This window comes from Cydia splendana, chromosome 3, assembly GCF_910591565.1.
Source record: "Cydia splendana chromosome 3, ilCydSple1.2, whole genome shotgun sequence".
Lineage (NCBI taxonomy): Eukaryota > Metazoa > Arthropoda > Insecta > Lepidoptera > Tortricidae > Cydia > Cydia splendana.
Genome location: NC_085962.1, coordinates 22,786,028 through 22,930,206, shown reverse-complemented (window position 1 = coordinate 22,930,206; position 144,179 = coordinate 22,786,028). Strand labels below are relative to the sequence as shown.

Here is a 144,179-nt window from a genome sequence, read left to right as displayed (position 1 = left end):
GAAATTACACAAACACACCTTTCAAAAAACATACAAACAACAACAACATAGTTTTTTATTTAAAAAAACAAGAGCCGTATAATCTACTGGTAATAAACTATTATAATGCTGGCAACAATGCTTATCGCTACCATGTTGCCACTTGCCATTTACGAACAGTAAAAAATCTGCATCTCTTCGAAGAAAAAAACAGTTCCACCATGTGGCCGTCTGCGCTATTGTAGCCCGGCCCATTGTGTTCAACCTACCTTCTTATTTTTGCGTTTTATTACGATTACCGAGTAGGTAACCAAAATACGAAGGACTTGGGATAAAAAAAATGTTCTTAAATTAATATAGAATGAAAGAACCTGTTACGTTGACACGAATCTCTCTAATGTAAAAAATTATAATAGGTAATATATACTTAGTGTAGGTAAATGGGTAAGAACAAGAAAACAGCAAACCAGCGCCACCCAGTGTAATAAAAATCACACGATCTGTTAAAGCTAGCTATTAAAGCTTATAAATATAAAGGGTGCTTATATAAACGTATATTAAATACAAAATTTTCACTGAGTTGAATAATGATCCCGTTGAAGTATTCTTTCAATCACATTAGCAAGTAGGTAATTAGATCTCAATTAAAATTACTTTGCTCCGAAATGGTGGGAAGATCCGGCGTGGTGCAAAGAAATGCAAGCCGCCGCTCGTCCAAGAGTATTAATAGTAGGTACCTATTTTGTTTTTTGCAAAAGCTGTAAATCTTCGTTTTATACTTTTTTGCAACATGTGTGCTTAACATTTACATATACGTAAGCTTAACGAAACATGTTTAACTATTTAGCTATGAGAAAATACTTCGTTCGGGGATGGTTGCTTTACAGGAAATTTGTTTTGAAGTGTCAACATCCGATCTATAGGTAGGTACACGGTCGATTGCATGCCATCGCTATTTTGTTTTTGCAATAACGAGTGTTCTAGGAACACCGGTCGGAGCGCCCGCGCCCTGGCCTGCCCTGCCCGAGATGCGGGACCGGCCTTCGCTAATTGCCATTCGCCCGTTTAAGCCAACACATCTGCTGATAGTTACTCGCACCTCGCCTTGTCCTTAGCAAAGCGTAATTACGTGAAACATTAAAGTTACGGCAATAAGAGCCATTATGATCTATGTTGACTCACTGTAATATAATAATAGTAGTTTTGTAGTGCGGAAGTGCGGTATCTTAGAAACATTTGCGAAATGTTTATGTAGTTCAGAACAAAACGTGTTTCAAATAATGATGCCGAGACGTCACGGTTCTGACATAAATCATGAGCTATAACTATAATACCCACGCCATTTTGGTCTAGTAAAGCTCATCAATTAGCGGACCTGAAAAGGTAGATACAATAGTTCTCGCTTAAGTATTCTAAACAAACACATAAAAGAGGCCATAAACCGCAATAATAACTGTATGAGCGTTTTCTTAATGCAACCATCATTACAACGTAATTACTGGACGGCGTCACCGGAGCGAGGACGAGGGGCGGGGGGGTCGGCGAATCCAATCGTTTAAATTGCGGAAACAATAAAAGTAATAAAACGCGATGTTCACGTGATTGATATTATAAAAAATAAAATCATCCCGTACCGCCACTTTTACAATTTACTTTGCTTGGTGTATGACGCTAACGGGAGCTATTAGGTACACTTGTCTATTATTGATCGGTAGGTATACGACAGTCAAACGGGATATACAGCCTGATTAGTCTCACAAATGTAAGTATGATTAAAAAGTCCCATCTGTTTCTAAACAAGAGACTCTGTTCATGTTCAGCTCGATAATGTATCCCTGTGATTATTTATATTTGTCATGGAACAGAAAGGTTTGTTATCGGATACCATTAAGGACCATCAAGACCTCGGGTTTATCTAGTCAAAATGAACTTACGTTTCCTCAATTTTAACAAAAATAAATAATAATTTAAAAAGTATGATGGGAAATATTGAATTAAATACAGACGAATAATGGTATATTTAAATCGAATCCAATAAATTGCGATAAGTAGCGATTAAGAATAAAATAAAATAGAGCCTACATGCTTACACGTCGCGAGCGTAAGGTCATCTCAGCCATTGTTGTGTCGTGCAGCTATTAAAAGATAATCATTTCGTGTATTTTGGAGCAATTTGGGTTCCATTGCAACCTTAAAGAGACCGCCCACGGGGAGGTACGCTGAGGACGTCTGTAGTGCGGACAATTACCTACGCTTTATGAGACCAATCTCTTGACAAAATCTTTACCAACATCCGTGTAGCAGATTTATAAGGTAGTATTTAGATTTTGAAACCGGCGAATGAAATTAAAGTGTTATTGCTCTTTAATTTGTCTATTAGGTACAAAATTATTACAATACGATGATTAGTAGCTGGCTTTGACTTGAATGGTTATTAGCAGTATAATTTCAGGGGCTGATATAGGATTAGTATGATTAAGGCCCTGAAAAAAACCCCTAGGTCGGTAGGGTAGGTGTATGTACATTTTGTTATGATTTATATATGATACATTTTCCATAAACCACTTAACTTGACACTGGTTATTATTGCCGGTCATTCCAAAATTCAAATAACGGTAACGGTCTTAACGGATAAAGCCATAATAAAATTCAAGTTTCCTCCATAGAGCGGCCACACGGCCGATCGAAAACAAACCGGCGCGGAAGGCCTCCTTGTGGGCGGCGGGTTTTTTCTACTGACTATTTAGAATTATTCGGCAGCCGCTAACCTTGAACATTCGCTAAACACATTTGGGTTATTAACCCTGGCCAAATCTGGTTGTGATTCACGTCGTGAACAAAATAATAATAAAGGTGTTTAACAGTTTTTGTGACCGTTCGTTTAAAGAGACGGCAGATACAATTGGAACCAGCATTTTTTACTGCACAGGAGCCGCGGCCGCGGCTTGTAACTATGCTCCGTAGGAGGCGTAGGCGCTTCGGACGTCGCCTCTTATCCAGGCAACGCATGCGTTGACGTCTTTAAAGCAATTTTGTTGCAAATTGAAAACCTTTTGTTCTTTCAATGTCAGACACTCGTGTTACAGCATAAATTACTCTAAAGGAAACATACGTGTATACATAATTTTCCGCTAAGCCTTCCATTTGTTAACTGTAAATTCGCATAAACCCACCACGTTTGTATTATACAACATTTCGCACAGGCAATTTCACATCGCAGCGGTCGGCCACGTGTGGACTCCACATCTGGTAAGAACAGTCTCCACATGTGACCGAAACCAGGGCACTATAAAATTCGAGACAAAAAATGTCCTTCGGAACGACCTTTTGTCTTGGAGCGATCCTCTCGAACGCTCCCGCAGTACCGTGTGCTATCGGTACTTATGGAAAAAAGGCTTCAACGGAATTTTATTTACCGACCGTCCGGAGCGGGTCTTCATAGCTGTTTTATGTTTTATTTAATGCGTTAAATGCTAACAGCGTCCAATAACCTCGCCGCAAGGACATGCTAGTCCGCCCGCAGCTCGTTGGCTCGCTAGTTCAAAAAAGAACACAGCCTCAGGCAGGCTAGTTTTACTGCCGCCTCATTGTCCGTCGACAGATGAATACGTAACGTGTATGTAAGTTCATACATAAAACACTCGCAAACCTAACGCATTTTATACAGAATCTTAAAGCTTTTTAAAAATATTATGATTCATTATTAGACAAGCGAACATTTTTTTAATTAATATATAAATAAATGTTAGGGGGACATCTTACACAGATCAAACTAGCCCCAATCTAAGCAAATAAAAGCTTGTACTAATGGGTGCTAGGCGACGATATACATATAGATATACATACTTATATACTAGGTACTTATATACTCGTACATAGAAAACACCCATGACTTAGGAACAAATATTTGTATTCATCACACAAATAAATGCCCTTACTGGGATTCGAACCCAGGACCATCGGCTTCGCGGGCAGGGTCACTACCCACTAGGCCATACCGGTCGTCAGTTTCAACATTCGCCATAAAAACGTGACGCATTCGAAGGTTTCGGACAAGAGTACTTTATGCTCTGTATTTTAATTGTAACATTGTGTTGTACAGACAGACAGGTCGCAATTAATCATTTCGCCGTAACGATTAGAATAACATTTCGTTAGTGATTAATGTCTGGATAATTACTAACTACGCGAACACCTTAACGCCAATATAATGGTATCAGCTGTAAGAAGAATGTTTTAATTTAAGGCTATGTTCATGTACCTATTGGCCAAAACGGCCGACTCACTAATGACTAAATTATTATCTAAACAATTATGTCCGTAATTCATATTTCTTTGGATGGAGTTCTCGATATCACATTCAAACACGTTTGCTATTTGCCAATGTTCAAACGAAGCCGAAATTATTTATTTAAAGTTGCTACGCTCTGTTATTATCTAAAAATTGGTTCTAATTTACACGAGGCCCGATAGTTGATGAATTCTCGTACAGAGGTCTAACCAAGATGCACTAATTATTGCCAAAAGTGTTGCAAAGAAGGCTGTGTTTAATGGCCAAATAACGAGCGCTCCAAGGTTGCGCTGTTCCTCAGCAGGAAACCGTAGTACTAATAGATATGGTCATGGCAATTACGGGGCCTTGACTTACCGTTTTAGAATAAAAAACCGCACAACTTTTAAATAGATTAAAGGTAGGAATGAGTTTATGCGTAACGCTTCGCCATACTGAGAATGATTAACAAAGAAGTTCGGAATTGTAGTGCTAATAACTGCCCAAGATGGCGGGTGTTTAGCGTAGAATGCAGGATGACGGCACTTACCAGTCGCTCTTTGTTGGGCGTAATAAACCCACTTATGTTCTCTCAGAAATAAAAAGCTAAGTAAATTAAATTTATGTAACGGCAGTTTAAACAAAAACATTCGTATTATGATTATAATTGTCCAAGTGACTACTGTATTTTTTTGTCTCATTGTTATTACGGTACAGCTAAGGATGAAAAAACAATCATCCGGTACTTCGACGCTGTTCGACCCCGTACGAGGCAAACGAAAACGATGCATACAAATGTGTGATAAGGTTAGCATAACACGGCCTGAATGCGTAATGTTTTAGGATGATGTAAAGAAAATTATTTAGGTACCTATGTATAGGTAGGTACATTTATAAATATATGCGATACAACCGCGAACCTATTTAGTACAAAAGACCTTTACACGTGTTTTTCACTTGCTATGGGATTTAAAACAAAAGTAAGATGATTTTACTACGTGTAAGTACCTAAATACCTACATAATTATTAACAACAAACACTCACGTGAGACCTTTTACACTACAATAAAGAGGGTCAATTATTTCACGCCAAGGTAAAATATAATTAAAGAAGCATAAAAAATGATAATATTCAAATTAAGAATTGAAAAAATATCAATTCCGAAATTGTTTTATGTCGATAATGATCGACACACCGCAAAGCAAATACCTAGGTATTGATTAACAAGTTTGCAGCCAACGATTACGGTTGTAGCCATCAGGCCACGTAGCCAAAATGCCAATCGCTTACGCTCCGTAGCGATCGAAACGCAACTGTCACTGTCGCACTAATATGGAAGAGTGATAGAGAGACACAAAGCGTTTCGTTGTCGAAGCGATAGCGATTGTAACCTTGGTTAGGCCGGCAGGTATAAATATAGGTAAAATAGTCGATTAGTTTTGTGTATTCAAACCTCAAGGCACTCGGTTAAAAAAAAATATTAATGTCGTTATTGAGCAATTAATTACTTTGATTTATATAAAATAAAGTCTTTAAAATGTCCATATAAAAATCGCATAAAGTAACCTAAAATAGGTTTTTTTGGACCGATTCGAACCGTTTCCCGTAAATCCGTTTGCCGTAAATCACCAAATACATAATAAAATCGTATCGCCTTTAAGAACTGTTTTACATAAATCTAACTCGCTTATAATGTCACATGCATCTCAAATCCGAAAAGGCGTATATCCATAAATAATGTAGGTATACATCAGCATTCCACTCCTTTTGAAGTGAATTTTATATTCCAAACCTGTCGGCATGGTCTTGGACGGGACGTTTTTTTTGCTTGCCAACCTACATATGCATGCAGTTATTTATAGTAAGTAAACACTTACTTACCTACATATGTATATCTATGCACATAGCTACAGCTTAATTTAAAGATTAAAAAATAAAAGCATAATAAGCAATGTACTTAGATATATAAATACCGTGACATTCCTATATATACATTTTGAAAAAACTGAATATATGTATTTTACTGTCAAAAAAACAACGGGTTGCACTCCGGGAGTGCCGGCAGAAGTGAAAACTCAATGACATTGTAACAGTTTTTCGATCAGGCTACGTGTCCGTCTTACGAATCTTACGGTCACGTGACCTGTCGCGAGTTTAACATTTTTTCCCTCCATCACAAAAAGTGCACAGCGCCGCTAAAGAGGTTTTCACTTCAAATATTGCGCTACATAAAGAAGTTAGAGTCGGAGTCCGGATCAAGCTAACTCTACACTCGCGTGCAAAAGTATTGCATCACTTTGCATGTTTTCGTTCGCACCCAATATCTTTGTAATTCTATACCCGATTCTGAAAATTTTGGTATCAACTGAAAGCTTATAATGTAACGCATTAGAAAAATTGAATGAAATTTCGAAACTGAAGACTTAAAAAAATCAGAAAACTGAAAGTAGTCAGAGTCACATAATGCTCCAAAAATAAATCAGGAAACTTAAGAATAAAAGTCATTTTTTTAATACCATATCGATTATTATTATTAAATTAATACTTGGTATTGCCACCCACAGCTCTCCTTTCACAAACCAAGTGGTTTTTCATAGACCTAATTAATTTTGTGAGCGTAAGCGTCCCACTCCTCCAGCAAGACTCCCTTCAGCTCCTCCGATTCCGCTTCCGAACCCTCCTTTTTAGGTAGTCCCACACGTGTTCAATGGGGTTAAGGTCCGGGCTCATCGCTAGCCAGTCCATGGTGTCGATGCCCACTTCGAGAAGGTAGGCTGCGGTGGCCCTAGCGGTATGACACGGGACATTATCCTGCATTAGAATGAACCCCTCATCAAAAATACCGGCATAAGGAACAACATGTTCCTCCAGGATATCAGTGATGTACTTGGCAGAGGTCAATCTACTGTCACGGCTCCCGCCTGGCACGAAAACCAGCTCTGTCCGCCCCTCGTAGGAAATGCCGCCCCAGAACATTACGGATCCACCGCCATAGGCGACCCTTTCGGAGAAGTAACATTGAGCGAACTGTTCTTCTGGCCTTCTGTAGACTCTTCCTCTTCGGTCACATCCATTCAAGCACATTCTGCACTCTTTCAAGAAGAGAACTGGGGTTTATTGCTCAATGGTCCAGTCCTTGTGATTTTCAGCAAACTCTCTTTAGGCTGTACGGTGTCGCGCCAGCAACTTGGGCCCCGCTGCGGGCCTTCTGGGTATCAAGTTCGCTTTCTTAAGTCTTCTTCTTATTATCCACTCACTGGCAGCCACTCCTCTTACCTCACGCAGACGCTGCTGGATGGCAATGCATGTCTGGTGTTGATCTCGGAGAGATGTTGTGACAAAGAAGCGGTCGTCCCTCTCTGATGTACACTTTCTGCGGCCCCTTCTTGGTCTTGAAGAAAAGGATCCAGTCTCCTGGAACCTCTGGTAAACTCTGCAAACTGCAGATTGGCTTAAATTCAGCTCGGCAGCTACTGAACGTTGGCTACGCCCCGCTTGCAGGGGCTGGACGATTTGGCGGACTTCAGCTTCAGTGGTTTCCATTTTTCCAGGTTTTTTTCTCGGGAAAATACGCGGAGATATGTAACGATCGACTTCTAATAAGTGACTGATAACAACCCCTTCCCTACCCCCCGTTTTATAGGGGTAAAGGGCGCAACTATTGCGAGTGATAACGTGAAACCGCTCACAAATCGGGAAAATACCGATAATTTTAAAAATACTCGGCCGGTTTCCATGTTGTTTTACTTTTCGTAAAGCTAAAACTTCAAGGAACATGATTACATTAAAATAATTTAGCGAAATTAACCAGTTTACAAATATATTGGGTGCGGACGAAAAAATGCAAAGTGATGCAATACTTTTGCACGCGAGTGTATATGGCATTTGCAATGACAAATTATCGCAATGTCTTCATTAACGTTAAATTTCTATGAAGATATGGCATTTATAATGACAATGACACTCCCTTACCTCGTTCTGTTCAAGTGTGTACCAAGTTAGCTTACACTATAGTAATAGTACCTAATAAATAGTAATTTATTTCTATAATTATCATCACCTAGAAGAATATACATATATAATAATATTATTTAAACATAGGTAGTCCTTCGATTGCGGCTTAACCTATTCCGTTTTGTTGATTCTGATCAACAACGAAAACAACTGTCAATGACAGTTTCCGAGAAACCATCGTCCCGCGTAGGACGCATATTTCAAACCAAACATACAATATTTACATGCACATTTGTGCGCCTTAAGTGCTGCTATAAACCTCGTCCGTGTCTTCACACAAAGCGTCCTTTTGGAGAAATATCGCGCAACAAAAGTATGGTACGCTATGCTCGGGACCCGTCACGCCTCGCTGACTAGACGCATACAATTACGGACCACGCACAAAAAAGAGTCCCAACAATGCAGGCTTCGTCCTTGAATCAACAAAAGCCGAGAAAGGGCAAGGGAACTCGTTCAAGCCAACCTTGGGACTTTCACTGACGCATTTTTGCTACGAATCTCTTTTTAGAAATTCATTAAGCGCAATTATTGTTTCGAAATTACTATTCCGAACTGTTAACGAAGTATTTCAAGTCTTTGCAACTGTTTAATTAAGTATACAAGTACGTATTAAGTAGTGACATATAAATTTTTTGAACATGCAGATACGTCTGCGAGCGATATTCCAAATATCGATATCTATATTAAAGTAAAAAATTGAAAAATTACGCTTCCGGCAGGACTTGAACCCGCAATCTCCGCAACACACACCAAGTGGCAGTTTAGTGGCATATAATATAATGTTGAAAAAACTTAATCGTATGTGTACCTACCTGCCTACTTACGATTACTGATTACTTGAGATGATATTCACAAATCATAAAATGATACAATTGTAGAAAATATTTATTAATAAAAGGCATTCAAGCCTCATCGCCTCCATGGTATAATAATATACTCCGCCTGGTACTCCATTCCGAGATTCGCGTATGACCTAACTGACACGCGCCTACGTCATCATGCTGTTTACAGGTTCTCAAACTTTGAAATGTGGGAGAATTTTAACCAACGGTGAAAATTATTTTAACGGCATTAATTTTAAGTTATTCATGTAGAAACATAGTAAAATAAAACAAATCGAATGTATTAAATTAAACTTTATTTATCTATACAAGACAAACGTTTAAAAAACTAATTCACAGTTACACATTAATTACCAAGCTTACGACGTGAAAAGTTTGGAAAACACTGCGACTGCTGACACTGAGCGAGAAGGAAATAACAATTAACACGCGTTCTACAAGGATGACGGTCAGGGTATGAAGTTATCTAGATCCGAATTGTCAAATGTGCACAGCGCTATCCTGTGTTGCCAGTAGTATAAACAGAATTACCCGAAAGTCTGAAATTTCTTTCGTGAATCGGAAGATATTGCTAACGAGTAATTAAAAATGACGTGTTATTGTAAAATTTAAGCTAAAATACATATAAATGAAAATTATAAAGAAATATTTTAACTTATTAACCATAGGTATAATGTACCCATGTAACATGTTATGTTGAAATAAAGTGGCAATGTTATTGTGACGTAGGCCCGTGTCACTCTGGGAATGGAAGACCATGTTTTATTAGACCATGATCGCCTCCTTAAAGTCCTAAAAATTCTAAATAAGAAAAATATGAATACCAAAAAGGTGATTAGTGACATTTTTGCCATAATTATAACAGCGAAGGTTTTAAAATATGCGATTTATGTTAGTTATTTGAGCACTAACTAAACTATAGTGACTAACAGGAAGTAGCGACACCGGCTGAATGGCCAGGTCTGGCGTCAATGGTTGGCAGATTTGGGTCGAGATTGGATTTGTCACTGACGCGCCAATTACAATGATGCGACACACACATACACAACTACGGTGGGTGTGTATGCGGAGGCGAATGTTACCGTTATGGTACATACCAGTGACGTCAACGAGGTCTCATGCCTCCGACGCAACACGCATACATTACTAATGTCCGAGGACATTATATTAAATGTATAATATTGTAAAAATACTAACAAGTTAAAAGCATTTTCAAAATATTTTTTGTATTTAATAGATTCTTAAGTAGGTCGTAAGTCTTCGTAGCCTTGTCGGTAGTGACCCTGTCTACCAAACTGGAGGTCCTGGGTTAGAATCCCGTTAAGCGCATTTATTTGTGTGCTCATCACAAATATTTGTTCCGATTTATTATTGGAGCTTACTGTGGGACTAAATATTTAAATCGATCTGTGTAAAGTTGTCCTAGTTATAATGTTTATTTTAATTGTGCTTCATTAAAATCATTAAATTTAACACATGTTTATATTTTCATTTCAGATCGAGATGTTTTCGGGGAAAGATCTATCGACCGCGGCAAGAAAGAACCAAGAAAATTTGTTTCATCGATTCTGGGTGGTGACATCCCTTACGGCAGCCACCGGGGTCACGTTCTCACACAAGCAGAACGAAAACAATATACACCAGTCCTTGTAGAAGACAAGAAAAAAGATGACAAACCTTTAATTAAAGAGGAAAAGGATCCATTAGAAAGCCAATATGTTGTGCTCCCTTCCAGAAGCTCACCATCTCCAGAAACTTCACCATCTCCGAGTATTGATAACAATATCACATGTCAAAAAGTATCAGTAATACAAAGAACACCCTCACAGTCACAATTCCGCGACGGCAAAAAAGATTTGATAGATGTCAGCATTCCAGCGACACTTCCAACAACAGAACCAGAACAGGACCAACCTATTGATTACGTTATTGCGAAAAAGCGGGGTGAAACGGAAGATGAAGAAACGGAAAAGAAAATAAGAGAGCAAAGACGAACGAGCAGTTCTAAAATTGCAAACGGAATTTTAGCGAGACCTACATTAGTGCTAAGAAACTGCCCAGCCAACAAAATCCCCGGAATAATCAGTGCTGCTGCGGGTCATGGTCGATCCACCAGTGGTGGCGGATCTAACGGTGGATCTCAAAATAGCGGTGGTTCGGCTAATTTCAGTTCAGGTGGGGGCAGCACTGCTCCTTCATCGGGCGGAGGTGGCGCTATTGGCGGTGGTTCAGGGAGTGGTGGGAATGGCCGCGATGGACGATCAAACTATGGCCCAAACAGTCCGCCGACTGGTAGCCTGCCACCGTTTTATGAAACTCTGGGTCCGTCCACGAAGAGCGGCCAGAACTCTTATAACGCTAATGGTTCCTTCTCAAATGAATTTAATATGATTAATGGCTTTAACATGGACTGTGAAAGTAATGAAAACACAACAAACTTCCCCGAACAAAGTAAACAGTATTCATTAATGCAAAATGCAAATTATGGACTAGCTTTAAAAGACGAAGATATCGATTATGAGAACAAAATGGAGAATTTGGGTGCAATGGGGAACTATGGAAGTAATTTTGACGACTCTATGGTAGTTGATATGGGAGATGACGTCATAGATACGTACCACTTTACTAACACATTAACGTTTCCCGGATCGAACGAAGGTATCTTGGGCAACTTGTCTGATTCGACAGAAGATTTTGAAAACCTGCTAAATAATCATGTAGAACCCATTACTGACTCGGATCTACGAGAATCATCATCAATCTCTCCAGCATCTGTAGACATTGAATCACTAGCAGAACAAGTAACATTAAGTAGACAGTATTATGAAAAAGCGAATAACTATTTGGCGTTCGCTAGCCAAGAAGCCGGATCGTCATACAACTTCGCTAAAGATCGACCGGATTTATTAATGCAACTGAACCCAGCACTTCTTCAACACAGCGAAGGACAAATGCAGCAACTGCAAATTCACGTTCAACTGCAGCAAAGACAACAGATCATGTCGTCCCCCGGCTTCCCGTTCAGTCACCCGCTGGAGCTGGACTCGCCCACGGGCGTGTCGCTGCCCTCGCCCGGCGGCAACAACTCGCTGGACGGCAGCAGCCACGTGGAGAGCTCCGCCCTAAGCCCCGCCGCAGCTGTAAGTTTCAAGAAAGGCTCTGGCGCCGATAGCAAAGTCCAAATCTTGCAACACAGGGTAAGCATTACTTGATTTTAAGGCGAAGCTTTGATTCGTTTTTCTCCTTCAATGTCGCTCTCTATATTTATAAAAGAAAGACGACATCGAAGTTTGATAATGAAAATCATTGTTATATTATGCTGAGCCTGAATCAATTTATGCTTTATCTTATTGCAATTTTTTTGTTGAAATTTCTTTTATGGACAGCTTCTATTGATTTAGCTCAGCTATATAATTTAATAATGAGTAAAAAGTTCCTCTTAACGTCTTTAATGCGAAGCCGATAACAATAAAACAGACTGAGCTGTCCTCATCCTGAGAAATAAAATTAAATCGATGTGTTAACTTCTTTACAGTTGGGATTACCGGCAGAGCTCCCGTTAGAGTTCATCAACGGAGGTCACGGTGTGAAAAACCCTTTGGCCACAGAAGCCAACGCCAGACAACGAGAAGAGGAGAAAAACAAACAAGTATTAGTCAGTGAGGACGACCCAACTAAGTTTGTGTGCAGAGTTTGCTCAAAGAACTTCAGCTTACAGAGGCTTTTGAATCGACATATGAAATGCCACTCCGATGTTAAGAGATATCTATGCACGTTCTGTGGCAAAGGCTTTAACGACACCTTTGATCTGAAACGCCACACAAGGACACATACTGGAGTCAGACCTTACAAGTGCAATCTCTGCGAAAAATCGTTTACCCAAAGATGCTCACTAGAATCTCATTGCTTGAAGGTGCACGGAGTTCAACACACATATGCGTACAAGGAGCGAAGAACTAAGGTATTTATATAATTTATTTCACTATCTAGTTAATGAAGAAACCATGATTTAATGTATTAATTCAATAAATATTTTTTTTACCAATTAATAACAATAACCTTGGAACTTTAATATGAACTCTTTGTTATTTCAATACGATAATAATAAATTACAATAGGTACCAAGCTACAGATTTTCCCGTGTCACTTCAGAGAACTTTGGGCTGTTGTAATAGCATGTTTTTGACTTATATTAAATGTGGCAATTTCACTTTCCAGATGTACGTGTGCGAGGAGTGCGGCCACACCACGTCTGAGCCTGAGGAGCACTACATGCACCTCAAGAAGCAGCACCCCTACTCCCCGGCGCTGCTCAAGTTCTACGACAAAAGGCACTTTAAGTTCACGAATGCTACTTTCGCCAACCAACTCTTAGGACAGCTACCAATGCCAGTCCATAATTAAATTAATGCGCGCATTTGCACGCTAATTATTCAAATAACATCATTATCCGCCTGTAGCAACTGGCAATAAAACATCGTGTTCTAATAACTATACCATTCGAGTTATATGCATGACTGAAAGGTATCTTTACGAATTTATTCCGTCCCTAATTAGCTGAATTCTATTTTGTTTGTATACAATAGAAATCCCAGTGTTTGTATAGCTCAATTGAATTTTTTTTTATGTGAAAGGACAACATACATGCAGACGGGTCGCCTGGTGGGAAGCAGTCTCCGTCGCATATAGGGACTGCGCTCCAGGGAGACACCGATGCGTTGCCGAACGTGTTGTTCTTACTTACATCTTTTTCTAACCTAATTATTTGAACTTTGTTCGTCCTAAGCGTACAGACTAACCTAAATCAATCGTCTTCCAAACGCAGTTTCACAACTGTGTTTTCTGTAATCTTTCTTACCGGGAAACAATATCCAAATTCTGTTCCCAAAAAAATACCTAAATTTTTAACAGTCAAAGAGAACGCCAATAGCCCAGGCATGACTGCAATTAAAAAATTTAAGTATCGGGTATTATGTGCAATCTTTGGTGATGGTACGGGATTAGATTAACTTTTACTTGTAATTTAGTTTAAATCGTAGTTATAACTTTAGTCATTTACGAATTTTTATATGAAAAATTGTAAGCTTCATTTCAAATCAGCCATGGTAGCAAAGAGAAGATTATTGTATGGTGCTAATGCAAATGCAATGCTGACTTGAAATGAAGCAGGTATGAACCGGATGACACTTCTTGTCCGATTCATTTGGAACGTTGAAAATCGGAAAGGTTTTTGATAAATTAATTCGACAATAAGGAATCTCTTTCCTCGTTTTAGTGATACTAGCTTCTAATTATATTTGAAAACATTAACACAAATTATGTCACAAGTTTTACGAGTATGTACCTATAAAGTGTTATGTTTGTCCTTTGTACTTAATATTGAAATCGGAATTTTTTGATTCGAATGTGACTTCCCGTGCGAAGCACACAATGTCGTACCAAGTTTAATTGCATTTCTAGAAAATATTTATATTATTTAAATTAAAATATTGATCGGTTACAGTCTGTGCTGTGAGCCTGTGAGTGTGTGCGAGAGTCTATCTATTGTGATTGTGTAACTGAGTTATTTAATGTGTCGATTGTTATATTGTTAAGGTCAAGTCGTTATATCGAGGATTCGACGGAGCGCTTCCGACTTATAGATTACGATGCTCAATTGATACATTTGCGCTTTCACAGCGAAGCTTGTGGGACCAACTTTGTAAATATGTCTAAATTTATAAATATTAGTTACAAAATTAAAGGATAACGTACTTAATATAGTAGTACCTAATTAGACTAGAATGAGATTTTTAAATGATATTGAAATTTATAGTATTTTGAACAATTTTGTAGTTTTTGATTGATCTGAACTTGAAATTGGCTTATCAATAATTAGAAATGAATGCATGTTTGTGATAGCGCAATGCCTCTGTTATACTTGTCTGTTGCATTTACTAGCATTTTTAATCGAATATCAATGTGTTGTTTCTTATTTCAAGGAACATACTCTTTGTTACTCTATATTGATAAGCAATATATAAAGATTAAATACTGATTTCTATCGTTTTATTGATCATCTAATACGGTTAATTGGCACCCTTCATGCTCTCTGGACCCCAGCCTCCGCTGTCCGTCTGTCGGTTCGTTCGTCTAACTGAACTTATCGGATTGTGACAGGTGTTCCAGTAGAATCTTGTGTTGCCTCAATAAAAAATATGCATATCCCGCACTAAATAATTTGTAGATACGTTTGATTCAATAGGTAGGTTTATATGAAAATTCATAGAGTATGCATGTTCCATCCTTGACCACATGGCACTTACCATTAGGGGAGGTTGTGGTCAAATTATTTCTTACCTTTAGGTATCCTATAAAAAGGCACTTCGATTGTATGGCGGTGGCTAGGTTATTTGTATGATTCTTAATAAAGACCCAAGTAACAATTTGTGGTACTATAGTGGTCAATAGAACGTTTCCTAAATACCACCTAAGGTCCTATAAAAGACCTAAGAAGGTTGTATAAAGCCGAAATGGCGCATCTTTAGTGCCATTCAGTAATATAGTAGACCTGTAGCAGTGTCAGCCGTGACGTTTTAGGTCTATAAAAGTGATGTAATGCATGACTCTTGTGCTAATTTGTTGTCAGAAACGCCATTATAGTGTTAATTTATACTATAGTAGCATTTGAGATTCCATTATAGTGCTTGTTTTATACTATAGTAGTATTTGAAATTCTATTATAGTGCTTTTTTATACTATTGTAGAATTCATAGTTCCTTTACTACTTGTTGTGTGTTTACTTCACAAAAACGGTACTAAGTAAAATGGTGATAAATAAAGACGTTATATTAATATGCGCCATTTAGATGTCGAATAATTCGGTCTTTAGTGCAAAAAGTATATGGGACGGAAGTTTTACCGTTAGAATAGTATTAGGTTAATGAGGAATTTTAAATGCCCCCTCGATTTATTTATGTTTTTAATAAAATAATTTAATAAAATATTATGATATTCACCATAGTTACTACTATACAGCCAAGAAGTAAATCCGACGCTTTTATAGGCTAACTATAGAACTTAGGACGAAATATTCACCGCCATCATGATTAAAATTAGGGTTCCAAAAGAATTTTGCTGTGACCCAGTTGCACCTACAAACTCTTTAGAAAGATATAGGATTTTTTTTTAATTTAGATGTAGTCATTACTGTTGTTTCCTTTTTCAATGAGATTGGTAAAAAAAATGTGCTAATAATGGATGTCGATAAATATCTAAACCGTCACGATTTTATGCTTGTATTAAATCATTGATGATAAATCTCACCTACAATCACTAATATCACTGGGGTCTTTTTTATCAATTCATTAAAATATAAAAATATTTTGTACGGAACCACATTATGTGGCTTAGGCCTGAACTTATATAAGCAAGATATAAGTAGCCATTACAGATCAAATTGATCATTTACAAGTAGTCGTTTTCTACCTTTATGTATCTAACTCGGTTTATAAAAGACATAAAAACTCAGCTATAACGCTGTTGTCTTTTAAAAGAAAAAACAAAACCACTATACAACAGTTTTGTGATATAAAAGAGTCATTGTGACGTTTACAGCGATGAGATATAATAGGGATTTAAAAACTACTAAAGCGCTTTTTAACGCTATAAATATGTCCCAAAAACGCTACTATAGAGCAAAACAGTTCTATAATAGTGTTCATATGACTACTAAAGTATTATGTACTATAGCAGCGATCTCTAAAGCCACTATATCCTATAATCGTTGTATAGTTGGGTTTTTCTCACTGTTAAAACACAAAACTATAGCGGCTTGCAGGGAACCTTAATAGCGCAAACTACTAAAGTATTATGTACTATAGCAGTCATCTCTAAAGCCACTATATCCTAAAATCGTTGTATAGTTGGGTTTTTGTCACTATTAAAACACAAAACTATAGCGGCTTGGCAGGGAACCTTAATAGCGCAAATTAGTTGCATAAAAGTGATTCCAAATACTATTATACAGTAATATTGCTCTATAGTGATTATATTTGAACCTGTTATAGTACACGCCTGTAACGGCTCTATAAAATGATGATGTAAACCTTTACATCAATTGCTTATAGAATATATTAGCTGTATAAGCCTATAGAGCAAAAAGGTGTTGCCAAGCGCTTTTATACGACAGGTGGTCATCTCTGAAACCTTAATACGACGTCTATACAAGCTTTTAGCGATAAAAACTAAAATTATAGGACTAAAATGTTACTTGGGGACTTACAATGGAATAAATTATTTAGAACTTGACCGGTTACGCCTACGCCGTTTTTAAGTTTTGCAAAAAGTTATCGCTTCAAATGAAAGGACGTAAAAAAAACTTCTAAACCTGTCTTTTGTAACGGACGAGCAACTACGGAACTCTACACTAAGCATAACATTCTACACACCAATCTGTTATTATCTGATAGGAAAATGACTACACATGGGAATTCAAACCACTTTGAATAATTACGGTTTTAAATGTTGTAGGTATTATACCTACTCGAGCAATATTTATTACTGTCGTAGAAATAATGAAGCTTGCCTTTAAAGCGGTTGTTTAAATACGGCGTATCCAGATTAGTCAATTTTTCGCCAATCTGATTGAATTGCCCGAACGAATCAGGAGGTGTGCGGACGCAAATACCAATTTGACTCGCCGAATTCAACAATACCAATTTGTGAGGCCAGTATTATCGTTCTGGGGTATTTTTTTCAATTTAGAGGGCTTTTATATCACGATAAATCTAAAATTGGAGATTGACGCCAATTTCATTTCTGATCTCTTTCGCTTTGGTCGGTCCCTCATGTCTGAGGATCTTGATCATTTGATCAGTCCCGTCTGGATACCACTATAGGTACGTAGACTGCACGTTCTTATGTCGTATTTGGTAGTATGTACATAATAGGGGAAACTTGACTAATTCGTACCCTTTAAAAATGCAAATTATGTTGCAGATCCAACCTTCCAGCATTAAGTAGGTCATCTTTCATATTTCTTGAATATCAAACCACGTTAAAATATACCCCTATAATATGGAAGAAAGGGCAAGAACGGAACTCACACACGAGTACATTAAAAACATTAGAATTTATTCGATCATTCTGAAAATAGGTGGGTGGAACAGATTTGATGTTAAAGACGGCCAGATTGTCAGCATTTCAAGATTCTCACAGTTCTGTTCATTATTAGCAATTATAACTGTTTCTCTCGCTGCATACATACTCATTCTCCAAACATCTATTATGAACAATTATTTAATCTTGCCAGAATTTATAACAGTCATTGAACTCGTGGTATTGAACAATGTAGTACTGCTGAATATTCATATTTTCAACAGACATTCTGGAGCAAAATTATACAAAGAAGGAATAGAGATAGATTTATTCTTAGGAGTGACCCAAACAAAAGTTATGAGAGATATTGTAATGAAAGACATGCTAATTTGGTCTACCAGTATAGCATCATTTGAGTTAGTGATATTCGCAGTCCTGATCATAGCATTTTATAATAAATTACCGGTGTACATTTACTTCGTCGGCATAGTTTACTTCCACCTACTGTTCACTTTGTGTTACGATCAGGGGGTTCACATGTGTTTATATAAATTTCTATGCCTGAGAGTCCACTACTTGAATGTAGGATTAGTGAAAATAGCTAACTTATATACAGCGTATTTAATAGAGCAACTGATATCGTATCCGTTTCATTGGAAGAAAGAATATGATAATAATGTGGATTTATCGAGGAAAGATAGGAAATATTTTACTGAAAGTCTCAGGATGGTCGATGCTCAGGTGCGCCGCGTTCAGCACAGCTACAGGTTTATGGTAAGTTCCATTCAGTGTATTCCTATTTGTCCCCGCCCCCCGTGAGCGCCGCCATACATGAGGCGGGAACAGATGGGAATGATTCATATGAATACACCTATTCCTATCTGTGCCCACCGTTCCATTGCATTAAATATTCTATTCATGACCCCTCTCCCTGTGACGCTGGCCTACGAAGCAATAGGTCCTGTAACTTGTAAAATTGCAGGTTAGTGTGACATGGAGGCAACACGTCGAACGTGGTTCGCGATAGGCAGGCCCTCTGGAACGCTACTTAAAAATGCCTTAGTTAAAACGGAGTTTTTTTTTTCAGACAAAAATTAAAATTATACAGAGACAAGAAGGAGGAATCAGTCATATATTTTCACACCTCTTTTATCGAATATCGAAACGCATGTATCTCATTGACATATATCTAAGGACGGGCCTGACGGGCAATAAGAATGGGGCCAGTACAGCGGTATGCCGCACACGAATTCGAGCCAATCGTGCAGACTTACGCCACAACGCGATTGGTTGATGAGTTCGCATCACGCGCGCGATTGGTCGCAACTACTTAGTTGCATTAGACTGCACGATAGGCTCGAATTCGTGAGAACCGGTTGAACTAGCCCCATTCTTTTTACCCGTAATATAAGGCCCGTCCTTAGATATTCGAGTATGTCAATATCTATGTATTTTATTTGCAGATTTTTGGCTCTATGACATCATTGGTAATTGGAACATTTCTAGCTGTTCAAACGGTTATTATATTCATTAAGGATAAGGTAAGAATTGAAACTCACAATTAATTAAGTTTAATATTGTCAAACAAGTAATGAAAAGTTTTTAAAAATATACCGGTTTATTCGAGTAGATCTACTAAACGAATAACATTAATGTAGGTAGAGTTAGACCTAGATAAGTCTGCAACGATTTCGATAGCACACGCAGTGCAAGTATTATTTTAAATGTCAAACTTCAATGAAATTATGACATATAAATAACACTAGCAATGCGTCAAATGCGCGTGCTATCAAAATCGTTGCAAACTTATCTTGGTCTAACTCTACCTAATATGTAAGTACTTATATTTTTCTTCATTGTGAGAAAAAATATATGTGAATTTTCGGGTCTCGCCTTTAAACTTGGTCGTATGGCAGTACGAGTGAGATGGATAGAAAGTAAGTTAGGCACACGCTAGCGAATAGGTCAGTGTCACACTCTCACACTCGTGGTGAGGCTACTGGTCAAGCAGAATGCAGCCTTAGTAAAAGTGGATTTAAATGGATTATTACCACAATCTATTTCGTTTAGATATTTATTATTTAGCCATTTCACCTGTTTTGGAATAATGTTCACTGCCCTTTACGCTTTCTAATTGTTATACAGGGTGTCCCATAAGTGACACGTCACAGTGACGCTGGAGGTAGACCAGGCCAAGAGGACCCAAACGAACTTAACATGACCCCAGTAAAAGTGGCACGGTTTTCGAGTTATTGCCAAATTAAGGTTTTTCATGAATTTTGACCGTTTTTAACAATGTTAGTGCCAGTGTGCACTCGGAAAGGTCTCAAAGTTTTTTTTATGTGTACGGCATCATGAATAGTTAATTAAGATAACAGAATAGGTATTTTATCGATACCTAAACAATGTAAAATGCAAAAATGTACTGGTTTAGTCTTGAATTAAATTCACAGCGAAACATTAATTTCGACTTTGACCACCTGTCGTGAAAAAAAATTACTAGAAAAGTAATGAGCAAAGAAAGAGATGGAAAATGGTTATCTCCCTTTTTAAGGATATCATTGAGTTGATAAAGGTTTAATGAAAATAAAATACTGCAGGTTGAAGTTTAATCAATTTATTAAAATAATGTTACTTTACAACAGGTGTCGAATTGTTTTTCCCCGGCTCGTATGCAACTATGCACGCTGGGCACCGTCTTGTAAAACTTCAAGTTAATTTCCTTAAATTAATTTCGGATATGTTTCGTGCTCCTTCGAACATACGCCGCCGTAGTTCCTCTTGTGACCTTATTGGCTTGGAGTAAACGAAATGAAATGTAATTTTTTCTACTCGTCGACTGTAATTCTTGAATTAAGATTTCGTATACCAAACTGCTTTGGGTACTTTTAATGTATGGGCTCCCAACTCAACTATAATATTCATTTCGATACAGTTTAGTCAACTATAATGAAATTGACCAATCACAGCTCGCCGCGGTCAAGAGGACGAAACCATAGCTCAAATTAATTATCTATTTTATGTTGCATTGTAGTAACAATTGCTTCATAAGTCAGAAACGCACATGTGACACCCTTAATATAGGAACATCCATAGACTACGAAAACCGCTTAGCGTTACTTGTTAGTCTCCATAGGCTACGGTGGCTAAAATCGAGAATAAAACTGTTTAAAATTTGAATTTAGCAAGGGGCAAGTACCAGGGCCTCATGAGTTACGAGAAGGTGTCGTTGACCAACCCGCCGTGGGGCGCGGGGCGCGGCGGCCGGGTCGCGTACCAGTATGAAGGTACACGGCTGCTCGCGTATCTTAGCTGTATACTTTTGGTTTGGTTTGTTTGTATGATTCTACTAGTTTAAAGTATTATTTTTGTTGACTTATAGAAAAAGTATTGTATACAATAGTGATATAATCAAGATTTTCAATCTCGTACCTTACTTAGGCAACTCAGCAAGCTTCGTTGCCTAAACACGGTACTCGACTGAAAAGCTCTCTATTATATCACGATTGTATAAAATACTATATTATTCATAACACACAGTTATAGGTCAATACATAATGGAATTATTTTACATTTTGTATATTTGATACATACTTAATTACATTAGTTTCTATTATTATATTGCAAGAGGTACATAGATTGAAAAAATCTTGATAATTATAGAAAATATTTTCCTCGAACCATGTCTTCAGCCTAATTTTAAAGCTTTGGACGGATGCTGCATTTCTTAGCTTGACCGGCAACCGATTATACACGGAAGGGCCCAGGTAGTATACGGATTTTTCCGTTTTAGCAAGTTTGTGCGAGATTGTACTTAGTCTATCTTCGTGTTTATTGCTGCGCAAGCTATAATTTGGATTCGTACCCCTGCGCTTGAATTCATCGATGTGTCCAAAACTTTAAACTTTATCTTTTAAGCATTTTAAGCATCCCCAATGGTAGGTAACCTAGGGTAGGTTGAAATAATTTTACAATAGGTGTTCGAATTGCTTTTCTCACTGGTTCCAGTCGGCTGATCCATCTTCTTGGAGCTGGAACCACAGCAAGATGGCTGTCCAGAACATTACGCTCGCGATGTCCGCGACCACCTCACACAGAAATTCCCAGATAGATCAGCCGATTGGGACCAGTGGCATGACTGCCGCGTTCCCCGAACCTAAACCCATTAGATTGTTTTCATTGGGGATGCTTAAAATGCTTAAAAGATAAAGTTTACTCCAAGCCAATAAGGTCACAAGAGGAACTACGGCGGCGTATGTTCGAAGCAGCACGAAACATATCCGAAATTAATTTAAGGAAATTAACTTGAAGTTTTACAAGACGGTGCCCAGCGTGCATAGTTGCATACGAGCCGGGGAAAAACAATTCGACACCTGTTGTAAAGTAAAATTATTTTATTAAATTGATTACACTTCAACCTGCAGTATTTTATTTTCATTGAACCTTTATGAACTGAATGATATCCTTAAAAAGGGAGATAACCATTTTCCATCTCTTTCTTTGCTCATTACTTTTCTAGTAATTTTTTTTCACGACAGGTGGTCAAAGTCGAAATTAATGTTTCGCTGTGAATTTAATTCATGATTAAACCAGTACTTTTTTGCATTTTACATTGTTTATCGATAAAATACCTATTCTGTTATCTTAATTAACTATTAATGATGCCGTACACATAAAAAAAACTAACTTCGAGACCTTTCCGAGTGCACACTGGCACTAACAATGTTAAAAACGGTCAAAATTAATGAAAAACCTTAATTTGGCAATAACTCGAAAACCGTGCCACTTTTACTGGGGTCATGTTAAGTTGGTTTGGGTCCTCTTGGCTTGGTCTACCTCCAGTGTCACTGTGACGTGTCACTTGTGGGACACCCTGTATGTGTGTTTTAGGATATACCCGTGATACGAACCTTTTCCTTGGTAGGCTGGTTCTTTGCCAGCTGGACCATATTCATCGGAATAACACAGCAAACGGACAAATTGAACATGCAAATTCAGCGTACTAAACTTATATGCACCTATATTCAACTAAAACCTAATAATTCTGGTACGTATGTAAACGTAAACCCCTATAATCGACGTGGCACCAATAATGAAACGTTATCCACAAATCTTGTACATAAATTGAGTTGTATTGATTGTTTTTTTTTTCTATGTAATTTTTGTATTTGAATATTCTGTGTGTATTTTGACAAACAAATAAACAGATTACTATCTATCTATAAGTACATATGTAAAAGAATTGTACATGAAAATGACTTGAAATAGGTAATACAGGGTAATACCTACATTGAACTAGGTATATACCTACATTGAACTAGGTATATACCTACGCTTTCTACAACGTACCTAATAGTTTCTAGTTTCCTCGGTTATATATATTTCATTACCCATTCAGTCACCCATTATTCATTAGGTACCTACACATAAAATACCTAACTTACATAAACATTCAAATCAAAAATTAAAGCAAATGAAATCATCAGAAATGACCCTCCATAATGATATGCAACATACCTACTAGTTGTTTAGACCCAACCCAATAACATCAAATATTTCAAAAGTAAAGATAGGTCCGTTCATATTTCCGTGAGAAGTTAAGAACATGCGCCCCAAAGAACATGTGCAAACGCGATTTGAGCACCAATGAACTGGCCCATTTCGTGTGCCCGTAAGGGCTTGTGCCCAAATCACGCGAGGTTCGATAGGGGGCGGGGGGTCACGAAAAAATCACGATAGATCACGTTGGGGAAGGGGGGTATAAAGGAAACCTCACGTGTATTTTTCTACTGTGAACGAAACTAAGGAAAAAAAACCTACCACCTTAGTAGTTACATACTTTTTCTCGGTTTCGTTAAACATAAATCTTCACTCTGCACTTCAAAATAGCGAGTCTATTTAACGAAAATAGAAAAATAAACAAGATTTTCTATATACAATACTATTTATCTTATAATTAGGTCGAATGAAAAAAAATCGAAAAATACACGTGAGGTTGTGTGGGGTGAGGGGGGGTAGCCAAAAACCTCACCAATATCACCAAGGGGGAGGGGGGGCCAAAAAGTAGCCGAAAAGACCTCGCGTGATTTGTGCACAACCCCTAAGTACTTGCGTCTTTACGAAGTCAATGCAAAACATTAACATAATTTTCTTTCAGATGAACTTTTATCACTCTCTCGAAGCATCCTGGACACCCTGGCCGTCAGCGACTACAGGATCTCCATCTATAACCTATTTTACTTCGACCAAAGGCTTTTGTTCTCAATCGCTACTTCAGTGTTCGTCTACATCACTATGCAACTGCAGCTTGCTTTTCCGAAACGCAATAGTCCTAGTAAAAGAGACAATATTTAGAAACTATAAGTATATATCATAACCCTCCTTTTGCGTTGCCGTAGTTGGGTAAATACATACCTATAGATAGAGGACAGATGCACATTAATTAAGAGGCAACGGGAAGCATCGGTTATTTCATACAAACGCACTTTGCTTTTTCCTACGTGGGTTTTAAATTTGACGATTTTGAACACCTGTTATACCATAGTTTGCAACAAATAAATTATTATGACCCATCGCAGCAATGATTTCTTCATGTCAACAGTGCCGGATTAACCATAAGCAAAACAAGCACGTGCTTAGGGCACCACGTTCAGGGGGGGGCACCAAAATGCCAGATTGAAAAAGGTACGTAGTACGTAAGCTACGTAGGTACCATTGAATTACTTTAATTAAACATGTAGTGTTTATTACGACAAATGTACCTATAGTTAGTTAGATATCTATTTGAAATTGGTAGCTAACTTGGTAAATATTCATTTTATCGAGAGTAAGATCTTAATTTTACACCGGAAAATAGGTACTCATTTATTATGCTCTGGTTATCTTATAATGAATTGCCTGTAATCATGGGTTCTATATTATTTTTCTTTATTGCGTAACATTAATCTATATCTGATTTTAAATTACACGAAGTTTTAAAACTAATTCTTTCTGGGTTCATTGCGTGGTTTATAAGACGGCGTAAACACTGCGGTCACTGCAGGGACATATAACCTTTTAAAATGAGTATTTCGCAAACACTACCCTAACCTAACCGGTAACCTAACGCATAAACGGAATACTATAAATTATTGCAACTTAACTTACTTAAATGTAGTTATTTAACGCTATGCTGTTATATACTTTATGGCAAGTTCTAATGTCAATTTGATAGTTTGATCAATCGAATTAGAGACCGTTCTTCACACGTATGAAAATTTCTAAGCGTCGCGTCGGCAACCCTAGCGTTGTGCCGGTGCGCGCTGAAGGTCACTCCATTGTATTTTTGTGTAGGTATCAAACCGGTAGGTATTTGCGTTTTCTTTGAGAGATAAGTATCTGTTCGTAAGAACTATTATATAATCTGTGGTGTGGCGTAAGGTCTTATGCGAGGTCTTCTGCCTTATGGAAAAGTTGATCAACTGCCTTAGGTAATTGGGCGTAGGCGTGGATCCAAATCTAAGCTTTCCTCTTTCGCAGCTGGGCCTTCTGCCTTGCTCACACTTCACATTCACTTGGTCAATTCCAAGCTCTGCTTTCTTGCATCTTTTCTGTATGAAAACAACCTCGCTGAAACCCTTAAATATCGAGCCCTATGCGAAGCTAGGCCGATAGAAAACTGTCCCATCCCTTCTCTGTATGAAATCCTGGGTTCGCGCCTGGTTGGAACAAAAAGTAATTAAAAATGTACAACTGTCTATCAAATTGCGTTTTTTATATCGAAAAAATTTCGCGCTCGCTTGGCTCGCGTTTTCAATAACATTCTAAGATATGATAAAGGTGACATTCGGGTGGCGACTGCAGCAACATTACTCTGTTGCAACGTTACTGCTGCAGCACTGTCAATTTTCGTGATAAAATGATGTGACTGATTTCCATTCTCAGCTGTAATGCGGCAATGAACGTCACTCAACTTACCAAAAAATTCAATGTAATCTCGATGACCCTACGGAGAGGGGGCACCATGGTCTAGAAATGCTTAGGGCATCAAAATATCTTAATCCGGCACTGCATGTCAATATCTGTGTCGGACTGTTCTGTTTCTTTTTTATAGTGCTGGACCCCATAAAACATTGGGTAAAAAGGCCCAATTAATTAGGCCACAGCGAAAGCTTAGTATATTCATATCTAATAACAATTTAGACTGGTCATATTTTTCATAAAATCGATTTTGACTGGCAAATCATATTACTTTTTGACAACCGGGTTTTTTAACCTAATTAAACCCCGCTGAATCCGAATTTGCCGGTTTTCCGATTGAAATCTTGACCGGAAGCAGGCGTGGCTCACTCCGCAATTTCGTCGCTTTGCTACAGGTAACTAAAAGTACATCCGTTCCGCCCCAATTTTGGGGAAAGCCATAAGCCGCGCGTGGCGCTGTCGCCACCTAGCGGCCATATCTGTGCTGGGCGTAACAGACGCGTTTTGTTAGAGAGTGAGTCTTCTGTACCTAGTACTATTATTTATTCTGTGCCGGAAGTGAGATATTTAAAATAATAAAGGTCCCTTTTTAGGGTTCCGTACCCAAAAGGTAAAACAAAGGGTCCCCCTATTACTAAGACTTCGCTATCCGTCCGTCCGTCTGTCCGTCCGTCCGTCCGTCCGTCCGTCCGTCCGTCTGTCTGTCACCAGGCTGTATCTCACGAACCGTGATAGCTAAACAGTTGAAATTTTCACAGATGATGTATTTCTGTTGCCGCTATAACAACAAATACTAAAAACAGAATAAAATAAAGATTTAAATGGGGCTCCCATACAACAAACGTGATTTTTGACCAAAGTTAAGCAACGTCGGGCGTGGTCAGTACTTGGATGGGTGACCGTTTTTTTTTTTGCATTTTTTTCAGTTTTTTTTTTCATTATGGTACGGAACCCTTCGTGCGCGAGTCCGACTCGCACTTGCCCGGTTTTTTTAGTTTATCGTAAATAACTCTTAAACGGTGGCGCATAGCAAAACAAGAAACATTCAATACAATTTCCCGCGTTAATATCTCTTTGAATATTGATCACCTAGCGAAAAATTGTATTGAATCTGTCTTGTAGGCAATTTTATGCAGATTACTTATGTAATAGAACATTTTTTGCTATGCGCCACCGTTAAGACTTATTTACGAAAAACTAAAAAAAGGGACCTTTAATCAAATATCTCACTTCCGGTCAAGATTTCGATCGGACAACCGCCAAATTCGGATTCAGCGGGGTTTAATGAGGTTAAAAAACCCGGTTGCTAAAAAGTAATATGATTTGCCAGTCGCATCAAGAAGGAGAGCGATTTTGATTTTTTTTGTCTAGTCTAATTAGCGCATTATCAGAATTTTATTATCATTCAGATTTCAAAACTTCGTTACAATCGGTTGTTTTGTAGGAGGAAACAGTCGAGTACGAAACTTAGCAGTAGAGTAGTTTTAAAACTCAAAATGGGTGTTTCTTGATTTTAAGTCAGATACATTAGGTTACACAAATACATAATATAATGTAATACGAGCAAAACATTAAACTGTAGGCTGTACTACATACTGACCAACATTTACAAAAATAACTTGTGTTTTGATTTTTAATACACTTTAAAGTTTAATTCTAAGAGGCAATGTATTGCGAATTTTGTTATGTTTAAGGTGTGACTAAGGCGCGAAATGTTATATGTATACGAAAAAAGAGTAACCAAGGCCTCTAGTGCCCAGGGCTGGAATCGAACCAGCATCCTCTGCTGTCGCAGCAAGTTAGCGCGTGCTAACTTGCAGTGTTTTTCGTCATATATATGACATTTATTTCGATTTACATTGGCAGTTGTCGACACCTTTACCTACGGTTATTATTGTCTAAAAAAGATTCCAATATTAGAAATTACCTGATAAGCTGATAAGCAAATGGCGCCCCACGGGTATAGTTTAACGTTTTTATTTGGTTAATACTAATAGAATAAAATAATGATTGTTTTAACGAATAGTTAGCTCTAAATCAATTATGAGCTTATGCTGGTATATGAGTAGGTAATCTATAGAAATATTATATTTAAAACTAGTGTATATACTTCTCCCCTAAAAATTGGTCTTGCAGTAGATTCAGTATAAAAAAAATTGGTAGTGTATCGAAAATAATGTAAATTAGACATTAATATATAATTTTAAAAATTGAATCGACGTCAATATTTTTAGGTTTCTCTATTATTAATTCCATAAACTCGATATAAACGCAATTGTTCAAGAAAACGTGTACCTATTGTTAAAAGATTTGTATACAATTTACAATAGGATTATAAATAAAAATTGGTTCATTTTTGGGAGATTTTCTTTTGTCTAGATAATTTGTGTAAATTAATGTGTATAAATTATTCAGGCATATTATGCCTAATATGCCTATAGTTAATATTTGAGCAATTTCTCTATTGTACATGTCGAGTTTGATTTTGCATTTATGTATTTGGTAAGAAACAAGCATACGGGCCACCTGACGGGCTAGCATGAGTTGAGTTCTCGCGCGCGACTCCATACAGCGCGACTTCAAGTATGGACTCTCGCGCGAGAACGCAAGTTATGCTAGATTATTACCGCCTGGTAATAATCAAGCAAATCGTTTGTGATTAACACGAATACGGTTATTTTGAATAAAAATCCTAGGCGTTTAAAAATGCCACTGTCACCTGTTCGGCGTTATAAAACAAATTGATAAGGCCTCATTTACCAAAATCGGCTCAGTAGATTTGAAGTGTTACAAGTCATTATATTTCCCTTAGTCGGGTATTTTTTTTTAAATTGCAGTACTTGTAATTCATAAAAATATTAACGATATTTGGAGATTTTTGAAAAGTATCGCATTATTTATCTTATTCTCATAAACGAATCGGATGGCACCTACGAAAACAGCTAGAGTTAGACCAAGCTAAGTTGCTCATCATTTAATAGAAGTTTGACGTTTAAAATAACACTTGCACTGACGGAGCTATCAAAATCGCTGACAACTTTCACTTGGTCTAACTCTAAATAGATACCTACCTACTTTTTTAAAGCCCAGGAATTAAATTATCTGGTTGTCTGGTTGGTAGGTCTGGTTGTCTGGAAGAGATCGCGATAAGACCGCCTGTTGTTACCTCTATTGTCTTTGTTTATGTTATTGACGTTATTGTACATTTATTGTAAACTACGTGTACGTGAGGTGTGCAATAAAGAGTATCTATTGTATTGTATTGTATTGTAAATTCTGCATATTATTTTAGTTTAGGATCTGTATTGTAGTACCTCCGTATATTTAATTATATAAATAAATGGTATATATACCTATATTATTCAGCATATTAAACTGACAAAGAAACTAGAAACGAAAAAAATATGCTGTGAAGGCCATAGATCTAAAGCTAAGTGTTAGCGTTTCTAAAACCTCTTCAAATAACATACTTTTTTAACAATTTCAAGAACAAATAACAAGCATGACTAGTTAAACTGGACTAAAATCAGTACGATTGTGTGCAAACTAGCTTGACATAGGGAGGACCGTGAAAGCTAGTACCTACCAATTATGTCGTGAGCGCGTTAAGATTCTATAATTTAACTGATCCATTTCGAGCCTACGTATTTTAACTATGTACATACGTATTTTTTTAACAACTAGGTTAATTGTCTTTTTACGTCGCTGCTGTGCTTATTGTATGACGTACTTAAGTATTAAGTTCGGTGACAGGCCTGTGTTTTTAGAAGTCCTCAAAGATGACAGCACTCACAATAGGCGTCACTCAAACGTGGCTCTACTGACTACCGCGTAATTAGAACAATCCCTACTTACTGGAACTGTCATAATTTGCATATATTACCTACCAAACAGTTTTTGCATATATAATACGGTCGCAAAATTGTGAATTTAGTATTGGTTTGGAAGAAGAAGATACATCCAGTCGCTCAGAAGCATTGCAACATCCAAGATGATGAAGACAACTCTTTACTCGCTTTTCGTCCTGGTTCTCGTAACTCAGATTGTAAGTATTTTTGCAAAAACATAATTATGTTACCTTAGGCCGTACGCAGCTTGTTAGACATAAGTTTCGAGAGCGAAATTTTGTATTAGGTTCTTAGAGTTAGACCAAGGCAGAGTTTTTGACAGCAGGTGTTATTTTAAACGCCAAACTTCTATGAAAATATAACGTTTAAAAAACACTGCGTGTGCTGTCAAAATCTCTGCAGACTATTCTTGGTCTAACTCTATATCTATTGCATTACAACTGCATTACATATTTCGCTCAGAAAAGTTCAAGTAATTAAGAAACTTTTAATATTTTATACAATTACAAGTACAATTTTAATAATGTAGCTAATACTCGTAATATAATTATTTATTGTTTTTTTTTTCAGTGCGCCATCCCAGCGGGTAAAGGTACGTAATTTTCTCGTGTTTTTTTTTTCTCAATAATGTTAAACTTAGAGAACTTAAATAGTTAGGGGAGGTAGGAGACCATTGGGCAGGTCGGGAGGCTCGGGCACCCCCTTGTAAATCAGGACTTTATTACAAGGGGGCGCCGAGCCTCCCGACTGCCCCTACCTCCACATTTGTTTTACAAGGAGGCAAAGTTGTTGTTTATTTAACGCCTCGAGCTATTGTATACCCTAGCAAGCGAAAGATCCCAAAATTAAACGAGGAGCGTAACGAGTGGTTCGAAAACTGGAATCTTAAAGCGTTGCAAGGCTTACCACACCAACGCGAGGAAAATGCTCACAGTACAACGTTACAAATCAAATCTTAAAAAACATTATTACAATATTTATTTACCTATCATTAAAGTCAATTTTACCAGTCAACATCTCAAAATTGGCAACAAAATACTCTTGTGAAGAGGTTTTACGAGCTGGTGTGCTAAAAAATATATTGTAAATAAAACAGATGCCGAAAAAGAAGTCAATGGGGCCGTAGACCACGCGGCCGCCGCGGCGAAGGATGCGAAGAACACTGCTACTAAACAAGCAGAACACGCAAATCACGCAATACACCCAGAACACGCAAATCACGCAAACCACCCAGAACACGGAAATCACGCCATACACTCAGAACACGCCAAGCGCAACGCGAGGGACCACACTGGAGGCGCAAAGCATGGGGGTGAAGGTAAGCTCATTTGTTTATTTTAATTTTTATAGACCAAAGGAAAAATGTATCGTACAAAAGGCGGACTTAATGCCAAGAACCATTCTCTCCCAGTCAACCTTAATGCAAAGCAGAGAGATTGTTCCCAATAAACAAAACATTTGTTATAAGGTAATTATCTCGTCGAATGATGGTTCCTATGACAGTTCCTTCAAGTCGCTTTTGATCAGTACAAATATGATGGTCGTTCTTGTCTACGTGACAGCGTGGTAAAACAGTTTCCGTCACTTTCTACCCCACGGTGTTCAAAAGTGACAGTTATTTTATCACGTGGATAAAGATGGATAAAGCCATACGCCGGCTGGTTTAATTTATAAAAAATATTGAAGATGTACCTATTGATTTTATGTTACATATCTTAATAAAACAATGACATCATTTCGAATTGTTACCATTTAGTTATCGTGCGTCTCGCTCGCGCCAATACCTACATGTAAGGACGAGTTACGAGCGATGCACGATAACTCGATAACTAACTGAGATCATTCAGATATAATTCTGATGTCAGTGTCCGTTCCAATTGCTATGATACTTTGCTTTGTTAACAGGTGGTCAAAAGCGCGGTGCTGGATTGGAGCGTCCCTTTACAAACATAATAAAAGAGGGAGAAGAATTTGGCACAAAAATGGCAGATCAAGGAGTTAAAGTACTAACAGGTAAGGAGCACAACAGAAAACTTTTAATATGAATGTCACAAAATCGGGTGGAGCTGCGTGTGTAACAAGGACTTTTAATGAGAACCATGTGTACATATACTACAACGTTTTACGTTACGTTTTACCCACCAACCAACTGCTCAACATAGACGGCTAAAAGCGGTTAAGGTAAACTAAGATATCACTCATATATTGATCTGACGCGCTCGCTACAAAAATCCCCTCTTGGGCTTCCGGACTATTTGGGACAGGACGTGGCCGTGGCCGGGTGGTCTAGTGGTTAGTACGTTAGCCGCGTAAAGATGAAGACGATGGTTTGATTCCGGCCTCGGCCACCGGAGGGCTTGGAGATTCTCACCTATGTATGCATGATAATGAGATTTTATCCAGCTTGTTTTTTTTTTCAGATTTATTCGGACTTTTCAACGTTTAAGAAACGTATCGCCATACAAAGTACTCATCAGCGGTTATTTACAATATATGTAGGTAACTAAAATCAGTTTTTGATTTCCCGGTTTCTGTCGAGAAATATCGGAAATGATAATGGCACGAAATACATTGCTTTTTGTAAGTTACAATGTATGAAACTGTGTAGCGTCATATTATAATTATGATATCTTATTAAAATGCATCTAACTTAAGTATTTGGTTTTTTTCTTCTCATATTTGTTACGTATAAAGCGCTCTTAGCTCTGAGGTGCCAGTAGCAGAGTTGGGCGGAATTGATTTGAATGAATCTAAGATTAAAAATGGAATCATTTATTTTGATCATATCAACTTGATTACGAATTCAATCATGAAGTCACTCAAACAGATTGAATTCGATATTATTAAATCTTATCATTTATAATTTCAAACACAATTTGTAAATGTGATTCAATTATTCGAGAAGATGGTCCTTTAACTACCTAATGATTTAGTTGAATATACGTATGATATTTAGAAATAAGATTCGTTAATAAGAGAATAGTTGGCCTTCAATTAGTTCAGACTTTCAGAAGTAGATAAATTATTAGGTAGTGACACAACTACCTGTTAAAACAATGAATGTGCGCAAGTTATTTGCACAAGTGGCAGTAAGCACCTATCAACTTGTTGTTTCCTAAGAATTTGGAATTTAGTGTTCGATCAGAAACAGTGAAATTTGGTCGGCTTTTCTCCTCGGCATCATGAGAAAAATACTTTGTGTTTTAATCCTTGGCCTCCTGGTAGCACAAATTGTAAGTGTCATTTAAGCTATTCCCACTAGTTACCACCAAGTTGTCTCCAATGGTAAAAAACTGAGATTTATTTCTCACCTATTCCCAGTGGTAACGACCCGACAAAATCCCAGCTATTACGTGGTTTTTTTTTATTAGAGTGGGTTATTTTTCCCGCCGATAGCAGATTCAGTAACCTGCTCTAAAACGGAATAAACATTTATAGGTAAATAAGTTTATCGGTACAAGTACCTATGAAATAATTTAGCCATTAGTTGTAATGTGGGAATAACGCGTCATTTATTTCAATATTTCTTTTTCAAAATATTACACTACCTATTCTTCTTATTTCTTAAAATATTCAGTTTATAATCTGCAGTACACCGTAAGGCGGCTTTCCTGCTCAGGGAAAATAATGACAAAACACCAACTTTTAACCTACTTACTTCAAAGAGCGGAAAAGCGAAAGTTTAGATTATTTATAATTAAAATAATAATTATGCACGTAAGAAGTTAAATAATATGTTTCTTTGCCTATTTTAATTTCAGTGTGCTAGACCCAAGGACAAAGACAAAGGTTAGTAAATGACCACTTTTTTATTTAGCCTGATGTAATAATAATTATATTACCTACAGGCCACATTACAAACCTAAGTGGGGCGGTCTATAAGAAGTCAATTTGATAAGCTACTGCAATCTTAAGTGAATACCTACAATTTCTTGCTTTCATGGCACCATTACCTTTGTTCACCATTAGTTTTATGGTATCGTCTTGGGTCGTCCCACAGACGTAGATATGACCGATTTAGGCGGCCAAAATTATTTTAGGGTATAATTCGGTACAAAATGGGATAAAAAATGTAAAAACGTTGTTTTATACTAAAATCAATTGTATTCTGTCAATTAAAAACAAAAAAAAATATATAAAAAAAATATAAAAAAAAAATATGAAAAAAAATATTTTAAATTTATTTAATACAAAATTAAAATACACACAAATCTACACTGGTATATATGGTTCGGCTGGCAACAAAAGCTCGATTGTCTCAGGAAGAAAGGCTTTGTTGCAAGGCGATTGCTTTTTTGGTCTCATACTGCTGATGAGTGGATCGGATGTTAGTAAAAGTCTAGTAAAAACGTCAAAATTACATTGTTCTCTTGAAAATTTCCTTGCAAAATTTTGTCGGTATGCCCTAAAATGTTTATTTCGGGCTTCTGCTGCTTCTTCCGACAACTGGCCAATGGGTAATAGAGCGTTTTCTATTACGCGTCCCCCATGGATCAAAATTTTATGCATGGTTGGAGTCATAGGATGCCATTCCCCATACAAATTCTTATATAATGTTGCTGTATCATAAGCGTATTCGTCGAATTTAGCAATATTTATTCTATGACCACTAGATATTACCTCTAAAATAACTTTCAGCCTAAAAATCAAGTCATAGCTGACTTTTGTGATATCAGCCGCCAATTCCGGATTATCAAAAAATCTCCTACTGGTGTTGCCGTCATTGGTGTTGCCAAAGTTAGCCTTCGGCATATCAATCAGCAATCCTGTCTCAGTTTTGAATCTCTCTTGGATATCCTTTTTTCTCTCTTCTTCCATAAGTTTTTCTTCTTGTGTTTTTCTCTGTCTGTATTTCTTTGTAGGTAATCTGTACGCTAAATGCAGGATGCTTTCCATAAAACGGATTCTAGCATGTAAGACTGATAATCCAAAATCCAAAGCTTCCGGACTCTCCTCATTTTTCTTGTTGAGATCATTAAAATCCTTCGTTTGATTAGCACCACATATATAACACTTGCTCGTGGATTTTGTATCTGTTGCAGCATTACAGACCTTTCCGTCAACCATGGTCATTTTAAAAATATACCCAAACAAAAATTCATTTTCATGCAAGGTCACTTTAGAATCATTTAGGTGCGCAGCAGAATTCTGCACATAATCAATTTCTTCTTTTGTAACATCTGTTGATTCTTTTACGTAACGAAATCTGATTGGACGACAAAATCGTGTCGAAGACGGTGTCGGATTATTCCAAACCACTTTTTTGCCTTCTTCTCCGCAAACGATCTGTAAAGGCACAAAAGAACTCATAAATATATTTCCATCAGAATCACTCTCATTATCAAATTGTTGCTTTAATTTCGATTGTTGAGACCCATCACAACCCCATTTACAAATTAACTTTAATGACTTTCTCTCGTGGTCATTAAGCGTTATCAGCACTTCTTCCAAAAACATTGATAAGCGAGTGGCGGTCAAATCCATCAGGGATTGTAAATTAGTTTCTGCGCAGGTAGCTGTTACCCGTAGGGATTCTTTTGGCGTGTAGCACTCTTGTTTTGCTTTCAGCAAAAGATCATAACAGGGGAAGTGTTTTTTGTTTGTTGACCTTATTATTTCGTATTGATGCCTGCTGAGGTCAGCATCTACATACATTTGTAGAGCTTCTTGTGGTGTCAGTGGAGCGATTATTTCATTAACGCTGGATGATCTTTTGTATTTACTAGCACATTCTGGAGTATTAGTAATATCCTTAAGCACTTTTGAGGCATCTCTTTTGCCACTAGTTTGAAGAACCGATTGTGCTGCATGAACAATAATTTCATCAGGTAGGGCAGCTCGATTTTTTTCGGTTTTCCTTCTCTTGCTTCGCTCACTTAATTCCCCAAAGGATTTACACGGTCGTCCTGACGTGTTAGAGGATGCCACTGGAATCTCAAAAGTTCCTTCCAACCAAGACTCATTCAATTTTAAAAACTTATCTATTGTTTTGTTTGCTTTCAACCACCTTTGTTTTATTTGTGATTTCACATAAGAAAATTCATGTTTTATATATTTTTTGAGCTCTTCCGATGTTCCGTAGGTAAGCACAAGATAATTTTCACTTAAACTTGGCAAATTTTGCTCTTGTATTTGCTCAAAAATATATTTTCGAGCAAATACTTTTCTCCCCGAAGCACTGGGTTCACCTGTAAAAAGATAAAACTAAATTAACAATTTTTTTTTTAATGTGCGAAAATATTTTTTTTTCATAGGTTATCTTTGAAAGCCTCTAAGACCACATAGGGGCGGCTAGTGGCGGCTAATTTCTGAGACACCATAAAGACGACTAAGTCATCTGTTCAGGCATATACAATACAAGACAGGGACGCACCCTGAAGTATAACAAAAATACCATTGAAAATCAAAATCTATGAAAAAACAACATTTTGTGAAGGGTCATATTTAACGAGCTCAAAATATATGATAAATGTCATAAATGTCAAAAATGTAATATAAAATTATTGAGATATATAAATTCTTACCTGAACTGGAATCCATCAAAAAAACTTTATGAAAACGTCAGAAAAACCAATTAAACACTTGGGAAAACTTGCAATATTTTGGAGCGACGAGAACAGAAACTTGCGCGCTGAGCGATAGTCAGAGTTCGACTGCCTGTTATGCGGTTCAGGTTTGATGATAAGGAGTGGGGAGGGTCATATAATATGCCTGGGTCTATAGACTACCTCCACGTGGTATTTTTTTATCAATATGTTGATTTTTGCAAAATCGACTTTTGGCCGCCTAAATCGGTCATATCTACGTCTGTGCGTCCCATTCGTTTTTCGTCAAGTTCTTAAATTAGTCCTATTCTACTTTCGTCACTCATTCTACATTGAAAGCCACCGACGATTGTGACGAATGTAGAATGAGTGACGAAAGCAGAATAGGACTAATTTAAGAACTTGACGAAAAACGAATGGGACGACCCAAGACTATACCAGTTTTTTTTAAGTTCTTTTTTGCTGTTTTTTATTTTATTTTATAAAAATATGTACTTTTTCACCTAATTAGTTGCTATTCCAGTCAAATTTACTTTTTCGGATAGGTAATTATAATTATTAAAATATTTTTCCACACCATGCAGCTTCGTCATGTCCGTCTGTATGTCCGACCGAGGTTTTGCTCCGTGATCCTTAGTGCTATAAAGCAGCAATTTGGCATGGATAATATAAATCAATCATTCCGACAGTGGTCAATTAAAAACTTGAAAAAAATATAGGTTACCTCCCTTACACGTAAAGTGAAGATGGATTTTTTTCGCTTCCTTCTTTTTTTGTGGGGAGTCGTTAGATAGGTCATACAAAAGAAATGTGGGTCTACGATAAAGTGAATATTTTCGCAAATGATCGCTCCGAAAGAGAAAAAATATGCGCCCATGTAACGTTTAAGCCATGGGTCAAACAATAAGCCGTTTTTAATTTATTGCAAAGTAACCTACAATTCAGTAAAAAAAAATCAGCAATTAATCGCTATATTTATACCTACAAGATGCCGCTGATAAAGCCAAAGATGCCGCAAAGGACGCCGCAAAAGATGGAAAAAAAGCTGCTGAAGATGCTAAAAAAGATGCCAAAAAAGGTGCTGAAGATGTTCTAAAAGGCGCCGAAAAAGCAGCCAAAGATGCCAAAAAACATAAACCCACGCCGGCTCCAGGTGATGATAACGACGATGATGACGGTAAGTCGCGCCTGATTTTACAAAAATATTTGTTTTTTAAACGAACTAAGTAGGTAATTATACTACCCAACTACTTTAAGGTGAGATGGGGTAAGACTAACATAGTTTATTTTGCTCGGGACAAGACAAACAGTATGAGGATACTACCCAACTACTTTAAGGTGAGATGGGGTAAGACTAACATAGTTTATTTTGCTCGGGACAAGACAAACAGTATGAGGATTCCATACAAGTGATAGTCTTACCCCACCTTAACTTATAGTGCAATATCTCCCAACTATGTATTGCCCAAAACTTATAGATAGTAGGGTGACAAATCAGGTTGGTTTTAGGTTACTTTCCCTTCAAGCCATCTCGGATATGGGTATATATGGTATGTCAATGCATTCAGTATGATGTCCTGAATACAAGTATATGAGATGAAAAACGCGAAAATGGTGGTGCTAGTTACTGTGGCGTCAAAGCCAGCGCTGGTCTTCCGTAGGGCCCATTTGGTGATGCCACGACAGATAACAGATAAAGATACATAAGTATTAAAACATTACAAAAATACACAAAAGGAATACCTAATTAAGAAAACAAACAGAACAAAAAATATACAAGAGAAATCCTTAAAACAACAAACAAAACAAAAATAATGATGTCGTTATTCTATGTAGTGGTAATTAATACCTAGTTTGGTTTCCAGACTGTCCGCCGACTACCACGCCTAAACCGCATCAGCATCACAGACACCGACATGGACATGGCCATGGCCACCATGGCCATATCGCCGAGGTTCCTATTAAGATAGCTGAGGATATCGTTGATGAAGGTTTTGGTTTCATGGACAGTAAGTTTCGGGACAACTTAATATACGTATACATATTTGCAATTTATTTAAAGCCAAGCGGCGTCGCCTCGCCTGCGACAAAAGCGCATACTGCTCCATACATTTGAAAATGAAAAGTGCAGTTTGCAATCTTTTTATAAGCGAATAATTTTAAATAGGTACTATATTATATTGTAATAATTATATGTGCCAAATTGGTTTGAGCGATAAATTTATGTCAGAAATACATATTTTTTGTGTTTGAAAATACATATTTCCAAACACAAACTTGCATTATTTATGAATAAATACTATGAATGTGACTATGAGCAATAGTTACTTTTACATTTACCTATATGTACTCGTAATATTATTATTTCGTAATTATTATACATTTATTAATTCTATCCATTTTAAACTAAATGTTTGTTTCATTACAGGTTTCGCTGATTCTCTTCCTTTTTAAGGTGTGTGCAACCAACCACCCAGAAGTATCCAAGAAGTGTTATTTATTACCTTACGCTGTAATCATCATTAATATAAATGAGACTTTTAATTTCATATGTTTCTAAGCAATAAGCATTGATATTATCAGATATTATGATGCCAATGTAAATCCTAAATTGTGAACACCTGATATTAAATACCACTTCGAATAAATAGTCTTTTATACATAAATCCCGTCATCATGCATCCCTCATGGCCATAGGTCGGAATAAAAACATTAAGTATAAAATATTTTAATAGCAGAAAAAGTGTCCCAATAGTTTGAAAAATGTTTCGTTCCTTTCATTAGAGTCTGGCTACTGAAATATTACACTAAGTTTTGGCGGGAAATTCAAAAAATCTTGGGCTGGTCACACTTGGTGTAGTAGGAATTATAGTTTTGATACTAGAAAATATTTTTGATTTTCTGTGCACACGTAAGGTACCTAAGGAAATAAGTTAAATATACGTTGACGTGCACTCAAAGTTCGCTCACATAATTTCTACCACTATGTAAAGTACAGTCAACGACAAACACATATGTTTACGTTCCAATGTTTTGATTTTATTGATATTTTCCAGAACTTCTAATTTATCCGTTTCTTTACACACTCGTCCTGTTTATGAGATTCAGGAATTAATATATTCACGTACTTAATCATAGTTATAGGCAAATGTTAGAACTAGTACTTAAAGTATCAAAATAGTAATAGAGCAGCAACCTACATACTTAAATTGTTTACGACTTGTAAACAATGTAAACATTGGAGTTTTTCGTTATACAAGTTATACAACGCTTCACGTCGACTTCGCACATTGTCCTAATTATTTACGAGCTTAAATAATAGCTTACGGACCTCACTCGGTATAGTCATTATTAATATTATTTAAAATAAACCCCTTATAAACGGCGAACAATTTGAGTGAATGACATAAATTGACAACAGGGTTTTAGATTTTTTTTTAAATCATAGACAATTGGTGATACAACAAGGAAATATCAGTCAACAATATTTGGCTAGCCAGACTCTATCTACCGTCACACAAAGTCTATGAAACATCCGTTGGTATGGTAATAAAAATTTGGAACACATTTTTTTCTCTTATTAGGATCGAAAAACTCGTGATTCTGAGTAGAAAAAAATATCGTGCTCCTGAGTTTGACAGCTGGACTAAATTGCGCACAGTTATTATGTTTAAGGGTCTAAAGAGCTAATAAAACAAAATACATTCTGATCTTAAAATTATACTAGTGGCTCTGTGAGCTGTAGACCTCGCGAGCAGAGCTTGAAATAACATGGTGCTAAGAGCTTTAAATACACCGTGTTTTTTTTGATTTCCGTTAATTTCAAGGGTGCATTCCTGAGCTTAAATCAAGTAACTTTCTCAAAGACACCGATGTTCTAATTAAGTCCATTTCGGAGATAATCCATAATTGACCGAAGCGAAGCGAAGGTCTACGTTTTGACTCGGGCATTTTGCTTTCGTATGTCCGGATGTTCTCCTCTACAGGTCGCAATTCTTAACCGATTCTCGTGAAATTTTGTGACCGAATTTTATGACTAAATAAAATTTTTTTGTCAATCCGGTTTTTGGAAATTTTTAAAAATGGCGGAGTCGTGATACCTGGCGCCTAAACAAATAGTCGTATCGATATCATAAGACTTTTTTCTTTTTGAGACATGTTTACAGAGTTAATAGCAAAAAATGCAGAAAAAAATTATCGCTGGTTTAGGCGGTATTTAGATATTTAATTTTAACTAATTTTAATTTGAGAAGGAGTAGCTAAATTTCGTCAACCCATCTAAGAACTATTTGGCTCAGTTTGTAAACGTTCGCTTTTTCTGTTTGCACAGAGGGTCTGGGTTCGATCCCCAGTAATTGTATGCTGGGATATTATAACTTTTTGTATTTTTTTACACATAAATTTCGTATTGTTTTTCTTTAATTTACTATACACCGTGTTTTTATTGAATTCCGTTAACTTCGGGGTATAGTTAAGTACGTTTATAAGAACTAAATGGCATAGTTATTTTCAAAAAAAAATTTCTTTTTTGTTTTCTTTTTTGTTTTTTTTTTTTGTTTAAAAAGTAATTAAATGTAGCATATAGCGTTGTTGTAACACGGGCATTACATTTAACTCAACCAAACAATTGAAATCTGTGACATATCAATGTCATTTCGTACATCAATCGACCGAGATTGTACTTAAGTTTAGTAGCAAATGTATGAACTCATTCTAAACACTAATCAATATGTAAGCCGGCCCTAAGGCAAGTGTACACGCTTGTAGAGGCCTTATAGTAAAAAAATAAATTATGGATTATCTCCGAAATGGACTTAATTAGAACATCGGTGTCTTTGAGAAAGTTACTTGATTTAAGCTCAGGAATGCACCCTTGAAATTAACGGAAATCAAAAAAAACACGGTGTATTTAAAGCTCTTAGCACCATGTTATTTCAAGCTCTGCTCGCGAGGTCTACAGCTCACAGAGCCACTAGTTTATTTTTTTACTATAAGGCCTCTACAAGCGTGTATACTTGCCTTAGGGCCGGCTTACATATTGATTAGTGTTTAGAATGAGTTCATACATTTGCTACTAAACTTAAGTACAATCTCGGTCGATTGATGTACGAAATGACATTGATATGTCACAGATTTCAATTGTTTGGTTGAGTTAAATGTAATGCCCGTGTTACAACAACGCTATATGCTACATTTAATTACTTTTTAAACAAAAAAAAAACAAAAAAGAAAACAAAAAAAAAATTTTTTTTGAAAATTAACTATGCCATTTAGTTCTTATAAACGTACTTAACTATACCCCGAAGTTAACGGAATTCAATAAAAACACGGTGTATAGTAAATTAAAGAAAAACAATACGAAATTTATGTGTAAAAAAATACAAAAAGTTATAATATCCCAGCATACAATTACTGGGGATCGAACCCAGACCCTCTGTGCAAACAGAAAAAGCGAACGTTTACAAACTGAGCCAAATAGTTCTTAGATGGGTTGACGAAATTTAGCTACTCCTTCTCAAATTAAAATTAGTTAAAATTAAATATCTAAATACCGCCTAAACCAGCGATAATTTTTTTCTGCATTTTTTGCTATTAACTCTGTAAACATGTCTCAAAAAGAAAAAAGTCTTATGATATCGATACGACTATTTGTTTAGGCGCCAGGTATCACGACTCCGCCATTTTTAAAAATTTCCAAAAACCGGATTGACAAAAAAATTTTATTTAGTCATAAAATTCGGTCACAAAATTTCACGAGAATCGGTTAAGAATTGCGACCTGTAGAGGTAGCTAGTTTGTTAGTGCACGACACCTTGCACTTTGTGACTATGCGCTGAAACTTGGCACAGTTGATTCTTAGCTGGTCATGAGCAGATACAGACCGGGAGACCTCGAGAGCCACGTCTCATTTAGTGGGGGGGAGGGGGGGAAGTTCGACGCCGCCGCGCTTCACTTGGAGCAACATTTCTCTAAAACTATACCTATTAGGGAATGTAGTATATCATTTTCGGATAAATTAAGGATGAGGAATCTAGTTTTGGAACAAAAACAATGCACTTTCTAACAAAAAAAAAGCATAAAGTAGAAAAGACTAAAAAACGTATTTTTGATTTTTTCATAATTACCAATTTTTTTTTAAAGTATAGCAGGAATCTGAAAACAAAAAATACAGTCGTAAAGCTACACTTATTACGTTTAAGGAAATATATAGTATAATACACAAAACTCTTGATAAATGGGAGATAAAAAATAATATTAAGCGTGGGCCAGAGTGATCTCAATACAAAATATTATGAATGTGGGAAAGTTACTTATAATTTGTTCTACAATCGTTTATTTTTTAATAATTTCGTAAATAACTCGTAAACGGTAGCCCACAGCAAAAAAATATCTTTTACGTAAATAATCTGTTTAAGATTTCTTATAAAATAAGTGCTCCTTTTTTTCGCTAAGGTCAATATTAAAAAAAATATTGAAGGGAGAAAATAAATACTAAGGTCCTCTTTTTTAGTCATTCGTAAATAACTCGTAAAGGATGTCCAATAGCAAAAAATATTTTAACACAAGAATAATTAGCATAAAATTTCCTACAAAAAAGGTTATTCAAACTTTTTCGCTAGGATCAATATTTAAAAAGGGGACCTTAGAATTTATTTTCTCTCTTTAATATCGTTTTTAATATTGATCCTAGCGAAAAAGTTCGAATGACCTTTTTTGTAGGAAATTTTATGTAAATTATTCATGTACTAAAAATTGTTTTGCTATTGGCCTTCGTTTACGAGTTATTTACGAATGACTAAAAAAGGGGACCTAAGTATTTATTTTCTCCCTTCAATATTTTTTTTAATATTGATGGTACCGAAAAACAGTAGTACTTATTTTATAAGAAATCTGAAACAGATTATTTACGTAAAAGATATTTTTTTGCTGTGGGCTACCGTTTACGAGTTATTTACGAAAAACAAGAAAAATAAACGATTGTAGAACAAATTATAAGTAACTTTCCCACATTCATCATATTTTGTATTGAGATCACTCTGACCCACGCTTAATATTATTTTTTATCTCCCATTTATCAACAGTTTTGTATATTAAACTATATATTTTCTTAAACGTAATAAGTGTAGCTTTACGAGTGTATTTTTTGTTTTCAGATTCCTGCTATACTTTAAAAGAAAATTGGTAATTATGAAAAAATCAAAAATACGTTTTTTAGTCTTTTCTACTTTATGCTTTTTTTTTGTTAGAAAGTGCATTGTTTTTGTTCCAAAACTAGATTCCTCATCCTTAATTTATCCGAAAATGATATATTACATTCCCTAATAGGTATAGTTTTAGAGAAATGTTGCTCCAAGTGAAGCGCGGCGGCGTCGAACTTCCCCCCCTCCCCCCCACTAAATGAGACATGGCTCTCGAGGTCTCCCGGTCTGTATCTGCTCAAGACCAGCTAAGAATCAACTGTGCCAAGTTTCAGCGCATAGTCTCAAAGTGCAAGGTCCCCATACAACGGTGTGCAGTAACAAAGCAGCTAAGGAGAACATCCGGACATACGAAAGCAAAATGCCCGAGTCAAAACGTAGACCTTCGCTTCGCTTCGGTCAATTAGGAAAATAATCAAAGCTCTACATTTCGTAAATAATAGTAATAGGGTGATTCGCCAGTAACTGGCCGGTTTTAGTAATTGGCCACCAAATGAATTCTATTCACCTATAAACAGAGTTCATTATAGTATAAGGTTTCGATAACTGGCCAGCCTTCACTAACTAGCCGCCTTATACTAAAATGAATTCTGTTTATAGGTGAATAGAATTCATTTCTAGTTTAGGGCGGCCAGTTACTGGCGAATTACCCTATTATGGTAAATAGTAACATTTTTTAAATTAAATATATAAAAATGTTTTGTGCCTTTTTATCACATTGTTACGACGATATACTTGACATTCAGAATTAAGGCCAGTCCAGACAGGATAATCAAATCGACCGATTTTTGATCAGGAAAAAAATTGGTGTCAGTCTCATGTAGCGTCCACACGTAAGTACTAAGTGCACATTTTAATCACCAATTTTAGATTTATAGTGACATTCAAGCGCTCGAATGCCCCTGAATGCGCATAATAGCGTTGAAAATTGGCAGGCTGCCAGTCTTGTGTCCTTCATTTGATCGGACAAAATCTTAAAATTGAATCAAGTGAGATCGGCGAGCTAAATTCATTTTCGCGTCCACACCACCTGATTTGATCAGGCAATTAAATCAAATTGGGCGAAAATTGTTCCCGTCTGGACTGGCCTTTAGAAATACTTAACTCTTCTTTGCATGGTAATGGAAATTTCCATCATAACATTGTCCTATGAATTAAAGATACTTTTGGAGGTGATTGAAATTTATTTATAAGACTGTCAACTTTCAACATAAATCCATTTTCCGATTTTTTACTTAAATTTACGCCGTATTTTAATTTATAAAAATTACATATGTTTTAAGACTAAATATCGGAAAATTTGGAAAAACCCAGAAGTTGATGATGTTTAGTATGTCCCCAATCCGCATTGGGCTAGCGTGGGGACTATAGTCCAAGCCCTCTCGCGCATGAGAGGAGGCCTGTGCCCAGCAGTGGGACGTATATAGGCTGAAATGATAATGATGATGAAACTTTATCACAGGTATATCACAAATAGTGTACCATTACTACTAAGATTTTTCATACTTATATCTCTTATAATACAGTAAAATTATACATTTTGCGTTTGCGTCAAATCCGGTAGTTCTGATTTTTTGCAGACTTGTTTATGATGTTGGTCCAATGAATAATCCAAGTTTGTGACTTCGAGCGCCGAACGCAACTTTGTCAAATATCGAAAAACCTGCGAAAATTTCGTTTTTCTTTTAGATTTGGGCGATTATAACCCTAAAGGACTAGTTTTTGATAGTGCCTTCTCAGGACGTTTTTAAAGTAGACTAAATTTGCTACAATACGAGACTAGAATTGTCTCTGTACATCTAGTAGTTTCAGAAATAAAACCTTTCAAAATTTATAATTTTTTGAAATTGTATTCGTAGGGTAAGTAAGTGGGGTTATTCCCACTAGTTACCACCAAGTTCTTACCAGTGGTAACTACTGGGAATTTTTTTCCCACCTTTTACCACTGGTAACTACTGGGAAAAAAATCCCACTAGTTACCACCAACTCGGCTTGGTGGTAACTACTGGGAATTTTTATTCCCAAATATATTTTTATTCCGAAATGAAGTAGCTGTAAATAATAAAACAAAATCAGTTCTGTCGGTTTTTGACTGATTTGTTTGTTCGTTTGTATAAATATGTAATTCAATTTACAGTTAATAAGATAAATTTTATCAGGATAATAAGTTAATTTCTACTTAACTAGAATGAGACTCTTCTATTTTAGTTTTTACACTTATACCGGTAAAACTGTTTTAATATTTTTGATCACTTTTAAAGCAGTTTACTGAATCACTAACTGACACATAATTATTTATTACAGCACGCTACATTTATACTATACTATTTATACTGTTTTTATTAGTATAGTTTCTAACAATATTTTGGTGGTAACTACTGGGAAAAAAAATTCCCACCTTTTACCAGTGGTAACTACTGGGAATAAAAATTCCCAGTAGTTACCACCAAGCCGAGTTTGTGGTAACTAGTGGGAATTTTTTTTCCCAGTAGTTACCAGTGGTAAAAGGTGGAAAAAAAATTCCCAGTAGTTACCACTGGTAAGAACTTGGTGGTAACTAGTGGGAATAACCCAGTAAGTGCAGTGAGTATGTACTTTTGTCTCAGGCGATGCCGCTTGGCACAATTGTTTCTAAGGTCAAACAAAGCTGATTTGAGCCGGTAGATACGAGATCGTACCGTGCCTACCCCCCAAAAAAGGGGGGGAAATGGTCGGCTCCCCAGGTGCAATCTATGCTATATTTCTTCCTGCTCTTAGCAACTAGGGCAAGTTACATATCATTTTCATATAATTTAAGGACGAGCACATTATATTCATACTTTTAAAACGCCAAGTTAAGTTTTTTTTTTTACATTTTTAACCTTTGACTTTGGCCATAATTACATTTCTATGGAAATCGTCACTCAATCCGCTACATATTTTTCCAAAAAAATGTATGACTGCCTGCTTTGAAGTGTTACTTTATAGAATAAGGAATCCCTAAATTATATGAAAATGATATGTAACTTGCCCTAGTTGCTAAGAGCAGGAAGAAATATAGCATAGATTGCACCTGGGGAGCCGACCATTTCCCCCCCTTTTTTGGGGGGTAGGCACGGTACGATCTCGTATCTACCGGCTCAAATCAGCTTTGTTTGACCTTAGAAACAATTGTGCCAAGCGGCATCGCCTGAGACAAAAGTGCATACTCACTGCACTTACTTACCCTACGAATACAACTACAAAAAAATATAAATTTTGAAAGGTTTTATTTCTGAAACTACTAGATGTACAGAGACAATTCTAGTCTCGTATTGTAGCAAATTTAGTCCACTTTAAAAACGTCCTGAGAAGGCACTATCAAAAACTATAGTTCGTTTTTTTTAGCATTAGAAAGTACTCCACAGAAGCAAGCGTGCAGTTTTTATCAGGCTCTTTAATTGTTAATAATTATTGAATTATCTAATGTAGCATGGTCAATACATATAATTTACTTCAAATTATTACCGCTAAAAGTGCCGGATTTGGAACCATAAGCTTGCTTCTGCGAAGTTCTTTCTAATGCTAAAAAAAACGAACTATAGTCCTTTAGGGTTATAATCGCCCAAATCTAAAAGAAAACCGAAAATTTCGCGGGTTTTTCGATATTTGACAAAGTTGCGTTCGGCGCTCGAAGTCACAAACTTGTATTATTCATTGAGCCAACATCATAAATAAGTCTGCAAAAAATCAGAACTACCGGATTTGACGCCAAAGAGCCAGGTTACAAAATTCGAGAAAGTTACTGGATTATTACTAACAATTATATATTTACATAAATATGATTTAGCCTATGAAAAGTTTAACACTGTTTTCTCAGTAAAAATCGATGTTATATTTTTTTTACTATTTTTCCCTTAATCAGCAAACAATTATGTACGTGACACATATATTCATTTAAGGCAAAAAGCAAAAATCATGCAAAGGATTAATTCTATGTTGTAGACTACCTCCTCAAAATACCTTCTTTAGTTGCTGCAACTATCATCTTCAAAGATGCTGTGGCCAATGATGAAGCGTACATGTATACGTACACATTACACAATACATTTAATGACAAAAACATTATATGTAATATATTATGACGTTAAAAGATACCAAATTTTATTTTGTTCATTGAATCACCCCAGTTGTATAAACATGGATTTACGTAAGGCCTCTAAGCGCAAACAAATTCTTCACGCGTTGTTAGTTATGAGGCTGTTAACACCCAATTTTTGTTATTAGGGTACGCCATATCTATAGTAATAATATCATTAATTTTTATACAATCGACGTCAAAGACATGTTTACACTTTCGCACCTTACTCCTTTGTAATAAGGCGAAAAATGTAAACATATCTTTGACGTCTTAAGCACAAACGTCTGCAAACGATGCTATTAAGCTTAGAAGTAAATTAAGAGTGGAAAAAAACACTTTTAGGTACCTACTGGTAAATTTCCAATATGACTTGGAACACCGGTAGCCGTTTCAGAAGTGTAACACTCTTACGGTAGATGTCGCTAGGGCGCCTCCCTAAGGCGCATTTGGCAGAGCATGGGCTAGTGATCCAGTGTCGCGAGTTCGAGTGAAGTTTTCCACTTTTAATAATAATAATATAATTGTTTATATGAGAACTCCTTTACGATCGCCGCGAATGTTGAAAGGAGCGCTGCCGGTAGGTTTCGCTGGCTCGCTTTTACCTTGCCGATCGCCATCGCTTTTCAACGCTCCCTTTTGCTTTATCATTTGTGTAACCTTAACAAAAAAAACGCAATGTAATAAAAAAATATGGTTCTTCATTTCAGGGCTCGAAAACCGTTTTCGTTGCCGTTTGCGGTCTAAGAACTGTGCTATTGGGATTCCAGTTTGTATTGCAAATTAGTTCGTCTTTCGTTTTTTTTGGAAACTAACCAAAGATTTTCCTTTTTATTGCAAAGTCTGTGCAGAGTTAGACGTGACTCTATATTTCTTGTAATATTTTCGAAAAAATTCCGCCCTTTTTCTATCTGTAAGTATACAGTGTAATAACGATTAGGGTGGTATTCCATTTGTCCAATCTTTGTCCAATGTCATTGCGTCTCACTCTCTCATTAAGCAAAATGTGAGAGAAAACACATTGGACAGGTGGAATACCACCCTTAGAGCTGATTCCCACTGACGTCCAGTTTTTTGGCACGGTTTTTTGCAGGATCCCGTTTTAGTAGTATAGATTTAGATTAGATTTAGACAATGGTTTGCAATAAACATGGTACAGTGGTTTTTATGCTATTGTTATTAGGTAACACATGATTAACTACATAGTAGCATGCAAATATATAAATAGGTGCTAATATAGTAACTTTCACACGAGGACTATGTTTGCGGGATCCTGCATGCATACTACAGAAGACTGGGTCCTGCAAAAAACCGTACCCGCAAAAAACTGGACGTCAGTAGGAAACAGGTCTTAGCAACGCGCACTGTACTCACCGCATCGTCGATGGCCTTGAACTGCCAGCTCCAGTGCACGCGGTAGAGGAAGGGCCGGTGGTCGAAGCGGTTGTCGTCCGGGCTGTACGTCTCCGCGTGGTACGACGGCGTCAGGATCGTCATCTTGTGCCGGTTGATCGCGTAGCAGCGGAAGAAGTGTTTCACTTTCTCTGCGACCTGTAAATATGGCGGAGTTTTTTTTTACCACGTCGGTGGCAAATAAGGATATATAAGTAGTCACCGTAGCTTATGGACGCCTGCAACTCCAGGGGTGTCACATGCGCGTTGCCGACCCTTTAAAAACACCTGCAAACTCCTTTTTTGAAGAACCCCATATTGTAGCCCCATCTATTACACAAAACACAAATGTCTGTGGTGGGGCTACAATTAGGACCTATTTGTGTGTGCCCCAGTCTATTTAGCTCAGTGAATACTAAGAAGGATATGGTGGAAATACTCGCTGTCAACGGGTAAGTCTCGGTAGCTCAGTTGGCAGAGCGATGGGTTGGTATTCCAGAGTCTCGAGTTCGAGTCTCGCCCAAGACAGTGAGCTTTTCCACTTTTCCATTATTTCTAAGCAGCTAACCTCGTGCGGCGTGCACTTGTCGCTCCACTTGTGCACCAGTTTCTGGAACATAGTGTACGGGCCGCAGTGCTGCGCCTTGCGGAGCCGGCCGAACTCGGACAGCTCGGCGTACGTCATGCCCATGTCCTGCTCGTCGGTCTGCGTGATCTGCCCGTCTGTCAGCGGCTCCAGCTCGGCCGTCGGCGGCGCTTGCAGGATCTCCGACAGCGAGGGTAAGAAGAACCTGAGGATTACGTATTTTTCAAGACCGGCTCGGAAAGGCACTCATTATCCTCAAAAACTTATAAGTCAACACTCACCAATTCTGATACAAACAGCAACATTCCTAACTGTACATCGGTAGACCATTAAGGAATAAGGTCCACCGATGTACAGTTAACAGTGTGGGCGATCGTACTACAAGGTACATTACAATAAGTACATTATTTATTTCACACCAGCTCGTAAAGGTTATCTTTATTCTTCAAAAACTGATGAGAAAGTTGCATTTTATCTCCACAAAAGCACAGATTATATAATAGTTCTTACGAACAGATACTTATCTCTCAAAGAAAACGCAAATACCTACCGGTTTGATACCTATACAAAAATACAATGGAGTGACCTTCAGCGCGCCGTTCCCCGCACCGCGCGCACCGGCACAACGCTAGGGTTGCCGACGCGACGCTTAGAAATTTTTATACGTGTGAAGACCGGTCTCTAATTCGATTGATCAAACTGACATTAGAACTTGCCATAATAAAGTATATAACAGCATAGCGTTTTAACGCCAGTTATTTATAACTACATTTAAGCAAGTTATGTTGCAATAATTTATAGTATTCCATGTATGCGTTAGGTTAGGGTAGTGTTTGCGAAATACTCATTTTAAAAGGTTATATGTCCCTGCAGTGACTGCAGTGTTTACGCCGTCTATAAACCACGCAATGAACCCAGAAAGAATTAGTTTTAAAACTTCGTGTAATTTAAAATCAGATATATGTAGATTAATGTTACGCAATAAAGAAAAATAATAGAGAACCCATGATTACAGGCAATTCATTATAAGATAACCAGAGCATAATAAATGAGTACCTATTTTCCGGTGTAAAATTAAGATCTTACTGTCGATAAAATGAATATTTACCAAGTTAGCTACCTATTTCAAATAGATATCTAACTAACTATAGGTACATTTGTCGTAATAAACACTACATGTTTAATTAAAGTAATTCAATAGTACCTACGTAGCTTGTAACTATCGTAAAAATTGTCAGCGTGGCGCGCGGTGACGTGCGTGCGTGATCGCGTGTGGCAACCAACTGGCTTGCTTTTCTACCGTGAACGGGAGCAGAATCGTAGGTATAAATCCGAGCTCGCGCGGAGAGTTCCATAGGCCTGACAAAAGTGGCAAAGTGATTTGATGCAAATTTAGATTCGCCTTCAGATCCGTCTTGGAAATGCCCCCGATAGGGTTAATGTCCGCGCTGGAGCAGTCGTACTTGGTCATGTAGCCCCGCAGCGCCTCGTCCACGTTCAAGGAGCCCAGCACCAGCAGGCCGCCGGGCCGGCCTCGCACCCAGAGCATCAATTGGGCGAATAGTACAGCACCATTCTAAGACGTGCCAACACCAACCCTGGACTCACCGACTCTTAGCATACAAGAGGAACGCCTTCAGATCCGTCTTGGAAATGCCCCCGATAGGGTTAATGTCTGCGCTGGAGCAGTCGTACTTGGTCATGTAGCCCCGCAGGGCCTCGTCCACGTTCGAGGAGCCCAGCACCAGCAGGCCGCCGGGCCGGCCTCGCACCCAGAGCATCAGTTGGGCGAATAGTACAGCTCCATTCTAAGACGTGCCAACACCAACCCTAGACTCACCGACTCTTAGCATACAACAGGAACGCCTTCAGATCCGTCTTGGAAATGCCTCCGATAGGGTTGATGTCCGCGCTGGAGCAGTCGTACTTGGTCATGTAGCTCCGCAGCGCCTCGTCCACGTTCGAGGAGCCTAGTACTAGCAGGCCGCCGGGCCGGCCTCGCACCCAGAGCATCAGTTGGGCGAATAGTACAGCACCATTCTAAGACGTGCCAACACCAACCCTGGACTCACCGACTCTTAGCATACAACAGGAACGCCTTCAGATCCGTCTTGGAAATGCCTCCGATAGGGTTGATGTCCGCGCTGGAGCAGTCGTACTTGGTCATGTAGCTCCGCAGCGCCTCGTCCACGTTCGAGGAGCCTAGTACTAGCAGGCCGCCGGGCCGGCCTCGCACCCAGAGCATCAGTTGGGCGAATAGTACAGCACCATTCTAAGACGTGCCAACACCAACCCTGGACTCACCGACTCTTAGCATACAACAGGAACGCCTTCAGATCCGTCTTGGAAATGCCTCCGATAGGGTTGATGTCCGCGCTGGAGCAGTCGTACTTGGTCATGTAGCTCCGCAGCGCCTCGTCCACGTTCGAGGAGCCTAGTACTAGCAGGCCGCCGGGCCGGCCTCGCACCCAGAGCATCAGTTGGGCGAATAGTACAGCACCATTCTAAGACGTGCCAACACCAACCCTGGACTCACCGACTCTTAGCATACAACAGGAACGCCTTCAGATCCGTCTTGGAAATGCCTCCGATAGGGTTGATGTCCGCGCTGGAGCAGTCGTACTTGGTCATGTAGCCCCGCAGCGCCTCGTCCACGTTCGAGGAGCCCAGCACGAGCAGGCCGCCGGGCCGGCCGCGCACCCAGAGCATCAGTTGAGCGAATAGATATGACAGTACCATTCTGAGACGTGCCTGGAATATGTGATGATGTTATTGGTATTATTAGGTTAGAACATTACGGCCCAAAGAATCTGGAACTTTCTGGATGCAACGGGCATTAGTAATGAACTTTAAAGGGCCGTCACAATAGATCAATGCTGGTCGATGCGACACTCAAAGGCCCACAACACCACAATAATAATAATAATATTGGTATTATATTATAGACTGAAATAGATGTCATATAATATATGTACTAAAGACAAAGTGACGGCTACCGTTCTGACTACGTTAGGTTATGTTAGGTTAGGTAGTTAGCCGCGTAAGCTGAAGACGCCGGTTCGATTTCGGCCTCGGCCACCGGTGGACTTAAATAGTGACTTTTTCTTTAGTATATGACATTTATTACAGTTTATAATTTATATTTAGTAGTTTAGTAGTGTGCCGCACTAATAGCGACCGTCACGCGTTTCATATAAGGTCCATTCTCACCTGTATGTTCTGCAAGGCGAGGTTCTGCCTCGGACAGCCGCCGGCGGCGCGGAACTTGGGCACGAGCCCGGTGGCGGCGGTGAAGATGCCCAGCACGGCGCTCACGGCCGCGTCGATCGTGATCGGGAAGTGGTAGCTGCCTATTTGACTTGCTAACTGAAACATACGCAAACGTAAATCCAATTTAAAATTAAGGGTTGTATTCCATTTGTCCAATTTCTTTGTCCAATGTCATTGCGTCTCACTCTCTCATTTATAGTTCGTTTTTTTTAGCATTAGAAAGAACTTGAAAGAAGGTAAGCGATCTTGACATGTGTTTTAATAGAAAAACGCTTTTTAAAAATCAGTAACTATTACTTATGAAAGCAGAAGAATATAAATGATCGTATTAGATTCATAATTGTTACATATTTGCCGTAACTTATTTTTAAAATGTGTTTATCAATTAAAAGACACATCAAGATTGTTTACCTTATTTCTAATGCTAAAAAAAACGAACTATAGCAAATTGTGAGACGCAAAAATGTAAGCTAATTTTACGGTTTAGCTCGCGTATTTTTAGTCACTCGCGTGACAAGAAAATGTGATTTATAATATTGACTCGCCTGTTCCCATATCTACCCCACGCGCATAATTAGATTGCTCTCCCGCTCATGATGCCGGAGGCCATTGACACTGAGCGAGCGAAATAGTAAAGTGCAATAGAGATAAAAACAGGCGGGTTGTACTTAGTTCCTCGTTGTAAGGGGCTTAGTGTACCTATGACGCTCTCTGTTTAGTCTCCTGGGTGGAGTTCTCTGTGACGAGTAGTCTATTGACAGCGGTGTGCGATAAAGAGAACTTGTATTGTATGTACCTGTGAAGCTCTCTGTTTAGTCTCCTGGCTGGAGTTCTCTGTGGCTATGTAACAAGTGACGAGTAGTCTATTGCACAAACTCCATGAGGTCGGATGACGTGTAGTCGGCTTGACAGAGGTGTGCAATAAAGGGAACTTGTATTGTATGTACAGTCACCTGCAATAATATGTTACACAACGAAGGCCGCAAAAATATCTGACACGATCTTATTTGTAAAGCCATAAGAGCGTGTCACATATTTTTGCGGCCTTCGAAGAGTAACATATTATTGCAGGTGACTGTACCTGTGAAGCTCTTATGTTTAGTCTCCTGGCTGGAGTTATCTGTGGCCATGTAACAAGTGACGAGTAGTCTATTGCACAGTTCCATGAGGTCGGATGACGTGTAGTCGGCCTGACAGAGGTGTGCAATAAAGGGAACTTGTATTGTATGTACCTGTGAAGCTCTCTGTTTAGTCTCCTGGCTGGAGTTCTCTGTGGCCATGTAACAAGTGACGAGTAGTCTATTGCACAGTTCCATGAGGTCGGATGACGTGTAGTCGGCCTGACAGAGGTGTGCAATAAAGGGAACTTGTATTGTATGTACCTGTGAAGCTCTCTGTTTAGTCTCCTGGCTGGAGTTCTCTGTGGCCATGTAACAAGTGACGAGTAGTCTATTGCACAGTTCCATGAGGTCGGATGACGTGTAGTCGGCCTGACAGAGGTGTGCAATAAAGAAAACTTGTATTGTATGTACCTGTGAAGCTCTCTGTTTAGGGGTCATCCATTAATTACGTCACACGTTTAGGGGCAGGGAGGGGGTCAAGAAAATGTGACATGTTGTGACATGGGGGAGGGGGGAGTCACAAACATTGTGATGTCACTTTAACTTCATCAGTAACCGAAAATTAATTTATATTTTTTTATTCGCTGTACAGTTAAATAATGAGATTTTGGATGTAACTTTCGTTGTGTTATAAAATTACTAATATTTATATATCAAAAATATTTTTATATTAAAAATTCATGCCGAGTTAATATTGTCGATTTCGTTGAAAACAAAATTGCCTAAAATGTGACGTCACACTAGGGGGGGATGGGTTTGCAAAATGTGACCAAGTGTGACAAGGAGGGGGGAGGGGTAAAAAAACCTAGAAATTCGTGTGACGTAATTAATGGATGATCCCTTAGTCTCCTGGCTGGAGTTCTCTGTGGCCATGTAACAAGTGACGAGTAGTCTATTGCACAGTTCCATGAGGTCGGATGACGTGTAGTCGGCCTGACAGAGGTGTGCAATAAAGGGAACTTGTATTGTATGTACCTGTGAAGCTCTCGGTTTAGTCTCCTGGCTGGAGTTCTCTGTGGCCATGTAACAAGTGACGAGTAGTCTATTGCACAGTTCCATGAGGTCGGATGACGTGTAGTCGGCCTGACAGAGGTGTGCAATAAAGGGAACTTGTATTGTATGTACCTGTGAAGCTCTCTGTTTAGTTTCCTGGCTGGAGTTCTCTGTGGCCATGTAACAAGTGACGAGTAGTCTATTGCACAGCTCCATGGGGTCGGACGGTGTGTAGTCGGCCTGGCAGAGAATCTTCCGTACGTCGTATAACACTTGGCTTTCTGAAAGTAAATCGGGTCAGATTATAAACTGGAATAGATGTCACATACTAAAGAAAAAGTAACGAAGCCCTCCTCCTCGAAGCCCTCGAGTGGCGGAGGCCCGAATACAAACCGGCGTCTTTAGATATTGCGGCTAACGCCACCTCGTGCAGCTCGTGGCCACTTCGCCCCCGTCACGGCGGAACCCGTCCCAATCTCTCGACTACACATGACATCTTAGAAAGACTGCACCAGTGGGAGGCTTCGTCAGTTTTTCTTTAATATGTATAACATCTGTTTCAGTTTATAATTCATATATGTATAGTTAAAGAACACAACAAAATATTTGATAAGTGATTACATGTTTGTTGAAGTTGTAAATTGTGTGAATGCAATTTATTTATTTAATTATTAACCGGCTTCAAAAAAATAAGAAGAGTCTCCATTCGTCGGGATCTTTACTTTTCAAAGTATGTTCACCGGTTTCTAGTAGATGATGAGACCGATTCCTGTTTTTGTTTGAAAGGGTATGCTTTCTAGTTGGTACCATTGTTCTCAAGAGAAATTGTAAGGACGGTACCTCCTTTCTGTATGGCGTCGCATATCTGCGTGCACATGGAGAACACGATGCAGGCCGTGCTGGTCGAGTCCACGCCGCCGCTCAACGGGAGGAAGAACCCACCCTGCCCCGAACGACGCAGGTAGTCCCACAGCCAGCACGCTGGACCTGCATCAAACAAACAACAACACATACATTTATGGTACTTACGCGTTTTTATTAAGGGTGGTATTCCACCTGTCCAATGTGTATTTTGTCTCACATTTTGCTTAATGAGATAAAGATACGCAATGTCATTGGATAAAGATACTGGACAGATGGAATACCACCCTAAGCTATGTACGTATTCTCTTCTTCTTCTTAGTCGGATACTCTTGTCAGAGCAGTCGTGGTCATTGAGATCGTTGTAAGGCCTTTTTCTTTGTTTCCCGCCATGCTTCTCTATTTATTGCATTCCGCACGCACAGATTCTAAGGTGACCCGGTGAGAGCTTTTAACTTGGTCGGTCCATCGCATTGAAGGCCGCAATCTGGCTCTTGTGCCATCCACTCTGCCCTGAACAACAAGAGGTCCATCGCGTCGTCTTCCCTGCGCGTAACGTATTATGTATGTATGTATTAGAGAATTAATAATTTTGTCGCGTAGTCTGATCCGTTCCTTTTGACGCTGACTGTACTCACCGAGCTCAATTTCTTCTTCCGGCGTCAAATACTTCCAATCAATAGGGGGACTTGTGGTCAGGAAGGCGTCATCGTCATCCGACAGCGCGAAGTCCACGGTGATTCGCGGGAACGGCGGGTTAGAAGCGGCGAGATGCGAACGGGAGCGGATCTGTGTTCGGTATGACCGGATGTCTTCCAGGTCTATCGTTGCTACCACTACTTCCTGAAAAATAAATGCATTTTAAAGCACTGAATAAATAATGTTATTTACCTACGGGGTGATTTTGGGGTCGTGATCCTCCTGAAAGTCAAAAATGTGTTGAGATGGTCATACTAAACAAATTTCCCCTTGGGACTTACCACACAATCACGAACGAAAAAATTATAAACACCTTGATGGCTCGAAGGAGACGAAACGTATAAGCCCAGGGCTATGTTTTTTTTACACGATTTTCATATCGGTCCCATGGGAAACCTATATAGATAAGCAGTGTATGTAACTGTATATAATTAGGCATTAAAACACTGGTTTGATGTTTCTCTCTGCTCTCTGACTCGCTTTTAGCTCGTTTCATAAATCCACACTCGTATTTTAATGCCTTTCATTATGTTGCAGTCACATAAACTAGGTACAGTCAAGTGTAAAAATATGGTTCCTTAGAAGTTACTCAAAAATATGTCCCATAAAACAGCTAGATGGCACTGTACTGCCATGTTTTGTTTTGTTATGAGTGACTGGATTGTTAATCGCCATCTACAACAGCTGTCAAATTCAAAGCATGAATTTGTCCCAGAATATACAGATACACATCTTATACAATCAATCAATATTTGACAAGCTCATAGATAATAGAACTCTATAATCTGCGGCATAGGTACCATACAATTAGCCGTAAAGTTTACAGAGACTGAACCAATTAATCGAAAAAAACTTACAACGTCAACCAAAGCAAACTGTAGCCCACGACTGACAATCTGTCCATTCAAGGCCACACAGGAGCACCCGTTGAAATAGATCCTCTGTCCGTCGCAGCCCCGGAGGTTGCTGAACAGGTACGCCCCTCCGCTCTTGAAGGTTGCGCTCTTAACCAGGTCCACGGTCACGTAGGCCTTGCGGAGCTCCATGTAGCTCCCTGAACCGTTCGCTATGATCTCTACGCCGTCCAGGCCGAGCGCGATGTGACGGCTAAAATATTAGTAGATAGATTAATGGTTTGTGTGCTGTGATTATGGACGTACAGAAAATTCTCGATTCAATCGGCAACGTCCAAAATACTGGATATAACCTTTGACCCTTTTATTGTATTTTTATCTTACCAGAATGGCTCCGTGTTTTCTGTCGATTGAAATTGTACTTTCGTCTATAATTTCAACTTATATGAATGTACAACTTATCGTTGTGTTTTTTCACGCAAGTATACAATACTTGAAGTCGTATCTCGACAAAGTAAAAAAAGTACTTAAAAGTCACCTTTCTTTGTATAAAATAGTCAGAAACCTAATTTTAACGAGCACACCTCTTATAACAGAACAAACAAAAAAATATACATATAAGTCAAAGCACTAAATCAAAACGAATAGGCATTATGTATTTTCTTTCTGGATGACTTGAATTTAATATTTCCAAAATAGTTCTGGAGGTCTTAAACGCTAAAACATAAGTACCTTTGTGGATTCCATAGCTCCTCGCAAATTTCAAACCCGATGCAGGTGTCTTTAGTAGCAATCACAGCGTCGCCGATAGGAACAGTACTTTGGTTAGTGATGGTTGTTATCATTCTCGGAAGATAGTAGTCTTCAACTTGGCGCTCCTTTACAAATAACACTCATATTATGATTATTTCAAAACCGGTAGTGTCAGTTAACAACAAAAGCTGTACGCGTGTTTTTTCCGAATCGTTTTACTCGCTTGTTCAATTTGGCATACGAGGTTCTATATCTAGCTACTACTGAACCCATATTAATTAATTGCCTATGCGCCAAAAAGACGTCGTTTAACAAAGCGTCAACGCGTCATGACGCGTGGTATGATATGATGAACAGGTTTAACCGTTTCGTATGGCAAAAACAAAGAATACTTAAATTTGATGATTATTTAAAAATGTCGTGGTATTTCGGGACCGTGCGCATTGGAGGGTCTGCCATCTTGTGGCCTGAATCGGAAACATATGTGCACATGCTTCTATTTAACTGCCGTTCTCGTCGGTACGTTTCCTTATGCATAGTAGGTTCTGCCATCTTGTAGGCTACATCGGAAGCATAAACGACACATTTACGCCTCGCGTCAAAAATTTGACGCCTCCTATGCAGTCCCCTATAGTTCATGCACGGGGCCTATAAAGTAATATCAACACAAACGACTTATCATAAGAAATATCAACTCACTTTAGTCCAACAAGAGAACCACCTCGACTCCCTATAGTTTCCGTCTTCGCACAACATCATCTTTGGTCTGATCAGCAGTATCTTCTTATTGAAGAACGCCACGCGACAGTTGTACGACACGTTCCTGTGCTGCACCGGCATGCCCACGTCAATGAGCATGTCTTTACATGTGGGGGACTTCAGCAGCTCGGCCAGGACTTGCCAGCTGTGCAGGTAGGTGTCTGGCTCGTGGAAATGATCCTCGCAACTGTAGCCACTGAAATAATTGACCGTCACTATAAGGGTTTCGGTAGCTCTGTCCAAAATATTGCTTTGGCTAGTTAGGAAACTTTTTTGTTTGTTTTACAAAATGAAAGTAAAACATACCACTGGATTTTATACATTTTCACATAAAATAACCGCGCCGCCATTTTGTCTACGGTGTGTTGAGTTTAGTGCCCTAAAAAGACATTCTACTTTGATTGTTATTTGCTTTAATGCAGGCTCCATTCAGATATTCCATCATCACAAAAACAGATTCGATTAATATCATGTGGCACAAGCCTATTCCTGAAAATGTCCCTACCCTATATGTACTTAGGTATTTACTTGGCTAGCGCGGCGCCATGGTCCAAAGTGAGTCTTGACTTGCAACACAAGAGCACGCCATTTTGCACGGTTCTGCGCGGCTTCATGCCTGCTTTCGCCGACGGAGATCTACCTCCACTCTATCCGCCCACCGATACTTATAGTGACCTGCAGGACGGCATCCATTCGGTCGACCCAAGTCTTCTTTTTTAGCTGCCCGATCTTCTCAAAATACTAATCTAACTCTGTTTTTCATGCGGACTTCCATTCCAATAAAGTATGAAGCTATGAAGACTACTAGTTACCATATCTCTAGCTCCGGCCCCGTCCGATAAAGCGCCCCCATCTCCTTGGCCTCCTGGATGGACTGCAGGATCCGACTCAGGTTCCCCTCGAAGTCGAGAGCCCATTGGTTGAGCGTGCAAGACGCCACCGTCACTTTTCGACCCATTATTTATCTGCAACAACTACAAAATGTGCAATTTAAAAAAACTTAATTTTGTGGTAATGTTTGGTACCGATCATGGGCTAGTTCTTTATAGAAAATTTTAAGTGGAAACATTCCCAATTTTAGGAATCTTTCACTAGACACAATTATAGCCAGGGATATAGGTACCTACATAATTACATACTTAAAAGTATTGACAGATTCCGCTACCAGACACATGTACTGGACACATATTCTACTAGTAAAAATATATTAATATATATTCAGTATCCGTCAGCTAGTCACAATAAATAGTAAAATCCCCAATGCAACTTAAGAATCCCTTTTTGCGTTGGTTAATGGGATGCATGAAATGCATATTTAAACCTATATTCATATATTATTCATATTCATATGCCTCCATATATATCGCAAGGTCTCTGTGCCAGGCGAACTAGTAGTCTAACAAATATTTGATTCGTGTTTCAAGACACTACGAATGTTCTCTTCGAAGTTAAAATTACTGTGGTTACAAAGTAACTATATATGCATATTAAAGACGAGTGAAAAACTTTTACACCGTTCGAGTTCAAAGAACCGACGGCACGTCGGCTGCCCTAAGCAGAAAACAAGTAACTCGAAAATTTTCAAAAACTTTTTTTTTTTGGATTTTCGGAATCTACAATTTCAGGCGCATCTTTCACCAAAAAAATTATTGTAAAATAATGTGTAGTTTTCAAAATATTAATGTTTTTAAAATCCGAGTATTTTTTTTTGACCCTGTATTCTAATACGCTAAATTCAAGTATATGTCCCATTTCTACGCTAAAGACAAGTAACTAAACAGAGATACTTGTAATTCATATAGATGACCGCGATACTTGAGTTTAGCGTAGATGTTCGTAACTGCGAATTAGTTTATTACAATGGTAAAACAAGTATCTCCCAACATAATTTGCGATTCAGGTTAGAAATTAGTTACATAGTTATATAAAAGGTACCTTGTTTAAAGACATACATAGAAAACAAATTTGCTTAGCAATATTCCTGTCAAAGGTGAAAAGTCTGTGAAATTTAAGTTTAAAGAAAAAGTGTTGTTAAAACAATTAAAATTATCTGTATTGTCTACACTCCCATATAACCATTCCAGTCGCAGAATCACAAAGTGGTAACTAAATGTCAGATGTGTCGTAACAGAGTCCACACAATGTGTCTAGAATTGTTTCGAAACAAAGTGTCGTCGCCGTGTCTACACTTTTCCGTAACAAGGTGTCGACACATTTGTGTGCACTTTGCGTGCGGTTTGCGACTAAATCTGACAGCAAATTTGTGACAGCAAATGTCAATATAAAATACCTCTTGAAAACCAAGGTTTGTCAAACTACTATTAGTGTCTCGTGTGCTCGTAATTCTAGTAAGTCATCATGGGCAATGCAAATGATAATAATCGACCGAAACCATATAAACACCCAACACCCGTCAACCTTTTACAGAAAAGTTTTTAAAGAAATGCAATAAGCTACTTAGGTCAGGCAACGAATGCTCCAAAAGTTGTAGAGGGAAATGCTCGGAACACAATTTTTGACTCCGTAACTCGGTTTGACAAGTTAGGAGGTGAACATATCAAAAGTCCCCGGCCGTAGCCCTTGAGCGGGGGGGAGAGAGGGGGCTTTGAAGGTCCCATTTTCCGGTTTTTCGATTATATCTCGGAAACTATGCATCTCAGCGACATGGCCACTTATACAAAATGAAAGTTAATTTAATTTTTCGATATGGTGAATAGTTTTTGAGATATCCGCTCTTGAAAGTTTATTTTGGGCTCTCAATTTTATCTTGATATATCTATATCAGTGAAGGTGCTAGGCCGTGTTTGGTATCGTTTTCGTATAAATCTGGGGTGCTGAATCCATTTAAGATATCACATTGACACCATTCCACAAAATAAAAAAAAATCTTTTTAGGGTTCCGTACCTCAAAAGGAAAAAACGGAACCCTTATAGGATCACTCGTGCGTCTGTATGTATGTCCGTCTGAATACACAAAATAGTTCTTTACCTATAGATGACAGGAAAACCTATTAGAAATGTGCAGTCAAGCGCGAGTCGGACTTAATGTACGGAACCCTTAATACGCGAGTCCGACTCGCACTTGGCCGGTTTTTTTGAAACTCCTCTTGACGCTTAACCGCTGAACCGATTTCGTTGAAATTTGGTATAGAAATAGTTTGCGTCCCGGAACAGGACATAGGATAGATCTTATAACCAAAATCATCTTTTGAAGGTGTGAAAAGTGGCGTGGAAATTTGTACGGGAAATCAATAACCGCTGAACCGATTTATATGAAATTTGGGATGGTCTACATCTTTGATTTAGTTAAAAATGATAAAAAAACATGACTTCAAACCTAAACTTAAACAGTATTAACTTCAAGAAGTCAATTCTGAATTCCCCCCTACACCTCATTTCACACCTTTAAAGGATGATTTTTGAGATAACTTATTATGTCCTGTCTCGGGACTCAAAATATATGTGTACCAAATTTAAATTAAAACTGTTCAGCAGTTTAAGCGTGAAGAGGAGTTTAAAAGAAAGTATTTTAATATGTTTATATGTTTTTACTTCGGAATGGTGTCAATGTGATACCTTAACTAAATTTGGTACTGCGAATTTATACGAAAACGATACCAAACATGGCCTCGTAGGTTTACTGTTGTAGAAGTCAAAATAAAAATGAGAGCCCTAAATTCTTATTACTTGGCCAAACTTGTGTAGAAGGAAAAGGTAAAATAAAAGTCTTCGGCAGGAATATAAGACACAAATATATATTTTTTTTGCGTTACTATTTCAATCATCAAATATAAACATACCTTGACTATATTAGTCTAGTGAGATCCTCATAGATAAACAAAAACATTTACTTAAAAAATTACAAGGTCGAAATGTCACGGAACTTGTGAGAGTAATATGTGAAAAATAAAAACTTTTATGACAAAAAAATCTGGACACAATTTAAGAATCACCCAATTGCGTCGAGGAATCATCTGTATTTTTGCTTGTTTCATTACCTCCTCGCTTCTTTTTTGTCCTTTGTATTCTGTAGCAATTTGTTAGATCTGAAAATAAAGATAACTTGCGTCGTCACGGATGTCGATTTATAGGTTTTAGGGAGTGCAGAATTCGAAAACGATGATCATTTTATAATCCAAGATGGCGGCTACGTATTTTGTCATAAAAGTCGTCATGAATATCGTTTTATAGGTTTTAGGAAGTGCCGATTTCGAAAATGATGACCAGTTTGGAATCCAAGATAACTGCCGTGCACTTTGTCATAAAAGTCGTCATGGAAATCGTTTTATAGGTTTAAGTGAGTGCAGAATTCGAAAATGATGACCATTTTGGATTCCAAGATGTCTGCCGTGCACTTTGTCATATGACCCGTCATGGATGTTGATTTATAGGTGTTAGGAAGAGCAGAATTCGAAAATGATGACCATGACCAACGTGCACGGCAGACATCTTAGATTCTAAAACGGAATAAACATAATTTTCGAATTCTCCACTCCCTAATACCTATAAATCGAGATCCATGACGACTTTTATGACAAAGTGTACGGTAGACATCTTGGTTTCCAAAATGGTGTTCATTTTCGAATTCTGCACACCCTAAAACCTATACATATAGTAGTTCGCCCCGAACTGTGAACTCGCGGTTCGCCAAACAGATCAATTGAATGCAGTGCTACTTAGTCTGAGATGGGCATTTCGTAATTGATTCCTGATTCCACGATTACTTGAAATTACTTTGTAATCTGATTACCGATTCCTAGATTACTTTGTAATCTAACAATACCGAATTACCAAGTACAATTCCATTTGAGGAATCAGGAATCAATTTTTCGAATACTACAATTACTAGTAATAGAAATCAATGTCGATTCTTCATTAGGTACAGGAATATATATTACTTGATTCCTTTCAGATTACATTTCGTACTACTACATAAGTACTATCAAAAGTACATTTCGATAGTAGATATAGATGTTGTTGACTTAGGGTCGGTTGCACCAAACTGTTCGTATCGTTAAAGAGTTCGCTAAATTTTTATGTATGGAAAGTTTCATAGTAAAGTGCCGGGGCGCGCCGGCTGACGTTGATCAGTCTGTCAAATGTGGTTGGTGCAACTGGCCCTTACTAGGATGCATCTACCGATACCTTATTTGAAACAGGTGTGCAGATTTCGAAATTGATGTCCATGACCAATAAAACGACATCCATGACGACTTTTAACATAGTGCATGGCGGCCATCTTGGATTCCAAAATAGTTATTATTTTCGAAATCTGCGCTCCCTAAAACCTATAAAACGACAGCCATGACGACTTTTATGACATACTGCATGGCCGCCATTTTGGATTCCAAAATGGTCATCATTTTCGAAATCTGCGCCCCCTAAAACCTATAAAACAACATCCATGACGACTTTTATGACATAGTGCATGGCCGCCATCTTGGAATCCAAAATAGTCATTATTTTCGAAATCTGCGCCCCCTAAAACCTATAAAACGATATCCATGACGACTTTTATGACGTAGTGCATTGCCGCCATTTTGAAATTGAAAATGTTATCATTTTCGAAATCTGCGCCCCCCAAAACCTATAAAACGACATCCATGACGACTTTTATGACATAGTGCATGGCCGCCATTTTGGATTTCAAAATGGTCATCATTTTCGAAATCTGCGCCCCCTAAAACCTATAAAACGACATCCATGACGACTTTTATGACATAGTGCATGGCCGCCATCTTGGAATCCAAAATAGTCATCATTTTCGAAATCTGCGCCCCCTAAAACCTATATAACGACACCCACGACGACTTTTATGTCATAATGCATGGCCGCCATTTTGGAATCCAAAATGGTCATCATTTTCTAAATTTGCGCCCCCCAAAACCTATAACACGACACCCATGAAGACTTTTATGACATAGTGCATGGCCGCCATTTTGGATTTCAAAATGGTCATCATTTTCTAAATCGGGGCCCCCTAAAACCTATAAAACGACATCCATGCCGACTTTTATGACATAGTGCATGGCCGCCATCTTGGAATCCAAAATGGTCATCATTTTCGAAATCTGCGCCCCCTAAAACCTATAAAACGACACCCATGACGACTTTTATGACATAGTGCATGGCCGCCATTTTGGAATCCAAAATGGTTATCATTTTCTAAATCTGCGCCCCCCAAAACCTATAAAACGACACCCATGACGACTTTTATGACATAGTGCATGGCCGCCATTTTGAATTTCAAAATGGTCATCATTTTCTAAATCGGGGCCCCCTAAAACCTATAAAACGACATCCATGACGACTTTTATGACATAGTGCATGGCCGCCATCTTGGAATCCAAAATGGTCATCATTTTCGAAATCTGCGCCCCCTAAAACCTATAAAACGACACCCATGACGACTTTTATGGCATAGTGCATGGCCGCCATTTTGGATTGGGGCCCCCTAAAACGTATAAAACGACATCCATGACGACTTTTATGATACAGTGCATGGCCGCCATTTCGGATTCCAAAACGGTCATTATTTTCGAAATCGGCACTCCCTAAAACCTATATATCGACACCCATCTCGACTTTTATGACAAAGTGTTTTGCTACCATCTGCATGCAAGACATTTCTATTATTTTTACGTACAAAAATGGCCCCCTGTCAACTTTCAATCGAGATTTAATCGATAATTTATTCGATTAATATTCAGATTAATTCAATTTCAATCTATGTTAGGTCGACTACACTAATCGCGATTAAAATTTGAGAATTAACTTTTTTTATTCCATTAATTAGTCGAATAAACAGTTAATCGATTAATGCCCATCTCTGACCACGGCATTTTTACACTTTGAGAATATCTGAAAACAAATCAACACAAGGAGCCATTTTGCAAATCCAGTAACATACCAGTAACTTTGTTATTACTTTTGACAGCGTGTGTCATGTGTCAACACAGAGTCGACACAAAGTCGAAACATTGCAACTACTTTGTGACTGCAATATTTCTCAGCCTTAAACCATATTTATACATCATAATTAACAAGTTTCGTAGTATGTAAAGCGTTATTTCCGTTATTAAAGTATAGTATACGCATCGAAGTACTAAAAATGCTTCAAATAATATAGTTATGAACACAGGCACTGAGAAGTAAACAATTTCATTTCCGGCTAAACTAAAACAATGTGGTGGCGCGTCGATTATATTACACTTAGTTTATCAAATCACTCGAGCAGTTTAATTCCCCATAATAATTTAAGTCCTATTGTAATATAAATGCAAACAATATATAATTACGTCTTGTAATCCGTTGTATAGATGGCGTATTAATGTCACTTATTTTTATTTAACTATTTTTCCATCTGACAGTTTCCATTTGACAGGAACAAAATGAACGAATGAACGAATGATTTTGGCATAAAGTAGTCGCAAAGTCGAAACAATGTGTGCACACGGTGACCACACTTTATGTCACTTTGTGTCATGTGTCGACCCTTCCCCATTTCTGGTAACTGTGTCGACACGGCGACGACTCTGCGACTGGAATTGTGACCGAAACAGACGGTGTCGACACAAGATGTGTCAACACCGCGTCGTAACGGCGACTGGAAATGGTTGTATGGGCTGTAGACTCTACAGTAATGAAAACAGAACACTAGAATACGCCAAAGAAAGAGGAAATCATAATTATGCCGTATCCGTGCCAAAGGTTTTGGAAAAAAATTTAAACAAACAACAACTGACTGTATTCAATTGACCAAAAGGGAAATATTTAATCCAGGAATAATGCCAAAATTTTATTTTTTATAAAGACACTTTATAACTTTATGTAGTAAAGTGAATCATCTGAGGTCAATCTCGAGAAGTCTATTAGTAGAGTTCGACCAAGAAAACTCTGCAGAGATGTTGAGAGGAGAGCACACCAGTGCCAGTGTTATTTATATGTCATAATTTCATAGAAGTTTGACGTTTAAAATAACACCTGCACTGGTGTGCTCTCAACATCTATGCAGACTTTTCTTGGTCTAACTCTACTAATAGACTTCTCGAGATTGACCTTGTGCTGTCAAAATCTCTGCAGACTTTTCTTATCAACAAAATTTCAGATCGATATGGTTTTATAAGAAATAGGTAAAACTGACTTGAAGGATTTAATTAGATTTTTACTTTGTTACAAGTAAAGTTAAATAGTAAATAAAGTAACTATGTACCTAAGTATGTATTTATCTATACACGTATGTATATATCGTCGCCTAGTACTCATAGTACAAACTTTGCTTAATTTGGGGCTAGGTCAACCAGTGTAAGATTGTCCCCAAATATTGATTTTTATGAACTCACCAGCTCTCACCATTCCATGCACCTGCCTCATTCCTATCAAACACGTCTGTCAAATAGGACTATAAAAAAATGCAAGTCGGACTCGCCCACCGAGCGTTATTTACAAATTTAGTTATTGATTTTTTTATTTTTTACAAATTTATAGTTTTCGGATTATTCCCTGTACTTATAATGTAAAACAATATTACTTGCCAAATTTCATAGTTCTAGGGCAACGGGACTTCTCGTTGACCTAGCTACCTACTACCTACCTACTTAGGTAAGTACCCTTTAAATTTTGAATCCCTTGAGAATGTCAAAATATACTTACGTATTTTGGCATAAACCACCGTATCTTTTTTTTACGGTAATGTAGATGTTTGATTTTTTTCTACATCTTTAAGGGAATGTAGACCTGAGTATATGGTTTTAATTTCAACTCGATACCTCCACGCGTTTCCGAGATAAAGGATCTTGACAAACAAATGGACGGAGGGCGGACGGACAACAAAGTGATCCTATAAGGATTCCGTTTTTTTCTTATGAGATATGGAACCCTAAAAAAGAAAAGTTCGGAAGCAGGATCCTGTAGGTACCACCCATCCACGAAGACAGAGGGTTTGTTGAAAGAATGGGTCATCGTATCACAAAATAATCTCCGAAAATAAATAAAATCGATGAAATAGGTACCAATAACCATGTGTCAGAAGGTACGAGGATGGCAACATCAATCACTAATAAAAAAAAAAGTATATTTTCCAATAGAAAACAACTTTAAAATGTATAAAAAAATATACTTTTTTTTTCAAGCGTTTTATTACGAGGGGCGTTCAAAATATTCTCGGTATTGATATCTTACAACCTCTTCTAAAATTTCTTTTGTTACTGGCCGCTAAGGTTTATTCATTGACATTAAAAAAAAGTATAATTCGAACCGAGATGTTCTTTTGTTTTTCTGCAATTGCTGAACAAACATGAACATCATGTGCGAATTGACAATGTTAACTAAATCAGAACATCAATGCGTCATAAGATTCTCGACAAAACAGGGTAAAAATAAAAAAACCATAAAAGAGGAAATGGATTGTGTTTACCGTGAGTCTGCTCCTTCTTTATCTACCATTTAAAAGTGGTCAAGCGAATTTAAGGGTGGAAGGGCTAGTATTGAAGATGACCCTAGACCTGGTCGGCCTGTAGTAGCTACTTCACAAGAAAATATTGATAAAGTGGAAAAACTTATATTGGAAGATGGTCGAGTGAAGGTAAAATCTATAGCTCAAGTAACCAATCTTTCTATTGGTATCGTACATGATATTATCCATGACCATCTTAATATGTCAAAAGTAAGTGCAAGATGGGTTCCGCGAATGCTGACTCGGCTTCAAAAAGACATGCGTGTAGCGTGTAGTTCCGATGTTATTGACCTGTGCGGTGAAAATCCTGATGAGGTGCTGCAAAGAATAGTTACTGGAGATTAAACCTGGGTTCATCATTATGACCCAGAGAGTAAACAAGAGTCCATGCAGTGGCACATTAAGGGTTCAGCTCATCCCAAGATGTTCAAGGTCGTCCCTTCAGCTGGCAAGGTCATGGCCACGATATTTTGGGATTCTGAAGGAATATTACTAATCGATTATAAAGAAAAAGGTGTAAATATCACAGGACAGTACTACGCTAACATTCAACGTCAATTAAAGGATGCTATCAAAGAAAAGAGGCGAGCAAAGATAACCAAAGGTGTTCTGCTTCTGCGTGACAACGCCCCCGTCCATACTGCTCATATTGCTAAGGCAGCTATTGTTGAATGTGGGTTTGAAACTGTTACTCACCCACCGTATAGTCCGGTCTTAGCCCCCAGCGTCTTCTTTTTGTTCCCCAATCTTAAAAAGGATCTGCGTGGAATTTTTTTTTCTGATGATGAAGCATTGAAGGCGGCAGTGGAGGAGCATTTTTACACCAAAGACAAAAAAAAATTTTTATCGGGGATTTAAAAAAAATTGATCGATCTTTTAAGTGGATGAACATAGGGAGGGAGTATATTGAAAAATAAAAATATCAAACTTTTCGTACTTGTTTGTTTTCATTTTCATACCGAGAATATTTTGAACACCCCTCGTATCTAACAGGGATTTTGAAGTCGATAAACCTGAAAGAAATAAAAATCAGTTTTCGGTAGCTTATGTTATTAGCTTTCATTTGGTTCCATTTCCTTCAGAATTGCATGAAAATTGGAAAAGTTATTGAGCGGAGAGCCAAATATGTTTAGTATTTAACAAGCTAAAGTGCTTGCTATTTCCAAGCTAAACACGAGATACTTGAATTTGTGTAGAATGGTTCTGAGATTTTCGGGCAGTAAACTACACAGAAAACATTTTATGCCTGTACAAAGTTTAATATACAAGAATAACAAAAAATAAAGTCTGTATAAGCTTAATTTTATCGCTTTTAACATAATGATATAAACAGATGTTACATTTTAGACCAAATACCTAACAAAACTGACAAATTACGTTTTTTTGCTCTCCTCAAAAATTTGTCAAAACTGGGTTACTTGTTTTCTGCTTAGGGCAGCCGACGTAGTCTGCTCTATAACTCCCTCCTAACAAAACATTTGGTCTTGAGACATAGGTAGTGAGACATAGGTTGTCTAGCGACACCTTACCCGTGAGACAAAGGTAGTACAGTCAGCAGCAGAAGTTGCTAAGCGGGCAAGGTGTTCAAAATTACCTTGACGCGCTCTTAGTCTCTTAACAAGTCGCGTCAAGATAATTTTGAACACCTCGCTCAGCTTGTTACGCATCATCGCTCATCTCTGGTGGAATCGCAGCCTAATCGTCACCGAAGTTATTGGTAGAAGCAATAATGGCATTGTAGTAGACACAGTAGTGGATCGATCCGCGGCGACCCGTGCCAGGGGCCGTCCGGCCAATCACCTTGCCTTCCCTTGGGACAGTGTGGTGGGACTGGGACACTGAATCGTGGCTTGGCTTTAACACCGGTGTTAGGCGCAGGTCTTGAAAGGAAACGCCAAACATAAATTTTAAATAAAGAACTATATTTCCACTTCCATTCGAGCCAAAAGGTTACCGATAAACTAAACTTAAGAATTTTCTTACTCTACCTACATATGTATCTAAATGTACGGTATGTATCGTACAACCGGCTTGGGCGCCAAGCGACGAATGCGAAGAAACTACCTAGGTATACGAGTAACTACTATTTTTTTTTAGTTTATTCTTATAAGTTACGATGTCCTTTTAACATTCAAATTGAATTGTGTAATGAAATACAAAAAAAAATCCAAATTCAAAACTGCAAAAACGACTGGACTTAGGCGAAAGCTCCATGTTGATGTCGGTTTGAATTGAATTTTTTAGCGTTTCGGGTTTGGTGCCACAATAAAAGTTGTTCATTATGACCTATGTATACATAGGTATTATGGCAAGAGGAAATTATGCCCCGTATTTAATAAAACACAAGATAAAAACTACGATATCATTCTACGAATGCATATTAGAAGTCCAGTTACCTTCTTTCATCGTTGACACAAATAACTGGCCAAATGTAGTATTTTCTGCGACAATAATGGGAATCGCTCCTAAGAATTACATATAATTTAATTTGTATTAGTAATTGCAATGCACTTACGATATATAAACAAAAAGATTTAATTTTCCGACAACATTTTGCAATTTTACATAGGGTCAAGGAGGGAACGGGCTCGGAAAAAAGCAATGGACGAGCAATGGTTATTCTAACACGTAAGGGTGCTACAACAGTGTATAGCGATATTTGGGCGACTGAGCCACTGTTTGCGTTGAGCCACTGTTCCCGCCTTGACCCTACTTATCTATTGTACAGTCGATGTTAAAGATAGGTATAAGATGTATTTTTCGCCCTATTACAAAGGAGTAAAGTGCAAAGATGTCTACATGTCTTTGACGTCCACTGTACCTACCTAGTATCCACAGAACACAAGCGAGCCAAATGAGGTCAGACGTCAAAAAGAGACTGATACAGGGTATTCCGCCTTCCATAATCAATTTGTAAAGGGAATTGCTCTATTGAATAGACGCTACAAATGTATTAGATATATGTGTAAATAATGTACCTACACGTACGTAGGTAAAAGCTGAAGGTGCGCAAATGAAATGACGTGAAACGATGCCGTGTCTTTTCATGCATAACACATAAGGGCGGACGATTTCAGAGTTATAACCAAGCAAGGTCAATATTTTAAATAAAATTATAGGTTACTAGGTTATTTTCTATTTTAATCTTACCGTAAAGCTCTACGGACAGGTTTTCTTGCTAACCGGGATCGATTTTGCTATCACTGTATCCTAGGCAACAGTTGCTTACGTAAAAGAACTAAAAGCTTTCACAGTCGTCTATATAGCTAATTGAATTCATGATTGACTAAGCGTATATCATTACGAGGACAATCTTATTTTTACGTTTTAAGTAGGACTAAGAGTCATACGAACAACTCAATAGTTCATTTGTTTTACAAGATGCAAAGTTGTTGTTTAACAGCTCGTGCTAATATTGATACGTAGCACGTGAAAGATTCCAAAACTGAAACACTAGCTTAGCTAGTGGTTCGAAAAGTGAAATATTGAGCGTTGCGAGGGTTTCAATGCACGAGGGTTAAACAAATTTTGCCACCGAGTGAAATAAAATTATTCACCACACCAACGCGAGGAAAATAATAATTATATAAAACATCAAATAAATATTAGTACAATTATTTGGTGATCGATGAAGTGATAACTGACACCGTAAAAGTATAAAACTTTGCCCTTTAACATAACTTTGCCCACCGCGTCACAGTTCAGTAAAAGCGAAATAACTTAAAAGTAGTTACAGATATATAGTTGGTCAAGCAGATCATGTCAGTAGAAAAAGGCGGCAAATTTGAAAAATGTAGGCGCGACGGGATATCGTCCTATACAAAATTTGAATTTCGCGCCTTTTTCTACTGACACGATTTGCTTGACCATCTATACTTTCTTCAGAACTGTGACGCGGTGGACAAAATTATGTTAAGGGGCAAAGTTTTATACTTTTACGGTAACCGTAAGTCACTGTCACTAAATGTAACTTGTATAAGTTACATGTAGTGACAGTGACTTAAATGCAATTTCATCGTCATTTACCCACGTCGCGTGCGACTTATCACACAAAAATACTGCCAACTATCATAACTTCACAAAGTCTCCACATTCTTATCATCAGATCTTTTCCTTCATAGCTCTGCGAGCAAATTTAAGTTTTATTACCATAATAGGGCCATTAGCGAAGTTGGGTTTTCACAAAGCCGCGAGCCGGCGCTACCGCGAAGTGCAGTCACCTTTCAGGCTTTCCAGGAAAACGTTACGTTCTTACGGGGAAACCGCTCTTCATTCCGTGGATTTTCCTTGAAAAATGTGTGTGTAACATTTAATCTAATCACACTGGTGAACATTAAACACGCATTTGCGGGTGTTTAGGCGGAAAATTCCGCATATACGTTGATATATCCAGATTTACATGTAGTTTAGGACTCGACGCTCTCTCTCTCGAGTCTAGAGGTGTAAAGGGGTGCCTGTCGGCAGCATTATTTGACACCAGACAGCACGCGGCTTGGGGACGTAACCCGTAACTTTAAAACTCGTTACACACAAATGAATTTGAATATAACTAAATGGGGGAGAATTAAAAGTGATGTCTGATAATTTAGAAATAAAATCGGAAGGCGAACAATGCGAGCAGCAAAACGATAATGGTAAGTAATATAACCAATTTCAACCTAGGTATATTGTCAACCTATAATCATGTATATTAGTATACATAATTACATATGTAGTAAAAAAAGTTCTTATCAGAAGAGCGGATCGTTTATTTATAGATAATATTGCTATTTTTATAAGGTCATGGAACCTCAGGAACATCAATCAAGTAGATTTTCATCGAATCGCTCGTTTATGCATTACACGCAAATATTCGTACTAAGTGATATAACGTAACTAGGCCTCTAAAATTGGGCGATAAAAGTATGTTAACAAGCGATGCCCTTCTGACGCAAATGAACGAGAATCGAGATATAGTGCGATCGAAGCATGATACGAAGGTAATAAATAGTCTTCCGATACCCAAAATATTAGGCCCTTACACGAAATCGTCGTCAGTTCGACTCTGGCCGCCGCGAGGCCAGGCTGCACGCCTGTTTGCAGTCACAACAACACGCCAACCCGTAACCATGGTAACCATATGCTCGCCTAAAGGAGAGATAAAAATCTGATAACTAATTGCCAGTTCGCGCGCGCAGAACCGTGAATGTATCTCAAAGCCTCCGTAAAATGTTATGGTGGAAACAACTTGAAAGAGCACAGGCCAGCGTAATAATGATAGAAATGGAGGAACAAAGGAAACAAGAGTACATAGACAGTACTACGGTGACATTAGCACTCCCGATCCCCAGTAGAGACCCAGTATTGGAAGACAATTTGCTAATAGCCAATTTAGAGCAAGTTAAATCGCTACAAGCATCCCTCTTTCCTATTTGCAATAAAGGTAAATTAAATAGTGGAAGTTTTAAACTTAATAATGTCTATGGTTCTGTAAAGAGTTTCTTAATTATTATTTTTTTTACTAGCCTATTGTGGTGTCCCACTGCTGGGAAAAGGCCTCTCCCCTTGTCTTCCACGACTCCCAACATAGTAGTTTATTAATATTACTTAAAAGTCGACTTTACCTTTCTTTACATATCTATCAATTAGGTAGGTACTCCTCGAGATGATTTAATAGGCCCACGATGTGTTGCCACTTCGAATATAGGCCACGAACTTTTCGTTGTAATCGGCAATGTAATGTTGGGGTTATTAAATCCCACTAGTTGCCGCAAAGTTGTTACTTGAACTGAAAAACATCTCACCTTTTACCATAAATGAGAAAAAAAAACTAATGGTAACCAAAAACTAATGAAACCAAAACGAATTGGTGAATTCTTTTCCGAAAAGTATTATAGGGTGGCAGATACTTTTAGCTTGTTGTTTCATCCGCTAATATATTGATGCTGACTGTACTACAAAATGAATATTCTTACCTTAAGGCCTTTACACAATAAAAGCGTAAGTCTGCCATATAAAGATGCCAACAGCCCAAGTTCTAAACTAAATTCCAATTTCAAAGTGTTTAACGAGTAATTCGTTCAGACTAATTAATCGTAACGCAATCAAAAACTTCGTTTTCGCTCTATCAACAGGCACGTTTATATCAAACTTTCTTCAAAACAACATCAAGACCAATCAATTCGAAGTGAGTACTGACGCAAAGACGTTCCGGACTACGGCGAAGCTTAAGGAGCCACGGGATTTGTTCGCACTACCTAAGGAACTGGACTGTCCTCAACAAGCGCCTAGGTGGCCCTCGGAATGTCAAGTAAGATCCAAAGTTAATACAAGTAGTGCCCGATCGAAGTTTCGGTGTGTATTTGTCCCCGCCCCACGTAACCGCCGCCATACATGAGGCGGAAACAAAATGAAATGGGAATGTCACCTATTCCCATCTGTGCCAGGAACTAATAGGTAAAAATCATGTTTCGACCGAAGGTTAGGTTTCTGCCGAAACTAGAGCAAACCGAACCTTCGGCGTAAAATCCTGTTTCAGTCTAATACATACTACAAATAAATCACAAGTTTCAGCCCGCGACTTCGTCTGCGTATTAGATTGACAATTTCCGTAATAAAAACTATAGTAAAACACATGGCCTCCACCGCGCCGCTTGAGTATAATTCACGACTCGTCGCCTTCCCACATTTTGAATGAAAATGTTTTGAAATGGCATCATATGCCTGCTACGGTGTGTAAGGTGCGGACCTTCACCTTACACCGTATCTGTATAATTTGCGCCTTTTAGAGTGCGTGTTTACTTGTTCAGATAGTTTTTGACTTGCCACTGTACATGTTTAATCTTCGTTCGCTACATAGGTAGTGGAGGAAAGAATACAACATATATCATGGAGTCCGGCGTGTCCGGAACCCTACTACAATGCCACGGGGAAGGAACTGCGACCACAACCAGTCGGTGAAGAAGCTGGGACTGTCATCTTCCAGTATTACCCGATGAGTGCCGTGAATTATGTGAGTAATTTATACATCATCAACAACATCATCGTTATCCGAAGATGATGGAAGATTTTGATTTTTGGCACTTTGGACCGAGTTAATTGGTAATGCCGCTACCGCTACACCGTATTTGGTGACTTATACCATAGTTTTCTATACCTCTTTTCCGTCTGTCTGTGTTTAAGGCTTATCTTTTTGTGTGTATTTAATTGCGGTTAGGACCTTACTAATTCAAACTCCAGTAAAAAATACTACTAGACATGTATGAAAACCGAAATTATAATTTAAAGATATGAGATGATTTACAATTCAAGTAAAATAAAAATTGTTAAAAGAAGATGCATCCGTGTCCGTGTGTAGGAAATAGGTATAAAAAAATATAGGACAATTTTACACAAATCGACCTAGTCCCATGCACGGTAAGCTCCATAAGGCTTGTGTTGTGGGTACTAGACGACGATATATACCTATAATATATAATTATATATGGATACTTATATACCTACATAGAAAACATCCATAACTCAGAAACCAGTATTGGTGATAATCACACAAATAAATACCCTATACTACTACTACACAGGTACTAGAGGTATACTGTTTATATTTGTGTGGGCGTCAAGCCGAATGTTTTATGTATTTATTCTCGATTTTATGTTTCTACACTTTTACATTTCACTGGAGACAGTTACAGTCACAGGCTTTTTAATCAAAATTTGTTTGTTTTTTTTTTCAGTTTAGTAGATCTACCGTGGGTGGGTCCCGTCTGTTCATATCAGCTTGTGCCACTGCTGGTGGTGATGATGAATTACGATTTGAATCGCGATTCGAAAGTGGGAACCTAGCCAAAGCAGTGAAAATTACATCTTCGTATTACGAACTTCACCTCCGTACTGATCTCTACACGAACAGGCATATGCAATGGTTTTATTTTAAAGTGACAAACACGAAAAAGCAAATGATGTACAGGTTTGTGAAACTTTTATTAATTTGCAATGTTTGTTGGTAATATGTTTGTTCGGGTTTAATCTTGAAAGCTAAAATACCCACTTCCGATTATTCTATTGAGCTGAAACTTCACTTAATACCTACATATGTAAATTGGGTGACAAAGCACAATTATGGTACCGTAGATATATAGATACTATAGATAGATAGATAGATATTTCTTTATTCATACCCACAACATACATTGACAACATATCGAGCTGATCTGCTGACACAGTAGGTGGCGGTGTAGGAATGATAAATGGATAATCTATGATAAAACAACGCAAACTAATTGTGTTTGGGTTTGTTATAATTATCTCGATGAGTACTAGTTGCCTGTTGAAAGAAAAGTACAGTCAGTCTGTAACAAAAATTACATTTTATTAGTTATCAATAAATTATCTTACCCAATGCGAATCATGTGAATTATCCAGGTTATTTATCTTAATGCCTATCCAGGTTTTCTATAGTAAACTTGTCGAAGGCGGAAAGCTTATACAATGAAGGCATGCGACCTTTATTATACTCCACGAAAGACGCAAACCTACATTCGATTGGTTGGAGGCGCTGCGGCGATAACATCGCGTACTACAAGAATGACCCTACGTAAGTAGTAAACTAGCTTAAATCAAATGTAAATAGCTTTGCTATGATCTTGATAAAGGAAACGGATATCATGTTTACAGATGCGAAGAAGAGGAACAATTCCCGAACTACACCTTGACGTTTAACATAGAATTTCCTCACGCGGATGACGCGGTGTACATCGCGCATTGCTACCCCTACACGTACGCCGATCTACAGGAATACTTATCGAGATTACAGTCACATCCAGTCAAATCCACTTTCTCTAAACTGAGACTACTTTGTCGAACTTTGGCTGGAAATAATGTATACTATCTTACCATAACTGCACCTCCAAATCCCAACGAAATGGAGCCAAAGGTGATCCAATCATCAAGTTGTATTAATTGTATTATTTAAAGGTTCTATTAGCGAATAATCCTGATAGTTTTCTTATGATTTCGCAGAAAAAGAAGGCAGTTGTTATAACAGGGAGAGTACATCCCGGGGAAACTCCATCGTCATGGATGATGAAAGGTTTTATAGATTACTTAACCGGTGACTCAAACCAAGCACGCGAGTTGCGGGAAAAGTTTATATTCAAACTAGTGCCAATGTTGAACCCGGATGGCGTGAGTAGTTGCCCTAGATATTATTCACATCACACAAAAGGTGGCATGTTGTTAACAGTTTACAAATATTCCAGGTAATCGTGGGTAATAATCGCTGTTCATTGACCGGAAAGGATTTGAACAGGCAATATCGGACCGTTATACGAGAAACTTATCCACCTGTCTGGCATACAAAACTGATGATACGGAGGTATTTTTTTTTCGATTCATGCTTGTCCATTGACATTAGGATATTCTTAGGTATTATCAAGTTAAACGTTACAACGTTATTTTTGTGTGCGTCCTTTTTACTTAATTTCACAGATACCAATGAGCGATATACCTATACATATCATAAACAAACTATATATTTTTTCAGATTGCAGGAGGAATGCGGTGTAGCGATGTACTTGGATTTACATGCGCATTCCCGAAAACACAATATATTTATTTACGGCTGTGAGAGTAGAAGAAATTCGGATAGAAGGTTACAGGAACAAGTTTTTCCCTTGATGTTACACAAAAACGCTGCTGACAAGGTATTTATAAAAATAGATTTATTAAAATACTTAAAAATAAAAATACTGTAACAAGACACTAAGAAGGTATAAATTATTACAGTTCTCCTTTGAAAATTGCAAATTCAGAATCCAACGAAGTAAAGAAGGAACAGGTAGAGTAGTTGTGTGGATGCTCGGTGTAGCAAACAGCTACACGATGGAAGCATCTTTCGGGGGATCGGAGCTAGGCAGCAGGATGTCCACGCACTTCTCGGTTCAAGATTACGAGAGTTTGGGACGAACGTTTTGTGAAACTTTACTCGACTTTTACGACGAAAACCCGAGTAAAGAAAGGCTGAGGACGAAAATTGTAACAAGGCTGCTGAAAGAAGGGTCAAATGCCGACGAACCAACCAATATTGATTTGTCTGATTACTCCAGGTATTTATTGTATTTAGGGTATGAGGTAACCCTGGAAATTATATTTCAAATGAGACAATTAATGTACTTTTCAGTGACGAGGGAGACACGTCCAGTAGTAGTTCAGAATCAGGTGCTATAAGAAGACCCATAGAGGTACTGCAGCCCGCACCACCATCCTCTCCCATTTTGCCCAATATCCACAGAGATATTAGTGATGTGAGTATAGAGCACAGAATGCCCTCTTACTTGGAACTAGGATCTTACAAAATACAAAATGATCCTCCTTTGCAGCAACCGAGAAAACAAATAATAAAATTGGAGAAAATTAACAGGATCGAAAAGAAGAAAACTAAGCGAGAAACTTTGCAGGTAAGTAATATGAGTTTGTAAAAGTTAAAGTGCTATCTTAGAGTGATTTAATTGATATTATTTCAGGTTTCAAGAGCGACAATTGATTTGACATCAGATGCAATGACAGACGGGTCCTCGGATGCTGAATCATGTGATGAAAATCTCAGTCCAATAAGAAGAGTTCAAAAACTTCTGCATTTCACCAAATCTAAACCTAGGAGGAAGAAGAAGATGCCGCCAGAGCTGAAAATTATACCGGCACCGGTAAAGTATATTTAGAGGCTTTTCAATTTTGCATCAATCATAAATGTAACACCAACGACAATCCGAGTAAGCTGAAAAGGTGGCAAATACTGCGGCTAGACCAAAGGCACTAGAAGATAAATCCTATCAAAGTCAAGAGAGAGTATTTAATGGAATACCTCTCAAAACCCTCAAAAAGACAGAACATCTGATTATGGCTAAAACACCCGATTGCAGATAAAAAGGACAAAAAAGAAATCATAAAGGTAATGCAGAATAAAAGGTATGTTTATTTTCAGACAAGTGATTCTCCATATCAATCGGACAAGGAGAAGAAAACTCCTCTAGGTAGGCGACCACGCAGCGTGTCTTTGTTTAATGAACCTACAGAGAAGCCAAGATTAATCCCCTCTTCGTGGCACCAATTTAGACGCTTGCCCCCTCCAAAGTAAGAAAAAGAGATATTACAGTAGAGTCAGTAGATTATATTTACTATATAAAATGTATTTAATAAAAAAACACTTGTTTGTTCCCAGGTTTCTATCAGACAGTAAGAACAGAACCTTATTGCAACCTGCAGAGCTGCAGGTGAAACTAAATGTGTTGAAGAGAAATGTTTGGACTGGTGTTCCGGCTGAAGAGAAGGGGCCCCTGTCCTGGGGTATCTCTAGTTTTGCCATGAACTCTTACTTTACAGACAGTGAGGCTTTGTTACGGTATTTCAAGTTTTATTTAATCCTTATTTTATTCAAACTCTAGCAGACCAACTAAAATTCATAATTTTTCTCAATTGCTTTTAGAGAGACACTTTATTGGGACTTGTTAGCCTTATATTAGTATTAATATCTGGGAGACCGATAACATATGCTCGTTTTCCCAGAGATAAGACCTAGCTAGATCGATTTTTCGCCCCCGAAAACCCCCATATAGAAAATTTCATCGAAATCGTTAGAGCCGTTTCCGAGATCCCCGAAATACAAATATAAATAAACAAGAATTGCTCGTTTAAAGGTATTAGATATATTTTAACCCGTTTTATATACAAAAATACTCAGAAATTATTTTAATTTTATATTCTAAATTTAAAGTCCTGAAATAAAACTATTGAAACGGATTATATCGCGTATATTGAATTCATACTACATCCCGACGTTTCGTTTATGAATTCAATATACGCGATATAATTTTATTTCATGAGTAACTATCGCGGTAACCGAAGACAATTTTAAGGTCCTGTTCAAAAAAACTGGAGGAAATTGAAGGAGAAAGAAAAAAGAGTAAAGACGACAAGAAAAAGAAAAAATCCAAGACCAAAAAGATTTCTCTTAAAGTGCCAAATGCTGCAGATGAAGTGACAGAGACTGCTGGTAAATCACCTAAAAGTTGGAAGAAAAAGGGAAAGTAAGTTCTTGCTGTCTTTGTAAAAACAAAGACTTAGAAAAAAACACTAATAAATTGAAACAAAGAAATAAGGCACTATTACTGACAGTATGACCATTGTACACCAATGGCATAAAGTCCCCTGACGGTCCGGGATAACGAAAAATGAAAAATAGTATGAGTAACGTTAACTGGCGCGGACGGGTGCGACGAATTTTACCTACAGTGGCACCCGCGCTCCGTGCATCCGCGCCAGCTAGTTGACGCGGTAACCAAGAAAGTAAAACATTATTAAAGAAAAAAAATACTTGTAAACAATCTCTTCTTCTTTCAGGCTAAAACATACTAAATCAGAGGGATCTCCATACATGAACAATCCAAGTTTTACTGATATACCTCTGAACACACAACAGCTTTCACAAAAATCAAACAATCCTGACAAACAAGCAAAGTCCAGATTTAGAAAAGGTGCCTTTGTGGCCACAGCCATCCAGAGCAAAAGGAATAACAAAATAAATAGCTTGATATTGTCAGATAACTCTGATAGTGATGATTCTACTCAATCAACAAAGAAAGTAAAGAAAAAATCAAAGACAGCAAAACCTAGGTTACGTAAAGCTGCAACAGAGATTAAGACTAGCAAAAACTGAATTTTATTACATGCAAGTATATATGTATAAATAAGTCCAAGCAACATGTATTAAATAGAAGTTAAGTATTTATAAATTAATTAAAAAACACTTGATTCTTAAACTGTTATTGCGATTTTTTTAGACATTGTCCATTTTTTTGTTTTAATTGTCCATCCATTTAAGAACTAGTAGATAAAGTACGGACCACTTAGTTGTGTTCATATCCATTAGGTATTTGTTATCTTGGTCTCTTAGAATGTAATCAAATTAGAAAGAAATTATAATTAGGATATACAGTGAAAGTATCAATTAAAATTATACACTTTCTTAAGTTAACATGTTAAAAATAAAAAGTGTGAGACCTTTGTTTTAGAATTTTTCTGAACAGTTCAATTATATATTTCATGCACAGAGGGAAGTGTTATTTGACATCTGTGTCGTAGACACTGATGCTCCCTCGTATGTCTAACGCCTGGTAGCTTCTGTTTTAAAATCCGCAGAAGAGGAGAAAACGTCACACAACATTCACCCCTCTTGTCACATCCATCGACAGAGTCTTCACTCCTCAAATGTCCGCCTTCATTAAACACCTCAGTGAAGCTAGTGCTGACCGCTGGAAGTGATCCCTAAGTGTCGTAATGGGCTGGCTTAGATCAAAAATCACAGTTTTGATAATCAGAGCCACAAGCATGTGCATCCATGGAACACGGCACAGATTTAAATCCACAAAAAAAATCCTAGACTTTGGCGACGGGGCAGCCCTACCGCAGCCCTAGCCCTAACCCACCACTACCAACCAACTCTCTTGATATATGTATTTTTTGTTCCTTGTTTCAGTTTAAATAAACTTGTTGTTGCTTTATACACGGTGTGGCCTGTAACACGAGCAAAGAATTAAAACATACATTGTACTCCTAAAACGGTGACACTTTTGTTCAACAACTTTTAAAAATTATGAAGTAAAGTAAAGTAAAGTTTGGAACAAATTAAAGAAGCTACGCGAAGATACTTCCATGGGCCCCGACGGAATCTCAGCAGTCTTGCTAAAGAAATGTAAAGCTATTTTGCCATCACTTACGCATATAATGAAGGAGTCATTTCACACATCAATCGTGCCGCAGAAGTGGAGGAACGCTCTAGTGACACCTATCTACAAAAAGGGAGACAAACTTAACCCTAACAACTACAGACCAATTAGTCTAACTTGTCTAGCAGTTAAGCTAATGGAAGCTATTATAAACGACGAAATAAGGCTATTCCTAGATAGGAATCACATAATTGTCGACCAACAACATGGCTTTATGAAGAGAAGATCCACTGTCACTAACCTATTAGCATGTGTCAAGGGCTGGTCTAGCCATCTGGATAATGCAGAACCAATCGACGTGATATACCTGGACTATGAAAAAGCTTTTGACAGAGTGCCTCATCGTAGACTCCTAGCTAAACTTGAACACTTTGGCATAAGAGGAAAGCTTCTACAATGGATAGAATCGTTTCTAAGAGATAGAAAATTTAGAGTGCGGATCGCTGACAGTGTTTCTGATGAATTTGATGCCTGGAGTGGCGTCCCACAGGGATCGGTCATCTCAACAACCATGTTCAGCATATTTGTTACCGACTTACAAACCACCATCGAATCCAACTTCAGCTTCTTTGCAGATGACTCCAAGCTGTTTGTAAACCCTATGATAGACCATAGCAAACTACAGGCAGATCTGAACCGAATTAGGGACTGGTGCCTAGACTGGCTTATAAACCTCAACGAATCAAAATGCACAGTCCTCCACATGCACAAGAAAAACCCCAAGTTGCCCTACACTTTTGTAAGATTCATTAAAATTACTTGTTGAATAATCTCTATAATTTAATAAATTTAAAAGTAACGTGATTGATAGTTGACCTTTGTAAATAGAAGGTAGTTGGAAGAAAGAATAAAAGACGACTGGCATGGCGGTTAACGGGCATTCGGTTACGGGCAGAGGTGAAGGGAGGACGATTGTGAAGTGAGGTGATTGGAGATTGAACTGTAACGGAATATTGTGATCAGGAAATATATTGCTGTTATGGAAGAAGGAATTTTTATTACAGATCAGAAGTGGTAAGTACCTACAAGTCAGTATGGTATTCCTGAATGTATTATATTATGTAGGTATTAATATTAGAACTGATTGATTTAAATCTTAATTGCCCAATTAAGTTGTTACAATAGTAACAGTGGTGTAAAATTATTATAATTATATACCTATACATATATTAGTAACACTTATAATTGGTTGTTGTTTAGTTGAAATTAATTATCATTTCGTATATCCTATGTTAGGAAGTTTATGTTTAACGGGCGCTTAGAAACAAAGACACCGTTAATTTTATCAAGAACAAAATAATTGGGTAAACCCATTTCGGCCTAGTCGTTCACTCGAGAGCATTATACTGCAAGTTTTCTCTTCAAGACCAACAGTTAGGTTTTTTTAGTGTTTGCTGTAATGACTATCCATAATATAATTAAAGCATTCATTACATCGCGGGTAGCGTGAAACCTTTGGAACACCGTTTTATTTTGAATAGTTCGGATACCTTTATGATTATTTACAGGTGTAGATCGGATTCTTTTAGTCTATGTATGTACCGCTTATTTGGTTACAACTTTTACCATATTTTCAATATATTACTTATCAATACGTCAGTATTATATAGCGGGGTTAAGTGTTTTCGAAATTATAAACTACTCAGACTGTAAATAAGTAGGAATGATACTTTTACTGGTAGTTACCGACCCGCCGACCTAGCCGGAGTTACAATCGCTGTCGCTTCGACAACGAAAAGCATTATGTATCTATATCACTCTTCCATATTAGCGCGACAGTGACAGTTGCGTTCCGATCGCTACGGAGCGTAAGCGATTGGCATCTTGGCTACGCGGCCCGTTTCGTATTCCGGATCCCGTTTCGAATATCGGATCCATCTCGCGTTCCTGGATTTGGGTCCGTGCCGGATACTGGAACCGTGCCGGATGCATACCTGATTTGTGCCGGATGAGTTCCGGATTCGTACCGGATCCGTCCCGGACTGGTGCCGGATCCGTGCCGGATTGGTACCGGATCTGTGCCGGATTAATACCGCATGTATATCATTTGCCGGATTCGTGCCGGATCTGAACCGGATGCGTGCCGGATTGGTATCGGATCAGTGCTGGATCCCGAATTTGTTCTAGATTCCGTTTCTGTACCAGTTTTAGAATTTTCTCGTTTCGAAAAGCCTGTGTTCCGGATCCGTACCGGGATACGGATCTGTTTTGGATTTAAGATCTGTTTTAAACGTCCCGCATTCTACCCCGGAAGCAGTAACGTAAATTAAATAAATAAATAAAACAGTTGAATTTAGCTTAATAAGAACAATTTATATTTGTCTACTATTAACAATCCAAAGATTTAGAACTCTTCCATTGTTGGTGTTGTTTTCGAGTTCCAGACTATGGACCATGAGGAAAAAAACATCCAGGCGGCGCTTGAAAACTCCTGAGCGTGACCGAAAATCGAAATCTGATGATGGACAAGAACGTCGAAGCCGAAGTCGCAACCGCCGCCAGTCCCCGAGGAACAACAGACGGAGTCGCAACCGGCGAAGCCGCAGCAGCGGCAGACACGGCCGAGGCAAAGAGAGGTGGCTTCGAAGATCAACACGGAAGGACCACACGGCCAGGATTGCTTTCACGTGGAAGCCGCACAGAACAGGAACTGATGGCTTGTATATCTTTGTCGTCTTCAGTTGTAGATTTTAATAGATGTCGTTTATTGCTTAAACTGCGAATATTTTGGTACAGTACCTTAAAGTTATTTGTATAGACGAAAGTTGTCTCGAGGTACGGGTTCACAGATTATGGGGGTGGAATCGTTGTCCAGGCAATGCTGTGGTGTCCTGTAGTTCGCTCAAGTTAGTTGTATGGGGCTCGTTAGCCTAATTTATAAGTTTTGATCTTGGTTGTTTCCTCTTTTGGCAAAATGTGACGTTAACGCTGGTAAAGGAAAGACTAAGTTACGTTTCTTCAGTATTTGTTCATAATTTAGTATATTTAAAAAAAAAAAAAAAAAACAATAACGATCGATGCGCTATCAGCGCTATACGCTATACACCGATATTAGTACTTACCTACGTAATAATGGGTTGAGCTAGGGCAATATAGGTTGATTGGCGCTGTGGTATGAGTGTTAGGTTATTTCCTGACACTATTTAACTGTGATTTGAATGTACGCTGTAAAGTTGAGTTTCTCATCTTCCTCTGTCGGTTGTCAGTCTGCTCATCCAGAATAACACCTAAGTACTTTATAGACGAAGTTTTTCTATTGTTTTACAATTACATGACGTCTGGTAGGTACCAGTGGTAACTAATATATATGAATAAACTTTTGACACATTTAGAGACCACGAGGCGGAAGCAGCTGTTTTATACACGCACACATATCTCGTTTAGTCTGCGTTTAGAGTTACAAATTGTATTGAAGCCAGTTCGTCACCAAAGCTAGACCGCTTTCTGTGAAGGCGCTTACTGCATCCCAGGAAGCACCGTGAAATAGTATTGCCGTGTCATCTGCGTAGCACAACGTCTGCATTGGTCAGATCCAAGAAAGTCAAGTCGTTAATGTAGATTAGAAACAAAGTTAATCCAAGTATATGTAAAGTTGTTTGTTTAAAATTACCGACTTGTTCTTTAACCCTAACACATGTGTGCGGCCTGACAGGACAGTTCCGCGTATCCGGGAAATCTACAATTTTCTAATTATTATTAGAATAATTTCAATCGACGGGAATTTTTTTTCAATCTTATAAATCTTATAATGTTGGCGGGATCATTTTGGCCGGTGTTGATTGAATAACCAAGGTTGGGCCTACACTAGTAAAGTATTCATTATAACCGTGTATTGATTCGCTTTCAGTATCCTTGGTTTTAAGAAGTTCGTTGCATTTTAAATATTTTAGCTTGGTTATTGTAGCAAGCAAAGCTCTGCTGATTGCTGTTGATCAATTCGTCAATTGTTGTTGGTGCAACTGACGCTTTAAGTGGCAAGTAATATAACGATATGATGATAATACCTACATATGATGATAAGTATAATATTATCGAATTATAAAATTGCTGGATTATTTTAATTAATGAGTTACGGATTAATGAGTTACGGATTAATGAGTTACGGATTGATGAGTTACGGATTAATGAGTTACGTATTAATGAGTTACGTATTAATGAGTTACGTATTAATGAGTTACGTATTAATGAGTTACTGGATTAGTGAGTTACTGGATTAATGAGTTACTGGATTGATCGGTCACTGGATTGTTCAGTTACTGGATTGATCAGTTACTGGATTGATCAGTTGCTGGATTGATCGGTTGCTGGATTGATCAGTTACTGGATTGGTCAGTAACTGGATTGATCAGTTACTGGAGTGATCAGTTACTGGATTGATCAGGTACTGGATTACTGGATTAATCAGTTAATGAATTATTGAGTTATTGGGTTATAGAGTTATTGGATTATAGAGTTATTGGATTATAGAGTTATTGGATTATAGAGTTATTGGATTATAGAGTTATTGGATTATAGAATTATTGGATTATAGAGTTATTGGATTATAGAGTTATTGGATTATAGTTATTGGATTATAGAGTTATTGGATTATAGAAATATTGGGTTATAGAGTTATTGGATTATAGTTATCGAATTATAGAGTTATCGGATTATAGAGTTATCGGATTATAGATTTATCGGATTATAGAGTTATCGGATTATAGAGTTATCGGATTATAGAGTTATCGGATTATAGAGTTATCGGATTATAGAGTTATCGGATTATAGAGTTATCGGATTATAGAGTTATCGGATTATAGAGTTATCGGATTATAGAGTTATCGGATTATAGAGTTATCGGATTATAGAGTTATCGGATTATAGAGTTATCGGATTATAGAGTTATCGGATTATAGAGTTATCGGATTATAGAGTTATCGGATTATAGAGTTATCGGATTATAGAGTTATCGGATTATAGAGTTATCGGATTATAGAGTTATCGGATTATAGAGTTATCGGATTATAGAGTTATCGGATTATAGAGTTATCGGATTATAGAGTTATCGGATTATAGAGTTATCGGATTATAGAGTTGAGTTTATTGGATTATCGAGTTGAGTTTATTGGATTATCGAGTTGAGTTTATTGGATTATCGAGTTGAGTTTATTGGATTATCGAGTTGAGTTTATTGGATTATCGAGTTGAGTTTATTGGATTATTGAGTTGAGTTTATTGGATTATTGAGATGAGTTTTTTGGATTATTGAGATGAGTTTATTGTATTATTGAGATGAGTTTATTGGATTATTGAGATGAGTTTATTGGATTATTGAGATGAGTTTATTTAATTATTGAGTAGAGTATTGGATTATTGAGTAGAGTTTATTGGATTATTGAGTTGATTTAATGGATTATTGAGTTGAATTATTGGACTATTGATTTGAGTTATTGGATTATTGAGTTGAGTTATTGGATTATTGAGTTGAGTTATTGGATTATTGAGTTGAGTTATTGGATTATTGAGTTGAGTTATTGGATTATTGAGTTGAGTTATTGGATTATTGAGTTGAGTTATTGGATTATTGAGTTGAGTTATTGGATTATCGAGTTGAGTTATTGGTTTATCGAGTTGAGTTATTGGATTGTCAAGTTGAGTTATTGGATTATTGAGTTGAGTTATTGGATTATTGAGTTGAGTTATTGGATTATTGAGTTGAGTTATTGGATTATTGAGTTGAGTTATTGAATTCTTGAGTTGAGTTATTGGATTATTGAGTTGAGTTATTGGATTATTGAGTTGAGTTATTGGATTATTGAGTTGAGTTATTGGTTTATTGAGTTGAGTTATTGGATTAATTAGTTGAGTTATTGGATTAATTAGTTGAGTTATTGGATTATTGTGTTGAGTTATTGGATTATTGTGTTGAGTTATTGGTTTATTGTGTTGAGTTATTGGATTATTGAGTTGAGTTATTGGATTATTGAGTTGAGTTATTGGATTATTGAGTTGAGTTATTGGATTATTGAGTTTAGTTATTGGATTATTGAGTTTAGTTATTGGATTATTGAGTTTAGTTATTGGATTATTGAGTTTAGTTATTGGATTATTGAGTTTAGTTATTGGATTATTGAGTTATTGGATTATTGAGTTTAGTTATTGGATTATTTACTTATTGGATTATTGAGTTTAGTTATTGGATTATTGACTTATTGGATTATTGACTTATTGGATTATTGACTTATTGGATTATTGGGTTATTGGATTATTGGGTTATTGGGTTATTGGATTATTGGGTTATGGATTATTGGATTATTGGATTATGGATTATTGGATTAATGGATTATTGGGTTATTGGATTATTGGATTATTGGATGATTGGATGATTGGATTATTTGTTTATTGGATTATTGGATTATTGGATTATTGCATTATTGGATTATTGGATTATTGGATTATTGGATTATTGGATTTTGGATTATTGGATTATTGGATTATTGGATTTTAAAATTATTGGATTTTAAAATTATTGGATTTTGAATTTATTGGATTTTAAAATTATTGGATTTTGAATTTATTGGATTTTGAATTTATTGGATTTTAAAATTATTGGATTTTAAAATTATTGGATTTTAAAATTATTGGATTTTAAAATTATTGGATTTTAAAATTATTGGATTTTAAAATTATTGGATTTTAAAATTATTGGATTTTAAAATTATTGGATTATTGGATTATTGGATTATTGGATTATTAAATTATTGGATTATTAAATTATTGGATTATTGGATTATTAAATTATTGGATTATTGGATTATTGGATTATTGGATTATTGGATTATTGGATTATTGGATTATTGGATTATTGGATTATTGGATTATTAAATTATTGGATTATTGGATTATTAAATTATTGGATTATTAAATTATTGGATTATTAAATTATTAAATTATTGGATTATTAAATTATTGGATTATTGGATTATTAAATTATTGGATTATTAAATTATTGATTATTGGATTATTGGACGAAAAAAAAGACGGAAATAGAGAATGTTATGTTGTGATGAGACACGTTTGTGTCATGAGAGTGATTCAGTAAGTAGCACATCAAAAAAATTAGAATGGAATCAAAAAACAAGAGAAATAATGTGCTACACGTAAAATTTGATTAAAAAAATGGTATGTTGTGAGACACGTTTGTGTCATGAGAGTGATTAAAAAAAAAAAAACGAGAAATAATGAGAAAAAAAAAAAACAGCAATCGAATATGTTAAGTAATGTACTTTATATGTATTGATGCATAAAAATTATTGTATATTGTTGTATAATTATTGAATAGAAACTTAAATATTTCGATGGATTTATTGGATTTGAAATAATTATGTGAAGATATAGATTAATTCAATAAATAATAAGAAAAATGTATATAGACAGACAAAGAAATTGTATTAAATGGGTAATGAAGGATTAATAACCTTCTTACTGAATGCCCGATGATTTGACATGCCGAGTGTAAGATTAGATGACAGACGCGATTAGTATGACTGTGCATGAGGACATGCACAATGTCAGGATGGGCGAGTGTAAGATTCATTAAAATTACTTGTTGAATAATCTCTATAATTTAATAAATTTAAAAGTAACGTGATTGATAGTTGACCTTTGTAAATAGAAGGTAGTTGGAAGAAAGAATAAAAGACGACTGGCATGGCGGTTAACGGGCATTCGGTTACGGGCAGAGGTGAAGGGAGGACGATTGTGAAGTGAGGTGATTGGAGATTGAACTGTAACGGAATATTGTGATCAGGAAATATATTGCTGTTATGGAAGAAGGAATTTTTATTACACTTTAAACAACGTACAATTAGCAGGAACCACGACCCAACAAGACCTAGGAGTCATTATGTCTGACGATCTCAAGTGGGAACCCCATATTTCACAAATGGTAAAAAAGGCTAACTCTATAATCTACATAATTAGAAGAGCTTTTCGTATTCTCACCACCGAAACAATGCTAAAGATATATAAGACCTACATAAGACCAATTCTGGAATATGGTTTTCAGATATGGAATCCATACTTCAAAAAAGACATTGACATGATCGAGCGAGTGCAGCGTAGATTTACTAAAATTCCCACACAGCTAAAGTCACTTTCGTACGAGGAAAGACTAGTCAAGCTGGGCTTGACAACACTGCAAAAAAGGCGTGAACGTGGTGACTTGATCGAGACATTTAAAATCATTCATGGATATTACGACTGTCCAGAACTAAGCGACCTGTTCACTCGAAACCCAAACACGCGCACAAGAGGACACTACCTTAAACTAGTAACCACAAAGCATAAAACAAATATCGCGAAAAACTTCATTGCAAACCGGATAGTAAATGCTTGGAACAAATTACCCTCTGAAGTTGTGAACTCTACAAGCGTGAATCAATTTAAAAATAGACTGGATAAACTATCTAAACAGTGAAATCGTGCTAAGTGAACTATGATTTAGACGCACCAGCATCAGCTGCCTGTCTAAAACGAAATAATAATAATAATAATAGTATTTAGACTCCCTATTTTTCATACAAAATAAATATTATCTTCAATGGACGCCATCGCCACGCCATATTAGTGTGATTGACGTTGCTTGTCACGCCTTAAACATAACAAAATTTGCAATACATTGCGTCTTAGAATAAACTTTAAAGTGTAATAAAAATCAAACCACAAGTTATTTTTAAAAGTCGCTGAACAAATGTTGGTCAGTATGAGGAGTACAGCCTACAGTTTAATTTTTTGCTCATGTTACAGGCCACACCCGGTATATATGTATTTCATCCTTAATAAAAAGCATTCACTCAGTGTAATCCAATCAAAGCTAATGAAGACTTCTTGATGAGTGACCCTAAACTCATTCCTAGGCCAAAGAATAGGCATCACCATTCAACAATGTAGGCAACCTTGAGGGCAACCTTCCGCAGGGGATAGATCAGACTTATCTTATTATAAGGTTTATTTTTAGTTTATTTCTCTAGTTACCTATACTTAATTTGAATATTTTGTAGCCTTAAGTATTATTTTTTAATTTAAAGTTTAAAAATGCAAATTGAGCATTGAGATGAAGCAGTTTTACATTTATGAATAGAATTCTGAAGTCGTGGTTTGTTTACTGAATAAATATGTAGTTAGTCACAGACAAACAGGATAAATGTATTGTTTAATAAAATGTATTACAATGAAGCACAAATGCTACTTATAATAAATGATCCTGCAAAGTCCAGATGTTCTAATATCATCGTGCCGGCTGCTATCAATATTGAAATAAGTACAAAGTGTTATCTATTAGATAACATTAACCCCATCATATAGGCCGTATTGAATCAGAAGAACAAGCGAAAATGAATGTGAAGGTTATGTTATTAAGGAATGTAACGGTATGATAAGAAAAACAATGTATAAAAATGAAACACTCACGGACTTTTGAAGACTGGAATTTATCAGAATCGAATACTCGTAAACAACTTATTGAAAATTATTGCCATGAATGGTGCGTCAAATTAAAACATAAACCAAAACAAAAGTTTTAAACTTGCCCGACACCATTGTTGGGTAAGAAATGACAGTTGAGTTTAGTTGTCATATTTGTCATTTGTTTGACATTTGATGACTCGATGTCACAGAAAGTCATATAGATGTAACAGATTATAAAAGCTTTATTTCTTCTAACTGGTATTCTATTCTAGTCCAATCAACGAAATTATGTGATACTTAAAATGTTAAAAGATTTGATTAAAAATTTTAAATACAGATGGTCAAGCAAATCTTGTCAGTAGAAAAAGGCGCGAAATTCAAATTTTCTATGAGACGATATCCCTTCGCGCTTACATTTTTCAAATTTGCCGCCTTTTTCTACTGACAAGATCTGCTTGACCAACTATAAACATTTGCATACCTATATGTGGTTTTTATTTATTTTTACTACTAATTAATGCAAGCTAGCAAACATTAGTAAGCCAACTAGTTTGTGTGAGATTCGATGATGTAGAACAGAAGGAAGATGTTACTGGTGTGGAAGCGGAGAAAGCAAGTATCCTTAATTCACCCGCTGCTGAAAACTGCAACGCGTTACTGATTCTAGCACCGGACGACGTATATCCTGGGGTCTGAGGTTCACCAGTGATTGGATTATAGGTACTGCAGCGTGATTTAGCCAAGATACAGGATGTTACATTAGTATAAAATCGCACGTTGTCAGCATCAAGTGTTATATTAACACCTGTCCTTGCTTCTCGAGTACATTGAGTTATCTGAAAGAAGAAACGGCCGCTTATTTTTTTACAAGCCTAGTGTCTCACTCTCACTACTGGGCACTCACTGGGCAAAGCCTTCTCTCTTAAGGCGCGCCTAGACGGGACAATTTTTCGTCAGGTGGTGTTGACGCAAAAATTAAATTGGAGGTAGTAAATTGACGGGACTTTATTATTCCCAGGTATCAAAAAAAACTAGTCTTTCGAAGATTTTCCAAAAGTACCTCCTCATTAAATTTTTATTCGGTATTAGGTGTAGCGTGATTCCAGTAGCCAGATAATTTGGACAAGGGCAGAGATTAAATAGGGATTTTAATTATAATGTATACTTACTTACCAAATTAATCGAGTTGGTTCTCCTTAGACAGCGTACAAAATCGCAATAACCCATGAAGCAACCAGAAGGCTGTACGTTCAAAGCTGAAGATGCCAATGTCTGGAAATATTTAATTTATTTAAATATTTAATGAAATAAAATTTTACGCTGTATAATTAAGTAAGTAATAAAAAAGCTATAGGTACTAAAATTATAAGATAAATATGACAGTAATTAATAAGCTACCTATTATGGAGTGTAGAAGTAAACTCTACCTTCCATACTACCTATGTTGATTCGCAAAATCGAAAAAAAATCTTTAGGAGACCGAGGTGAGTTAAAACAAAGGTAAGTTGAAACAACGTCAATTTTCCGTAAGTATTTATAATCGTCTTGTGATTCGGTTAAGTTGTGGTCTAATGTATGGGGAAGACAAACAAATTATAGCCAGGCTTTTATGAATGTAGTATGATACCTTTGGGTATGGTGCTTTACCCACGCTAGCGTCCCCTTCCGTCCCCCTGCCACAACCCCCCTTTTTGCATGAAATATGTCTCGGTTGACGGGGTTTATTGATTTTTGAGAAAAGTATTAGAATTAGGAATAAAGTGTCAAGGTAAGAAATAATCCTTAATAAATTCTAAACAAAAAAGGTTATATGCAACTTTTTGGTAAGACTCACCATATTCATGTATTAACTTGTTGAAGTTCAATATAACATAGTACGTGATAGTACTGTAAGAAATCTTATACGGAGAATAAGCTTGCAAGGTTATTCTCCGTGTAGGATTTCTTTCAGTACTATCACGTACTATGTTATATTGAACTTCAACAAGTTTTTCAACGGTTAAATTTTGTCGAAGTTCATGTAGCCATAACATGAATATGGTGCGTCATATGAAAAAAATGAATAAAACCTTTTTTGTTTAGAATTTAATAGGGATTATTTCTTTCATTGACACTTTTTTCCTATATTGTACACTCTCCCCAAAAAATGAAAAAAACTGTGAACCGGGACATATTTCATGCAAAAAGGGGGGGGGGGGGGTTGCGGCAGGGGGAGGGAAGGGGACGCTAGCATGCGTAAAGCTCCATACCTAAAGGTATCATACTACATTCATAAAAGGCTGGCTATAATTAGTTTTTCAAAAAACACAATTTGACCGAATCATTGAGGAAAGGAGTTTATGAGTCTGGTCGGCAAATGTACCTAAGGGCCTGAACCTTCATTTATTATTTTAGGTACTGAATATTATTACTTACAGCGAGTGCAGTCGCGCAGGCAGCGTAAGTTGTGTTCACGAAATACTGCGAGGCACAAGCGCTTAACGCAGTTAATTCTTGAGGACCCTAAAAATATAACACACGTACCTATAAATTAAATAGTTATTTACATTATTAACACTTTTCTTGGCAACGTATCTTACAACATGCATAATTTTACAGCTGCTTCCTTTTTTGGATTTTAACGAAGATATTTTTCTAAGGCTCTATTAGGTGCAAGTGAAACTTGGACTTATTTTTTTTTGCCAATATGATAGGTTTACTAACCTCTGGCATGGAAGTAACTCTGGAAAAACATGTTATACACCCATCTCTTAGTGTAATATTGGTAGGTTGAGCTGTACTACAAACTAAATTCAGCAAATTTTGAAGTTGCGCTCTGTAAGTAAAGTAAAGTTTAGGTATATTAGAGTAATAATAATAAAATCGATTATTCATCGAAAAATCATAAAATATGGCAAAGAGCAAAGGCAAGACAGGGCCAAATTAATGGCAATTTGTAACAAGATACTTGCTTGACCGACTTATACAAGGAACATTTACTATAATAATAATTACATTTATAAATTTAATAAGTATAATCATAATATAATAATTTATTAATTGCAAGCATGTCATCAAACTCATCAGTTTATTCACTGCAATCATAAACATAATCATTAATTATAATATTTATAATTACCCATTCGTCGGACAAAAAGCAGCCAGTTTTTGATTTTTCCATTGTAAAATTTTATTTTTAACATCAGTAAAGTCGAAGATACCACTAGAAGATGCCCCAATCTGCATAAAATCAAGTAAAGTACTTACGTAATATTTTTAATTAATTATAAGTTGTAGGTATAAATATAAATACGTAGGTAAATATAAAGAACTGTTTGAATCTGACCTCACTAAAATTAAGTGCGTTCTCTTGTTTCCATTTTAAAATATTATTCTTGATTTCGTTTATATCAAGGAAAGTGCCACTTATCTCGATCTGTCGGATAAATCGAGGTTAGGTACTTTAGTAATTATCATGTCGCCAAAGAGCCGTCCATTGAGCAGTATTTAATTTAAATTAAAATAGTCATTTAGCAAACCATAAAAGCTCAGCTATTAAATAAAAGCCATATGAACTAGTTAAATGTAGTCTAGCCCTCTGCCCTACTGCCTAACCGTTGCCATAGTGTATAAACAAAATAGAAAACATAATCTACTTACAAAAAATATTAAACTCCAATAATAGTGACTTTTTCTCATTTTAGAAACAGGGTTTGTTCAACTGTAGTTAACGTGTCACATGTTCGGTAGGATTAATGTAAGTGTAAAATAAACGGATGCACCATTATTCTCGCCGGATATAAAATAGTGTGACTGTGTAAAGTGATAAGTAATTTAACACCCATTAGGCCCATTACCTAGTTAGTTGTTCCGCGCGACGTTACTCTTCATAATTTATTATTTTTATTTTATAATACCAAATGCCATACCTTTCCTAGAAACTAATATTTACTTATTTAATTTCTACTATTTTATGTCGCTCTATAGGCGGCAATGGATCAAAGATGGCGTGGATTTATTGCAAGGTCTGTGGAGCCCTTAACTGATTGATTTAAGCAAAGAGTAGTATGTATAATATAGTTGGCCAAGCAGATCTTGTCAGTAGAAAAAATGTAGGCGCGAAGGGATATGGTCTCATAGAAAATTTGAGTCTCGCGCCTTTTTCTACTGACAAGATTTACTTTTTTGCATCAATTTTGAAGCGCCATTTCCAAGTTTAGCGTTAAGTAATATAGATGGCGCTATTTTTTCGAATAAAGGGCTTCGTATACGGCTGTCCCTCCCCTGGATTTAAGTCACCACCATAGAGATTAAAATAAACTGTATCTGTGCTAAGCCAAAATATTTCCTGTCAAATGTCAAATACATATATTATTTTTATTCTATTTTATTTTTATCTTGCTAATTATTTCAAAATGGTAAATTTAAAAACGATATTATAAAAGTGTAAGTCGAGCACTTTCATTTGATACTATACTCGACCACGTTTCTTGCAAAAACGACCAGAATAGCAAGACCTCTCACAAACAGCTTTTTGGCCTTCTAAGCTCTTCTAGCTCAATAACCTCTTGATCGGGCCTGCTCATAATTTAATGACTAAAATATAATGCCCTCGACTACTTGTTTACCCAATTTCATTTAAATTAGAACAAATTTACTTAAGTTATTGAGTATCAAACTATCTTCTGACAGTTCAGCTTAAAAACATCGAAATGCCGGGACGTGCCGCTAGCCAGCCGCGAGTTCAAAGTCGAATGTAAGAACTTCGCTTCGCTTCGCTTCGCTTCGCTCGCTCGTTCGATAAGTACCTACATTTAATTTTATAATTCCCAAGACTAATTATATTTAATTAAAATAATGAGTATAAAATGCCGTACATTTTATTTATGCAATATTCGGTGTTCGGCAAAGTGACCGAAAATTCGACAAAGGGACCGAATATTTACGCCGAAATCGCCGATTACATTACCGAATAGTTGACGTATATTCTAGCTCGTTAAGATGCTATGGCTTTATTAGTAATACATATTTACACTTTCATTGGTAAACCGCCTTCGGGAGTGCGGGAGTTTCGATCTTCATTAGAAACACCCGGTCATCCGGTTGACTACCATGTTTCCGTTGAGGCCCCACTTGGTTCGTCGGATCATTGCCTGATCCGGAGTACGGTGCCACTCGCGTGCCCGCCGCGTCGGCGAGTTGCTTGTAGCCGCCGGGTGTGGCACTATAGGTCAGCAGATTGGGACGGGATGCGTACCTTCTTTGCATCCTACCCTTGGAGGCAGGTTTGCTTCACGCCGGATGATCCCAATGTCGTTGCTGATTCTGTTGCTGACGTTGTGCTGCAGGGAATGGAGCTATTCATTCCATCCTCTGTGGTTCCTGTTGGTGGCAAATCCCAACCTTGGTTTGGTCGCTTCTGCAAAAGGGCCTCTCGCCGAAAGCAAGAGTGCTACCAAGCCTGGGTAGATGCAGCGACAGTACGGGATGTAAAGACTAGCGCATTAAAAAAGGAGTATAACTTTGCCTCCAGGTCCTTCAAAAGAGTTATTGCCAGAGCAAAGTCACTGCACATTGGTAGAATTGGCGAGAATATAGAGCGCCTCCCTTCGGGAACTCGTGCGTTCTGGTCTCTTGCCAAAGCTATCCAGGGAAATTTCTGCACGCCATCTTTTCCGCCTCTGCACATGGGAAATGATTCATTGGCCCACGACGCAAAAGACAAAGCCGACCTTCTGGGTAAACTCTTTGCGTCCAACTCGACTTTGGATGACGGGGGATACGCGCCGCCGACCATACCGCGGTGCGAGAGCTGTATGCCGGATATCCGGTTAAACCAAAGCTCAGTGCGTAAAGCACTTCTTTCCCTCGACACTCATAAGTCGAGTGGGCCTGATGGAATCCCTGCGATTGTGCTGAAGATGTGTGCTCCTGAGTTGACACCGGTCTTAACGCGTCTTTTCCGGCTCTCTTACACTTCTGGCGTAGTCCCAACCTCGTGGAAGTCAGCTTTGGTGCACCCGATCCCTAAAAAAGGCGACCGCTCAAACCCGTCCAACTACAGGCCAATAGCTATAACCTCCCTTTTCTCGAAGATAATGGAGTCCATTATCAACTGCCAGCTCCTTCGGTACCTAGAGGATCACCAGTTGCTTAGTGACCGACAATACGGTTTCCGTAGAGGCCGCTCGGCTGGTGATCTTCTAGTCTACTTGACACATCGTTGGGCACAGGCGATCGAGACAAAGGGTGAAGCATTGGCTGTTAGCTTGGATATTGCGAAGGCCTTCGATCGCGTTTGGCACAAAGCACTTCTTTCGAAGCTACCATCCTATGGCCTTCCCGAGAAATTATGTGTATGGGTCAGTAGCTTTCTAGCAGACAGAAGCATAAAGGTCGTAGTTGACGGTGTATGCTCAGACCCCATGTCTGTGAATGCTGGTGTCCCCCAAGGCTGTGTGCTATCACCCACGCTATTCCTTCTGCATATCAATGACATGCTGCAAATCAGCGGCATTCATTGTTATGCTGATGATAGTACAGGTGATGCCTTTTACACCGGTCGCACCAATATTTCTCGGGAATACGTCATCGAGAGCCGGAACAAACTTGTGTCTGAAATTGAGACTTCCCTAAAGGAAGTCTCTGAATGGGGTCGACTTAACTTAGTCCGTTTTAACCCTAGCAAGACACAGGTTTGCGCGTTTACCGCAAAAAAGTTAGAGTTTGTCGCGTCACCTCGTTTTGAGAGCACTCCCGTGAGTGCCGCAGCCAGTATCGGAATCCTTGGTGTCGACATTTCGAGTGAAGTCCAGTTCCGCGGTCATCTAGAGGGTAAGGCTAAATTAGCCTCCAAGAAGCTCGGTGTGCTCAACAGATCGAGACGGTATTTCACACCGGCCCAGCGCCTACAGCTTTATAAGGCGCAGGTTCGCCCACACATGGAATTACATGGAACAACTAAGTTATGATGATACAGAGTCATTACTGTACCGAGTAAATTATTAATTAAACATAACATATCGGCAGAACTCATACGCTAATCCACACACGCACGCACATGCATACTCTCACACACACACACACACACACACACACACACACACACACACACACACACACACACACACATTAATTTATACTCGTATATCCTCGTCATAAACATAGTATTTAATTAGGTTAAAATAGTAAATAATAGCATAAATACCTAAAACATTCTTTAAAATAAAAATAGAAAATAAATAATGTACAATATTAGTTATAATTAGTTAATAAATAAAATAAGTTACTTTCATATGTATAACATTTCCTATAATATAAGTAATAACAAGACTGTTTAGTTATGGAGGAGCGGGGCACCCTGATACAGGTTCACTCACCTAAAAGGAAGTCCCAACCACTGATGGCAATTTGTAGAAGCTTAATAAGGAAATAAATAATTTTTCATTTCATTTTTCATGGAATACTGCTCTCATCTGTGGGCAGGGGCACTCCAATACCAGCTTCTCCCTCTGGACCGCATCCAACGAAGAGCGGCTCGAATTGTTGACTGCCAGCGTCTTTCGGAACGGCTTGACTCCTTGGCGCTGCGTAGAGATGTGGCCTCGCTCTGCATTTTCTATCGCATGTATAACGGGGAGTGCTCCGAGGAATTGTTCGGATTAATCCCTGCCGCTTCTTTTCGCCATCGCCCTACGCGACAACATTACCATCTTCATCACTTGGATGGTTGGCAGTCCTCAACTGTGCGTTTCTCCAGAAACTTCCTGCCTCGCACAGCCAAACTGTGGAATGAACTGTCGCCAGCGGTATTTCCGGACCGATACGACCTACAAACCTTCAAGAAAAGAGCGTACTCCCATCTTAAAGGCCGGCAACGCGCTTGCAACCCTTCTGGTGTTGCGGGTGTCCATGGGCGGCGGTAATCGCTTACCATCAGGTGATCCGTCTGCTCGTTTGCCTCCTATTTCATAAAAAAAAAAAAAAAAAAAAAAGAAACATTATTTTGAAATTCATAAGACAAATTGACTGCCCAATATTTAAGTGTATGTAGGATTTAGTAATAATTCCATAAAATATTTCCATTCATGTGTACAAAGCGTGAAATAACGACAGCCAGTTAACGCATATCGACATAGTGAAAAATCGGCCAAGAACATGTCGGGCCATGCTCAGTGTAGGGTTCCATAGTTACCATTCTGTCACAATCGGTTAAACGGTTATATTATTATTAGTAAGCGCTTTGTACTTCTTTTTAAACTAGTACGCCCCGTTCGCCCCGAACTGAGAACTCGCGGTTTGCCAAAAATAATATAGAGCGATTGACTTTGTTGCACCTACTTACTCGTATAGTTCGACATAAAATAGTTAGAAAATAATTTTCAAGAAAAAAAAACCGACTTCTATGGGGGCCGGTGAAAGATTATTGTACATAGATGGTGCACTATGTAGAAAAGGAGGTAAAACCACCCACTTTTCTAGTAGGTACTTTTCTAGTAGGTAGCATTTCGTTTCTATAAGGGTCGCAGTTTTAGCCTCACGAACCCACTTCTCTGATAGCAGTTCGGTTCTGTGAGGATCGCAGTTCAAAGCTAACCTAACCCACTTAATAGTGCGTGCGGTGCGGTGTACGGGGGTTTGAGCGGGAGGGGCTAGTAAGTTAGGCATCATTATACTTCATACCTACATTTTATGGTAGGTAATCATAGTGGTTTATTTAGCTTAGGTATCAGTGGTTTTCCGGGTCAAGGTCCGAATCCGGGTCTGAGTCCGGGTCCTGGTCCAGTTCCGGGTCCAGGACCAGGTCGAGGTCCAGGTTTAGGTCTTGGTCCAGGTCCAAGTCCAGGTCCAAGTCCGGGTCCAGGTCCGGGTTCAGGTCCAGATAAGAGCCCGGATCCGGGTCAGGTCTGGCTCCAGGGCCAGCTCCGTCAAAATCGAAATTCGAAATCGCCAAACGTGTAGTCATTGAAGAGTTCTGTTCTGATCATCAGCAGCAGTTCCACTTCATCAAATGCGACAGTTTTTAATGTAAATTCTTGACTTTCTGATGAAAATACACAAATCTCTATACGCATGCCTTTAAGATTTGAGGAGTTCCCTCGATTCCTCATGGATACCATCATCAGACCTCTAGCTTGACAAAAATGTGGCTTAAAAACTTAACTTGCTTAACAAACATAACGAAGAGGACAAATCGCCAAACGTGAACTATGCGTCGTTGAAGAGTTCCATTCTGATCATCATCAGCAGTTCCACTTCATCAAATGCGACAGTTTTTAATGAAAATGCTTGATTTTCTGATGAAAATACAAAAATCTCTATACGTATGCCTTGATTTGAGGAGTTCCCTCGATTCCTCGTGGATCCCATCATCAGAACTCGAGCTTGACAAAAATGTGGCTTAAAAACTTAACTTGCTTAACGAAACATAACGAAGAGGACCAATCACCAAACGTGATCTATGCTTCGTTGAAGAGTTACGTTCTGATCATCATCAAGAGTTCCACTTCGTCAAATGTCACTTTTTTGAATGTATGTGCTTGATTTGTTGATAAAACACATAAATCACTATATGTATGCCTTTAAGATTTGAGGAGTTCCCTCGATTCCTCATGGATCCCATCATCAGAACTGGGTTTTGACAAAAACGGGACCAATCTGTATGCATATACATACAATCAAAAAAATAATTTTCAAAATCGATCCAGTAATGACGGAGATATGGAGTAACAAATATAAAAAAAAAACACAATCGAATGTCCTCCTTTTGAGATTTGGAAGTCGGTTAATAAATGAGGGCGCCACTTTCTACGTAACTAGCTGTCACATTTTGACGTAAAATACTTACACATGGCAACAATTTATAGTCTGTCAAGCCAATTCCGTCAGTAGAAAAAAGCGGCTAAAAATGTAGGCGCAAAGGGTTATCGTCCCATAGAAAAATTAATATCGCGCCTTTTTCTACTGATAAACTTGTTTGACCAACTATAGTATGGAAATTTTAGAGTTCCATTTTATTTAATTTCTACTATTTTATGTCCCACTATAGGCGGCAATGGATCAAAAATCGCGTGGATATACGAGTATTACAAGGTCTGTGGAGCCATTAACTCATAGATATTATAATCTTTTCAAAGGTTTAACGATACGTAAAATGAACAAAAATGCTTTTATTCTTTATTGTGGTTATCAGATCACAATTTTATCGTCACGCCCCAGCAGGTAACGAAGGGAAAGTTCAGATATTTAATTAAAATACATAAATACCTACTAAAATATGTGTTCCGCAATAATTGAATTATTTTATTATATTCTAATATATTCATTATCCATTAGCATTTCAATTATGTTTATGTTTAACGAAGATATTGAAGCTTCAATTTATCGCTATTTCGTTCCGCTGTGTAGCGTTCATCGATATATAACATGATTAGGGCGAGCGAAGCGAGCCCTATCACTAATCGACGAACTATGCATTCTTGTGGTACACTTTACGGAAAAACTACTGCACTGTTAGGTTTGAAATTTAACATAGTAATTTAAATTCATGTCTAGATGTGTTATCAAACATAAAAATATCATTTTATAAACCTAAAAAAATAAAATAAAGTAATAACACTTTGTATTACTACTAGCGCCATCTGTTGGCAAAATGATGAATTAACATTCGTGCTAATGTTAATTATTTCTTTCTCTAACAGATGGTGTTAGTAATAAATAAATAAATAAATATTGGACATTCTTATACAAATTGACTCTTACTTAAGAAGGCTTGTGTTGTGGGTATTCAGACAATACGATACCTATGTGGTGTTTTCAAGTTCAATAATGTCGATGGCGCTTATGCCATTAAGAGCGCTATTACATTTCGGCGTTGAGCGAGTTTAGGTATTTTACGCGCTGCGGCAGGCCGTGCGAGCTCAGTATGCCGATCCCTTCTACCACACTCGCACTACAATGATGGATTAAACATTCTTGATCCTTCGCGAAGCATATTGAAATCAACCATAACAACACTAACTGTACTTAACTTTTAAAGTTCTAAAACTGTTATTTGGTAAGTACGAAAATACTAAATGCAGTGCAAATGTACATAGGGGCTGTTCATAAATTACGTCATCTATTTTTGACGATTTTTGACCTTCCCCACCCCTCAAATCATCCAAAAATCAAGCTTCGGATGAATCTGTTTCCTCCTACGTCATGTTACCATCATCCGATGTCCAGACCCCCCCCCCCCCCACTCCTCCCATTTGAAACGACGTAATTTATGAATAGCCCCATACTCGTACTTATGAAGGTATATTACTCGAAAGAAATTATAGGTACCTACTCGCTTATTTACATGTTTCGTCATTGCATTTGGTACCTATAGGTTGTAAAGTTTGTATCAACGAGGGTTTAAAAACGAACTGGTACTGAGGATCTGATGATGATTAAGGTGGTCACGGATACCAATCAACCATGTAGTAACATGATTAGGCTCGTTTGATTCGTCTCAACAAGATCTTTGACACTGAAGATACACAGGGTCTGATGATGGAGCTGGAAGGTGGCCACGGGTACCAGTCTATCATGTAACTAAACAACTTCGTGTTTGGGCTCGTTTGATTCGTCTCAACAAGATCTTTGACACTAGGTGATACTCAGAGTCTGATGATGGAGCTGGAAGGTGGTCACCGGTACCAATCAACCATGCAACTAAACCACTTCGTGTTTAGGCTCGTTTTATTCGTTTCAACAAGATCTTTGACACAAGATAGTACTCAGGGTCTGATGTTGGAGCCGGAAGGTGGTCACCGGTACCAATCAACCATGCAACTAAACCACTTCGTGTTTAGGCACGTTTTATTCATCTCAACAAGATCTTTGACACAAGGTAGTACTCAGGGTCTGATGATGGAGCGCGAAGGTGGCGACGGGTACCTGTCTATCATCATCAGCTCCATCATCAGACCCTGAGTAGTATCTTGTGTCAAACATCTTATTGCGACGAATCAAACGAGCCCAAACACGAAGTAGTTCAGTTACATGGTAGACTGGTACCCGTGGCCACAGTCCAGCTCCATCATCAGACTCTGAGTACTAACTTGTGTCAAAGATCTTGTTGCGACGAATCGAACGAAGCCAAACACGAAGTGGTTTAGTTGCATGGTTGATTGGTACCGGTGACCACCTTCCGGATCCATCATCAGACCCTCAGTACTACCTTGTGTCAAACATCTTGTTGCGACAAATCGAACGAAGCCAAACACGAAGTGGTTTAGTTGCATGGTTGATTGGTACCGGTCACCACCTTCCGGATCCATCATCAGACCCTCAGTACTACCTTGTGTCAAAGATCTTGTTGCGACAAATCAAACGAGCCCAAACACGAAGTGGTTCAGTTACATGGTAGACTGGTACCCGTGGCCACCTTCCAGCTCCATCATCAGATCCTGAGTACTATCTTGTGTCCAAGGTCTTGTTGAGACGAATCAAACGAGCCTAAACACGAAGTGGTTTAGTGGCATGGTTGATTGGTACCGGTGACCACCTGCCGGCTCCATCATCAGACCCTGAGTACTATCTTGTGTCAAAGATCTTGTTGAGACGAATCAAACGAGCCTAAACACGAAGTGATTTAGTTGCATGGTTGATTGGTACCGGTGACCACCTTCCGGCTCCATCATCAGACCCTGAGTATTATCTTGTGCCAAAGATCTTGTTGAGACGAATCAAACGAGCCCAAACACGAAGTGGTTTAGTTGCATGGTTGATTGGTACCGGTGACCACCTTCCGGCTCCATCATCAGACCCTGAGTACTATCTTAAGTCAAAGATCTTGTTGAGACGAATAAAACGAGCCTAAACACGAAGTGGTTTAGTTGCATTGTTGATTGGTACTGGTGACCACCTTCCGGCTCCATCATCAGACCCTGAGTACTATCTTAAGTCAAAGATCTTGTTGAGCCGAATCAAACGAGCCCAAACACGAAGTGGTTTAGTTGCATGGTTGATTGGTACCGGTGACCATCTTCCGGCTCCATCATCAGACCCTGAGTACTATCTTGTGTCAAAGATCTTGTTGAGATGAATAAAACGAGCCTAAACACGAAGTGGTTTAGTTGCATGGTTGATTGGTACCGGTGACCACCTTCCGGCTCCATCATCAGACCCTGAGTACTATCTTGAGTCAAATAAATACATATAGAATGTCAGGTCGTTTCAAATATTTTTAATCCTGTCCGGTAGTTTATTAAACTGTACCATTATAAATTATAATACTATAAAAACAGTGCTAGGATCAAAGTCTCTCGTTGCGGTTTACACGCACACAGTATAGCGTTTTACACGGCGCCCGCCGCACACAATGATAAAAAACCTCGTCGTCGCCGTTGAAAATGTGCGGAGCCGACCGACACACGTCCTGCCTCTACAAGCTCTGCCGCGGCACTGAGCTGGCGCAGCGCGCGTCATCGGTAATATAGAGTAGTTTTCAAAAAATTGCCAAAAAATTATAGTAGAATTTCATAAACACTAATGTATACCAACAGTATAAGCAAACGTTGCAGATTGCTTGAGTATGAAAATGACTTCGATATTAAGTAGATTTTCGTAGGAATTGACACTTGTTTCGGAGAGAAAATCGAGTTCGTTTTACTTTGATTTTCTCTTTCTCAAAGGTATGTAGGAAAAATATAGTTTGATATGCCTAAAGTACAGGGTATTAGTAATACAAAATAGCCAGGTTTAGCAGAGTAAAATTCTCAACATTTCCAAATAAGAGCTCGCCATTCAGTGCTTCACGGGGTTTTTCGGAAACGACCATCAGAAAAAAAATCATTACTAATTTAATAAGTCCTTTTTCTAATATATACAACGATATTTATAAAGATAAGAAGACGCTTTTACTGGAACAAGTACTCATTGTTTCTAATAATGAGCGCAAAGTCCTGAATTTCGTCGACTAGTATCATCAATTTTGCATTATTTCGACTTTTCTTGTAAGAGCGCTCTTAACAACGATGAATACCAAAGTGGGTACAATTTTGGATTCAACCCACCTCGCTTCACTTGGTTTGATTCCCATTTTAGCAATTCAGTTTTTGTGAATACCTACTAGAACAATCAATCTTGCTGTATATTTACTGCGGAGGTCAATTTACTCGTATGTTTTGTGACGCTGACGATGTGATGATTAGTCATGTTGTGTTAGCAAACTTAAATCGGGTATTTTCAGTTCGAGATACAGTTTTGGCGCCATTAATTTATTACGTAAGACGATTTTGGGGTGGAGGGGGGTCGAACATATATTATTTTTTCTTACAAGGGGGTGGGAGGGGGTTTTCATAGTTCTTAAGTAAGATCACAAAGATGCGATATTTTTTTTAATCTCTAACAAATTATGACGTTTAAAATAATACTTCCACACTCTATGCTATCAAACACGGTGCAGAGTTAGCTTAAACGAGCTCAAGTACCTTTGTACAGGTACAAACAAACATTCATAAAAATATTTTTTGAAAATAAATTATATTGGTGGGAGGGGGACGGGGTCAGCCTATTCTTATTATTTCTTACATAGGGGAGGGAGGGGGTCAAAAGCTGGCAAAAATTGTCTTACGTAATTAATGAATGGCGCCTTTAGTGTTACTATTGCTTGGAACTGCTAAAATTATAAATAAAGATATAAGCATAATTAATACAAACTTCAGTAACTTAGGGCCGATACAGACGGACTACAACCCGACTGAAACTTGTATGGGAACTGCACGCCAATCGAAACGTCGGCGTGCAGTTCAGCAAAATGACCCAGTACCCTGGCAGTACCTAGTGGAACTCAGGTTTGGTGTAACAAAGGCACATTATGGTTTGGTCATCCGACTCATCTTGATGAGCACTTAGGAGAGTAGTACCCAAGATAGAGCCGATGCCGAACCCTGGCAGTACCTAGTGGAGCTCGGGTTTGATGCAACATACATAGACACACGCTGTTTTGGATATCCGACTCGTCATGATGATCACTGGGTAGATCAGTACTTTCAGTACCCAAGATAGCTGATGCTGAACCCTGACAGTGCCTAATGGAGCTCGGGTTTTATACAACATAGGCACACGCTGTTTTGGTCATGCAACTCGTCTTGATGAGAACTTAGGAAAGTAGTACCCAAGATAGAGCTGATGCTGAACCCTGGCTGTACCTAATGGAACTCGATCAGGTTTGATGCAACATAGACACACGCTATTTTGGACATCCGACTCGTCATGATGAGCACTTGGGAAAACAGTACCCAAGATAGAACTCATGCTGAACCCTGGCAGTACCTAGTGGAACTCAGGTTTGTTGCAACATAGGCACACGCTGTTTTGGCCATCCGACTCGTCTTGATGAGCACTTAGGAGATTAGTACCCAAGATAGAGCTGATGCTAAACCCTGGCTGTACCTAGTGGAACTCAGGTTTGGTACAACATTAGGCACACGCTGTTTTGGTCATCTGACACGTCTTAATGAGAACTTGGAAGAGCAGTACCCAAGATAGAGCTGATGCTGGACCCTGGCTGTACCTAGTGGAACTGTGTGTGTTAGTTTATGTGTGGAGCAGCGTGATTACCGCCAGTAGGTGTCCAGACGGGATAGTTTTTCGATCAATTGTGTGGAGTGGACGCAAAAATAAATTCAAGAACATTGGCTCGCTGACTCAACATTATGTAGGAAAGCCAGTTGGGTTCCTTACAAAAAGTACTGGGCGGCCGTGTAGGATGTAATAAGCACTTATGAAATTGTATATTACGTGTGGATGATATTGGCAATTTGATTTTGTCGTCTGGACACGTTTTTAAAGGACAAAGTAAAAGCTGTAACAGACAGGCGTACCGGACAGCAACCGGTTCGGTACGTTAAGGTAGAAAACCTCCGCGAGCCCTTACAAAGCTCTGCTTTTTGCTAGTTAAAATCGACTTCTCACATCCCTAAAAGAGCACACATATACGTTTTTACGCACACATGCACAACTTGGGTCTACCTAAAAAGGGGACACCTTGATTTGAAGTCCATCTTGTCAACAGTATGGTTGTCCTTTTTTGACAAACGGCATTTTTAAAAGAGCAAGGAGAGAGAAATTATACTAGTTGCTGCGCCGTCAAAGAGAACAGACAGCGTTGGGGCCTTGCCTTAACTGATACTATATCTGTGGTAAGCCGAAATATTTCCTGTCGAATGTCAAATACCTATATTATGTTTATTTTTATCTTGCTAATTATTTCAAAATGGTAAATTTAAAAACGATATTATAAAAGTGCAAGCCGAGCACTTTCAATTGATACCAAACTCGACCATACTTTCTTGCAAAAAGATGACCAGAATAGCAAGACCCCTCACAAATTGCTTTTTAGCCTTCTAAGCTTTTCTAGCTCAATAACCCCTTGATCGAGCCTGCTCATAATTTAATGACTAAAATATAATGCCCTCAACTACACGTCTACCCAATTTCATTTAATTTAGAACAAATTTACTTAAGTTGCAACAATGCAACAAATTTATTTACTTGAGTATCAAACTATCCTCTGATTGTTCAGCTTAAAAACATCGAAATGCCGGGACGTGCCCCTAGCCAGCCGCGTGTCCCAAGTCGAATGTAAGAACTTCGTTCGCTTCGCTCGCTCGTTCGATTAAATAAAATAAATATAGATGGTCAAGCAAATATTGTCAGTAGAAAAAGGCGCGAAATTCAAATTTTCTATGAGACGATATCCCTTCGCGCCTACCGTTTTCAAATATGCCGCCTTTTTCTACTGATAAGATCTGCTTGACCAAGTATAATTAGAAATCGACGTTAGACCAAAAAAAAGTCTGAAGCAATTTTGATAGCCCACGCAGTGCAAGTGTTATTTATACGGGGTAAGTAATAGAACGTATATAAACTAGTGTCCGACCGAAGGTTCGGTTTCGGTTTCGGTTTCGGCCAGTTTCGGCCAAAAAATCATGTTTCGGCTGTAGTTTCGGTTTCGGCCAAAAAACGGCCGAACCTTTCGGCCGGGCCGAAACTTACGAAATGGCACTTCGGACAAAGACCAAAAGTTGGGGAATAAGTAGGACAACAATAGTAATAACCTATATTTACTGATTCATGTATAGGTATATTATAAAACACAATTCCACCAATGAGGGCGCCACTGGACGGTCGACGCAGTCTTATGAGGCTGTCAATACGTATAACGCGCACACTGTCTATCGCACACATTGTATCGGAGTGAATGAGATAGCACTATCGCACGTAGCCGTTGGCCGAGTATCAGCTCGGCCCGAGTCGAACGATGTCTTTTTCGCTCTTATTCAGTCACTTTCCTATCTACCTCTAATGGCAAATTTTAAGCGAGGCTAAAGGCTACGCTCAAGTAGTACTGCAAAGTTGATTTTCTGACTATTGATTAAAACGAAGATAAGGGTCAATTTCTGAACACGAATTTTTTTCTGTCCGTGATGAAAATCGGGGGTTAGCATCAGATAATACTTACCATTTTTTTTTTACATAAAGAAGTCACACTTTCACACCGAGTTCCATATGAATTCACTGATTAATTGGTTTTTAGAGTACACTTAATAATACATAAAGGCTCAAATTACTACTCCCGTGCCCTGTCCGGAATCTACTTTTGCGCATAATGAAAAATCCTACGAAAAATTGTACATTAGTATCTCTAATTTAGTATCAAATACTTAAACTAGATGATATTTACTATCACTGAGCACATACACTATTAACTTCATTGTGGTAAATAGCTCGTGATCGATGTTTAAATTTTGTCCGAGCGCGCGAGTATAATTTCGTCGGCAAAACTCAAAGGGCTCTGACAGCCGACGTCTGTATTTGAACCGCCTCGTGTCCCGCCTCACCTGTACTGGCAGTATTCGGCTGTCTCTCAAAGCAAGCGGATGTACGTTAAGCCGCGGCGTGTTCGAGCAAATCGCGTAATTATTTCGGAATCCGGGTGGGCGACAATTTTTTTCTAATTTCGATGCCCCTTATAAATTTTATTTCCCACATAGCTTTTCAATAACAATTGTCATATTTAGGAGCCCTTTATGTATCTTTATTTTAGCGATAACATAACAGTTTGGTCAAACACGATTTAAATTTTTGGCGAATTTTTTTATTACGAATTCTAATTTCCGTGCCCTAATTCCCATGGAATATTTACCTAAAACAGCTGATTAAGTGGCACGGGAATTAGGAAGTATTACATATATTGTCAACAAATCTTTTATTGGGGGCACTGTAAGTTAATTGGCAATGTTTACGTCATATTATTATTATATATATATGTATATTGGCATTGAATATATATTATATGTAATAACAATATGACGTATATCTTTGTATTTTACATTTAAGAAAATCTTAAAGGATGCACAAAAATCTGTGAACGGTTTTTAGTATAAGTACTATAGTACATACAGGGTGGACCCGAATAACCCGGGCAATTTTAATACGTAAGGTAAGGTGGGGTAAGACGACACCGGGGTAAGACTCACTTGTATGGAATCCTCGTACTGTTAGTCTTGTCCCACCTTACCTTATTCATTGATCATATTATAAAATTAAAATATTATATAAACATAAAACTATTTTTGGAATTATTACATATTATAATACCTGTACCTAAGGTTACATAAAACAAAATGAATCAAATTTGCAATGTTCTTTTTTGTAAATTAGACAGCTGACAGCGTATGCCGTATAAAGTTTGAACATCTGGGAGACCGAGCTTTGCTCGGAAAACATATACCTACCTAAAAACTAAAAATGCGCGTTTTCCCAGAGATAACACCTAGCTAGATCGATTTTTCACCCCAGAAAACCCTCATAGTTCCTCATAGTTGTTATAAATTAGCTTTTCTAATACAAGAATAATTAAATATATCCTATTCTTACTATATTATAAATGCGAAAGTATCTCTGTCTGTCTGTCTGTTACCTTGTCACGCTTAAACCGCTGAACCAATATCATCTTGATGATATTTGGCATGGAGATAGTTTACCCCACCTTACCTCATATGTGGTCAAACATTTTTTTGTGTTATGAATTTATGAAGGCAGCATATTCGATTTCTTCAGATTAACTTACACAATAACTTCTTCTCACTGTGCCCCTATTTATTTCTTAGTATCATTTCCTATACGGTCATATACCAGATCATACACCTTGTACCTATCTACATGCAGATACATAATGACACTTTTTAATGAATAGTTTTGTATGTAAGGCGGACAAGTTTACGCAACTACTCAAAGTATTGTTTTGAAATATGTACATTTTACTAAGAAAGAGAGATTAGTTGCCATTAAAATAAAGGAAACGATTAGTCAAATACGTAGTTTTTAGTGTATCATACTTTCGTAGATTTGTCGTCCGAAACTAAAATTAAAGAGGGTAAATATGTTCGATGCCGCTTCAGTATGGTTGCAGTATATTATTGTAGATTAAAATATACATAAATAATAGTTTTAACTACCAAAATAAGTTAAGAAAACAATTACTGGGCCATGTTCTAATTTCCGTGCTAGTAAAATCTAATTCCCATGGACACACTAATTCCCGTGCCCTGACCAAAATTTTAAATTGAAATAACTTTTATAGTTTTATGAATATTTTTACACAATAAGAAAATTAAAGTTTATTATATTTTTTATCAAATTATCAGCAAATTTTTTTTTGGGTAATGTTGGTATTTCAAAATTCCATGGGAATTAGACAAAAATGCTCGTTTGGTGAAATTGACCCATAAAACCCTTAAAAGTGTCCCCAGTGCAGTTTTTCATACGAATGCTCGACCTTAGCCTCACTTTTTACCTCAATTTACCATTTGGTTTGTGTTCCACATGTCCTCTACTTCAACTTAGCCGTTCGCCTCGCTGCGCCATGCTCGGCCTGCGCGTCTCGCTTTTTAATACAATGGACATTGGTTGGAGTCTGTGCTCAACTACTTATCCTGAAGCCTGAAGCACGGCTTTTACTTCGCATGAAAGTTCGCCTCACTGGGGCACTTCGGACTTTTAGGCCCAGGTGAAGATCGGTACCCGGCCTTACGATTATCATCATTCACTTGTCCTTATTCCATTCATTTGGGGTCGGCGCAGCATGTCTTTTTCTTCCATACCTCTCTCTCGCCCGTCATCTCATCATTCACTTGCGTTCGTTTCATATCATCTCTCACACAGTCCATCCACCTTTTTCTCGGTTTTCCACTCCCGTTACTTCCCTTGCGATATTGTTAACAAAAAATTTCGCGCTCGCTGCGCTCGCGTTTTCGGTTGGTTTTTGGTTGACCCTGTATCTGATCTACATGTTAGCTTGACTGGTGAATGAATAGAGTTAGACCAAGAAAATTCTGCAATGATTTTGATAGCATACGCAGTGCTACTAGTGCAAATGTTATTTATACGTCATAATTTCATAGAAATTTTGACGTTTAAATTACACTCGCACTGCGTGTGTTATCAAAATCGTTGCAGAATTATCTTGGTCTAACTCAGTGGCATAGCTAGCATGGGTGGCACCCGGGGCGGAAATTGTGGATGTCACCCCAAAATTCAATCAAAATTGTAAAATATGTTTAATATTTTACAATTATAAAATTACGTTTAATATTCCATAGCTCACAATTTACTCCATCGCTTTCATTTTAGATTCCATGAACTCTCAATAGTCCACACCCTGGCGGGTGTTGCCTCTGCGCGCGTTCTATGACACGGGCAAGGACAGCATCCGCTCGGTAACGTGTAACCCACATTTCATAAGTGTCATAAGGGTCTACATGTTGGCCTGGGCTCCGCGCACGCCTCCCAAAGGTCCGAGTCATCATTGTCCCGTGAAAGATATACAAATAATTTACGTTAAAAAAAAATTAAAAACTTTTTTTGCCAAGTGCGCGATTTCAAAGAGATTCTGTAAAATCCCATTTCACAATGAATTTCAAATAGTCCAGAGTCACCCAATTAGAAATAGTGACATAGCTTCTCAGTTACAGAAATAATCACATAATTAAAAAAAACTTTCTGAATAAAAAAACCTACGAGGCACCAACATATTATTGTTACATACCAGGAACCCCGAGAGATTTTAACCATGCATTTCTGAGGCCAAAATGAGGAAAAAATACTAAAAGAGTTTACGTCAATTTCGCCAAAATAAAATTGTTTTTCGATTTTTTGTACATAAAATGTAAATGCTATAATTTGTAAAACTGACACCCAAAAATAATTTTTACTTTTTTTTGTCAATTACAGAAATAATCACAATTAAAAAAAAACTTTCCAAATTTGCGAAACTTTCCACATGAGAATTTCTCGTTTTTCGATTTTTTGTACATAAAATGTAAATGCTATAATTTGTAAAACTGTCACCCAAAAATAATTTTAACTTTTTTTTGTCAATTACAGAAATAATCACATAATTTAAAAAAAACTTTCCAAAGTTGCGAAACTTTCCACATGAGAATTTCTCGGTAACTTCTGAGAATGTTCTCGAGAACGAGAATTTATTTATTTATCGTAGTTTATACCATGAATATTCACAATAGTTTAGGTGTAGTATCCTTACCCCCAGAAAATTCCGACTTTTGGTCTACCGCTTCCGGTCAGAAAAATGTATGACGGCCCGGCCAAACGGTCAGACCTAGGTGGGGGGTGCTCGACCAAATGTCATATTGACGCCGCCATGTTTTTTTTTCAATATGGCCGACATTTTTTTTTAATTTTTTCAAGTTTGCACTAGCGCGCTGAAATTTTGGCCACGGAATCTCGGGATCCCCTAAATACCTATCAAAAATAGTGTTTTTCGAAAAATGCTACGATTGCGGGAAAACTGGCCACTTTTATTTTGTATGGCAACTTTTAAACGGTGCGTGATAGGTGGGGGGTGCTCGACCAAATGTCATAGAGGGCCCCGAGACAAAACAAACTGCATTAAAAAAAAAATGGCCGACTTTTTTTTTAATTTTTTTCAAGTTGGTGCGAGCGCGCTGAGATTTGGCATGGCGGGAGATAGAGGCCTCTAGATTCCTATGACAAAAAAAGTTTTTTTGGAAAAAATCCAAGATGGCGGAACAATAATTTCCATGTTCTGAGAACATTCTCGAGAACGTTTCCGCTTTTTGGGAATGTTCTGCAATTTGTACATTGCTATGCTGGTGCTACTGGACTATGAAACTAGGCGAATTCCAAAACAGTTTATAGGACATTTTAGTCTTTAAATATGATCAGAAATATTCTGTCAAAATCTCTCGGGTTCCTTGTGGGCATGTTGTATATTATTTCCTTAATGGCGGTTGTGCAATCTGCCACAGTTTTACGAATTTTTATAGATGGCACTACTGATGTTCACGGTCGGGTGTCACCCCCCAAGTGGGTGACACCCGGGGCGGGCCGCCCCCGCCGCCCCCCCCTAGCTACGCCACTGGTCTAACTCTAGTAATTTTCTTAAAAAACTGCTTAAGTAACATCAATTTCAAGGACATTGGGTGTTGACAGCCCCATAATATTTGTGTAAAAGGGGTTTTATGACATTTTTTCAACGATTTTATCAAGCCTACAAAAGGTTCGGTTTCGGTTTCGGTTTCGGCCGAAACTAGAGCCAAAGCCGAACATTCGGTTTCGGTTTCGGTTTCGGCAAAAAAACATGTTTCGGTCGGACACTAATATAAACCTATAACATATTGTTCAGAATATATAAATTCAATTAGTATAATTTTGAATGGCATAACGTGCAATAAGTATAACGTGCGATACGTATAACAATGAATTCTATAATTTTATAATGTATAATGAACTTTACATATAATATCGTTTATGATAAGTATAAAAAGGTATAACGTTGAAATAATATAATATACAAAACAAATACAACGCAATAAACCTAACCTTTTATTTTTCTGGGGGGTAAGAATTCTAACCTAACCTAATACTTTTCTAGTAGCAGTTTCTTTCTCTGAGAGGTCACAGTTCTAACCTAACCTAACCTACTTTAATGGTAGCAGTTTTTTCTGTGGGGGGTCACAGTTCTAACCTAACCTAACCTATTTTTATGGTAGTAGTTTATTTTTCTGTGGGGTAACAGTTCTAACCTAACCTAACCTATTTTTATGGTAGTAGTTTCTTTATCTGTGGGGTTACAGTTCTAACCTAACCTAACCTATTTTTATGGTACTAGTTTCTTTATCTGTGGGGTTACAGTTCTGACCTAACCTAACCTACTTTTCTGGTAGCAGTTTCTTTCTCTGAGGGGTCACAGTTCTAACCTAACCTAACCTACTTTTCTGGTAGCAGGTTCTTTCTCTGAGGGGTCACAGTTCTAACCTAACCTAACCTATTTTTATGGTAGTAGTTTCTTTATCTGTGGGGTTACAGTTCTAACCTAACCTAACCTATTTTTATGGTACTAGTTTCTTTATCTGTGGGGTTACAGTTCTAACCTAACCTAACCTACTTTTCTGGTAGCAGTTTCTTTCTCTGAGGGGTCACAGTTCTAACCTAACCTAACCTACTTTTCTGGTAGCAGGTTCTTTCTCTGAGGGGTCACAGTTCTAACCTAACCTAACCTACTTTTCTGGTAGCAGTTTCTTTTTCTGGGGAGTCACAGTTCTAACCTAACCTACTTTTATAGTAGCAGTTTCTTTCTCTGAGGGGTCACAGTTTTAACCTAACCTAACCTACTTTTCTGGTAGCAGTTTTTTTTTCTGGGGAGTCACAGTTCTAACCTAACCTACTTTTCTGGTAGCAGTTTCTTATTCTAGGGAGTCACAGTTCTAACCTAACGAAACCTACTTTTCTGGTAGCAGTTTCTTTCTCTGAGGGGTCACAGTTCTAACCTAACCTAACCTACTTTTCTGGTAGCAGTTTCTTTTTCTGGGGAGTCACAGTTCTAACCTAACCTAACCTAGTTTTATGGTAGCGGTTTTTTTTTCTGGGGAGTCACAGTTCTAACCTAACCTACTTTTCTGACAGTAATTAGTTTCAATGACCTATGAAATACTGAGCTATCCAAATAATTTTACTGATGTTTTGTTCAGATACTAATATGAGATGTTATTCATTATTTTAATTTAAGTATATGCATAATGAATGTTATATTAAATGTAATTAATTTATTTGTATGTTATACCAAACAGCGGTATGTATATTGTATGTTATATTATTTTTATGTTATACTTATTGAAAATATAGATTTAGTGCATTATACATAAGATTAGTATACGTTTTGAACGTTTGTAAACTGAAATTATACCAAATGTTCGTATTCATTATGATACGCACCCATTTATACGTCATAATTTCATAGAATTTTCAGGTAATTTCGTCATTATATTTTATATAACGAAATCGTTTGATTCCGAAAAGTCGGCGAAATTAAACGTTTCGTTTTTAGGGTTCCGTACCCAAAGGGTAAAACGGGACCCTATTACTAAGACTCCGCTGTCCGTCCGTCCGTCTGTCACCAGGCTGTATCTCGTGATCTGTGATAGCTAGACAGCTGAAATTTTCACAGATGATGTATTTCTGTTGCCGCTATAACAACAAATATTAAAAACAGAATAAAATAAAGATTTAAGTGGGGCTCCCATACAACAAACGTGATTTTTGACCGAAGTTAAGCAACGTCGGGCGGGGTTAGTACTTGGATGGGTGACCGTTTTTATAGATAATGGTACGGAACCCTTCGTGTGCGAGTCCGACTTTCAGTTGCCCGGTTTTTTTAAATAAAAATGACTAAAAATGTAATATTTGACGTTTTTTAAGTACTTACCAAATCTTGACATCCGCATCCGCATCCGCGGATGTGAGGCTTTAAATATCCGCATCCGCATCCGCGGATGTCAAAAAATCTGCATCCGCAACATCCCTGCGGCGGACTACAGCGGTGGGCGGGGCTTGCAGGATTTGTAGAACCCAAGAGGCATCCTACTTGGTGTTGTAGGACGGCACGTAGTCCGCGACCCCCATACACAATCCCACTCATGAGGCGGACTACGTGGCGGACTACAAGGTAGGAGTGTGAATGGGGGGCTTAATAAATAAACACTATGTCTATGGTCTAAAATCTGAAAACAAAAACTTGTACAGGGCAATATTTTGACGTTTAAATCAGTGACTCGAACACAATATTCATTGATTTTCATTTGTGTCAAATTGTACGCTGTCAACATCATAGTCATTCTTTTTTACGATTTTATCGGTGAAATCGCTTTGGCATTGATGAGACCAAGATTCTCGAAAGTGCTTGTTAATTTTTCGTTCTTTTATTTATTTTCCGTTTCTTAACATGATTGAAGGTCGCGCCAATGTAAGTTATAGTAGTTATTATAGAATTGTTTTAAGTGATTTATTTTATACCCACATAACCTGTTTTATTTCAGGAATTACCCGACTTTCAAGTCTTTCAAACAGTAGTAAAATACTGTTTGGTCATTATAATCGTACCGGTTATTTCATTCTTCACTGCTAAGATAGTACTTTTCGATAGCCTTTTGCGATTGGATATAACTACGAGCAGCGTATACTCCGCCGTTGTGGCCGTCCTTGTACTGCATGTGACTCTGGGTCTCTACATTTACAAAGCTTATGGTACAGCGGATATCGCACCGCCTGCGAAACCAGTGAAGAAGGATTAAACACTTACCTTATTTATTCTACTTGCATATCAAAAACTCAAAATGGACAGTCTGTACATGAAAGGGGAATTACTACAAGTTACAACTAAGAACTGTGAAGTGTATGAAGGTCATTTCTACAGTATTACCAGTGATAAGTCTAAAATTTCTCTTTATAATGTTAAAGAGCTACCACAAGGAAATGAAAGTGAAGGTATTACACATTACTATAATTCTGAAGTGACTAACATTGTGAAACTTCAGAAACCTGACATTCAGAAGCACCTAAAGATCTCAGAGAAGGAATGTGAATTGATTGTTAATATTGCAAAGAAGTATATCTTTATCAATCAAGTGGATAACAGTTTCCATGAAGCTTTGGAAGACTTAAATCAGTACAGTTATGTGAGTGTGAGCTCTGATGGTTCAGCAATGGGTCGTAAATGCAAAATGCCATTTCTGGTAATGGCTACTCCTCAGCAGATTTACATCTTTGATATTCAAGTGATGCAGTATCATGCATTTGAGGCTGGTTTACAGAAGCTCCTGGAAAGTGAATTTCCAAAGAAAATTGTGCATGATTGCAGGAAACTGTCTGACTGCCTATATCATAAGCATAATGTGAAGTTGTCTTCAGTCTTTGACACTCAGGTGAGTGTACAAGAATACAAACATTATAAGTACAGTTGTGTAAAAGTTGTTTTTTTATTGCATTACAACTTACTTTCAGCATACCCATTCTACTGATATGTTTACATCCCAAAATAATAGAGTCAAAGGGCCTGTTCATAAATTACGTCATCTAGTTTTGACGATTTTTGACCCCCCCCCCCCCCTAAAATCATCCAAAAATACTTGTATTAGTTGCATCTCTATGACAAAAATATCATTTATGGTAAATATGGTAAATGATGACGATGGAATTTCCTTTTAGACAGTTGTTCCTTTTGCTTCAGATTTATTTAATGGAATACCTCTCTAAACCCTAAAAAAACATAACTTATGGGTAAAACAGCCAATTGCAGATAAAAATTAAATGAGAGATAATAAGGACCAACTGTGCAAAAGGAAATTCCATCTTCATGATTTGCAGTATAATTGAGCGTAGACCATGGATTATTATGTCTTACTAGTAATGTGCTCTTACTCTCTCTCCCATTTTTCAGGTTGGTGACCTCATAATCCAGAGAAATAAACAAGGCCGCTTGCCTGACACAGTGAAATCTTTGTCAGAATGTCTCAACACTTATCTCGGCCTGCAATTAAACGCCATTGAAGAGAAGGTAAGGTTGGTGATGAAAACTGTAATTGAGTTTTCTTCAACCATAAATTTTCAGTAACAGAAGTGTGTCAAGGAAACCCTATTGAAGCAAACCTCCACTGTCTATTTGTCCATATTTCAAGAACTGTATATTCCAATAGATAAGAGACTCCTAGAAATGTTTAGTTTGTGTTACTGTTGCCACTGTATAACAAACTCCGGTGTTTTAAGAAAGAAAACCATACTGAATAGTAAAATGTGATTTAGATTTAAAGAAACTAATGACTGATACCTAATATTGATGATTTTTTTAAATTTGCAGCTTGACATTCTGCAGTGCACCGTTCGTCCATTATCTGCCACTATTAAAGACACCCTTGCTAAGAATGTAGCCTTTAAGCACCGTCTATCAGAAATAATCAACGAAGAAATGATGTTACCATTCGTGAGGGGAGTGGAATGCTTTGTGGAGAACCTGCGCTCCAGCGATGACTTCAAAGCTTGGGAACTGTGTGGCAAGCATCACCAACTACCAAAGGATTTTAAGAGTGCAATTGAGTATTAATTTTACTTTAAGAACAACACATTCCTGTGAAAATAAAATGTAGTTGTAGGCCTACTTTTTTGTTTTTCCTACACCTTTGATCCTTACCGTTTTTATTTGCATTTTAACAAAGAACATGTCTGAATTTTAAATTAAGTGCTTTACTAGTTTTCTGCCTTGTGTAGTAAAAATTAAATGTTAAAAATAAGGCATATGGACTTAGTAGTAATGGACCATAATTATGATATACCTAATACACAATAGCTTGATGTATCTGTGATTGCTGGACGCATGTGTGATTAGCTTCCTATCTACAAATTAATATTTTTGCATTTTGTAACTGCCACAGAAATACTTAAAGTATGCAGATATCATATATCATTATCTTAAAATATAGTCTTAATATATTCTTGCAGTAAACTTTTCTTAATGTGTAATGTTAGGAATAGGATATCATTATTATACTATAATATAATCTACATAAGGCATAAGGATACCATGTTTAGTACTTGATGTGGCACTAGAGTGTAAGATTTAGATCCTATTTTATGAGATGGTTTACACGACATGAGTGATTATAAGGAGTTTGGATATTAACGGAATTGTGTCCATAATTTCAGGCAAAAAGCTTATGTGAAACGTTAAGGCGGCTTAATAAATACAATGCTTAAATTGTTATATTATTTTATTCATAAAAATAATTGTTAATTTGTAAATAATTACTTAATAATCTTATTATTATAAATATTATAATATTTTTCAAACTGGAAAGATACGATGATAGATGTCAATTCAATACAATTTTGCGACATTTGGCATTTTTTTAGGTTATAAATTGTATGGAGATAACATCTAACATCGTACCTATACCCTTCCAGTTTGATTCACAATCACCCACAGACTAACCCCTATTTCTGTGCAATCACCTATTCGGAAAAGGGCTTTTTCTTCCCTGCTATGAGGGATCTAAGTGGTACTTGTCTGTTCTTTTAATTTAACTAATAACACAACGAAATAAACATAATAGTATGCTCATAAGTCATAATGCTTACGTGGATACTATTTGTTCAGCATATATATATATTTTGAAACATAATAATTTCCTCATAAGTGATGTGAAAGGCAGTAAGTATGTGTCCCATGATAGCAAACATTTTTCCATCTTCCCTCACTACGCTCAAGATTCCATTTTAGAATCCTTCGTTTCAGAATTCATTGTACGCCCACGCCGTAAATGTTATTTTGCTCCCTTGTGACACAATCTATTCTATAAATATTGCTAGGAGGTTTCCCTCAAGAATAGATTTGGATAAAACGCTAGGCCCTCTATGGATTCATCTCTACAGGCGAGCCCTAAACGCTCGGTAGTGAATAAACGCTCCCGTGCCAGCAGGACGGACACATTTGCGATCTGCGAGAGCTTCTCAGGCGTCAAGTTTCCATTTTCTTCGAGCTGTGGAAATTAGACGATTTCATATTACTATGTGCATCCACTTGTTAACACTTATTGCTATGCACAGACCTCCGCCACACACTCGACAAGTGGCACGAGAAGTCGCGAGGGAAGTAGGCAGAGACGTAGTGTAGTACTATGCCTTATGGGAAACGGTCGAAGAGATAGTTCAGCTTCAGAAACCGCTGCCAACTTTGAATATGTTGTACTTCAGCGGAATTACGTCATCAAAATGACTCCCGCTTCGTTGTGGAAATTGCATATTACACCCAAACTATGTATGGCACATACACGTGTGTGGTATTAAATGAAAGCCAATGAAATATACTATATTTAATTTATACACTGTGTTCCAAATTATACAACAGTTTAAGAGAAAATTACAAAGAAATGAAAATGCTGTAAAAAAATATTCGATTATTTGGGTTTTAAAACCAAACCAAAAGTCGGACGTTAAATCAATGTACTACAATATTAAGAGCGCTATTACATTTCGGCGTTGAGCGAGTTTAGGTATTTTACGCGCTGCGGCAGGCCGTGCGAGCTCAGTATGCCGATCCCTTCTACCACACTCGCACTACAATGATGGATTAAACATTCTTGATCCTTCGCGAAGCATATTGAAATCAACCATAACAACACTAACTGTGCTTAACTTTTAAAGTCCTAAAACTGTTATTTGGTAAGTACGAAAATACTAAATGCAGTGCAAATGTAAGTGTGTGCAGTGTTCATAAATTAATTCCCTCAAATCATCCAAAAATCATGCTTCGGATGACTCTGTTTCCTCCTACGTCATACTACCATCATCCGATGTCTAATCAACCATGTAGTAACATGATTAGGCTCGTTTGATTCCAGGGATGCCAACTTAGTGGTTTTACCACTAAATCTAGGGGGAAATAAACCAGCTAGGGGTTTTTTTAGGGGCTAAATATTTTTAGTGGTTTTTTTAGGGATTTTTCTATACCATGTTTGTGTGATATGGAAAAAGTGTTCACGATGTGAGAACCTACATACTATACTGGGAATGAAACGTTATCGATACCATAGGGCATAGTGTATACCACTCTGTGTTGCTTGAATTCGCAAGTTCGACTGAGAAGGAAATACACGGCTGAACGTTCGGATTTACGCTACACAGTGATTTGTAACGTGGTTGTATGATCTTTCGTCGCTTTAAAGGCGGTTTAGACTATACTTTTGGTCGGGCCCCCTTGTCTGGTCGGGAGGTGTTAGGCCGGCCACATACATACGGAATTTTTACCCGGTTTCCTTACGAAATGACCTGTGTGAACGGGACGTGGGACGTCGCTATACATATTCGTAGAGCTGTCTCGTTTGCACATGTCATTTCATACGGAAGACGAATGGAAACCCCGTATATATCCAGAGCTGGGCACCGTTAATCAAAAAGTTAACTTCGTTAATCGTTAATCCGTTAAATAAAAACTTAACTTCGTTAAACGTTAAAACGTTACTTTTCAAAAGTTTTAACGAAAGTTAAAGTTAATCGTTAATCGTTAACTCGAAATCGTAAATATACGCTATAAGAAATAAAACTAGGAGAAATAATCATAAATTTTGATTTTTGTTATAAAGACTAATCTACTAATTAACATGGTAATCATTACTAATTAATAATAGGATAGCCAATAAAAATATCATTCGCTAGCATCTGCCATAAGGTGCATGTGCCTCTTCATGAACATGAGCATATTAAAATTGTCGTCTGATAGCGACGCCCGTTTTGGAGAAAAAATATCTTTTCCCGCCGAAAACAGGCGTTCCACAGCAGCAGGTATACTAATGTTATATTTGAGGCAGCGCGCGACCTTGGTGTGAGTAGGTACTTAGGTATTAACGATTAACGGACTTAAGAAAAGTTAACGGAAGTTAACAAGTCCGTTACAGATTTTTAAAGTTAACTTAAAAGTTAATCCGTTACTCGAAAACTTAACTTCGTTAATTAACGATTAACGGATTAACGAGTGAATGCCCAGCTTTGTATATATCATAATCTTTATTGTATAAGCAATAATTAAAAGCAAGGAAGTACGGCGGAGCAGGGAGAGGCAGGGTACTTCTATACGTGCGCGGTAGTCTATTACGGCTATAAGTTTGATCTAGGTGTTGGGCTCCTCCAAAAGTGTCGTGTAATTCGTGTAATCTTGCGTGACTTTTACTCCAACAAATAAAATGTTATAGTTAATAGTAGATTGTTAACCAAGGGATGAAATCACTCATTTCTGCCGAGGTAGTTTGGCCGAGGCTGAACTGATGCCTTTCACCAGAGTTAAACACTCTACTTTTCATTTCGAGTACGAGGAAAGTAAAATGCATGTGTTTTTTTTAAAACATGACTAAGTATACATTTTTATAGTATTTTTTGAGGGTACTTTCAATTAATTATTTAGGCAAAAGTATCGTTATTTATGGAATGGGGAGTCAAATATCAGAATGGAAATTGTATAACAAATCCCAAATTTTATACCCAAATTTCAATTGCATATCGTAAACAAAATAAAAAAATATTACTTGGATTGGAACCTAAAATGCAGAAACGTATCATTTTCTGCACACCTTTTAGAACAATAATAATCCTCTTTCAGAGCATGAAAAATGAAAAAACTATTTAACGTTCATATGTATGATCGAAAAATGTCGAACCGGTTGAAAATCATAATAATGTACTAAATTCTGGAAAATGTATAAATAAAGAATTAATTAAACGTATAATTTCTTTTATTTTTTTATTTAGTGGTTTTTCCAAAATAATAGTACAGTTTTAGGGGTTTTTAAGTTGAGCTCTAGGGGTAAAAAAAAATTGGAGTTGGCAACCCTGTTTGATTCGTCTCAACAAGATCTTTGACACTGAAGATACACAGGGTCTGATGATGGAGCTGGAAGGTGGCCACGGGTACCAGTCTATCATGTAACTAAACCACTTCGTGTTTGGGCTCGTTTGATTCGTCTCAACAAGATCTTTGACACTGAAGATACACAGGGTCTGATGATGGAGCTGGAAGGTGGCCACGGGTACCAGTCTATCGTGTAACTAAACAACTTCGTGTTTGGGCTCGTTTGATTCGTCTCAACAAGATCTTTGACACAAGACAGTACTCAGGGTCTGATGATGGAGCTGGAAGGTGGTCACCATTACCAATCAACCATGCAACTAAACCACATCGTGTTTAGGCTCGTTTGATTCGTCTCAACAAGATCTTTGACACTAGGTGATACACCAAACACGAAGCCCAAACACGATGTCCAAACACGAAGCCCAAACACGTAGCCCAAACACGTAGCCCAAACACGAAGTGGTTCAGTTACGTGATAGACTGGTACCCGTCGCCACCTTCGAGCTCCATCATCAGACCCTGAGTAGTATCTTGTGTCAAAGATCTTGTTGCGACGAATCAAACGAGCCCAAACACGAAGTGGTTCAGTTACATGGTAGACTGGTACCCGTGGCCACAGTCCAGCTCCATCATCAGACTCTGAGTACTAACTTTTGTCAAAGATCTTGTTGCGACGAATCGAACGAGCCCAAGCTAGATATGAGCGCCGCGCCGGCGCGCCGCCGCCGCCGACAAAATTTTCGCGCTGCCGCCGCCGACGATGCGCTATCGGCGTGGCATCGGCGTGGCATCGGCGTGACCTTGTTAGATACTACTACTTGCAAAATCAAAAAATATATAAGTTATTGAGTTTAGATCTTTAACGGCGCCACTCCGAATAGTTTATAGACATTCAAAAGGCATTTTAGGTCCATATAATTCAAAAATATCGATGAGAAATGCAAACTTTTCTTGCTGGTAGCCGCGCTAGCGCTACTAGTCTTAGGGTAACGACACTAATATCAATAGATATGGGACTTTGTTTAAACTGAATACGATGGTCAGTTGTTGATGGATTCGGGAACTTATAGATTTAATTAATTGTAACATTTCAAATAATTTAATTTTTTTTAAATTGTAATATGTATAAGAATAAGAAACATCTTCAATGTTGTGAGTCCGTCTTTTGTAATTTTTTTGATGTGCAATAAAGTTTAAAATAAATAATTAAATAAATGTTCATTATGGCGCTCAGCGGCGGCCTTTGGGAGTGGCGAAAGGAGCAATCGCCCGAGGCTTGCAAAATAAACCGAGCAATTTTTCTTAATATTTTTGATCTGGAATTAAGCATGGTTTAACGTTTTTAAAAGGTCTAAAAAGGAGTTAAATTTTTGCCTCGCCTTTTAAAACCCTTGGTAATTGGTTCTTGTCCGATCTTAGCTCCACTCCACCTCGGCCTTTGGCCTCGCACGAATGCGCCCGCAGGAAAGCTCCATTTCTTCAATATGGCCTCGGGCTTTATCGGCCTTTGGCCTCGCTTACGCTGGACGCCTAGTTCAATTCCAAGCTCTGGTCTCTTGCAGCTTGGCCTTCGGCCTCACACAGAAGCGCGCCTCAATTGGCGCTCCAGGCTGACCCCATCTTTGCAGAGTTCAACCGTCACCCAAGCTCACACTTGGCATTCGATTCTAAGCTTTATGCCTGCAGCTGATGCAGCTCAACCTCTGGCCTCGCATGGGGAGGTGTCGGAATCAGGTCTTCCGAGCTAGGTGGTGCTCGGCGTTGTCCACGCTTTTAGACATAAATCGGTTTTGTTGGATCGATATTGGTTAATGACGGAGCTCGATTTTCCTCACTCCGGCTCTTTGGACTGTCGAAGTTTCCCTGATACAGTCTATGCTTATTTTTTACTTAGCACAAAGGATAAGGGCCTCGCAAAGATCTTTTGGCCGGAGCATCGCCAAGATTAAGACCGCCTCTGATACCGTTTATCTACAGTTTATGCGATATAAAAATTTTTTTCGTACGGTCAGCCAAGAAAGTGTTAAACCACTTTCTAGGCTGACTGTACAGTCGCCATCAGATATATCGGAGCGGCCAAGGTGCTCACAAATATCGGAACACGCCTCTATTGTCAGGGCGTTAGAGCGCGTGTTCAGATATTGTGAACACCTTGGCCGCTCCGATATATCTGATGGCGACTGTACCATTATTTAATAAATTTTCCTTGAAATTATAAAATGCACCCGTTTTATAACGTTCTTATGGCAAAAACGTGTTATTTCGGTAAATTTTGGTTTAAATTTTTTTTTCATTAAACAAAAGTCTTTCAAGGCCACGCCGCCGATACGCCGCCGCCGCCGATCGATTTTGACCGGCGCGCCGCCGCCGGCTAAATGCCTATCGACGCTCATATCTAGCCAAGCACGAAGTGGTTTAGTTGCATGGTTGATTGGTACCGGTGACCACTTTCCGGCTCCATCATCAGACCCTGAGTACTATCTTGTGTCAAAGATCTTGTTGAGACGAATCAAACGAGCCCAAACACGAAGTGGTTTAGTTGCATGGTTGATTGGTACCGGTGACCACATTCCGGCTCCATCATTAGACCTTGAGTACTATCTTGTGTCAAAGATCTTGTTGAGATGAATAAAACGAGCCTAAACACGAAGTGGTTTAGTTGCATGGTTGATTGGTACCGGTGACCACCTTCCGGCTCCATCATCAGACCCTGAGTACTATCTTGTGTCAAAGATCTTGTTGAGACGAATCAAACGAGCCCAAACACGAAGTGGTTTAGTTGCATGGTTGATTGGTACCGGTGACCACCTTCCGGCTCCATCATTAGACCATGAGTACTATCTTGTGTCAAAGATCTTGTTGAGATGAATAAAACGAGCCTAAACACGAAGTGGTTTAGTTGCATGGTTGATTGGTACCGGTGACCACCTTCCGGCTCCATCATCAGACCCTGAGTACTATCTTGAGTCAAAATTAATACATATAGAATGTCAGGTCGTTTCAAATATTTTTAATCCTGTCCGGTAGTTTATTAAACTGTACCATTATAAATTATAATACTATAAAAACAGTGCTAGGATCAAAGTCTCTCGTTGCGGTTTACACGCACACAGTAATAGCGTTTTACACGGCGCCCGCCGCACACAATGATAAAAAATCTCGTTGTCGCCGTTGAAAATGTGCGGAGCCGACCGACACACGTCCTGCCTCTACAAGCTCTGCCGCGGCACTGAGCTGGCGCAGCGCGCGTCATCGGTAATATAGAGTAGTTTTCAAAAAATTGCTAAAAAGTTATAGTAGAATTTCATAAACACTAATGTATACCAACAGTATAAGCAAACGTTGCAGATTGCTTGAGTATGAAAATGACTTCGATATTAAGTAGATTTTCGTAGGAATTGACACTTGTTTCGGAGAGAAAATTGAGTTCGTTTTACTTTGATTTTCTCTTTCTCAAAGGTGTGTAGGAAAAATATCGTTTGATATGCCTAAAGTACAGGGTATTAGTAATACAAAATAGCCAGGTTTAGCAGAGTAAACTTCTCAACATTTCCAAATAAGAGCTTGCCATTCAGTGCTTCACGGGGTTTTTCGGAAACGACCATCAGAAAAAAAATCATTACTAATTTAATAAGTCCTTTTTCTAATATTTACAACGATATTTAAAAATATAAGAAGACGCTTTTACTGGAACAAGTACTCATTGTTTCTAATAATGAGCACAAAGTCCTGAATTTCGTCGACTAGTATCATCAATTTTGCGTTATTTCGACTTTTCTTGTAAGAGCGCTCTTAAAGATGACATTTCAAGCCTTACACGGATACCAATAAAATCAAAATTTGACCAAAATTGTGGAAATTATGCTTCAAAATGTAGGTATTCGCCAGAACAAATGCATTAAAATTTAAAAAATCCAAATTGGTCATTTTCAGGATAATCTGCATAAGCTTCTAGTATGTTATTAGCAATATGACCTAGATTCTAAAACTGCCGGGAGACCATCTCTATTGTCCCTGGGTAATAAATAATGACGTCATACAAATAATCACTGCTGAAATTCGCAAAATGTAAATTATAGCAATACGATGAGTCACACATACACGTGTGTTACATGTAATGAAAGATTATTTAATGTATTATGATTCACCTAAACATTGTTTGCAAAAAAAATGTACGGTTTAAGAGCTATAAACAAAGAAATACCACTTTTTATGAAAAAAGTAGGTATATATCGATTTTATAGCTAAACTAAAAAGGTTAATAAAGTGTTGCGTATAACATTAAAGAAACCAGTTATTCAACTATATGTCACAACTTAAATTTTAAATTTCCGATAAAAACTGTGGAAGCTGTAGAAAAAAAACTAAAGCGCGCCAACAATTCTACTTTAATGCGCTCATATTTTGCAAAGAATCGTTCTAATTATCGAGTAATTAAATGAAAGAATATTACATAAAATACATGGAAAGGACATTTTCGACTGGAATATTAATTTATAAATTGGATTTGCTTGATAAACAAGCCAAATAACTGTTGCTTTAAGTACCTAATCTCGTCCTTTGAAAGTCGGTTAAAATGTGGCTTTTGTCACCTGGGCCACAAAGACGAATGAATTGCACCTCATTTATCAAAATCAGTTCAGTAGTTTCATGTAAACAATACATATATACGTAGACAGCAGTTCCTGCCGGAGTCGAGTAAAAATATGAATATGAAATATTATTATCATGGCCTAACGCTACCAATATTATAGAAATGTAAAGTTACATGCCAGTGAGTAGGTACATGCCTAATACAAAATGCTTTATCGAGGCTTATAACATACATCACCTCAATTAGCCTTATATAGAAACAAAATTTAACTACGAGCGTAGCGAGTAGTTCGAAAAGTGGAATCTTGAGTATTGCAAGAGTTTCCTGAGAAGGCTGGCAGCATTTTCCCTCTGATCCTGTGAAATATAGGTCAGCCCTCTGATAAATGACATGAAACTACTGAACTGATTTTGATAAATGAGGTGCAATTTATTCGTCTTTGTAGCCCAGGTGACAAAAGCCACATTTTAACCGACTTTCAAAGGAGGAGGTTAGGTACTTAAAGAAACAGTTAGTTTGCTTGTTTATCAAGCAAATCCAATTTATAAATTAATTCCAGTCACAAATGTCGTTTTCAAGTATTTTATGTAATATTCTTTCATTTACTACTCGATAATTAGAACTATTCTCTGAAAAATATGAGCGCATTAATGTAGAATTGTTGGCGCGCTTTAGTTTTTTTTTCTACAATTTCCAGTTTTTATCGGAAATTTAAAATTTAAGTTGTGATATATAGTTGAATAACCGGTTTCTTTAATTTTATACGCAACACTTTATTAACCTTTTTAGTTTAGCTATAAAATCGATATACACCTACTTTTTTCATAAAAAGTGGTATTTCTTTGTTTATAGCTCTTAAACCGTACATTTTTTTGCAAACAATGTTTAGGTGAATCATAATACATTTAATAATCTTTCATTACATGTAACACACGTGTATGTGTGACTCATCGTATAGCTATAATTTACATTTTGCGAATTTCGGCAGTGATTTTTTGTATGACGTCATTATTTATTACCCAGGGACAATAAAGACGGTCTCCCGGCAGTTTTAGAATCCAGGTCATATTGCTAATAACATACTAGAAGCCTATTACGATTATCCTGAAAATGACCAATTTGGATTTTTTTAACTTTAATGCAGTTGTTCTGGCGAATATCTACATTTTGATGCATAATTTCCACAATTTTGGTCAAATTTTGATTTTGTTGGTATCGGTGTAAGGCTTGAGACGTCATCTTTAATATTGTAGTACATTGCTTTAACGTCCGACTTTTGGTTTGGTTGTAAATTCCAAATAATAGAATATTTTTTTTACATCATATTGATTTCTTTGTAAATTTCTCTTAAACTGTTGTATAGTTTGGTACACGGTGTATAAATTAAATATAGTATATTTCATTGGCTTTCATTTAATACCACACACGTTTATGTGCCATACATAGTTTGGGTGCAATATGCAATTTTCGCAACGAAGCGCGAGTCATTTTGATGACGTAATTCTGCTGAAGTAGATGGCCGGCGCCGCTGTCTCCCGGCAGGTTTGGAGACCCAATGCCATGCCCAACAACATATTAAAAGTTGGCAGCGGTTTCCGAATCTGAACTATATTCCCATAAGGCAGTGCACTAGTGTGTCCACGTCACATTTATCTTTCTTTCAGAGCAATTAAATATTTCCGAAAATATTATGTTTACCAAATAATGGTTTTCGAAGATTCGTTTTGAAAAACCTATCTAACGACACCCCACATTATAGGGTTGAAGCGAAAAGAAATCATCCCCAGTTTGCGTGTTGGGGAACTACCCAAATAAAAAATATTTCTACTTATACTGCAGAACGTGATCCAAGACCTAAAAAAGTAAGTCAATGTTGCCACTTTTTACTAGCGCGTCTTGTATTTATATAAAAATAAGTAAATAAAAGTACTTTTGTAAATCGTAGGAGTAAAATTACTAATAAATAAATTAACTTAGCGTGATTATTTATCAAAAGGAATTTACTATTTTACAAACAAATTATTGCAGTGGCAACATTGTCTACTTATTTTGGTCTTGAATTACGTTTTGCAGTTTAGTTTTAATTTGACTTTACGACTTTGTCTATGGAACTAGCTGCGGAGAGCCTACCGCGATGCACGTTCGACCCTGTTGCCTCTCTGTTGCACTTGTAAATTCGTATGTAAGTGTGACAGGAAGGCAACACGTCGAAAGTGGTTAGCGGTAGGCCCTCAGATATCCATGCCCAATTTGAGCTTTCTAGAACTAAAGATCACGGTGCATAGCCGCGGACGGATAGACAAGACGGACATGGCGAAAATAAGGGTTCCTAGTTGACTACGGAACCAAAGTAGCTATAAAAGCTTGTATCAAAAGTTAAACTTATTTACCATAGTACACGTGGTCTTGGCTACTTCCTCGTCTCGTTGGCTGTTCATTTGCAGGACGCAGGCCCCACTTGGGAATTTCCGGAGCGACATGGGAGCACCAATAGTTTGGAGTAACCTGGAACACAATACGTCAATGTAGTAGGTAGGTATTTGAAACACATAGAAATACACACATAGAAATAGGTTTTAGGGACTCACTACATAGGGGCTGTCCAGACCCCCCCCCCCCCCCCCCAATTATAAATGACGTCATTCATGAATAGCCCCATAGTTGTAAAGTGTGCGTGTTGCTGTTGACTGGTTCTCATACATAGTAATCCAGGTTTAGTACTTTTTTACTGTTTGTTATTTTCTGTGCAAACAAATGGTGACACCTATAGCACGAATGCGCCACGATAGTATAGTCTGTTCGAGATCCTGAAAACGGTGAAAAATAAAGATAATACTCCTATAAATACGTGTGATACCTCATTAGTTTCGTCATGATGCCTAGAAAAATGTATTCGAAGCGTGTACGAGGGTCGCACTGAAATATTCGGGAATGGGACACTTAGAAATAACATAATAGAAACAGGCATATAATTTATAAAAATGTAACTCTTTATAAAACTTTTAAGGTATATTCCATTTGGTTGTCATTTGTATTTAAGAATTACTGGCAATTTGAAAATTGTATGTCGAACATTATTTGAATTTTTGGCCAAGTGATTTTTCGGATCATATTTTTAAACGGTTTTCAATATGCCCTCAGCGAACAAATAAAAGTTACAATGGGCTTCTGTTATTTTTTTATGAACTAGAGTTCATCGTACGCTCGTTTGCAGTTAAAATTAAATATGAAAGTCACTTTCATTTTATCCCATGGGTGATCTTAAAGAAGCATGTCATTCCAAAGCGACGTCAAAAATTAAAATCGCATTTGTGCTGTTAATTAAAAAGACTGCCAAAAAAGTTGCATATCGGCAGATTTCGACATTCCTAAATATTCATATGACAACAGTAAAAAAATCTTTTATATATATATATATATGTAAAAAAACTTCAATTCCGTTGGCTACTCCACGAATTTCATACAAAACCACTAAGGCCCCAAAATCGCCATACAAAAAGGACTTTGGGATTATGAGCCGTGTGCATTACAGAATGATTACTTTCAAAAGAAAATTTATATGCGTGGTCAGTTTGAGTTTAAGTATGTATTAAAATAAAGATTGACCGTCTAGATGCGACAGTTTTCTCTATTCCCGACATTTTCAGTGCAACCCTCGTATTAGCACACAAAAAATATTAAAAGTTATAAACAAAAAAAGGGGGGGACTACTATTCCGCTTTTTCCTGATGATACCATCCACAACAGACTTATCGTAACCATTCGAAACTGCTAAGTGATAAATATTATTTAATTCAATCTGATAGTGTTCATCAGAAAGAGGCACAGTCAACATTCTATGCACATAACAATGAAAAGCAGCCAACAGCAGCAGCAGTTAGCAGTTTCGAATGGTTACGATAAGTCTGTTGTGGATGGTATCATCAGGAAAAAGCGGAATAGGTTTCTGGAACAACTGGAAATAATTAGGTACAACAATAGGGGCATGATTCTTAACGAACAATTGAATGTTGCGTCATCGCCGTTATTACGAATTTTTCCATCTCACTCACACTTGCACGGTAGGGGGAGTGGTCAAGGTATAAATATGGCCGACCATTCTAGATAGGTCATTCCGTTGCCGGGCGTCAGACCGTCAACAACTCCTGAGGATGCCTCGTAGAGAGGCGAAACACGTGTCGAGGTTTATTCTTTTGGTGGTGGTTTGTTATATTTATTTGGGTATTTATTTTTGCGGTGGGAGGGTGGGAATATTAATTGCATGTAAAAATACGCAAGTAAGTATAACGGGTTAGCACTGATTGACTAGCACGTTATCTTTTCGCGGATTAGCAAAGTAATATTTTGGTTTTAATTATGTTTTAAGTATTTACCCAATATCTCAAAAAGTATTAATGTTTAAGAAACCAAAATTAATATTATAAAAGAAGAGGATATTTCGAATAAAACACTCCATACTTGCAGAACTGTATCTCCATTATTTATACTTTTTATTCAACACTGAACACAGCCCTCCGCGCCTCATTTTCGGGAAACGCGCGTGGCGTGAAAAAGCGATTACGTAACATTAAATATAATTTTAAAGGTATTAAATATTCATTGAAAAATTAAAAAAAAAATATGGTGTATTTATAACATGTCAACAAATGTAATAGTTGTAGAAATTTATCTTAAAGTTATTTTTTCAACAAGTTAGGCAATTGTTAATGAATGAACAAAATTTTCTCGAAATTCCTTCTTTATTGAAAACGAAAAAAAAATGTATAAATAACTATTGTAAAATTTCGTCGCTTTCTAGAGCCTTTCTCATATACATGCTTAATAAGATCACGTTATAAAAGTTCTGAAAAAATTAATAGTTTGGTTATAATATTGTTTTATATTTTACAATTTTACCTTGATTTTTCGTTTTTCGTCAATTTTCTATGTTATTCTAAACTTATTTTAAGCAAAGTATAAACTTTATTAAAACTTTTATAATGTGATCTTATTTTAAAGCGACAACGTATTTCGCCCTTTTTTGTTTATAACTTTTGATATTTTTTGTGTGCTAATACACGCTTCGAATACATTTTTCTAGACATTACGAATCTAATGAGGTATCACACGTATTTTTAGGAGTATTATCTCTATTTTTCACCGTTTTCCGTTTCTCGAACAGACTATAGTACGTAAACCACACAAACCGCGCGCGAGGTAGATTTCCCCTCTTTCTCTAGTTAATACAGTTAGAAAAGGGTAGTCAATCTCGCGCGCTATAGTTCTGGATCTTTAAATTTTTAGGCAATAAGTAGATCTTACTTGCAAGCATTTAGTAAGTCTTCGGGAGATATTAATTCCAACCCTCTTGCTCGGTTCACGCGACACCAAACATCAGACAGAGACATAATTCCTCCACATTCCTGTAACAATACAAAATATTACATGCAATGCTAGCCCTAATTAATTAATTGCTAGTTGAGCTAATTAATTAATTATTGAAGATTTATAAATGTGTATTTGACTTTTTTTGTTGGATTATGAATAATGATCGTACCACGACTGCCTTAAGGAGGCGTAAAGTTGTGGCTGAGGAGCAACTTTGCGCGACCGGCGACGGCGGCGCCTATAGGTGGGAAAAGGTATGATCGCTGTGTCTCGCTCCAACCTATGGTTGCCGCCGCCGCCGTCGCCGGTCGCGCATGGTCGTGGCCGAGCCGTAAGCAGTGTCAAACTTTAATATTTGCTAACGTCTACGTAACATACTTTCTATACATCTCGCTCGCACTAATATGCGAGTACGAGTGAGAGGCATAGAAAATAAGTTACGACGTGTACGTAATATGTCAGTGTCAAACTGGTGGTAGCCGTGCTATTTAGATTAGGTTAGCCTTTGCCTAAAATGGTTGTCAGTGCGTTGCCGGCCTTAAGATGGGAGTTTATTGAAGGTCGTATTCATTCCACAGTTCAAATCTATTTAAAATCGGTAAATTTACCATCAATACAGCCACCATCATATCCGAGATCTGTTGCGCCAGCCCCATGTAGTAATCGGAATCAGACCGGAACGCATCTCTGGTGACCGGGTCGTCGATGCCTAGACTCATCAGGTATGCCTTGAACCTCACCGTGTCATCTTCTGATATATCACCCTGTTTTTCCTGTAAAATAATTGAGCGAGCATGAGCGAAGGACTATATGTTTCGGATTGGGCAAAAATGCTTTTGTATGTCCTCCTCTGCAGGTCACAATTCTTCACCGACACATGAAATTTTGTGAACAAGTTCGATGACTAAATAGATTTTTTTTGCGCATGGCCAATACATGTGTTTTATACCAAAACCTGCCGAAACTGAATCTCATTTGGACACTGTATTAAATTAATAAGAATACCAAAACTTACCCTTATCTTAGTAGAAATATTTTTAGACACTGCAACCATTTCTTTAGCTTTCTCCATAAGTTTAGTCAAGTCCTTAAATGCCACTGTGATACTTTCATCTGTTGCTCTATGTTGCTCCTCTATACTTCTTTCAATTCCGATTATACCAGATCTTATTTTAGAATTCATTGGTGCTACTGAGGGTTTAGGGCTAGCATTGGGGCTTGAGGCAGAGAGAGGGGAAGCTGGGGTTTGTTGTTCCCATGCTTTTGCACTGACTGCTTCATTTAGTGCTTTGTAAAAGGCGGAGTCTATACCATCTTTAAACGATAATTTTACAAAGTGGTAGGGACTCACTACAGCTGGTCCTGGTCTTTTACCTGTAAGCAAAAGTACACAATGAAAACTACTTTATAAAATTACATTAATCTGATACCATGGTATAATAATATACTCCGCCTGGTACTCCATTCCGAGATTCGCGTATGACCTAACTGACACGCGCCTACGTCATCATGCTGTTTACAGGTTCTCAAACTTTGAAATGTGGGAGAATTTTAACCAACGGTGAAAATTATTTTAACGGCATTAATTTTAAGTTATTCATGTAGAAACATAGTAAAATAAAACAAATCTAATGTATTAAATTAAACTTTATTTATCTATACAAGACAAACGTTTAAAAAACTAATTCACAGTTACACATTAATTACCAAGCTTACGACGTGAAAAGTTTGGAAAACACTGCGACTGCTGACACTGAGCGAGAAGGAAATAACAATTAACACGCGTTCGACAAGGATGACGGTCAGGGCATGAAGTTATCTAGATCCGAATTGTCAAATGTGCACAGCGCTATCCTGTTGCCAGTAGTATAAACAGAATTACCCGAAAGTCTGAAATTTCTTTCGTGAATCGGAAGATATTGCTAACGAGTAATTAAAAATGACGTGTTATTGTAAAATTTAAGCTAAAATACATATAAATGAAAATTATAGGTATAATGTACCCATGTAACATGTTATGTTGAAATAAAGTGGCAATGTTATTGTGACGTAGGCCCGTGTCACTCTGGGAATGGAAGACCATGTTTTATTAGACCATGTCTGATACCATCTCCCTGAAGATGAATAGTCAAGTGTAATTGCTGTAAAGTTGTTAAGAGCGCTATTACATTTCGGCGTTGAGCGAGTTTAGGTATTTTACGCGCTGCGGCAGGCCGTGCGAGCTCAGTATGCCGATCCCTTCTACCACACTCGCACTACAATGATGGATTAAACATTCTTGATCCTTCGCGAAGCATATTGAAATCAACCATAACAACACTAACTGTGCTTAACTTTTAAAGTCCTAAAACTGTTATTTGGTAAGTACGAAAATACTAAATGCAGTGCAAATGTAAGTGTGTGCAGTGTTCATAAATTAATTCCCTCAAATCATCCAAAAATCATGCTTCGGATGACTCTGTTTCCTCCTACGTCATACTACCATCATCCGATGTCTAATCAACCATGTAGTAACATGATTAGGCTCGTTTGATTCGTCTCAACAAGATCTTTGACACTGAAGATACACAGGGTCTGATGATGGAGCTGGAAGGTGGCCACGGGTACCAGTCTATCATGTAACTAAACCACTTCGTGTTTGGGCTCGTTTGATTCGTCTCAACAAGATCTTTGACACTGAAGATACACAGGGTCTGATGATGGAGCTGGAAGGTGGCCACGGGTACCAGTCTATCGTGTAACTAAACAACTTCGTGTTTGGGCTCGTTTGATTCGTCTCAACAAGATCTTTGACACAAAACAGTACTCAGGGTCTGATGATGGAGCTGGAAGGTGGTCACCATTACCAATCAACCATGCAACTAAACCACATCGTGTTTAGGCTCGTTTGATTCGTCTCAACAAGATCTTTGACACTAGGTGATACACCAAACACGAAGCCCAAACACGATGTCCAAACACGAAGCCCAAACACGTAGCCCAAACACGTAGCCCAAACACGAAGTGGTTCAGTTACGTGATAGACTGGTACCCGTCGCCACCTTCGAGCTCCATCATCAGACCCTGAGTAGTATCTTGTGTCAAAGATCTTGTTGCGACGAATCAAACGAGCCCAAACACGAAGTGGTTCAGTTACATGGTAGACTGGTACCCGTGGCCACAGTCCAGCTCCATCATCAGACTCTGAGTACTAACTTTTGTCAAAGATCTTGTTGCGACGAATCGAACGAGCCCAAGCTAGATATGAGCGCCGCGCCGGCGCGCCGCCGCCGCCGACAAAATTTTCGCGCCGCCGCCGCCGACGATGCGCTATCGGCGTGGCATCGGCGTGACCTTGTTAGATACTACTACTTGCAAAATCAAAAAATATATAAGTTATTGAGTTTAGATCTTTAACGGCGCCACTCCGAATAGTTTATAGACATTCAAAAGGCATTTTAGGTCCATATAATTCAAAAATATCGATGAGAAATGCAAACTTTTCTTGCTGGTAGCCGCGCTAGCGCTACTAGTCTTAGGGTAACGACACTAATATCAATAGATATGGGACTTTGTTTAAACTGAATACGATGGTCAGTTGTTGATGGATTCGGGAACTTATAGATTTAATTAATTGTAACATTTCAAATAATTTAATTTTTTTTTAATTGTAATATGTATAAGAATAAGAAACATCTTCAATGTTGTGAGTCCGTCTTTTGTAATTTTTTTGATGTGCAATAAAGTTTAAAATAAATAATTAAATAAATGTTCATTATGGCGCTCAGCGGCGGCCTTTGGGAGTGGCGAAAGGAGCAATCGCCCGAGGCTTGCAAAATAAACCGAGCAATTTTTCTTAATATTTTTGATCTGGAATTAAGCATGGTTTAACGTTTTTAAAAGGTCTAAAAAGGAGTTAAATTTTTGCCTCGCCTTTTAAAACCCTTGGTAATTGGTTCTTGTCCGATCTTAGGTCCACTCCACCTCGGCCTTTGGCCTCGCACGAATGCGCCCGCAGGAAAGCTCCATTTCTTCAATATGGCCTCGGACTTTATCGGCCTTTGGCCTCGCTTACGCTGGACCCCTAGTTCAATTCCAAGCTCTGGTCTCTTGCAGCTTGGCCTTCGGCCTCACACAGAAGCGCGCCTCAATTGGCGCTCCAGGCTGACCCCATCTTTGCAGAGTTCAACCGTCACCCAAGCTCACACTTGGCATTCGATTCTAAGCTTTATGCCTGCAGCTGATGCAGCTCAACCTCTGGCCTCGCATGGGGAGGTGTCGGAATCAGGTCTTCCGAGCTAGGTGGTGCTCGGCGTTGTCCACGCTTTTAGTCATAAATCGGTTTTGTTGGATCGATATTGGTTAATGACGGAGCTCGATTTTCCTCACTCCGGCTCTTTGGACTGTCGAAGTTTCCCTGATACAGTCTATGCTTATTTTTTACTTAGCACAAAGGATAAGGGCCTCGCAAAGATCTTTTGGCCGGAGCATCGCCAAGATTAAGACCGCCTCTGATACCGTTTATCTACAGTTTATGCGATATAAAAATTTTTTTCGTACGATCAGCCAAGAAAGTGTTAAACCACTTTCTAGGCTGACTGTACCATTATTTAATAAATTTTCCTTGAAATTAAAAAATGCACCCGTTTTATAACGTTCTTATGGCAAAAACGTGTTATTTCGGTAAATTTTGGTTTAAATTTTTTTTTCATTAAACAAAAGTCTTTCAAGGCGACGCCGCCGATACGCCGCCGCCGCCGATCGATTTTGACCGGCGCGCCGCCGCCGGCTAAATGCCTATCGGCGCTCATATCTAGCCAAGCACGAAGTGGTTTAGTTGCATGGTTGATTGGTACCGGTGACCACTTTCCGGCTCCATCATCAGACCCTGAGTACTATCTTGTGTCAAAGATCTTGTTGAGACGAATCAAACGAGCCCAAACACGAAGTGGTTTAGTTGCATGGTTGATTGGTACCGGTGACCACATTCCGGCTCCATCATTAGACCTTGAGTACTATCTTGTGTCAAAGATCTTGTTGAGATGAATAAAACGAGCCTAAACACGAAGTGGTTTAGTTGCATGGTTGATTGGTACCGGTGACCACCTTCCGGCTCCATCATCAGACCCTGAGTACTATCTTGTGTCAAAGATCTTGTTGAGACGAATCAAACGAGCCCAAACACGAAGTGGTTTAGTTGCATGGTTGATTGGTACCGGTGACCACCTTCCGGCTCCATCATTAGACCATGAGTACTATCTTGTGTCAAAGATCTTGTTGAGATGAATAAAACGAGCCTAAACACGAAGTGGTTTAGTTGCATGGTTGATTGGTACCGGTGACCACCTTCCGGCTCCATCATCAGACCCTGAGTACTATCTTGAGTCAAAATTAATACATATAGAATGTCAGGTCGTTTCAAATATTTTTAATCCTGTCCGGTAGTTTATTAAACTGTACCATTATAAATTATAATACTATAAAAACAGTGCTAGGATCAAAGTCTCTCGTTGCGGTTTACACGCACACAGTAATAGCGTTTTACACGGCGCCCGCCGCACACAATGATAAAAAATCTCGTTGTCGCCGTTGAAAATGTGCGGAGCCGACCGACACACGTCCTGCCTCTACAAGCTCTGCCGCGGCACTGAGCTGGCGCAGCGCGCGTCATCGGTAATATAGAGTAGTTTTCAAAAAATTGCTAAAAAGTTATAGTAGAATTTCATAAACACTAATGTATACCAACAGTATAAGCAAACGTTGCAGATTGCTTGAGTATGAAAATGACTTCGATATTAAGTAGATTTTCGTAGGAATTGACACTTGTTTCGGAGAGAAAATTGAGTTCGTTTTACTTTGATTTTCTCTTTCTCAAAGGTGTGTAGGAAAAATATCGTTTGATATGCCTAAAGTACAGGGTATTAGTAATACAAAATAGCCAGGTTTAGCAGAGTAAACTTCTCAACATTTCCAAATAAGAGCTTGCCATTCAGTGCTTCACGGGGTTTTTCGGAAACGACCATCAGAAAAAAAATCATTACTAATTTAATAAGTCCTTTTTCTAATATTTACAACGATATTTAAAAAGATAAGAAGACGCTTTTACTGGAACAAGTACTCATTGTTTCTAATAATGAGCACAAAGTCCTGAATTTCGTCGACTAGTATCATCAATTTTGCGTTATTTCGACTTTTCTTGTAAGAGCGCTCTTAACCCATTCACTGTCAAAGACATCAATTGACGCGCGCGGCTACAGCCCAATATCAACCTTCGCGTATTCCAACAAGGTACATGATGATGATGATGTGGTCCAAAATATTACCCTGACTTCGCTCCAGGCAACGATGCAGATGGGCGAAGATCGAGAGGCCTGGAGAGCAGTGGTAGGAAGAATAACCCATAGGAGTCACGTCCCTCAGGCATGAGGTCACGACCACGAAGAAGTCATGATGATACACCACACACAACAGCCATGATGCCCATGACATTCAAAGCGTTAATGATAATTAAATACAAACTGTGTAGGTACCTATTTTTCTTCACATTATCCACTTAATCATTAGAACATTGCTATGCGAGACCTCGGCACGTGCTTCGATACCCAACTAAAATTCGATCAAAACATAGTGCAAATCTGTAACAAAGCGCGTAAGTCTCTTGGGTTCGTCTTAAGGCAGTCCAAACTTTTTAATAGGCACCATGTCATTTCGTTACTTTACAACGCCTATGTCTGTAGTGTACTTGAGAGTAACTGCATCATATGGAATCCGCATTATCAAAAACATGTTACCTTAATTGAAAGAGTTCAAAAATCATTTGTCCGGTACCTCTATTATAAAATTCATGGCTTCTACCCTTACATGTACCCAACACTGTTTGTACTAGGAATGGTATCTTACCAAAGCCTTGAAATGCGTAGACGACTTGCTATGGTAAAATATTTCTTTAAAGTGATACGCGGCACATTGTCTAATCCTTCCTTATTACAATTTGTATCGTTTAAAGTACCACTACACATTAGAGGTTCCCTCTGTCCATGCCAACGGCCCCTATTCCTGGTCCCGCACGCCAAGATAAGTCTGAGCAACTCTCCTCTGTATGTGGCCTTGAACCACATCAACAATATTCTGCTCTTTGACCCAACACTGGACTTGTTCTCGCAGTCAGAGTCGAGATTTCTGGCCACAGTCGCTCGCTATTTGGAGTCAATTAACACTCCTACCACAATACAGTATTAGATTACTTTTTACTTGTGCATGTCATGTTAGGTGTAATATGTGCTCAATATATGTATCAAATTTAATGTAAGTATATTAAAATTTAAATTGACCTACCTATAAACTGAAATGTATACATGTTTATCTTATAATTTAACAAAATGTTATTTATGTAATTAATCATTTTATATTTTTGTACTGTGACCTATAACTTTCATGTTTGGCAATTTGCTGTAAATGTAAGTTGGTTAAATAAATAAATAAATGAAATGAAATTGCTGTTAAATTGTGTTGTGACTCACTGTTTCCAGAGTTCCGAGAGCAATTATTTTGTGTTTTAATTTAAAATTATTATAATTTAATATGTTTTACAGGGCCGCAAGATACATTAGTAATTGCTTACCAGGTAAAGCAGGTCCAAGGTGTAATATTATTCTCTTAAGTCCGCCAAGGCCAAATACTCCACTACTTTCTTCTTCAACACAGAACACGTAGTACAAGTGTAGAGAAAGGCAAGTTAGTCCCTTGGGTATGTCGCCAGGCTTGCCCCATAGTATTCTATGAGTTGTTAGGACAACTTCTCCATCCACAAATTGAGTCTAAAAAAATATTAGACTAGTGTGAAAAACAATTGAGTCTAAATAAATACTAGTCGCCAGCCAAGTGTATGAGAATTAGTAAAATAGTAGGCCTGCCTTGCTAATTATTCTGATCATGTTTATATGTTTAATCATCCATATAACAGAAAATACAAACCTTGTCTTCGCCGTCATATATTTTTACGTTCCTATCCCTTTTAATATAATTTTCACCTTCAAACAAACGTGCTTCCATGTATTCGAACCTATCCATCGTAGTGTAATTCAGTTTGGATGCGTAAATATACTTATTTAACTGTAATGGATGTTTATTAACGCGAGTATTGATTTTCCAAAATAGCTAGTGTGATTATAATAACAACATTATTTAAAAATAATTAGTAACACTGTGAAAAAGAATGAATCCTAAAGAATAACCAAGATCAGACAATTTTCAACTTTGAGATAAATCATAAATCTGACGTTGACGCTGTCGCTGTCGCTGACAGATTTGGCTTTGGCAGTGACCATGAAGTTATATTGTTTAAACTGGAGCGAATTGTCACTTTTTTTGCCATACTAATTTGGACCTTATCACCGAGACAGAATGTTGTTCGTACCAGAGGGGCTACCGCGAAAACCGAAATTCGCAAATTGCGGGGATCTTACTCTTTTACTCCAATGAAGGCGTAATTAGAGTGACAGAGAAAAATGCCCGCAATTGATGATTTTCGGTATTGGCGGTAGCCCTACAGACTAGAGAAAACGGTCCACATGAGATAGAAAAACCCGAGCCCTGTGTCTCACTCGCACATGTTGCCAATGTTAAAAAGATACCATTGTGGTAAAAATTATATCAATATACTACTGAAATTCATTACCTTCTTATACTATTTTAGTGCTATATTCCAATTACAGTTCTGATATCTTTTAAGTAATTTGCTAATTATTATGATGTCAATATTATTAACTGATTAAGCCAAGTATGTACGCAACAAAAAAAAAACAGTAAATTGAATATGGTAGAAATTGTAGTAACTTTGAATATTAATTGGTATCCCCAACTTGATGACGATTAGGGTGACCATGATGTCGGTACGATTTGGATTAGGCTTGTGCCTGCTCGGTCACTTCAGAGAGCGCTCCGCTCTCGGTCAAACGAACTAGTTCGGTCTTTTAGTTCCTTTAGTTCAGTTCGGTCGTTGAGAGCCGGGAATGAATAGGAGTCGATTTTTCATTGGTTTCTTTCCAATCTTTGGTAACTGAATACAATTCAACTTGTACGATACGATGTGTCGATATTAAAAATTAAAACACCTTAACATAATTAAAAAATATCAAATATGTCGAAATATATTTGTTTTTCCTTCATATTTTACGGGCTTAGGAGTGTCACGTCGTTCTTTCATCTCGTTCACACTCGTGCCAGCGACATTGACAACCGTTTCGTTCCGTCCATTTTACGTTTCACTCAGTCAAGCGCTCTCGAATCCCACTGAACTAAAGGACCTAAAGACCGATTAAGAGCGTGCAAAAGATTTAGTTCCTTTCGGTCCTTGATGGGATTTCATTCTTAATAGTTCTTAGTTCAGGACCGACTCAAGCCTAATTTGGATCGGTCTTACAAAATTGTTATTTCATACTTAATGTAAAAATAACTTTACCTAAATAGTATACTAATAAATAAATAAAGATATACTTATTTCGGCATGTTTAATTATTCGATTCACGTAATGAGAGCTACATAATTGCCAAAAATTAAACCCGAAGTCCTTGGACATTACAGACTCATATTTATACATAATATTTAATTACTGAGACGTTAATTCTAACTATTTATATATATGTAATCGATTCTATATAGGTTGGGCCGACATTTCCGTCAGTATACAAAAGCGGCAAATTTGAAAATTTTGTTTCAATTACAGATCTACGATGACGCTTAAAGAATAGCTAAAGTATGCAAAAGGGAAGTCATCACGTATATGAACACACCATGAGTATGATATTGATAGTGATAGGTATTTTGTTAAATTATGAATTATGAAGAGCATAAATAGTGTAGAATGCCGGTTTACACAGTTAAATGTAAGTTTTTATTTCGTAGTGTGCTAATATTTTATCATTTTAGTCAATAATCAAGATAATTTCGTGTAAAAACATAAATTGTTACGCTACGCTAGGGCTTGACAAAATGACTAGTATCGATAACCAGTGGGCATAGTAATAATATAAATTTATTTGCGTTGCAAGTGTTGAAAGTAGGAATTAAATTCGCAACGAGTGGTGATAAATTAAAACACGACCGAAGGCAGCGTTTTTAATCGATACGATTTGCGAATTACCAAGTACAACTACAACGTTTTACCCGACCCTGAATATCTGTCTCGCTCTCTCTTATAGCTGTCTTTGATAGAAATAAATAGAAATAGAAAATATTTATTTGGCGTACAAAAACATACCTAGATTACGGTAAGTACAACATAAAGTTAAGAATACAGTAAACATACACCAAATAGGATGCCGCTCAGCATAAGGAGTGTCTGTAAGACACTACGCTGGTTTTCACCCAATACGTACGATGGACGTACGGCGGACCACCTTCCTCACAATCAACTATGATCGCATTGATCGCGATCCAATACGCCCATCCCATCTGTAACAGCTTTTATAACTTTATAACTACTAAATTAAGTAAGGTTGTGTGAAGCGTTTTACAGAAGAGAAAAAAACTTTATCCATCTCTTTTCTGGGGCAATTATACTAGCATAGGGAAAATACAGTATGTTTCTCTCTGATTATGCACGAATGAGAAAAGATCCTGGCCAAACTATACATTCCATCTTATGCTAATATCCCACATTCATATGACTTATGGTCACCCTAATTAGAAAGAGATGGAGGGCTCAGGTTTGACATCTCATGTGGACACACTTTTTG

The 144,179-nt window shown here is 37.8% G+C and overlaps 9 protein-coding genes and 1 long non-coding RNA gene across 14 annotated transcripts in view; 6 read left to right on the top strand and 4 right to left on the bottom strand.

The window, feature by feature from the left end:
* Positions 1 to 15,143, top strand: part of LOC134806789 (transcriptional regulator ovo) — a 21,690-nt gene extending 6,547 nt beyond the window's left edge. The window contains exons 2-4 of one of the 2 annotated variants that reach the window (XM_063780143.1): positions 10,604 to 12,303; positions 12,642 to 13,067; positions 13,325 to 15,143. In XM_063780143.1, the coding sequence (XP_063636213.1) occupies positions 10,604 to 12,303; positions 12,642 to 13,067; positions 13,325 to 13,510 (2,312 nt within the window). In that variant the 3' untranslated portion in view covers positions 13,511 to 15,143. The remainder of the gene's footprint in view (positions 1 to 10,603; positions 12,304 to 12,641; positions 13,068 to 13,324) is intronic. The other variant, XM_063780144.1, reaches the window with a different exon arrangement.
* Positions 15,144 to 18,150: 3,007 nt separating this feature from the next.
* LOC134806747 (uncharacterized) lies at positions 18,151 to 32,437 on the top strand. The gene is made up of 6 exons (XM_063780068.1): positions 18,151 to 18,999; positions 23,125 to 23,231; positions 24,342 to 24,518; positions 31,088 to 31,309; positions 31,897 to 32,004; positions 32,412 to 32,437. Exons 1-6 carry the CDS (start codon positions 18,164 to 18,166, stop codon positions 32,435 to 32,437), a joined length of 1,476 nt encoding a protein of 491 aa, XP_063636138.1. The 5' UTR covers positions 18,151 to 18,163.
* LOC134806314 (uncharacterized) lies at positions 21,568 to 21,706 on the bottom strand. Its single transcript, XR_010146509.1, has 2 exons — positions 21,661 to 21,706; positions 21,568 to 21,616 (listed from the first exon to the last, which is right to left on the bottom strand). It is a non-coding gene; the product is annotated as an uncharacterized LOC134806314 (long non-coding RNA).
* A 695-nt stretch (positions 32,438 to 33,132) lies between the features above and the next one.
* On the top strand, positions 33,133 to 38,990 carry LOC134806746 (uncharacterized). The gene is made up of 5 exons (XM_063780067.1): positions 33,133 to 33,224; positions 33,753 to 33,780; positions 37,525 to 37,713; positions 38,402 to 38,545; positions 38,965 to 38,990. Exons 1-5 carry the CDS (start codon positions 33,174 to 33,176, stop codon positions 38,988 to 38,990), a joined length of 438 nt encoding a protein of 145 aa, XP_063636137.1. The 5' UTR covers positions 33,133 to 33,173.
* Positions 38,991 to 48,346: 9,356 nt separating this feature from the next.
* Positions 48,347 to 91,919, bottom strand: LOC134806613 (glutamine-dependent NAD(+) synthetase). The gene is made up of 13 exons (XM_063779937.1): positions 91,781 to 91,919; positions 59,932 to 60,084; positions 59,060 to 59,315; positions 58,340 to 58,485; positions 57,611 to 57,860; positions 56,693 to 56,897; positions 56,034 to 56,180; positions 55,326 to 55,474; positions 53,020 to 53,175; positions 52,346 to 52,560; positions 49,792 to 50,014; positions 49,206 to 49,382; positions 48,347 to 48,491 (listed from the first exon to the last, which is right to left on the bottom strand). Exons 2-13 carry the CDS (start codon positions 60,075 to 60,077, stop codon positions 48,360 to 48,362), a joined length of 2,202 nt encoding a protein of 733 aa, XP_063636007.1. The 5' UTR covers positions 60,078 to 60,084; positions 91,781 to 91,919; the 3' UTR covers positions 48,347 to 48,359.
* Positions 73,142 to 81,322, top strand: LOC134806610 (cytosolic carboxypeptidase Nna1-like). Of its 3 annotated transcripts, XM_063779933.1 has the most exons (17): positions 73,473 to 73,995; positions 74,687 to 74,862; positions 75,412 to 75,564; positions 76,286 to 76,518; positions 76,999 to 77,145; positions 77,226 to 77,484; positions 77,571 to 77,735; positions 77,810 to 77,925; positions 78,094 to 78,253; positions 78,336 to 78,655; positions 78,730 to 78,853; positions 78,929 to 79,006; positions 79,073 to 79,252; positions 79,531 to 79,679; positions 79,768 to 79,947; positions 80,462 to 80,632; positions 80,946 to 81,322. In XM_063779933.1, exons 1-17 carry the CDS (start codon positions 73,782 to 73,784, stop codon positions 81,259 to 81,261), a joined length of 3,141 nt encoding a protein of 1,046 aa, XP_063636003.1. In that variant the 5' UTR covers positions 73,473 to 73,781; the 3' UTR covers positions 81,262 to 81,322. The 3 variants fall into 3 exon arrangements, with proteins under 3 accessions (XP_063636004.1, XP_063636003.1, XP_063636002.1); XM_063779934.1 differs by lacking the exon at positions 73,473 to 73,995 and adding an exon at positions 73,142 to 73,207 and having other exon boundaries at positions 78,730 to 79,006; XM_063779932.1 differs by having other exon boundaries at positions 78,730 to 79,006.
* Positions 91,920 to 92,165: 246 nt separating the features above from the next.
* Positions 92,166 to 95,545, bottom strand: LOC134806612 (uncharacterized). 2 transcript variants are annotated; one of them, XM_063779935.1, is made up of 7 exons: positions 95,417 to 95,545; positions 95,103 to 95,192; positions 94,896 to 94,996; positions 94,481 to 94,592; positions 94,193 to 94,279; positions 92,951 to 93,049; positions 92,166 to 92,613 (listed from the first exon to the last, which is right to left on the bottom strand). In XM_063779935.1, exons 1-7 carry the CDS (start codon positions 95,453 to 95,455, stop codon positions 92,302 to 92,304), a joined length of 840 nt encoding a protein of 279 aa, XP_063636005.1. In that variant the 5' UTR covers positions 95,456 to 95,545; the 3' UTR covers positions 92,166 to 92,301. The 2 variants fall into 2 exon arrangements, with proteins under 2 accessions (XP_063636005.1, XP_063636006.1); XM_063779936.1 differs by lacking the exon at positions 95,103 to 95,192.
* A 21,377-nt stretch (positions 95,546 to 116,922) lies between these two features.
* Positions 116,923 to 117,635, top strand: LOC134806904 (vacuolar ATPase assembly integral membrane protein VMA21 homolog). Its single transcript, XM_063780327.1, has 2 exons — positions 116,923 to 117,077; positions 117,151 to 117,635. The coding sequence occupies exons 1-2, from the start codon at positions 117,057 to 117,059 to the stop codon at positions 117,403 to 117,405; spliced, it is 276 nt and encodes a 91-aa protein (XP_063636397.1). The 5' UTR covers positions 116,923 to 117,056; the 3' UTR covers positions 117,406 to 117,635.
* On the top strand, positions 117,448 to 119,264 carry LOC134806869 (piRNA biogenesis protein EXD1-like). Its single transcript, XM_063780281.1, has 3 exons — positions 117,448 to 118,035; positions 118,551 to 118,667; positions 118,968 to 119,264. Exons 1-3 carry the CDS (start codon positions 117,448 to 117,450, stop codon positions 119,208 to 119,210), a joined length of 948 nt encoding a protein of 315 aa, XP_063636351.1. The 3' UTR covers positions 119,211 to 119,264.
* A 777-nt stretch (positions 119,265 to 120,041) lies between these two features.
* Positions 120,042 to 141,705, bottom strand: LOC134806848 (vacuolar protein-sorting-associated protein 36). Its single transcript, XM_063780249.1, has 7 exons — positions 141,418 to 141,705; positions 141,065 to 141,260; positions 134,480 to 134,838; positions 134,073 to 134,237; positions 133,399 to 133,499; positions 130,488 to 130,602; positions 120,042 to 120,642 (listed from the first exon to the last, which is right to left on the bottom strand). The coding sequence occupies exons 1-7, from the start codon at positions 141,511 to 141,513 to the stop codon at positions 120,469 to 120,471; spliced, it is 1,206 nt and encodes a 401-aa protein (XP_063636319.1). The 5' UTR covers positions 141,514 to 141,705; the 3' UTR covers positions 120,042 to 120,468.
* Positions 141,706 to 144,179: the final 2,474 nt, after the last annotated feature.

Excerpts from the sequence above, each read along its gene's own strand:
- LOC134806904 (XM_063780327.1), top strand. The coding sequence starts at position 117,057 with ATGATTGAAGGTCGCGCCAAT. Across the intron at positions 117,078-117,150 it reads TGATTGAAGGTCGCGCCAAT|GAATTACCCGACTTTCAAGT; the intron begins GTAAGTTATAGT and ends GTTTTATTTCAG.
- LOC134806747 (XM_063780068.1), top strand. The coding sequence starts at position 18,164 with ATGGAAGAAAGGGCAAGAACGGAACTCACACACGAGTACATTAAAAAC. Across the intron at positions 19,000-23,124 it reads CCTATTTGTCCCCGCCCCCC|CTGGACCATATTCATCGGAA; the intron begins GTGAGCGCCGCC and ends GTTCTTTGCCAG. Across the intron at positions 31,310-31,896 it reads CGCAAAGCATGGGGGTGAAG|GTGGTCAAAAGCGCGGTGCT; the intron begins GTAAGCTCATTT and ends CTTTGTTAACAG.
- LOC134806848 (XM_063780249.1), bottom strand. The coding sequence starts at position 141,513 with ATGGATAGGTTCGAATACATGGAAGCACGTTTGTTTGAAGGTGAAAAT. Across the intron at positions 134,839-141,064 it reads CCTTGGACCTGCTTTACCTG|GTAAAAGACCAGGACCAGCT; the intron begins GTAAGCAATTAC and ends TTTTGCTTACAG. Across the intron at positions 130,603-133,398 it reads GACTTACTAAATGCTTGCAA|GTTACTCCAAACTATTGGTG; the intron begins GTAAGATCTACT and ends ATTGTGTTCCAG.
- LOC134806610 (XM_063779932.1), top strand. The coding sequence starts at position 73,782 with ATGTTATGGTGGAAACAACTTGAAAGAGCACAGGCCAGCGTAATAATG. Across the intron at positions 78,254-78,335 it reads ACAAAAACGCTGCTGACAAG|TTCTCCTTTGAAAATTGCAA; the intron begins GTATTTATAAAA and ends AAATTATTACAG. Across the intron at positions 80,633-80,945 it reads AGTTGGAAGAAAAAGGGAAA|GCTAAAACATACTAAATCAG; the intron begins GTAAGTTCTTGC and ends TTCTTCTTTCAG.
- LOC134806613 (XM_063779937.1), bottom strand. The coding sequence starts at position 60,077 with ATGGGTCGAAAAGTGACGGTGGCGTCTTGCACGCTCAACCAATGGGCT. Across the intron at positions 53,176-55,325 it reads CTAAACAGAGAGCTTCACAG|TTAGCAAGTCAAATAGGCAG; the intron begins GTACATACAATA and ends CGTATGTTTCAG. Across the intron at positions 50,015-52,345 it reads CTGTTGTATGCTAAGAGTCG|GTTCTTCTTACCCTCGCTGT; the intron begins GTGAGTCCAGGG and ends CGTAATCCTCAG.
- LOC134806869 (XM_063780281.1), top strand. The coding sequence starts at position 117,448 with ATGGACAGTCTGTACATGAAAGGGGAATTACTACAAGTTACAACTAAG. Across the intron at positions 118,036-118,550 it reads CTTCAGTCTTTGACACTCAG|GTTGGTGACCTCATAATCCA; the intron begins GTGAGTGTACAA and ends CCCATTTTTCAG. Across the intron at positions 118,668-118,967 it reads TAAACGCCATTGAAGAGAAG|CTTGACATTCTGCAGTGCAC; the intron begins GTAAGGTTGGTG and ends TTAAATTTGCAG.
- LOC134806746 (XM_063780067.1), top strand. The coding sequence starts at position 33,174 with ATGAGAAAAATACTTTGTGTTTTAATCCTTGGCCTCCTGGTAGCACAA. Across the intron at positions 33,225-33,752 it reads GCCTCCTGGTAGCACAAATT|TGTGCTAGACCCAAGGACAA; the intron begins GTAAGTGTCATT and ends TTTTAATTTCAG. Across the intron at positions 37,714-38,401 it reads TGATAACGACGATGATGACG|ACTGTCCGCCGACTACCACG; the intron begins GTAAGTCGCGCC and ends TTTGGTTTCCAG.
- LOC134806612 (XM_063779935.1), bottom strand. The coding sequence starts at position 95,455 with ATGAGAAAAAGTCACTATTATTGGAGTTTAATATTTTTT. Across the intron at positions 95,193-95,416 it reads ATTGGAGTTTAATATTTTTT|ATCGAGATAAGTGGCACTTT; the intron begins GTAAGTAGATTA and ends TTTATCCGACAG. Across the intron at positions 94,593-94,895 it reads GCTTTTTGTCCGACGAATGG|AGCGCAACTTCAAAATTTGC; the intron begins GTAATTATAAAT and ends CTTTACTTACAG.